Raw genomic sequence first — 119,565 nt, forward strand, 5'->3', positions numbered from 1 at the left:
CCATGGGTTTTCCAAACCTGGTCACTCCTCTAGTGACTCTGTTTTTCAGTGGTGTTTGCAAGGATCTTGATGTCATTCTGGTTTGTGAGACCAGAATCATGTTTCTCCTATCTTTCCTGCTGTATAATGAGGGAAAATACACGGTTAATGCTGGGTAGAGGTTCCATCAACAATATATGTGTTCTCACAGTGTTGTAACATTCATTTAGGCCTTTTAGGAAGCAGATGACATGCTCCATTTCTCTGTATTTATGAGAGGCTTTAGATAGATCATAGCTGCAAGGAATCTTGCAGCTACAACGCGGGATGGGTATGAGAAATTTCAATTCCTCCCATAGAATCTTCAAATCAGTAAAATATTGACTCACACTCCTTTCTCATTGCTTAATAGAATGAATTTCTTGTAGCAAGTCAGAAAATTTGAAGTAATCTCCTTTGGAAAATCTTTTCTTCAATTCTTCCCATAATTATTGAGCATCCTCTACATATAAACGCTTTCTGCTATCTGGGATGAAAAAGTCTTGATGATCCAAGACAACACCATCATATTACTTCTCTCCCAAGAATAAAAAAGGGGATCATCTCTTTGAGGTTTCTTGATCCCTCCATCTATGAATTTTAACTTGTTCTTGGAGAGAATAGCTCTTCCCATATTTCTGCTCCAAAAGGTGTAATTGGATTCATCAAGAATCTGAGAAATAAGGGAGATGTCCGGGTTCTCTTCTAGATGAAGATAATAAGGGCTGGAAGGATTGTTGAATTGATCCATGTTTTCCATGACAGTAAGAACATCTAAGGAAAATAAAAAGCACCAAGAAATCAAGAAAGAAAATGGACGCAGCAGAAACAGAGGCAGAATAGGTTCAGATCCTGCTCTGGTACCCTATTAAAATAAGCCCAAGTCAGTGTGAGTGAGGCCCAATGGTTTCTGGCCCAGAAGCGAAAAGTAATACTTTCGCTAGAAGCTTCCTTTCGTCAGATGGTTGGTGAGATTGAAAGCTATGAGTCATGCAAGAGAAAGAAGACGTTGACGATCTCCATGGCGGTGCATCAGCAAAGCTTGAAGCAGCGACCACCGGACAAAAAAAAGAAACGAAAAGAAAGAAGATGCTGTAATAGAGGTAAGTAAAATAAAAGATTTCTTTTATTGTATGAGAATGTGTTTTCTAACACTGTTGTTTTCTTACAAAGATAAGAGGTGGAACCCTGATTATATAAGGTTTCAATGAAAGGTAAAAAAGGAAAAATTAGTTAAAATCCGAAAATTAAATTTCTAAAACTAAAAACCCTAAAACATTGAATATTCTCTTAGGAGCATTCATTACAAAACAGAAACATTAATAATATTTATTAATTATTTATCATACAAAAATTCTCACCTAAAGATGTGAAAGAAAGTCTTCTGGTGTCCGTGTATAATGGTTTGGTGTGATAAAGTCTTGGGAAGAATCTGTGCCTAACATTTACTAATGTTACCATAATTTTCATTTTGACAATGAGAGAGACTTCACGCGGTTAGACTATAAAAGTTACATGTTCAAAGCATTAAAGTGTTAAATACTACTTTTATATTATATTGTTCTTCACATTCATTTTTATATTATATTTTAATTAAACAACGTAAACTTAATATTTTGTATTTATTGTATTGTTAACACTTTATTATTAATCTTAATAAAAATATATAAATTAATTAATCATTTTAACAAAAAAATGCTGTTGAAATATCAATTTTATTCATACTTTAAACGGTAAAGTGAACGCTCTAATAAAGATCTGGCCACCTACGGGACAATGTCCAATCAAAATTTGTCAATTATTTTCATAATAATAAATTACTGCTGTTTATAGAAAAGAAAAATAACTATGTATAGAATGACTATTTTAGACTGATTTGAAGTTTGTATTGAGATTTTTAATTAATTAAATTTTAATTAAATTTAAAAATCTTCAATTGAATTTGGGTTAAACTTTTGTATTCTATTGAATACCCTAAAAATATTTAAAAAAAATTTAATTGAATTTTTGTTGTTACATTTTTTTCATTAACATAATTATTTTATTATCCCACTTAAAAGTTGTTAAATATTTTCTTGTAATGATATTTTATTATAAGATTCATTATATTTAATAAATCACAGAAGTTTAACAGGACTTAATTAAAAATTTCTAAATGTATGAAAGTTTAAAAATTAATTAAACCATTAAGAACTTTAATTCAATAGCATATAAAAACTAAATTCATAAGTTTACTAAAATTCACTTTTCAATTTAAAATTAAAATTTAACTCATTTGTGTTTATATTATTTTACGAAACCGGAAAAACTCGACAACATGGCCACAAAAAGTCACCTCCCTTTCCTATTACACAATATTTGTCACTCACTTTAGGGTTAAATCAGATTTTAATAAATCTAAGTTTGTTTAATATATTTTTAGTAGTTTTATATTTAGTATTTAATAAATAAATAAATTTGATTTTGATATATATTTTGTTATTTCTAAAATAATAATATTAAGCTATAATTATCCTATTATAATATTTGGAGGTATGTTTTCACGAAATATTGTAAAAACAACGTGAATAATGTTAATTAAAAACAATATAATACATAATAGGATGAAATTTTCCTATTTATTAAATATTAAAATAAAAAATGGTGAAATTTTGTTTAAAGTATCATTTTCAGATTAATTTGGGAGAAGCATTCATTTTATCAAATTTATAATCATGCCGGCGAATATAAGATTAAGAAATTGCATTTGTCAGTTGTCATTTTGTAATATTAGAAAGTCTTCAGTCCTTTTGATGGTGGTAGGACTTGGAAATTTCAAAGATACTGCTTTCAATTACTTATTGAATTCTATGGTACAAAATAAATTAAGTATTATTAATTATTTTTTTTGTAAATTTAAAATAGGGCAGCTTCTTATATATAGATTAAAGTTTGTGGATGGGTTGCATAAAAAATCCATATTTGATCCGTATGAGATTAATGATGGGTTGGGTTTCAGTGTCATCCTTAATCATCTTCCTCTACTTCCTACTTCATTTTCCTTCCTACAATTGTTTGTTGTGCAATCCTCATGACAAATCTGCATTGTTACAACTCAAAAACTCATTTTTTGCTATCCACTCTTCTCTCGTTTTTCCTTTCTATGATGATCCTTGTTCCTCATATTCTTCAGAGACAGAATCTTGGAAAAACATAACAGATTGTTGTGGGTGGGATGGGATCACGTGCGACACCAAGTCAGGCCATGTGATTGGTCTGCATCTTTATTGCAGTCATCTTAGAGGTGAGTTACTAGGTCTTAATAGTTCCATTTTCAAGCTAAGGCATCTTCAACAACTTAGCCTTACTTTTAATGATTTCTTTGGATCTTCAATACACTCTTCGATCGGTAACCTTATCAACCTCACACATCTAACTTTATCTCCCTTTAGAATTAGTGGTGATCTTCCTTCCACAATCTCTCACTTATCAAAATTAGAACATTTTCGTATCAGTAGCATGGACTCATTACTTGATGATCCCATCAAAAGTTACTCTAAAATTAGAATTGATGATTACACATGGAACAGACTCATTCACAACGCAACTAATTTAAGAGAGATTTATTTAGAAAAAGTGAACATGTCTTCTGTCGGAGAGAGCTCTTTGTCATTGTTAACTAATCTGTCATCTTCTTTAGTTTCTCTCCATCTCCCAAACACCCAAATCCAAGGGAAATTGCCCTCTAACATCCTCCATTTACCCAATCTCCAAGAGATAGATTTGTCACAGAATGAAAACCTCAGAGGTGAACTTCCAACGTCCAACTGGACTACTCCACTACGAGTTTTGTCTCTCTTTGATACTGCTTTCTCAGGATACATTCCTGATTCTATTGCTCACTTGAAGTCTCTTAACTCACTAGGACTTTCGGATTGCAATTTTGATGGATTTCTTTCACCATCATTGTTTAATCTTACTCAACTTTCTTACTTAGATTTATCAGATAATAAATTAGTTGGCCCCATTCCGACCCAAATCACCAAACTCTCTCAATTATCGATCCTATATTTGAGTGGTAACATGTTAAACGGACAAATTCCTCGTGGGTGTTATTCTTTGCCTTCTTTGTTTGTCTTGGATCTTAGTAGCAATCAACTCACAGGGTCAATTGGTGAGTTCTCAACAACTTCTTTAGAATCTTTGTCTCTCTCTGATAACAAACTGCAAGGTAATTTTCCAAATTCAATATTTCAACTCCAAAATCTTATTTTTTTGTATTTGTCATCAAATGGTTTTAGTGGTGTCGTGGACTTTCATCAATTTTCAAAGCTTAAAACTCTCTTTTATTTGGATCTTTCTCACAATAGTTTGCTCTCACTAAAATTTGAAAATAATTTTGATTGTATCTTACCCAACCTTCAATACTTATATTTATCTTCAAGTAACGTAAGTAGTTTCCCAAAATTCATAGTACCAAACCTGGAAGCTTTAGATCTTTCTCATAACAGAATTCGTGGAAGCATTCCCAAATGGTTTCATGAGAACCTCTTGCGCTCTTGGAAGAACATTAGTTACATTGATCTAAGTTTCAACAAGTTGCGAGGAGATCTTCCGATTCCACCTAATGGCATTGAATTCTTTTCAGTCTCAAATAATGAGCTGAGTGGGGACATTTCTTTAGCAATGTGCAATGCAAGCACCCTTTCTATACTCAACTTGGCTCACAACAACTTGACAGGACTTGTTCCACAATGCTGGGGAACATTTCCTTCTCTTAGGGCGCTGGATTTGCAAGACAACAACCTTTACGGAAGCATACCTGATAACTTTTCTAAAGGAAATGCCTTTGAGACTCTAAAGTTGAATGGAAATCAGTTGAAGGGACCATTACCACGAGCTTTGGCTCATTGCACAAAACTCGAAGTTTTGGATGTTGGAAATAATAACATAGAGGATACGTTCCCCTATTGGTTAGAAACTTTGCCAAATTTACAGGTACTCAGTTTACGGTCAAATAAATTCCATGGTGTCATCGCTTCTTTCGGCATCAAACCTCCATTTCCTAGTTTGAAGATTTTTGATATATCTGATAACTATTTTACCGGACCCTTGCCAGTGTCATACATCCACAACTTTCAAGGAATGATGAATGCGAATGACAATCAAACCGGTTTGAAATATTTGGGTAATGATAGTGCATATAATGATTCGATAGTGATTGTGATGAAAGGGCTATACATGGAACTCACGAGGATACTGACTGTTTTCACAAGCATTGATTTATCAAATAATATGTTTGAAGGAGAAATTCCAACAGTCATTGGAGAGTTGCATTCTCTGAAAGGGCTTAACCTTTCACACAATAGAATCACTGGTACCATTCCACTATCATTGGGTAATTTAAGCAATTTGGAATGGTTGGACCTCTCATGGAACCAGTTGAAGGGTGAGATTCCTATGGCTTTGACAAATTTGAATTTTCTGGCAGTCTTGAACCTTTCACAAAACCAGTTTGAGGGAATGATACCTAAAGGTGGACAGTTTAACACATTTGAAAACGATTCCTATGTTGGAAATGGAATGTTGTGTGGAATCCCTTTATCAAAATCCTGCAAAGAGGATAAAGAAAAGTCATCATATTCAACACTTGATAAAGAAGAATCTGGATTTGGGTGGAAATCCGTTGTAGTGGGATATGCATGTGGGATGATCTTTGGAATAATATTGGGTTGTAATGTATTCTTCTTTGGAAAACCCCAATTACTTGCCAGAGTTGTTGAAAGAGGTTTAAATGTGAGACTGATTAGACCAATTGGCAGAAAGCCTACAAATTGTTGGAAAAGGATTTGTTTAACAACTTTTTTTTAACATTGTTTTAACACGATTTGAAAACATGGACATGGTGATGACTTCAAGGTTTGACGCGTTGCAATCGCGAGTTGGGAACATTGAAGAACAACTGCAGCACATGCAAACAGGCTTTCATAACAAACGTTGAAGTTATAAATGCTTGTTTAGGCTTTATTTTGTTCATTACAATCAACCATGTATTACAGTTCCTATTTCCATAATTTAAGGTATTTATTTAATGAAGTGCTTTAATGTGATCGTACTTCCTGAATTTTCATCATTTAACATGTAATGTTTTATTTATCATAAACTAAATAGAACCGGACTTCTGCCTGAAACACCTCCCACCCTCTACCACTACTGAAACACCAAAAGAAACAAAACAGAAGCGAACTTGTGCTTGAAACTAACAGTTTTTGCCAACGATCACCCAGGTCACCACAGCGGACTACTTCAGTTCAGCTTTTTGTACAAAACACTCATTTCTCTCGCGTAATAATTTACCAGACCCCCGTAAATGATTACAACAGTGTTTTTCTAGGTGATCAACCCAAAACTTGTCCAAGTTGGTCACCTCTGTAAGAATGGCTTGTTCCCCACTTCTTGGGGTCACCAAACATCACCCCCCACCCTCTACCACCACTGAAACACCAAAACAAACTAAATAGACCTGAAATTGTGCCTCAAACTAACACTTTTTGCCAATGATCACCCAGGTCACCACAGCTGACTACTTCAGTTCAGCTTTATGTACAAAAAACTGATTTCTCTCGCGTAATCGTTTACCAGGCCCCCGTAAACGATTACCACAGTGTTTTTTCAGGTGATCAACCCAAAACTTGTCCAAGTTGGTCACCTCAGTAAGAATGACTTGTTCCCCACTTCTTGGGGGCACCAAACATCACCCACCACCCTCTAGCACCACTGAAACACCAAAAGAAACTAAATAGAACTGAAATTGTGCCTCAAACTAACACTTTTTGCCAATGATCATCCAGGTCACCACAGCTGACTACTTCAGCAGAGCTTTCTGTACAAAACACTAATTTCTCTCGTGTAATCGTTTACCAGAACCCCGTAAACGATTACCACAGTGTTTTTCATGGAGATCAACCCAAAACTTGTCCACAACTTAAATTCACTTCTAAAACCATTGCCTACATTTGAAATACTTATTAATATTCTGCATTCTTTTTTTCAATATAACACCTTTATTCATTATAACACAGACAACGTAAAAAAAATTAAATTGAAAATGAAACCAATCATCTTATTCCAAAAACAATGTCTACATAGTCAAATTACAATATGTACATATATAAACATTGTGCGTTACAATCAAAAAATTCCATATTCCGCTAGCGCTTCCATTCTTCTAATGTTGTCATTGTCCAGGATCCATTCACATACATATTTCTTTCTAATCCCAAACAACTCCTCCTGAAACCAACATTTTGCACATTACAAACCAACTTAATAAACAATTTTAACAAACACTCAAAATGTTACTTACATTTGTATATTGAGGCATGCTTTTCCCGTTGTATTTTTCCTCTTCATCCCAAATGTCCATTGCTTTCAACATTATCACTCCACAATCATGTCTGAAATAATACACCCACAAAAGAAAATCACTTTTCACACCATATATTCATGACAACACCAAATATTAGAACACTACAATTTATACAACTTATAAGTTTGGTTGGGATGAGATATTTGCTTGTTTAACAGACAAAGGGTCAATACTACCTTCCGGTCTATTCAACAAGATGCAAAAAAATCGTTCCATATTTTCAGCCTACCAGTTAACAAATACAATAACATGTTAAATAATATAGGGTTATATGACAATAACAGGGTTATAAAGGCTTAAAGTTGTGGAATCTTACAACAGTTGTGTCAATCCTTTTCCGGTCTCTGATCCCCCTACCCAATGAGTCAATCACAAATATCTCTAATGAACTCAGTTTCACTGAATAGCACCACCAATGATCATCGTGGACAAATGGCATAAACAACTACAAACAAAGAAAACAATATCATAAACACATGAACAAGAAAAACTGGACAAACATCGCACATTAAAGGTTACTCACAAAGTCAGTTGTGGCAATGTCTCCAAGTCCAAAATGATCACAACGCAAATAAGTTGTGTAGTTATGAAGCGTAAAAACATGACGATTCTGTGGACGTCTCCTATAATCAGTAATAATATGGTGTTGTGGACAATTTCGAATTCATCAATCCAAAATCACTTACACATAATTTCTACAATCAAATATATGATATGATATGAAATTATATTTACCGAGTATAATGGACTAAAAATGAATCCTCTTAACAACACCGGACAACCTTTTCTCAAAGTACATAAATATCGTACAAGTAAATAACACCACCTACACAATCAAAATTTAACAAATTATTAACATAAACTACAACATTAAACACAAACCAATGTCACATAATACTTACCATGTTATCAACATATTTGATTGGCGCTAAAGTGTAAAATGAAGTGGTGCACATTGTCTGCCCAATTATCTCGCATACAACCCTAAACAAGAAATATTAGTCCATCACAAACAAAAAAGTTTCGCCAACCACAAATACAATTCACAACAATTACCTGTATACATTGGTGTCTCTTACGCTGACTGCATTGTACAATTGGTCAACATCAACAGTGCTGCTTGGATCACCAACAAAACTGCGCAATGGGGGGATCACCAATGGTATGACCTCCCGTTCATCATCATCACCATCATCATCAATTTCAATACAAACACTTCGATGATGACTTCCTGAAACTATCTCATCTTCATGCGCAGTTTTATCGTCCCCTCCTACTTCTGTATATGCATGTACAGGGTCTTCAGCTTGCTCCACCATCACCTTCTTCTTCAAATCCACAATCACGTGTACCTGTAGGCTCTTCATGACCTCCAACTTCAGGTGCTTCATGAAGTCCACAACCAACTTCTCATCAGTACCACATGCATCTTCGTCATTAAAGATTGGAGTTTGACAAATATCAAATAACTCCCTCGTAAGAACTTCAATCTTGGCATTCAATGCTATGATATCTCTCTATTGTTTTTCCTCAATCTCTCCTCGGCACCTGCTTCCCATGTGCCGTCATCAGAGCTTTCATCATCATCTTTGTCAACCGTGGATCGTTCAGCCAACGATCCTTCACCCATCCCTCCGTCATCCATGTGGAAAGCAGCACGGATTTCGGTCAGATCACGATCTTCCTTTCTTACATACCACTCTAGATTTAACTGCACCAAACACACACAAGAAACTTTCGCAAATACGACAATCAATATTGACATAAAACATATAACGAAGGTTGAAAGACTTACATCTCCGGTCTGAAATATATGTTCAATTTTTTTAGTCCTTGAATTATACGGGAACCATCGCATTATGCGTGGGAACATCCTATGAGAAGCATGACCATGCAAAGAAAGTTTTTCAACTGCCCAAGCCTACAATATCATAATATTATTTAATGACACCTATTAAATAATGTTCTCCATTCCATTAACATAATAAACTATAAATCATGTTACCTGCAACACAGCCACATTGCCACTAAGAGTGAGTGACTGCGCGATACCTCCTCTCATAATTTTCTTCATACATCTATTTAAATTCTATACAATATGTTTATGTACACCGGTGCACCAATCGTATAAACACAAACTGTCTAAGTCATCTAACACTGCAAAAGGCATGTTACAAACATGCCTTGACTTCCTATGAAAATAAAAAGCAATCAAACAGACTAATATATATAACCTACATACTACATCAACCTCAATGTTTTTATCATGCACAATCACATTAAACATGTCCATCAAATCCTTCAAACTGATGATTTTTGAATTAAACATTTCACCAACCAATCCAACTACTGATTCATCAAAGGGAATCTCTAAACCACCTATTTCTAAACCTGTGCTCATGAACACATCAATAACAGAAAATGGCACCAATTGTTGACTAACTCTAAAACTATTATCATGCCCGGTCCACTAGCACACCATCACCTTCAATAATTTCAAATTCACATCCAAAGGGCTTAGAATGTTCAAACACCACCTAAATGGAGTCATCCTAATGCGCTCGACATGACCCTTTCCTAGTAAGCGATTCATTTCAATAATGATTGATGAGTCCATCGAGGTAAGAAGCCGCCACTACACAAAATTATGATAACTTTATTAATTAAAAAACTTATGAGGATAAAACATAATCTATAAAAACAAAATTAAATTTTATCTCGCACTTCGTTTTTGGCCTTCCATTGCACCTGCACCAACAAAACAACATTCCACACAGATTAAATCATTACGCTTAATGAAACAATATAACGCAAATGTACAAAACACAGTTAGGGTTCGCGCATTTTGACTTACAACAAAAACACAACCACAACAACAAAGGAAAAGAACAATGTGCCACAGCCACATCGAACAAACGAAAGTCCACAACACTGTCACGAAAACCAAAACGACACCAGCCTTCGAACGACAGAGAAGATGAAAGAATTGATGACACAATGACAGAGATGAAAGAAGTCAAGACGGAAGTCCACAAAACTGCCACCACCCCCAAATCGACACTAGGGTTCCGACGACAGACAAGATAGAAACGTTGGATGACACAATGAGAGTTTTCAACGAAGTGTACAGGCAACGATGGACAGAGCGTTGGTAGGAATTTCAAAAGCGCGAAAACATTTTCGTAATATTTCCCTTCCTATTTTGCCCTTCCACTAAACATTTTTCGATTTTTTTTAAATATTTTTGGTCAATGCAAAGTCACCACCTGGCGTTATCAAAACGTTGGCAAATATATGTTGTCAAAAAGAAACATTTTCGTTTACAAAACTTATGAGTCTATGGAATAAAACCTCATCTCTGTGTTACATCATTGATGTATTCATCTTTGAAAAGATAGTGTAGAAAATTTACACGTTCAAACTATGATAGTCATTGAAGCAGGAATTTATTAAGAACAAACTTGTATTATTTGATCGGACAACTCATATTTACAAAAGAGTTGGAATTGTGTTTTATCGTTTACTAACGACGTCGTACTAAGAACCAGTTATTTGTTAGTTTTTTTTTCTACACAAACTCTCTATTAGTTAACACACACTAACAACTTATTCCAATACAAAATTAGTTAATAATACTTTATCATGTGACAAAATATTTACATATTTCTATATTACACAAATTTTTACTAGTTTTTATTTAATTTTATTACATATAAATAATTTAAAAGTTTGGATACTTAACCAACACTAAATCCATGAATATTTAAAATAAATTAAAGTTTGATTGTGTTCTGAGGGAGACTCTGCACAATAAATCCATGAAGTTACCAACTGATTATATCCTAACACTTAAAACTCTTCTTTTTGCAATCATTAATTAAACTTTCATTTTTCATTCGATATTCTCTTCCTTGATGAGTGGAGAGAATGGTTTTACTCCCGTGCATTGATTCTTTTAATCTTGGTTGATAAATTTTACCATTTAAAAGAAATATATCAAATTTAAATTATTTTTATTTCAAATTATTTAATTTTAAAAATTATTTTATAAAATAATTCAAAGTTATTGAATTTAAATTTACTTGTTTGAATATAATATTTCAATTATACAAAATATAAAAAAACTATTTTTTAACATTAAATAAATAAATAAGATCCATCGATCATGTTTTTCTATTCACGTTAAATACAGTAGGAATGGTAAAAAGTCTGCTTAGAATAATTTATTATGCTATATAAAAAAATTACATATAGTAAAACTTCTAAACAACAAATTTAATGTAACAGTAATTCAAATCGAGAAATAAGAAGATTTAAATATTTGAAAATAAATAAAGGTATAATTTAATTTATACGTAAAACATTATACAACTTTTAGAAAATAAATAAAAATAGTAAAAAAATTATCAAAAGTTTAATTATTTTAAAAGCTTTAAATTTATAGTTACACAATGAAATTTTTTCTCTAAAACAATTAAATTTCATTTATATAATTATAACATCTGCTAATAATTTATTAGCTTATTTATCAACATTTTCTATTGAAATAAACTAACTTGTCAGTTCTGAACTTATTACCAACTATAAGTTAGATAAAATATAAACTTATCAGCAAGAAGCTAGATAAAATATAGTTTATTAACTAGTCACGAGCTAGTTTTGAAAAACAGTCCTAAAATATAAAATTTTAAATGGATGCATAGTGATACGATGTGAAAAACCAAACATAAGTATTTATTATCAAAAATTTAATTATCACAGAATTTTATTAATGACAACAAATTTATTAATAAAAAAAATTATTAACAAAATTTTATCAATGAATTTAAAATTTTTAATTATGGATAAATATTTCCATCATTAATATTTGTATTACGATGTAAATATATGCTGATAATAAGTTTATTAACAAAATTAATTGATAATTTATAAGGTTTATTATTATGAATATTTTTGCTATTAAATTTTGTAAATAAGATAGACATTAAAATTTTTATTTTAAACTTTAATAATAAAATTTTGTTAATAAATTTGTTGTATAAATTTTCTTTTTATAATCTATTAATAATGTTTTTTTTTTCAAAATTGACAATAAATTCATCTGTAATTTCTTTTTAAAATTTATCAATAATTCAAATGTTTTTAAATTTGTTGATTATGAATTTATAAAAAAATGTTATAAATTCATTGGTAATTGAAACTTTTGATGGAATATTTCACGGTAAATTAATTGGTAATTGATAAAATAAATGTGATTAATTATTAATATATTTAAAAGAATTTTTAAAACTAATATAATATAAAATAATATGAATTATATAAATTCATTTTGAAGTGTAACGTCGATGTCAATATCAACATCTAGAAAGTTGTTTAAGATTCTTAAACACATTCTTCCACCTTAAGTTTTATTGTAGTCATTCGTCTAAATTGTGTAGAGAGTACATCTATAAAGCACTCTTATATCAAAGTCAATTTGATCCAACAAATATTAATAGTTTAATAAATGTAATTACTTATTTCCTTGCTTGAAACTAATATTTATAAATTTCGATATGGACTTGTGAGTAGCAACCGTCTACTTATGATCAAATTATGAGTAATCATATTTTACCTTTAAATTGATAAACTTTTAGAATTAATCATTTTTACCATCAATCTGATCTATCTTGATATGACTCATTTACACGTCTTAGTAATAATTGACCATTCAATCCTAGATAGTCATATAGTACAAAATAAAATAAAAGTAATCAATTATAACTTATTACGTGATCTTCCTATAACATTAAGGAAAGTTCAAAAGTATTTTTTTTTTCAATTTTTGTGTTTTTGCAGTTTTCTAATGTTTTTTATTTCAACTTTCGTTCATTATGCGTGAATAGTATTTCAATAAATCCAAAAAACTCTCAGGCACCAACTGGTAAGGAAAATTTCCAAATGGCATACTGTATTTAGCAAATCTTAAGAAAATATATCTTTCATCTAATGGATGGCTAAGAGTTGAACTTCCAAAATCTAACTTGAGCACTCTGATGAAGAACTTGGATCTCTCCAACACTATTTTCTCAAGAGAAATTCCTAATTCCATAGGCTGAGTCTCTTTACCATATCAGTCTTGCTGGTTGCAAATTTTGATTCTCTCGTAATTGTTTCATCTAATTCTCTTTTAGATTTATCAAAGAAATACGTATTAATGATAATGAGTCAAAAGGATTAACACTAATGAATGATTTCATCACATTACTGAAATTGCATGGATGTGAGTTTCTGTGGCTCTTGTGATTCTCAATCATGGTAGCTCTCTTTTTGGCTATAAAACAAAGGACAATTGAGGAGAAAGAAGGTCCAAGCCTACCCTCCCAAAGGGTTACAAGCAATCCTTAATTTGTCCATTCAGTTTTCTTGTCTCTCTGTTGGCTCTCTCTTTTCTCATTTCCCTTTCTGCATTCAATCATTTCTTCAACAATTTGGGCCATGGTGGCCCAGAACTTCCCAAGGCTTGCCCCCAGTTTATGTCACTGAATTGGGCCTCCCAAGTCCCAACTACGTAAAAGCCTGTCTCCTAACTACATCAAATCTCACATCAAAGAGATCACACAGAAACCAATAATTTCTATAAAAACTAACATTTCTCTAAATCAAACACCATACATAATGGATAGACCAAAAGCTAAAAAACTGTCGTTTTCTTACCATAAATGAAAAAAAAAAATGATTGATTAGTTTCTTAACTGATATGTTTAGTGTCTTATATTGATTAACACATACAAATAATAAAGTAAGATTAGGAGACATAAAATAATAGTCGCATCATCTAACTAATAAAAAATTATACAACAAGAACTTAATTAAAAAAAATTTAAAATTCAAGTATTTAATAAATAAAAAATATCAATAAGAATTCAATTAAAAATTCACAAATGGATTTAATTTATTTTATCGGCATAGACTTAAACCTTAATTGATTATAATTATTACAATATATCTAAAAAAATTAAGTTACATTTTGTTATTTATAAAGATATTATTATTTATTCGATTATGGTTTTCTGATGTTTGCCATACAATATTTATTATTAATTAATTTGGTGCAAAATATTATATGTGGTTGTTAAATATCAATATTTGAACAGGAGTTTATTCAATTCCGATAAATTAATTTTTCATAACTAAGAAATATATTTAAGTTGAAAACATGCTTACACATATTAAATTATTTTTATGACGTTATTATTAAAACTTGTTCTTATGTATTCATAAGTTTTTAATTAATTATTTATCTCTAGACGTAATTGAAAATTTTATTGTTTGACTTAAATATGACGTAAAAATAAATAAATATTTTATACTAGACAAATTTTTACGACAAGTCGTTTTTTCTTTTTTCATGTTGCGGTTATATTAATCTTTTACAGTTAATCATCTATTTAAAATCTCAGACTTATCAATTTGCTATGATATTTTTTTCTAGAAAACACGTTTTCATTATTGTGTGTCCATAAATGATTAAAAAGATAAGATTTAAAATAGGAAATACAATTAAAACTCATTTTAACATCATAGTGTTGTATGTCGAACTAGATGATTCAATTTAAAATAAAATCTCTATGGTCACGCACCCTGCACTGTTTAATAGACACTTGTCAATGGAAACATAAACATTTATTGAAAACTTAAAACTTATCTCAATAACTGCTTTCAACATTCATCATGTGGGCCCGTGTTTATTGCAAACGTTAAAGCTTGTACCAACGAAAATCGAGGGATATGTCACTGTAAAATCAAAATTCTTCACTGAGTTAATAAGTCTCAATAATACAACAGTTGAAAAAATATAAAAAAGACGTCACAATTTAAATTAAAATAACATAGTCGAAGTTACGTATATAACTTGCATTAATAGTAATACACGTACACAGAGTGATCAATATAAAATTTTATGTATATTATTATATGAGTTTACACACATCTTCAACTAAATAAAAAATAATGTTCAGTATAACTTTTAATATGCAACTTTACGTGTCTGTTTTTTTATTTACTTTCCTTTCATGAAGAAAAATTATACATAAAATTTTTATATTTATTTAACATTATTTTTTTTTACTTTTTTCTTTTTAAAAGAATATATAAATTCATTTTTTATAATTATTTTATTTTTATATTGTGTCAAACGAAAGTAAAAATTTGTCATCCAACCATTATTCTTTCATAAAATTAACTGAAAAACAGCACCATCAACATTTAAGGAATCATACCCTTTTCTTAAAAAGATAAACTTTTTTTTTTACGATGAACTATATGTATATTTTATGGAAGACAATCATCAGAGTTAAATAAAGTTAATATGAATCACAAGACTTTCTTTATAAATATTTAAAACAATTAATAACGAGATTTGAATTCAAACCCACTATTTAAGACTAAATAAGCTAACTTTTAATTATCTAACTGTAGAGTATCAAACTCTCAGTTTTTTCTTTTAAAAAATCTCTGTTTGGCTGGCCATGGCTTTTAAAACTGTTACAGTGAATTAACAATTACAAAAAAAAAAAAAGATAGTAGCCGTTAGGAAAAGAAAGGAAACGTCAAAGACAGTATCTCCTTTCTTCCTATTACACTCTCTCTCCGACCCCACCACCTCGTGCCATGTGCGGCCAACCAAACACAATTCAATTATCAATTGAAAATCCTAATTGTTTTATTTTAATTTCTTAATATTTGTTACCATCAGAAGATCATACTATAAAACGTAAAATCACAAAACTGATTGCAAGAGATTCACTGTTTTATCACCATATTTTCATGAAATTATCCAAATTTGCTTTACTGTTTTATCAATCCAATTTTCTTGTAGATAAAGTTTTTGTTTTCAATTGTTTTTCATTATTTTACATGCAGGATTTATTGTATACAGTGAATGGTCGACATGGTGTATATGATGAGTAGGCACAAATCTTACCTCACCTGACTAAGACGTGCCGCTACAAATTATAAATCCTTAACGCACCCCTTTGAAAAGAAATGCCATAAAGTTTGTAACTTTTGCTTATTGCTGACTTTCTGGCTTTTGGGTTTTCTCCCTGTGGTCGGTTGAACTAACAGTGGCAGTGTGATAATAATCTCAATTGTGTTGAAAAACTACTCTTCGCCGTTTTGTTTCACCTCGTTTTCTCCTTTCTTTCTCTTTCTGTTCGGACAATTTGTTGTGGCAGACAAGGTAATGTACCCCAACGGCGTGGATCTATTGTGTGATAATAATATTCAAAGCCATTTTTGTTCATTGTTCTTTAGTTGCTATGGTTTCTAATGCTGAATTTTTCTGGGTGTTGAATTATGTGTTTTCTGTTGATTGGTGGCTAAGATGGCTAGAAGAACACAGATGTCATAAAGTTTTGGCTTTAATTTTTGGTTTTGCATGGAAAATGGGAATTCAGAATCATGATCGGTTATGCCTAACAGAAAACATTATTTTGTTTAGAAGTGGATTATAGTTTGACCAGCGAGAGATACTGGGTAGAAGGATTGATTAGTACTTACTTCCTCACTTGATTATGACTTTGGGTGAAATTTTGGGGGAAGAGAAAACTCAGTTTGACTGTGACTTTTCAGCCTCTCCCACTTCACAAATTTCTTTTAACATTATAATTCTGTTTTTTGTCCATATCATCACGGGAAAATCAGTTTTACATCAGTTCTTATTTCAAATCAGATGTTAAATCTTTGTGTCTTTGTCTTCCACCAATCACTGCTGCAAAATAAGGTTGTACTTTTAAGTTCGAAGCTTATAAAGAAATGTGTTGGTTTTGACATCATGCTTATTTGTATAATTTACAGGGAGTAGCTTCGTTTTTCTAAGTTGCCATATGCTCATGGCTTCTTTGAGTGATATAGGACTCGCCGCAGCAATTAACATCCTGAGTGCATTTACTTTCTTGTTGGCTTTTGCTGTACTTCGAATTCAGCCTATAAACGATAGGGTGTATTTTCCAAAATGGTATTTGAAGGGTTTAAGGAGCAGTCCATTGCAAGCAGGGTTATTTGTGAGCAAGTTTGTCAATTTGGACTTCAAGTCATATATAAGGTTCCTGAGCTGGATGCCTGCAGCATTGCAAATGCCAGAACCTGAACTAATTGACCATGCAGGCTTGGACTCTGCTGTTTACTTGAGGATCTACTTACTTGGGTATGCTCTGATCAATCATTCTTTGTGGCATTTGTGGATTTCAACCATTCATTGTTTTCATGCTTTCTCATCTGGTTTTTCCTTCATTTCCAACGGTAGTTTTTTTTTTTTCAGAACTTCCCCAGTTTTTAACTCCAACATTACTTATGTCTCTTGATTTTTTACTGTGTCTTCTTACCTTATTGAAATGCAGGCTGAAAATATTTGTACCCATTGCATTCCTAGCGTTTTCTGTTATGGTTCCTGTCAACTGGACGAATAGCACCTTGGAGCGGTCCAATTTGACTTATAGTCAGATAGATAAGCTTTCAATTTCAAATATTCCAACCGGATCAAATAGGTATCCACACTTTTCACCCGGTTGGATTGTTTGCTTTAATTTTTACTTTTCTTTTGCCTTTTACATTCTATTTCATCTAATATGAACTTTCTAATGATATATGTCTGTTAATTTAAAGAATTGCACATTAGTATTAGTATGTCGCATACATTCATTTTTGTCCCTGTTGTAGATTGGGTGAATTAGTATATACATCTCTGAGGTAGTCCATGCAAATCCTCTAAATCAAGTTGAAACAAATTAATAACTCCTTCCAGAACCTTAATCTCTTTTGAAGTAACTGCCTATTTTTTCGAACAAGCATGACTATCTTCCAATGCTTTTTACATGAATTGCAGATTCTGGACTCATTTGGTAATGGCTTATGCTTTTACCTTCTGGACATGCTATATCTTGAAAAGGGAGTATCAAATAGTTGCAACAATGAGATTGCATTTTCTAGCATCAGAAAGACGTCGTCCAGACCAATTCACTGTAAGAATAAGTTTTATATCTGAACAAGACGTTAAGTTCATACTCGTAGAACCACTGTTTCTGTAATAAGGATTTATATCCTAAGATTATTAAAGTCCAGATATCTCCTACCTTTTTACATCAAAAGGGCTGTTCTTCTTTCAAGTAACAATCCATTGTACCTTCATCACCTTCATCACCTTCATAAATATAGAAGAAAAACTTGTCACAGTAAACTTTGTCCTTTACATCTGTGCAGGTACTTGTCAGAAATGTACCACCTGATCCTGATGAATCAGTTAGTGAGCTAGTGGAACATTTCTTTTTGGTCAACCATCCAGATCACTATCTCACTCATCAGGTCTGATCCTTTCTTATTGCAATCACATTCGCCTAATTTTTTTTGTTGTTGTTTCAAATCTTGTAATATGATTTTTGTTATTTGAGTGTATCAGATTAACAACATTTATAACTGGTATCCTCATATTAATTTTTGTTGCGTTCAAATGGATAGTTATTTCCTAATTTGTTTAGGATTAGATATTAGTTATAATCTTAGGAGCCATGAAGTACATATTTCTTAGTTGGGGTAAATTTTAGTGTAATATAGTTTTTCGTAGTATATTTGACAACTTCCTCTTCTGTTTGTTTCTGATAGCTATAGATTATATATTGGACTAGAAACTTTGAGGTGGTCCTATGTCAACTGTAGCATGATCGAGTCAATGACCAAAATTTAGTAATACTAAATGCACTGTTGAAATGGATTTTGCTAGGACAGACCTTGAACTATGAGACGATCTCTCGTTATTAAACAGAACAGCAAGCCAATTAGCTCCATTTTATTTTGTTGATATAATGACACTTGGATGTCAAGTTCAACCCATCTTGACCCATCATTCACAGAATAAATTCTAGCAGGCTGATTATTGTGTTTTATCCGAAGAAGAACTTTTGGTTTTTTCCCCTTACTTTTAAAGATATTCCTGCAGGTTGTTCACAATGCAAAGAAGCTTTCTAGTCTAGTTTCTAAGAAGAAGAAAACGCAGAATTGGCTTGACTACTATGAACTTAAATATTCTAGAAATCAATCCACACGGCCATTTAAAAAGGTATGCTATTTTCAATAACCTGGTTCCTATGAGTTCTGAATTATCTTCCATTTTTTAAAATCTCAGTGTAAAACTCTCGCTATTTTTCTAAAGGCATTCCATTTCTTTTTCTCCTGCACTATATAACTCCAATATCTTGTACTTGCTTGCAGACTGGTTTTCTCGGTCTTTGGGGGGATCGAGTGGATGCAATTGATTTTTATACTGATGAAATTAACAGATTATCAAAAGAAGTAAGCAGTGATTTCTGTGTTTATCTTACTATGCTGATAACTAAAGAAATTTTATTCTACTGTCAACTGTGAAAGAAAAAAAAAATGAAAGAGATCTGAGCAAATTACCGTGCTGTAACACTGATGGTAGGCATATACCTATCTAAAATTATTTTCGTACACCTAAAACAGAATATCAGTAGTGTTTGCATACTTGTTTAAAACGGCTTCATAGCATCTATAACAATAGAAGGTGTTTTCCATCAGTGACAGAAATTTTCCTCATCTTTGAAATATAAATATTTGCTTATGATCATCATTATACTTGTCCAAATCCCTATATTTCTTGTATCATATGTTCCTCTGCATTTTCAGGTAGAGTTGGAGAAAGATAGGGTGATGAAGAATCCTAAATATATAATGCCAGCGGCTTTTGTTTCCTTCCGAACTCGTTGGGGTGCAGCTGTTTGTGCACAAACTCAACAGTCCAGAAATCCAACCGTATGGTTGACAGAGTGGGCTCCAGAACCTCGTGATGTGTATTGGGACAACATGGCAATACCATATGTTTCACTCACAATAAGGAGGCTTATAGTTGCTGTAGCTTTCTTCTTTCTGACATTCTTTTTCATGATCCCCATTGCTTTTGTTCAGTCATTAGCTAACATTGAAGGGATTGAAAAAGCAGTACCTTTTCTTAAACCCTTTATTGAAATGTAAGTGTTTTTTATTTTTAATATCATCTTATTTTCCTTTTTGCATAACACATATATCCGTCTGAACAAAATTTATAGAATAAATATGAAAACCTTTTACTACTTTTATGATTGAACCCAGAATATGTTGGAGGTTCTATGTCTGACCGATGAAAAAACAAAATGTTACTGATGACCTTGTGTTGTTCTTTGATATCTTAATGGTGTCTGTGGTGGAAAACTAATGTTATGCTTCTCTTTTATCCAGCAAAGTCATAAAAGCGTTCATACAAGGTTTCCTTCCCGGTATTGCTTTGAAGATATTTCTCATATTTCTGCCATCAATATTGATGATAATGTCCAAGTTCGAAGGTTTTATTAGCACTTCTTCTCTGGAAAGGAGAGCAGCCACTAGATATTACATCTTCCAGTTCATTAATGTGTTTCTTGGGAGCATAATTACTGGGACTGCATTCCAACAGCTAGATAAATTTCTTCACCAGTCAGCAAATGAGTAAGACCTCCTAGTACTACTATTACAATCATTAATCATCTTCAGCTGCAGATTTACATTTAACTTTATGTATGTTAGCCATTAAGTTTAAATAAACTATATGTCAACAGTCATTTTGATAATCCTAAAACAGTCACAGAAAATAGCCTTTCATTTGAATAGCTTTCAATAACCAAAAGTAATCATATGCTGTGTATGCAGAATCCCAATAACAATTGGTGTCTCAATTCCAATGAAGGCAACATTCTTTATAACTTACATAATGGTAGATGGATGGGCTGGATGTGCTGGTGAGATTTTAAGGTTGAAGCCATTGATATTTTATCACCTGAAAAATTTCTTCTTAGTGAAGACTGAAAAGGATCGAGAAGAAGCAATGGATCCCGGGACCTTTGGTTTCAATACAGGAGAACCTCAAATACAACTTTATTTCTTACTTGGCCTTGTATATGCTGTGGTCACACCATTTCTTCTTCCATACATCATAGTGTTCTTTGGCTTGGCATATGTCGTATACCGTCATCAGGTAAAAGTTGGTTCATCACATGTTTCTGTTTCTATGCATGCATTTAGTTACTGTTTTCATAAAGTGACCACATACACAAAAAATTTAAGCATGATTAGTATGTATAATTCAACTTAATATCGAAGTTAATTATCTGATGGCAGATAATAAATGTCTACAACCAAGAGTATGAGAGTGCTGCAGCATTCTGGCCTGATATCCATGGACGTATCATATTTGCATTAGTGATCTCACAGCTTCTGTTAATGGGATTATTGAGTACAAAAGAAGCTGCTAACTCAACTCCATTACTCATCACTCTCCCAGTTTTGACAATAGCATTCCATTTGTATTGCAAGGGACGATATGAACCTGCTTTCATTAAACATCCATTACAGGTTAGTCTTGATACTGCAACTGGATACTGCTTTTAACTTGCAAGAAACAAAAAAAGAAACGTTTTTAGGAAACCCTTTGTTTTAAAATTGCCTTTTTTATCCTTTTCTTGATCATGGCATCTTAGTTCATCCATTTCTTCACCAAATTCGTGTTAAATTTCCTCCCTTTTGGTTAAATTTCTTCAGGAGGCAATGATGAAGGACACATTGGAGCGTGCAAGAGAGCCAAACTTCAATTTGAAAGAGTTCCTTCAGAATGCATATATCCATCCTGTATTTAAAGGTGATGATGACAGTGACAGTGAAGTAATGAGTGAAAAGTGGGAAGAACAAGAACCAGTAGTTGTACAAACAAAACGCCAGTCCCGGAGGAACACACCATTGCCAAGCAAACACAGCGGTTCATTGTCATCTTGAGTGGCACTTCTCATAAGCATTAACTGCTGATATTGGATTGATGTGATGAAAAAACACGTTTAATGCACAGAATAAAACTAGCATAGGATAGTATTAAATTAACTATTGGTAGCATTGCTATATAATACCATAACTCTGCTACCCTTTCCCGTATATAATTCAAAGGCAGGTGAATTTTCAATGAAGTATATAACAGGAATTTTGACTCTGATTTGTTGTGACAAATTTACTAGAACTTATACGAATCAATTGATTAATGTTATTTAACACCTTTACTCTTTCTTCTGTCCAAAACATGGATTAAAAAAAAAACTGTATTTGTGCTTTTTCAGTTGCTCTCTGTGTCCCACTTTCCATTATTTGCAATGTGACAGGTAAAAGGGATTCTCGCATTGTTTGTACGACATTGTTTGTAAATTTAGTATCAGCTATTTCTGTCTACAGACAACAATTGGGGAATTAGATATGCAAACAACCAAATTCAATGAATGATTTTATTCCGTGCATGTCATTGTCAAATAATTAAAATAACCCACTTGTCAGATTTATATCTCTATTTAGACGTGAAAATAGCCAAACTCAATAAATTATTTTAGTGCACGTCATTGTCAAATAATTAAAATAGGAGTTATTCGTCGGATTCATTAAGTATTTATTTTTGAAAAGTTAAATGAAGATTAAATTTAGTTAATTGAACCTGAATTTCATTAAAAATATTCATTACATCTAAACCCTAAACCTGAATCTCATATTTTCCACAACTATTTAAATAAATAACTAAAATTCAAATTAAAGAAATACTTATACATTAAATAGAAAATGGATTACCTTTCACTTTGTCAATTTAGGATTTTCATAATTCTTTTTTCTTTTTTAGGAAAATGTGTAACATCCCAAAAATACAGTGTAAAACCATATACGAGAATAATCACATATTAACAATACTACATATCAGTTTAACACTTAGCGATATACGATTACGGCCGAACGACCTTACATAACAGCAGAAAATTTAAAACCGTATGCTAGCTACCACTAGACCGAACGGTGTACAAAATAACTTATACCGAACAATCTTACAAAAGATAAAGCTAACAATAGACCGAACGTTCCTAAGGTTCGACCTCCACTTCTGCTGCATCTTCCAATACTTCTTCCAGCAGCTCTTCTCCTTCTGCTCACATCCACACGGATGATCATTGCAACAGGACAACGACAGGACGCACAACACAAACAAAATGATAAACATGGTAAGCTTATGTAATTTAATTTATTCAATAACAACATACAACATTCATAATTAAACCAACAACACCCAAATCATCATTCATACATCAAGGCATGCAATTAACGACCACTTGACTCTGACTGTCCAGACGATATGAATCATGTGTAGCTACGACGTTCGTACACCCGGGTGATGTAGTAACTGGGATACCCTCAACAGCTGTCACCCGAGGTTGATCCGTTCCGTCCAAGAGGACCTCCTGTCATTCTCACACATGACTTACTCCTCTCTACTTGAGAATGAGTAATCATGGAATATCAGGATAAACACCCGCTAAGTTTTGCCCACATTCATACTTTACCAATCAATAACCACTTTCTGAGATATTCCTCTCTGGAATACTCGTTCATAATCAAACTATTTCATTTACATCACATTTCAAATTTTCTTATACTTCATCAATATATTCAACTGAAATAAGATCACACTTTCTCATCATAACATAAGTCCAACTGGAATAACACTTCTTAGAAACTAACATGACCGAGCGCTACTTATCCACTTCAACAAACAGACCCCTAAGAGTTCAAACCGAACGCCACGAAGCCTAGGCCGAGTACTAAGACTTTAGACCGAACACCTTTTAGAAACCAACATTGTTTGATACCCAATACTAATACTGATGAGAAACTATGAAGTAACGGACGGTATCGAGTTTGGCTGAATACTCTTATTCTAAAATGGTAATAATAAATTACTGAAACGAGACCCCGCGTTTGGTTTAAGACCGAGCCCTGTAGAAAACCGTACACTATTGAACGAGCGCTGGTCCAAGACCAAGTACTTATCAGGAACAAGCGCTACTGAGATCGAACGCTTGGTCCAAGACTAGGCACTAATAAACTTACATAAAATGAATATATATATATATATATATATATATATATACACACACACACACACAATTGCGCCACACTTATTTATGCCTATCCAATATTATAACAAGATCTTCATTAACGAAATTCCTTGTAGAAGAATAACTTAATATAGACGGACGCTCAAAGGAAAACTGAACGATTAATACGAACTCTCGGTCACAGTTTACCTAATCGTATATAGTATTACAGAAAGACTCTTAGACATTATCCCTAAAGCATGAGAAATCAGGTAAGACCATGCACTCCCAAGAAGAACCGCGCTCGCTAATGACGCTCGACCATACTATCACCTTTACTCATAATACTACAGTTTGAATATTAAGCCCTATCTCAGCTCAGTTCACACGTATATCAGTCATCCATCCACACATCCAAACAAGCAGTACACACATATTTCATACTCATCAAATAATCAAACAACGTATCATGCAAACATACCCAAGTTCGAAACAAGGATTTAATCAAATTATATAAGCTTCCCTTACCTCTATACGTAACCGAACGCTCAACGATGCATAATGGAGCTCCCCACTACCAAATACTTAATGTTCGACAGTCACGTTTTAGGAGTACTGAACCAAACAAAAAACCAGAAACACTCAGAATTATACGATTCACTCAGGCGACCAGAAATAGAGGTTGGCACGCGAAAATAAACGAACGTGCTAAAGGGAAGGAAACTCACCAGCTCAGAATCACAAACCGATTGGTTTAAATGAAAGCTCTTGACGCCGGGAGTGTTCAAACGGTGCCTGAGAGGTGATCAGAAGAAGAAATTTTGGGTTTTTAGAGAGAAAGAGGAGAAAATGGTTTTTTTCAGAAATTTGGAGAAGAAAGAGAGCATGCAGAGAATGGCACGACATTTGAAATTTTCGTATTAAGTACTACCGTCACCCAAAACCAAACGGCCACTCTCTTGCAGCCACTTGTTTTCCACTAACTGAAACACTCACTCACTCCTTGACACATGGATCCAACTACTCGGGGTTTTCAGTGAGTTTTTAAAGGTGTGACAGAATGTATTTCATGTAAAAAATTCTTTCTTAATGTATCCATTTTAATTTAGAAATATCTTATACCAATCACATTTTAAATTATTTATAAAATATATTTATGGTTTTAACCTGCCATAAAATACTATAATCAACACGGGTCTTTCCCCTGCAATGAGAAGAGTAAGAAGATAAAATGAAATGGGAAGTTTGTTTTTTATATGAGAAATGAATAATACTTTTAATAAACAAGGAAGACCAATTTCCACCGTTGGATTGAAGGAGAAAATGATGAAAAACGTTGTGTATGATTTGCTCATTAAAATGTTAATTAAATTTCTCAAAAATATAAAATACATTCAATACTTATCATTTGTTGCTATACTTATCCACCCAGATTGCTAACAGTGATTTGCACAAGAAAAAGTAAAACTATTATTGCTAACATTAATATGCATAAGAAATTAATTGGACAAAAAATGTGGACTCCAATTTTTTAAATTAAGTTTAAATGCAAAATCTAATTATAAGGATATTTATTTTATTTATCATCATTATATTGTATTAAAGGTTATTCTATTTATCATACTTATATTGTGTTTAGAGTTATTATATTTATCATGATTATATTGTGTCTAGGGTTATCATAATTATATTATGTCTAGGGTTACCTAATTATCATATACTCTAGTATCAATTTATTCTTATAAATAGAAGAGTATGAGAGGATCAATCAAATTTTCTATAATTATTTTATATTTTAGTTCTCAAGTCTAATATTTATTGTTATGTTTAAAAAGTTTTCTTTTTTATATGATGATAAAAATTAGCTGATTTTTATCTGCTGAAACAATTATTAATTTAATATATTGTCATTTTTTCTTCTAAGTTTTAACTATTTTTGTTTTTAATACAAAATATTTTTAATTTTTTTTATTACATTTACTAAATTTTGATTAATCTAGTTACAATATGTTTTGGTTGGTCTATGATTTTGATACATTCTTCCAATTATTGCTATTAAAGTTATCACATGCTAAATTTAATAACATTTAAGTCTAATGATAACTCATTTATTGATATTTTTATCTTTCGAATATGGCTTGATAAAAAGTTTTTATAGATATTAAAATAGAAGACGAGTATTTATTTTAATGTATATTAATTTGAGATAAAATTTAGATAATTCCCTTAACAATTTAATAATACATAAATGTTTGACTTTGTAATATATATATATATATATATATATATATATATATATATATAATATTATATTATATTTTGAATTCGTATAAAAAATATTAATCAAAATAAATGGTTAATAAGTTCTTATTTACCATTAATATTTTTGTGAGTTTTAATATATGAACGTGTGTTGGATTCTTAAAAGGATGTTAACGTCCGTGAATGAATATCGACATTCGTTAGAGATACTGAGTTTTATCCGAAAAACAAAAATAGAGACCTATTTGTGATACGAAGAAGATTTCAAAGCTTTGCAAATTCATGCCGACGAAAACTTCGAATCAATTCCAACACCTACGTTGGTGGTAGGAGAAATCTGCTATGATTCTTATCACTATAATTTCTTATTTCTATCTGTAATAATTTTGAAGCGACACTATAGTTGCTAATAGGAATTTGCATAAGAAAAAGTAAAACTATTATTGATAACATTAATATGTATAAGAAATTAATGAGACAAAAAAATTGTGGACTCCAATTTTTTAAATTAAGTTTAAATGCAAAGTCTAATATGTTTTTTATTTTATATTTAAAAATTTTTCATTTATAAAAAAATTGGCTTATTTTCATCTACTAAATTGTGACAATTATTTATTTAACATATTGTCATTTTTTCTTCCAGTTTTAACGATTTTTGTTTTCAACACAAAATACTTTTAGTTTTTTTTATTACCTTAACTAAATTATGATTAATCTAGTTAGAATATGTTTTGGTTTGTCTATGATTTTAATAGATTCTTTGTTATTAAAGTGATCACACCCGAAATCTAATAACAATCTAATGATAATTGATTTTTTTATATTTTTATCCTAATATAGATAAAAAGTTTTATAGAAATTAAAATAGAAGACGGTAATTGTAAGAGTCTGAAAAAGTTTAAGGCCATTGGGCCCTATGTGGGGCAGCCAGGTCCATCAGTTTAAGGCCAGCTTAACCTTAGGAAGGGCCTCTCAGAATTATTTTCCAACTTTCTTGAGCTCTTTCCTTTTCTCTCTCTAAAACCCTTGCCCTAAATGTTTTCTCTGCCTTCTCTTTAAATTTCCAACTCTCTGAATCGTTCAATCTTGGGTTGGAAGTGCTCAGACGTTCACCACACTAAAGGCTTCCTTTTGAACCGATCATATTTTCTTTTGGACCGGTAAGTCGTTTTTCCCTTCTCTTTCACTATCTTCGAACCTAGAGCATGCAACAGTACTGGTTGTAGTTACTAGGGGGTGTCGTTTTCCTGTTTCTGCCAAATAAAGCTCTAAGAGCGGTTACTGTCACCACCTTGGTGGTTTGTAGGGTTTGGTTGAGTTCTCATTTGGTGAAACACCGTAAAGGAGCGTTCCTGTGAGCTTGGTAGTTCGACTCTGAGGTAAGGGGAGCTAGCTATGTATTCTTCTTTGTGTTGTTAAAACGTATGATGTATATTTTTGATAAATTAGTTTTCTTGCTGTCTTAATGTTAAGTGTATTTTTATGGTAAACATGTTGATTGGAATCTGTTGAATATGTGAAAGTGTGTATCCATGATGTACTAAACCTTGTTTGACTTGGATGAGCATGTGTGGGTTGTACTGGTTCTGGATTGGAGTAAGAACTCTGGGAAATAGTTAAAATGGAGGGTGAGTGAATACATGTACTGTTTCAGGTTACTGTGAGGGAAGGGGAGTACCAAAATTGGACAATTGGAGTCTAGTACCATAGGGCATTTTGGATGACTTAGATAAGTAACTTGGGACTTGTTGAGAGCACTGTGTTGGTAGGATAGAAGAATCTTAAAAACCTGAGTTGGCACATCCTTGATCATAGAGCAGCCCTGGCCTGGTCCAGTCAGTTGTGACTAGTCATATGTGCTGGCGTCGAAGGTGAGACTGATGCGTTCAGACATCTGATTCTTCTCCGATGACCAATTGGGTTAGCAAAGTGGGCATGAGGTGGAAATCATGTGTCAGTATGGTTAGAGGAGAAAGAGTGTTGTTTTTTGTCCTTTGAGAGGAATTGAGGTAAGGAGTTTGAGCATAGGTGGTCTTGAGTGCAATTGGACAGTGTGGTGGTCTTGTATGAGTCAATTAGAACATGTTAGGGTCATAAAACTGAGTAAAGTCATGTTTAAAATGGTAGAATCAAAATTGGGTCCTTGGGTTAATTAGATTGAAGGTTTAAGTTGAAATGTGGTAGAAATCACTCTAGAATCATGTTAAGAAGGGTTATAATCAATTAGACAAGTTTAATTAGGTGTGATACAAGAATTATGAGGGTTAGGAGTTGGAGAAAATAAATGAAAATGGTAAGGATTAGTGTGAGTGTGTGATTCTGCAGAATTCACGTTCTGCAGATTATGCAGTGTCGCTATGCGAGTTGTCTCGCATAGCGAGACCCTAAAAAAGGTGCTCACTGTCTTGGAAATTCCCAGTGCGAGTTGGTGCGTTGTGCGAATTTCCAGAGGGTGATGCTCACTGTTTTCGGACTCGCCATGGCGAATCCTGTCGCTATGCGACTGGTGGTGGTCTAGGATCACTGCCCATTTAATTCGAAGAGCGAGTGGGGTGCATAGCGAGAGGTTTGAAGTCTAATGTATGCCGCGAATTAATTCGCCATGCGAAATACGGTGCGCTATGCGAATTTTAGTTGTCCTTTTGTCAGGAAAATTCGCCCAGCGCATCAAGGGGGGTGCGCTATGCGAATTTTAGCTTAAAAACACTCCCCTCGTCAGGAAAATTCGCTTAGCGCACCAAGGGTGGTGCGCTATGCGAATTTTTGCTGTCTAGCCTTGCATCTTGGTGCGTTGTGAGACCTGGTTCAGTGAGTTTCATATTTTTCCACATCTGTTTGAGCTGTTTGATGTTGTTTGACTTCCTGGATGTATGTATGGTGTTGTTGAGTGGTTGTAAAGCATATGAATGTGAACTACATTGATGTAATTGAGTATGAAGTGGACATCTCAGGGTGAGATGATTGAAAGTGATGTGTGGGGTGTTGTTGTTGTTCTGTATAACTGTATGGAGCTTTGAACTGGTATGTCTATCCCTACACTCGAAGCACTGTTCATGCTCAAATAGAGGAGAGCAGTGTAAGTGGTGAGAGTAGAGGGAGGTCCTCGTCTATAGTCTTAGAGTTTAGACATAGACAGATTGGGGGATTTACCTTGCATAGTGTTGGGGAGTGCCAGCTGAACTATGCAAGTGCAAAGACGACCAATAGTTCGACAGTTATACAAATCCGGATGAGTCGTGTGGGTGTGTGAATCGTGGTTTAAAGTGGTATGCCTGGATTGTTCTTTTATATGTAACTGAGCATGATGACATGAATTGATTTTATTATATGATTATTGCTTGTTTACCTAGCTCACCCTTGCTTCTGTGTTGTGTGCTGCTTGTGTATGTTTCTTTGGCGATGATCATCCACTTGGATGGGAGCAGATGTTGTCGAGGAGGTTCCCTTGGAGCAAGAACTAGAGGATACTGATGTTGCAGTGTAGTCTACTTAGGAAATTCCTATTTGAACGCTTGAAGTGTTCAATACTCTGAACTGTTAAGTTTAAAATTCTGCCTTCATTTTGGATGACTGTAATTCCACACTTAATTGCACGTCATACTCTAACTGCTATCTTTATTTGGATGTTGACTCCTATATTATATGATTGTGGTTATTATATAATCGGATGTCACAGTAATATTCTCGGAGTTTTTATTTTAATGTATATTAATTTGGGATAAATTTTAGATAGTTTCTTTAATAATTTAATGATATTTTTTGTGAGTAACTTTCTATTAATAAAAAAAATAAAAATTGAATCAAACCCTAGCCTTTTATCAGATATATTATATTTAGAACTCATCTAATAATATATTAATCAAAATAAATGGATTAATAAGTTCTTATTTACAATTAATATTTATCATAATTTTTAATCATTGACAACTTCTTTTTAATTTTAGTAAATATTTTCATCGAGAATTTCTAAAAGAAAAAACTCAAAAAAATAGTAATCACTAGACATAATAAAGTATTATTAAACTTAACTTAAGTGTGCACTTGATGATAATAATCACTAGACATAATAAAGTATTATTAAACTTAACTGGTATTTACTTGATGATAATACTTAACAAAAATGTTTTAAAACTATAGACGAGATCAAAATATGATATTCGAAGACGAGTCAAATATGCTTTTTTTAAAAAAAAAAACCAAAAACTATGTTTGTTAATTTTTTTTTTTAAGTTTATTTTTTCTAAACATGTTTTTACCTAACTTATATTTTCAAGAAGAAAGCATATTAAACACGACTACCAAAATTGGACTGATTTTTATGGAAAAACCAATTAGCTAAGAGGACTTCAGAATAACTTGATTAAAATGATTCACAGAGAAAAAGACACTATGAAGTAAAATTGTTACAACATCTTACATATCTCAGAACAGATGGTCTTAACATATAGGAGGAATTTCACAGCTCATAGCCGACGGGAATAGCCTGAACCTCCACATTTCTTGCAGAAAATCAATCCTATAGAGTGGAAACACATGCATAAACAAAAAGAACAGTGAAGACAGTAAATAAGCCATGGTTGAACATGGAAAAAAGAGTATAATCTCTTTTTTTCCCTTGAGGGAATACAATATATTGATTTTCACGTACCAGATCAAACAATTCCTTATAAGTGGTAAAAGAAAGGAAATGCACCCAAAATATTCAGGTAAGAAAATGCAATGATTATAATTTGTTTTACACATATGATAACAGAGAGATATACCTGAACCCTTGCATACTTTACAGTTAATTAACCCCATATCTTGCTTCATCTTGCCATAGTCACAAAACACGCATTTTGTCCCACCTGTTTGTCAGCAACGGCATTCAAAATAGTATCTTCTGTCAACGATACTGAAACAAGTTCCCATTTATTTCACACATGCAATGTAAAAACGCAGGTCAATGCACACTTACAGGAATCACAATAGTGAGAGGGGCAATGACATTAGAAAGTAGAATTCTCATTCATAACCATCACTAAAATAGGTACTACAACACTTTCTTTATCCAATCCAAATGAACTATTGCCATAGAATACATCTCCATTCATAGTGATATAATTATTGAAAAGGGGTAAGGAGAAAATTTTGAAGTTATTGGGATAATGCAAGCGCAATCTTAATGCAAAAACAATTGGTGGAAGCTTTATATTCTCTATCATACATTGTAGTGGCTGAAAAACACAACATCAGTCATCAAGCCAAAAAATTAAAAGATCATATGTTACCCACTAACTTCTAAAGATTACCCTGATCCAAAAACTTTCACAAAGCACATGTCAGCCACTCCCTTTATGCAAATACAACAATCAGACGTGTTGCTGCTGGGAATATTTTTTGAAACTAGAACCAATTGGTCCTAAATGACAGCTTGGTTGAATGGGTTGAAAATAAGAGGTGAAGATTTTCACATGAAAAGCACTACATCTTTGACTGGTATGATAGAAACACCACAGAGAGTGGGAAATAAAACAATCTCCTTTCAACTCTGACCAATAACTTTAGTCCAAAACTGTTTCTATTCTTCACTTTCTCACTTGCTCAATCAAGCAGACCCCAAGTATCCTTATTCAAAACAATCATTATTCCCCAACTACAATGATTCAAGTCAATGTCCTAAACACATGAATAATGATATCCTCGTCACCAATATCTAAAATGTTCCTCGTATTGTTACCATCACGATTCAAGCCTCAATAATTCCCTAAAATTCAACACTAAAGCACAACAATGTTTAAGTTCAAATGCAGAAAGATAATTACCATTGCCACCACATCGCTCACAAGGCACCGGATCACCCTGCAAAACCCCATCACTCATTAACAAACAGAAGTATCAACTTTAATTTAACCCATAATGTTACCGTTAAAAAGTAGCACACACTTCCGTGAGCAAATGTTGATGCAGTTATGCATATGCATACTATATTACACTTCTGAATGAGGTAGGCTGCCAACATTCACCAACACCACCACCACTCTAAAAAAAATGTTTATCACTTTACGAAATCAAAACCCAAAAATTTCAGAAGATAATTATAAGTGTAAATTAATTTTCTCTTATAACTCACTTCCACATTGCTTTTCTTTCAGATCACTTATCACATTTATCATTCCCACTCCACAATTTTCCATAACCAAAATTGAAGCAGCAGAAAGTAAGCACAAGGCAGAAGTAACCATCTTAATTAAAGACAAGAAACATCATTCAATAAAAAGAAATAATTAGCAAAATTGGAAGCATGATATGCTAAAGTGAACACATTTCCGAAATATTAGATAAGTGAATACATAAACACTAAATGCACGTGGGTCTTATGGTGAAATAGTAAGTCTAACATTACATATAAAAACGAAAATAAAAAAGTTTTCGTTTTTATGTAAAGTGAGAGAAGCCCATAGTTAAAAGAATGAAAAGGGAGAACCTTGAGGCCAAGGAAGAGAGAAAGAGCAATGGCGGCCAAAACACTAACAGTAACTATGACTGTTTGGGTGTCAAAATAGAAAGTGGTGGCGACGCCGTTAAAGAGAAAAATGGGGTGAACGATCAAAAACAGTCTGGGCTTCTTGGTGGCTTTGCGTCTGAGATTGGAGGGGAATTGGAGAAGAGAACGAGAAGGTGTGGAAGAGCATGAACAAAGGTGAACCAAAGTGGAAGAAGGACTGAGAGAAGAAGATAGAGGATGAAGAGTGCGGTAAGGAAGAGTGGCCATTGATAAAACAAAATCAAATAATAATAATAATATTAGTATGTGGAGCTAAGCTCTTCAAACATGTCACACCGCGCGTGTTTTTTCTTTTTCTTTTGTTTCGCTTAACTTTTGTATTCTTTGGTTTATTTAGCAAAATAGGTTTTGATAAAAAAAGAATCATGGGCTTGGGCCATAACCCAAACACACAAAAATATAATGGGCTTTCCCGAAGCAAGAATACCCTGCCTACGGGTGCTTCTTCCTCCCTCCCTCCCTGTTTTAATCTGATGTTGCATGACTTTAATGGTGAACAGGAGATGGACATGTAGATGGTGGAGAAGAGAATAGAAAAGATGGAATAAGAATGAGCAAAGTGAGGAGAGAAAGGTTACAACAATGGAAAGGAAGAATGATAATATATTATACATTCATAAGAGCATAATAGTCTTTTATAAATTAATGGGGTGCAGGGAGTAGCGGCCCATGCCTACTCCTTCACTTATCATTCTTATTAAACTTTTTTTAGCATATGTATTGTTACAGAGTATTGTGTACATTATGGGACCTTTAACACATTCTATTTTTTTTTTATATTATGATTAATTTCTAAATAAAGTGATTATAAAATGTATCATATGATTTTGAATGAAACGGTTTAACCAGTCAACCATGTTATAATATAAACATGATTACGCATTATTCTCATATCAAGTGGATGTGAATAGAAAACAATCAATTTATTAAGAAATTAACTCTGACACTTATCAATTTAAAATAAAATATAATTATAATAAATTGAGTTTATCTTAATCCAAAGCTGGTTCTGAAATCTATATTTCAGTTAAAAAAATGTGTAATGACGTTTAATACACATCAATTACTTGAATAGTCGAATCTTTTATAATTTTGATTTCAAAATATCTTTTATAATAATTTTCAAATATAAACATGCCAACATAAATACAAACATTCAGATAACAACACGTGACATAGTAAACTATTGACTTTCGAACACATATCAAAGCATAAAGCTTTAATAAGATTGGTTCTCCAATTTTCCAAATTTAAATAATTTTAGTCAATAATAAATTGTTTAGTTACTGGAAAAAAGATATTGAATTGTTATCAAATTTTATTATGCTTTTATATTAAAGTTCATCTATGACGTAGCAGTGTCACCAGCCGCCATTGTCAACTCAGAGAGCATCAAATTATTAACAATTTGTATGGTAGTATTAACTTTTAACAAATTTCAAATTATGTTTTGAGAAGTATTAAAATTATTAACATTTTAAAATTTAGTTTTTAGATAGTGTTAAAAGAGTAACGTTTCTAAAATTTAAAAATTCATTAAATAAAAAGTGAAAAATAGTTTCTTAATCAATTGTCAATTAGAACAATGAGTTATGAAACTTGACTTTTTTTTAATATCTTTTGAAAAAAGAGCGAAAAAAATGTATAAATAAAAGAAGTGTAAAATGCAAGGCCCATAACAAAGTGCGTCTCAGGTAAAGACTCCACCAAACTTTTCAAAATTTATCATTGTATAAAATCCACCATTCGATCGAGAAATACATCCGATAGTTAGCTAAACTTAGCATTTGACCGAACTTATATTATCTTAACATCGGTTCAAAGAGATAATTGAGTAATAAAAAATTAAATAACTTAAGAAACACTATTATTCACATACCAATCTTAATATGTGCTTTAAAGGTCTATTTTATTATGAAACACTAGGAATGACTCTTAAATTTGATGACGAAGTCATATCACTTTGCAAGGATGAACACTGAGATTGTCACACTAACCATCTACAACACATAATAGTTGTTAACAATTGAATGCATTTTTTTATTCATTTGCCCTGAATGGAACTTAGCATCATTAATACATGCAAAGCTGACAATAAATTGAACATAGATCAATGTTAGATTTGATAATTGATTCCCGTTGAATTTAACTCATGAATCAACTTATGTTACATTTGAGTTAACAACTTGGTTTACTGTCAAAATTTATTGTCGAAAATAAGATAAACTCTACTTAACCAAAACCATCGAAAATAAGATAAACTCTACTTAACCAAAACCAGGCAAACTATGTTTGTTTTTTCACTGAAACATCATTCGACAAGGGGTTTCAAGAAAAAGAAAAGTAGAAGTAACTTGTGTGATGCTAAATTTGATTGAATCGAAAATCAAACATTCTTTACTAGTTGCAGTTCATGTAAACTAAGGATGACTGCATCGATCAGGATGCAATTTAAACCACTTTAGTGCTATTTTTTGTAACTTCAAAGATTGGAATGAAATCTTAGCTAGAAGATTACTGACATAAATAAAAGAAAATGGATTCTTTACTAAATAGATTATATTTTATCTTTCTAACAAGTTTTTTTCACTAACTTATAGCCTTTTTTTAGACATTTAAAAAGTTAACTTTTAGCATTATATATATAATTCCCTTTTATCCTTTAATAAATTATTAGCTTGATCTTTTAATATTTTCTACACAATATTGTATGTTTTTATTACTTCTCAAGAAAAAAAAATCATATGATATTTTTTAGTTTTATTTTTATTACATTATATATTATGAGAATAAAGAATAAATATTTTTTCATATTTTTAACATTAAACTTCAATGTTTAGATTGGTATCTTATATTTTTAAAATAATATATTAAGATAATGATGTCTCCTTAAAAGTATAACATTTTACATTACTTTAAATTTTAATGAAAACTAATTTAAAATATAGCTTAATATGAATATTATAAAAAACATAATTGTAAAATACGATAAAAAAAATAAAATTAAAATGATTAATTTATAAATAAAAATTAAAAATGTTGAAAATTAACCTATATATTTTTATTATTTTTGTATTTTCCTAACATATAATTACTACTAGCTTAGTTTTCTTTCACTAGTTACAAGCTTTAATAAATTAGTTAGTTTTCCAACTTCTAATTAATTTCATGTTAATTTTGTCAAGAATAACTTATATACTGCCTTGATAAAAGTAATATTATACTTAATTTCATTAAAACACTTTTATATATCACATCTCATTCAACAAAATGTATTTATAAAAATAATTATTATTATTATATATTTTTATTAGAAGATAAAAATATTATTATTATTAATATTTTTTTATTTGTTATAGACAAATATTATTAATAATTTTCAAACAAAATCATGTTAGACATCTACTAATCATTTGTTATCAAATGAAAATTTATTATAAAATAAAATAAAAGAATATATAGATATCATACCAAATATAATTAATAATTTCATGTAATAATATTTTTATCAAATCAAATAGGGTTAAATATGTTTTTAGTCCCTAAACTATTGGCCGTTTCTGGTTTTCGTCTCTCTTTCAAAGTAAGGTACAATTTGGTCCTCATTCTTTTCGAAAACGTTCGTTTTAGTCCTCGAAAACTAACACCGTTTAAAAAGTTGGTCCTCATTTAGCAACAAAATGAGGACTAAAACCAAAGTTCCGAGGACTAAAACGAACGTTTCGAAAAGAATGAGGACCAAATTGTACCTTACTTCGAAAGAGGGACGAAAACCAGAAACGACCAATAGTTTAGGGACTAAAAACATATTTAACCCAATCAAATATAATGAAATTCATTATCATTATCTTTTCCATAATATATTATAAGTTAATAAAAAATAATCTAAAAAATGTAAAAAATATATTTTCATGTAATTATTGATGGCACTCCTAACATAAGTCAATAAAAAACAAATGTCTCTCTTTATAATTGTTTTTTCTCTGTAGATTAGAAAAAATAAGCAAGACTTAATTTGCTCTAATATATGTTTATTGGCTACACTATTATGTGAAGCAAATTCTTATAATGGCAACCAAAAACACTCACATTTGAAATTAAAGTGTTCAACAAAGAAAAGAAGAGAATGATGACTTACCGGTAGATTTGAAGAGCTTGAGTTGGAATTTTAATGAAGGTTGATTTCAAACACTCTATTACAACAAAACTCATTTTTTTTTTATCAAATCAAAGTCAAAAGGTTAGAGATGAAATAATGTTTGTTATTTTAGGCCTAGTTCAGTATTTATAACCTTTTTTTTTTTTCAAAAAATCAGTAAGATTTTGATTTTTACTTTTTATGATCCATCCAGAATATTCTATAACAAAATCTTGCATCTTTAAAATCCATATACGAGATATTATCAGCTACGTACATAAAGAAACCAATCTATATGTACCAAAACTATTTAAGCCTTAATTATGTTTTTCTTCTTCTATATTTTGGTTTTTATTTAGACATATTAGTACGATATTTTTGTATTAATTTTATATTGTTGAGAAAAATCTATTTTTAAATATTTATAATTTTAATTTGTAAAAAAATGTATAGATCAATCATTTTAATTAGTTTTTTATTTTCAATTATTATATTATTCAATTATTATTATCCCTATTTTATTATGCTAATTAGTGGAGTGGTTAATAAATAATGTAACATAAAAATAATAATGCAGCAGCACTAATATCTCTCATGCACAATATAGAAATAGTAAAATAAAATTTTCAAATAGTTTCACAATTAAAATAAAAATGTTACATAAAAATATCAGAAAACTATACTAAAATTACAAAATTTATTACACAAGATTAAGAATATCTTATTAGATTATGAATATTTTATGTAATTAAAAATAAATGAAAAGATTGTCATATCGTTAAAAACAATTATTCAAAATACCAAAAATCTTAGTATTTGAAATCTTATACACATGTTGTAATATGAATTTTCGTAGATATTTATTTGGATACAAATCACATCTATTATTATGTTACATTAATGAGTTTTAAATATATGATAATAATATTTTGGCATAAGTTTCAAATATATATATATATATATATATATATATATATATATATATATATATATATATTAACTTTTAGTATAACTTTGATGTTTGTTTATAAACTTCTTATTACAAAATTTAAAGTAATTTGAAAATATAAATGTAATGAAACATTCATGATATAATTAAATGTGATGTAATATTTTTCATTTTTTTAACTAAAGATAAATATACTTTAACTTTTAATATGAGGGTATTTATTTTTGATGTTTATATTATTTGATAGTAAGGGAAGAGATTGTTTGTTTTTCGAAAACATTTCTAAAAAACGCATCATACTGATGTAATGTTTGTTTGGTAAGAAGGTCACAAAAACTAATAATATTCTTTAATTTATGCTAAATAGTGCTTTAAATGTTGAGTAGTTAAAGTAGAGATGCACTGATTTACATATTAAATTCATTTCATTCAAAATTCAAAATAATCAATTAAAGATATACATAACTGTATGTTGTAATTTTTTTTAGTCTTATAAAAATTATACCTCGGAAGTTTTATATTAAAGTATGGAAAGAATAGATTTAGGAAACAAAATAACGTTTTCCATTGTCAAATAACTTTAATTTTCTAAATCCAAATTAATTAATTTAGTGTCCTGTCAAGATATACAAGTAAATGTTTGTCTCTGAATTTATTCTTATTTTGCTTTTCGATCTTCGAAATATTAAAAATAATCTTATTTAATTTACACAAATAAACGTCAAAAGGTAATTAGACAAAAATAACATTGTTACTGTGGATGAATTGATCATCCATGAAAAAATTGTTAATGGATAAATTAAATGAATTTTATCAGATGAATTATGGATAGACTAAATTTCTAAAATACTTGTTAGTATTAATGTATTAATACTAACATTTGGCACATCATGGCTTGTGCGTAGCAGATAAAAGGAATTCACATAGGATACTTCACATCTTAAGATATTTCATGTGTTAAACTAATCAATTATATAGCAATCATGCACTGAACATTTCTAGTAAATGTAGCAAGATCACAATCATGCACCGAACCTACTACACTTTTAGATATATTTTGTAGGCGACTAGGACTAAGAGTTCATGTATTGGCATCATTCATAATTACCTATTAAACGGCAAGAAATTATCTTCATGAGTGATAATTATTCGTTTTTTTCTATTTTTCTACACATCCAACCATTTCATCCTGCACCCATTTCCAAAATTACTCTCTAATTAATGAGGTAGTTATGTATTAATTTTTTTTTTGTTGAGTGTTGTTTTTTAAGATTATGCTTCCAGTTGCATAAATTTATATTATCGGATTTGGATATATAGTAAAGAACAACACATCAGATCAGATGTCCACGTGCAAAGAAGAATAAACTTTAAAAGTCATTAATCGGGTATAAAAATCCAAAAATCACAACATTAAATATCGAAATCTGATAAAGAAAGAATCGGATATTAAGATCCGATGTTTTGCCTCTCGGATGTGCATATCAGATTCAACATTAAGTATGAAATCCGATGCTTTGCTTTAATTAGCTTCTCTGTTTTGAATGAAATCCTATGTCTGATCCATGCTCATTATATACCATTAATTTCCTTATTTTTTTGGTAATGATATTTGAATTGATAAAATAGGCATTTGAGTTTTATGATTCCTTTGTCATTCATGTGAATTTCATCATTTATGCTGAAAACGTAATCTTTACATAAACTTCCAAGAAGTTTCACGACAAATCATGGAGACGTAGTGTCAAAACTGTGTTTCTAAACCTTCCAGATAGCACTGAATGCAATATGTGGTCACTTGCTGATGTTTAAATATGTGGAAATTTCTCGTTTTGATATTCACATAATTTAACAAAAGTTCTACTGAAATAGACTATCGATCCCACTAAACTCATAACAACCCTGAGAAGATAAGTGACGATATCCCTATGGAGATTAATGATGATTCTGAGGAAATTTTGGATGAGCAATGTATCCGAAAGACTGGAGTAAAAAATACACAGTTACCTTCTCAACCTTGTAAGAAAATGAAGAATAGCATGATTATAAATGTTGGACGAAGACAAAGCCGCAATGAGTTTTTATAACTTTTGACATGTTCTATTTTTCAGAACAAAAGAGAAAAAACAATTTTCATAATAAATAGTTTAGTTCCTGAAAAAAGATATTGAATTGTTATCAGATTTATTATGCTTTTATATTAAAGTTCATCTACGACGTAGCAGTGTCACCAGCCGCCATTGTCAACTCATAGAGCATCAAATTATTAACAATTTTTATGCTAGTATTAAATTTTAACAAATTTCAAATTATGTTTTGGGAAGTATTAAAATTATTAACATTTTAAAATTTAGTTTTTAGATAGTGTTAAAAGAGTAACGTTTCTAAAATTTAAAAATTCATTAAATAAAAAGTAAAAAATAGTTTCTGAATCAATTGTCAATTAGAACAATGAGTTATGAAACTTGATTTTTTTTTTTAATATCTTTTGAAAAAAGAGCGAAAAAAATGTATAAATAAAAGAAGTGTAAAATGCAAGGCCCATAACAAAGTGCAATAAATAGTTATGGTGGGCTGGTTCCTGTTTTAGCCGCCATGAAATCATGCGTCTCAGTAAAGACTCCACCAACTTTTCAAAATTTATCATCGTATAAAATCCACCATTCGATCGAGAAATACATCCGACGGTTAGCTTAACTTAGCATTTGACCGAACTTATATTATCTTAACATCGGTTCAAAGAGATAATTGAGTAATAAAAAATTAAATAACTTAAGAAAATATAAGTATCTTTATTAAGTCTTTAATAAGTTTAAATGAAGTTATATGGTAATTAAATTGGCTTTAACCAATATTCATTAGAAAAACTATAAATACAAATGAGAATGAGGTGATATACATATTTAATAATGTATTTATTATCTTCACATTTAAATTAAACTAACTATAGTATCAAAAAAGTTTTAACAAGTATCTCAATCATCACAAAACAATTAGGAGCAAGTTTTAGATGACAATCTGTTTAAAAATAATTGATTAATGTCACGTACCAAAACATTTTAAAGCCCACAAGAGGACCAAGCAAATACTTTCTAAACTCACATAGAGACCAAGAAACATGACAACCAACATTGTTCCGAAAAAAGCTTTAGACAAACAACTTGATCCCAAAGAAACATGACAACCAACATTGTTCCGAAAAAAGCTTTAGACAAACAACTTGATCCCAAAGAGATGATGGGAATCTTGCAAAAGAGGATGGGTGAAATGTAGAATAGGTATGAGGAAGAGTTGAAAACCCTCTATGTTAAAAATGCAACCATGTGGCAAGGTCATGGCCCAAAGGATCTTGTGTCCTCCACCCCAACCCTATTGAGACTAACAAACAACATGACAAACCTGACTGTACGATTCAGGAGAGAAATGGAGCTAGCAAGGATCATGACCCATCCATTGCAAAAGCGGACACGATCAATTGAAAATTTTAGTTCATCCTCCTCAGCATATAAATTAACCTCAATCTCGGTAATAGATACTTCCGGGGAAGCATCCTCAAGAGCTTTACCCTTATTCTTTTCAATATTTACACTTGTGGCTACACTACCGATCGAGTATAAACTCCGCTCGTTTGATTTGTGACTGAAGACTCAAACGATGATGTTGACGATAAAGCATCATCAACATACCCCCAACTGTCTCAACCAGAAGACTCCTCAAATGAAGAAAGACGAATGATGAACATTATTACCTTAAACAGAAAAGCGAACGAGAAGAAGCATTAGGAAGAAAATATGAAAATGAAAGCTCAACCATACCCCTAATAATAGAGATAGGTAACTCAACTACCACGACTCAAAATGATCTTATGTTTAACATTCCCATATAGGTGCAAAGTTAAAAACATCATAAATTTTACCCTCAACCGTTGTAATACAATGTGAACTGTAGGCTAACCAAGCAATTGGAACAAAAATGAGATCGGTTAACATAAACAAATCCCTTTGCAACTCTTTGATGTTACTCCAATTTGGTGACTTATGTACATTATAGACCATCTGATAGAAAAATAGATCTGACACTCAACAAAACATTCAATCAAACTTACACTATTTTAACCAAAAAAATCGGACACTCAAAGAGAAAACGAGATGATAAAAAACTAAAATACAATATAAGGATCTAATTGAGTCTTTAATAAATTTAAAAGAAAATAGACATTATTAAACCGAATCCATTAAAATAATTTAAATAGAAATCCATATAAAATGATAGATAAGACATTTAATCAAATATTTATTATCCTTATCTTCACACAAAAAAAAACTTTAACATCATAAATAAATAAATAAAAACCTTTAACATATATCTAATCAGCATTGCCTAACACAAAAACATCTAAGAACAAGTTTTAGACAACACTCTACTTTAAAATAACCTATCCACATCACATACCAAAATAATTATAAAATTTTTAAGTGAAGAAAAGCTCCAACCCTACGCTAACCGGTTTCACGAGCTACGGTGAAGACGGCGTTAGAGTGAACGACACGTTTAAGAACTACGCTAACCACGGGAACAATCCAACGAACACGTTCGAGAACTACGGTGACGGTGGTGACGGCGCCGTTGATAGGTTCGATACTTACAGGGTTGAATCCAACGGCGGGAGTGACTCTTTTCTTTCAGAATTATGGAAAAGGATCAAATGGTGCTGACGTGGATTTCACGGGGTATGATAAATCAGATAATAGTAATTCGGATAAGTTCATTGGGTATGGAAAGGGTGGTGAGAAACAAAGGTTTGGGTTCTCTGGGTACCGGCGTCAACTCCTCTTTCGCTGAGTATGCCAAACAGGGCGTTAAAACATTTACGAATTACAAAAACGAGAGTTTCAGTGGCACAATGGTAAAAAAGTGGGTTGAGGAGGGTAAGTTTTTTCGGGAGTTTATGCTCAGAGAAGGAACAGTGATGGCTATGCCGGATATTAGAGATAAAATGCCTGAAAGGTCGTTTTTGCCCCGGGTAATTTTGTCTGAGTTACCGCTTACCGTTAATGGGGTGAACCGGGTTTTTGGGGTTGGTGTTGGTTCGAATTTGGAGAAGATCGTGATGGATTCGGTGAGCGAGTGCGAGAGAGCACCGAGCCAAGGTGAGAGGAAGAGGTGCGTGGGGTCCATTGAGGATATGGTGGACTTCGCCACAGGTGTGTTGGGTTCCAACGTGGTGGTTCGGACCACAGAGAACGTGAACGGGTCGAAGGGGAATGTGATGGTGGGTCGGGTGAATGGGATCCATGGTGGGGGAGTTACTGAATCAGTTTCTTGACACCAGAGTTTGTTTCCTTATTTGCTTTATTATTGTCATTCGGTTCCAAAGGTTCGGGTCTACGAAGCGGATTTGTTAGACCCGAAAAGCAAGGCCAAGATCAACCGCGGTGTTGCCATCTGTCACTTGGACACGTCAGCTTGGAGCCCATCTCATGGTGCTTTCTTGGCCCTCGAGTCGGGTCCGGGGCAAATTGAGGTGTGTCATTGGATCTTTGAGAATGACATGACTTGGAGCATTGGTGATTAAGTTGTTGGCAACATTGGCATTCCCGGTAACGTAACTTGTTTTGCTTCCCCCATTATGAAATGAAATAAGGTAAGGTAGCTTGGAATTGGGCTGCTAAGGCCGATAAGTTATTTTGCCATGCAATTGGGTAAGCATAATAAAAAAAAGGGTGTTGCTACCTCCACCACCACACCTTTCTCCCTCCACCTCCCCAATTTCTTTAATTCCAATTATATCTTCAAATTAAAATTTTTTACTTATACTATTTTAATTTATTTTAAACCTAGTTCTCCTACTTTACTTCCTGCACTCAATATTTCCATCTCTCAATTCCGTTTAACAATTTGTCTTCAGTTTTCCTCTACAACTCCATTTGTCTTCTTCGTTTTACTTCTCCTCATCTGTTTCTTTCTTCTTCATTTTCCTTACATTATTAAAATACATTAAAAATATATTCAAAAATAATAAATCAAAACATTTAAATTAAATTATTAAAATATTTCTAAAATAAAGAATAAACTAATAAAACAAACCCTAAAATTAAAAGGTGACATCCTTCAACGAATGTCAACATCCGTTTAAGGAAAAAACGGATGTCAACATCCGTTTAAGGAAAAAACAGATCCGTTTTTTCCTTAAACGGATGTTGACATCCGTTTTTTCCTTAAACGGATGTTGACATCCGTTGAAGGATGTTGACATCCGTTGAAGGATGTTGACATGCGTTGAAGGATTTTGACATCCGTTGAAGGATGTCACCTCTGTTTAAAGGTTACGTTTTTTATTTTAGGGTTTTATTTGAAGGTTTATTCGAATACGCACCTTGAGGAAGTAACACACGCACTGCACCACTCCACACATTGCACCACGAGAGCGACACTGCACCACGAGAGGGAGACTGCTTGATAATTCTTTCCACCACCATCAACCTTTACAACTTGTAGTATCTCACACCGACAAAAGAAAGAGAGAAAGAAATATAATGTTAAAATAAAAGAAAAATATTTTACTCATATACGAAGGACTGGAATAAGTTATTAGTGGAATAGGTTGTGAATGGGTAAAATTAAAAAATAATCCTAAAAAAAAATTTTACTTAGGGACAAAATAGTAAATGGGAGGTGGAGGAAGAAAGGTGTGGTGGTGGAGGGAGCAACACATTAAAAAAAAATAAAGAGAAAAGATGATAATCTTATAATTTCAAACAGATTAAAATATATTAAATTTAAATTTATTTGTTTTATGAAATAAGAGAATGGTTTTTATCACTTGAGTTTAGTTAAAATTTACTTTTGATATTAATTACAATTAATTATTATTGGTTATGGTTATGCTTTCTTTTATGTTGTTGGTGTACATCATTCTTTTTATATTTGTGTCAAGATTACTCGAAAGTTTTTTCAATTTACACTAGGAAAAAAAATTTGATTGGCTTATAAAATGATAACACTAACAATATCATTTCGAAAATGATCCCTATAGATTTTGATAAAAAAAATTAATTTCAGTAGTTCATTTTAATTGGCTGATTTTTCTTACTAATACTAATCTAAAAGTAATTTTGGTATATATTATTAGAAAAATAATTTCAATATTTTGAATCCAAAAAATCATATGTATTAACACCTAGTAAATTCTGATTTACATTGCTTAATAAATAATTTCAACGACATTGTTTAAAAAACTTCTATTCACTTCAGTCAAAAATTTGTTTTGTTAATGATCAACAACATAACGATTAAACAACATAATGATTAAGGTTGAATCGATAACATAACAATTGAGATTGGACTAACGACAACAAGGCTGAGACCAAACCAATCGGAGAGTAAAAAGAAAAAAGACACAAATATGAGACATTTAATATCCCTTTTAATGGATGATTATGTAGTTTTGAAATGTCTTGATTAATTTCATAAATATTACTCTTACATGTTCCAACTCCTAATGATTTGCTTCTTTAAAATTCTTTAGAGTATTTATTCATTTTCTTTAAATTCAACTAAAAACATGTAATATGATACCATAAATATTAAACTAGGGATCAAGTCAACTATGAACCCTATTTCTTATACTCTTTACTACTAGAGGTAAACGATAAAACACAATATTAACTATTAACACAATATTAACTATTAGTGTCATATATATATATATATATATATATATATATATATATATATATATAATTATTATATGTGTTAGGGCTATTATATTTTTATTAGCCAATTTTATAAAATGATCTAATTAAGTAAATATGATTAAGGGTAAATTTGCCATAAAAATTATATTGTATAGAGATTTGTAATAATTTTAATTTGTTGAAAAAATCAAATTATAATTATTGGAACAAAAGAAAAGTAATCGACAGAGATTATTTAAAAGATCATAGTCTCCATGCGCGTCGTATCATTCTTATTCCTTTCTCTCTATCTCAATCACGAGCAAAAATACAGAGAACCTAAAATGTTCTACAACGAGAAGATTAGAGACCAATTCATGTTATTTATTAATTGTTTCCAATATTTAATCCATTAGGTCATATATGCTTCCGCTTTATTGTTTTAAGGAGTATTGACAATTGTTTTGATTAAAAGGTTTAATACTTATTAATTATTGGTACATTAATCAAAAATTCTAACAAACAATCCCAAGAGTGATTCTCTCTGCACCTCACAGCTTTCGTCCTGCACCTTCAAAATACATTTTAATTCCTGTCATACATGCATGTGCTTGGTTGGGGTATTCAGTTCGTGTTCGTCGCCGCACACTGCTTAAACGCACGCTGCTTAAACGCCGTTTGTCACAGACTTCCGCAATTGGAAGTGCGGTGGAGAGAAACCACATTTCGATCTGCGGAAAGCGGCCACACTAACCGCACATGGAAGTGCGTTAGTTGTTGCCGAATTTCAAATTGCGTTAGGTTTTTGAAAGGTTTTTTAATTCTTATTATTAGGTTAGTATATTTATTTTATTAGGTTTTATTTTTATTAGCTTACGGATTTCAAATTGCGTTAGATTTTTGAAAGGTTTTTTAATTCTTATTATTAGATTTTTGAAAGGTTTTTTTAATTCTTATTATTAGGTTAGTATATTTATTTTATTAGGTTTTATTTTTATTAGCTTAGTATAATAAATTTAATTTTTTATGTTAGTATTTAAATAAAATGTTTTCTTTTAATATATTTTGAATTATTTTATTTGTTTGTTAAATTTTGTTGAATTTTTTATTTTTGAACATATTATTATTTTCGTAATATATTTTTTATTTGAAATTCGTAGCATAAAAAAAAAAGTGCAACAGAAACATATAAAACGCACTTCGAAGTGCGACCACTAGGAAACGCACTTCGAAGTGCGGTTAGGAAACATTAGATTAATTAAGTTTTGACTTTTTATCAAATGAAGGGTAAAAAAGTAAAATTAGAGGTGCAGGATGAAGGTAGTGAGGTGTAGGAAGAATCACTGTAATCCCAACTCTTCCAAATAAAAGTTGTCCAAACATGACAAATTTGTTCCTAATAAATTGATACTTCCATGACTACTATAGATTCAATGCGAAAAATTCCTCTCCATAGCTAAATAGATCATTGATAGTATTTAGAAATGAGGTTTCATTCCATACAGACAAGTTTTATAAAAAAGAAAATACAGACAAACGTTGAACCCACATAAAACAAAATTACATTGAACTAATTTCTTCCCAAACGAATTACACGCTTTCTATTGTTTGCTCTGGGCAGTCTAACAATAAACACAACTTCAGCGAGTCTTGCAAGCCATTGGGGTTTTCCAGCAAAGAATACATTATAACCCAATATTATTCCAAAGATCGTCCCACATCCATAGCCGATTACAACGGCTTTCCACCCAAATCCTGATTCTTCTTCATCAAATGTTGAACCTTGTGACCTTTCTTTATTCCTTTTTCATTCTTTCCATTGCAAGATCTTGACAAGGGGAATCCACACAGCATTGGATTTCCAACATAGGAAACATTTTCAAATGTGTCAAAGTGTCGACTCTCAGGTATCATTCCCTCCAATTGATTTTGTGAAAGGTTCAAGACACCAAGAGAATTCAAATTTGTCAGAGTCATAGGAATCTCACCCTTCAATTGGTTCCATGAGAGGTCCAACCATTCCAAATTTGTTAAATTACCCAATGACAGTGGAATGGTACCAGTGATTTTATTGTGTGAAATGTTAAGCCCTTTGAGAGACTTTAACTCTCCAATGGCTTTTGGAACTTCTCCTTCAAACATATTATTTCATAAATCAATGACTATCCAAGCAGTAAATATCCTCGTGAGTTCTCTGTGAAACCCTTTAATCACCAGCACTATTGAATCATTATATGTACGATGGTTGCCCAAATATGTCGAACCAGTTTGGCTGTGATCCACATTCATCATTTCTTGAAAGTTGACGATATATGATGATGGCAAGGGTCCGGTAAAGTAGTTATTGGAGATGTCAAAAATCCTCAGCCTGGGAAATGAAAGTTTGGTGCCGATAGAAGGGATGTCACCATAAAATTTATTTGACTGCAAACTGAGTACCTGTAAAGTTGGCAAAGTTTCTAAATAAGAGGGAAATTTATCCTCTATGTCATTGTTTCCAAGGTCCAAAACATCAAGGTTTGTACAGTGATTCAAAGTCTGTGGAAACGGTCCCTTCAAGTGATTTCCATTCAACTTGAGAGTCTTAAAGGCATTTCCTTCAGAAAAGTTATCGGGTATGCTTCCGTAAAGGTTGTTGTCTTGCAAATCCAACGCCCAAAGAGAAGGAAATGTTCCCAAGCATTGTGGAATAAGTCCTGTCAAGTTGTTGTGAGCCAAGTTGATTACATAAAGCATTGTTGCGTTGCACAATGCTAAAGAAATGTCCCCACTCAGTTCATTATTTGACACTGAAAAGTATCGAATGCCATTTGGTAGAATCGGAAGATCTCCTTGCAACTTATTGAAACTGAGATCAATGTAACTAATATTCTTCCAGAAGAGCAAGAGGTTCTCTTGAAACCTTTTGGGAAACCTTCCTTGAATTATGTTATGAGAAATATCTAATTCTTTCAGATGTGGTGTCGAGAAATTTGGAAAATTGCCTTGCAGTTTATTATTAGAAAGTCTCAAATATTGCAAAGAATTAGATGAGAACTCACTAATTGACCCTGTGAGTTGATTGTTACTAAGATTCAAGATGAATAAAGAAGGCAAAGAATAACACCCACCGGGAATTGATCCGTTTAACATGTTACCACTCAAACTTAGGATCGATAATTCAGATAGTTTGGTGATTTGGGTTGGAATTGGGCCAACTAATTTATTATCTGATAAATGTAAAAGAGTAAGGAGAGTAAGATCAAACAATGATGGTGGAATAAATCCATCAAAATTGCTTTCAAAAAGGGATAGTTGGACAAGAGACTTCAAGTGGGCTATGGAATCAGGAATGTCTCCTGAGAAATTAGTTCGATAAATAAACAAGGCTCTTAGTGGAGTAGTCCAGTTGGAGTTTGGAAGTTCACCTGTCAGGTTTTCATTCGATAAGATACTCATTTCTTGGAGATTGGGTAAACAGAGGATGTCAGTTGGCCATTTCCCTTGGAGTTTGGTATCCGTGAAACGGAGAGAAAGCAAAGAGGACGACAGATTGGTTAACAATGACAAAGAGCTCTCTCCCACAGAAGACATGTTCACTCCACGTAAAGAAATTTCCCTTAAATTGGTGGCATTGTGAATGAGTTTGTTCCAAGTGTATGAATCAAGTCTCGGTATGGATTCACTAGAGTGTACATTGAGATCAAGATTTTTTAATTTTGACAAGTGAGAGATTTTGGAGGGAACATCACCATTAATTCTAAGGTAATGTAAAGTTAAATATGTGAGGCTGACAAGATCACCAATTGCAGAGTGTATTGGAGATCCATCTAAATCATAAGAAAGTAGGCTAAGATGTTGAAGGTGTCTTAGCTTGAAAATGGAACTATTGGGACCAAGTAGCTCACCTTTAAGAGGAGTGCAGGAAAGATCGAGGCCAATCACATGACCTAACTCAGAGTCACATCTGACACCATTCCACCCGCAACAATCTGTTTCATTGTTCCAAGATGCTGTGTTTGATAAATACGGGAGACAATTAAACGAAGTTGATGGCTTGACAACAGTAACTGAATTTTTGAATTGCAACAGGACAGATTCGTCATCAGGGTTGCATGACAAACAATTGTATGAAGAAAAATGTAGAAGCAAATATTGGAAGATAATCAAGTATGACACTAAAACCCAACGCATATTTAAATGTAGTTTGGTTGCTGCCAATCCAGTGATTTCATCTATATATAAGAAGAAATTGGGCGATTTTAAATTTTCAAAAAAATAGTATATAGTACTTAAATTAATTTTGTATTATACGTAAACCAATAAGAATTATATACGGTGGTCTAAAACCATTTCCTTACAGATGTTTTTATATAATTTCATGACATTTTCTTGAAATTAGTTTATCGGCAAACTAATTTCTCAATTTTTATGTTTATGGAATTTTCTCATTTTTTTTATTTTTCCTGTTTCATATTGAAGTCTTATGGTGAAGATGGCTAGCAATTTCAAAAAAGAAAGGACGAGTATTATGTTCGAGATTTCCAAGTCTTGCGTCCATTTAAGGTCTTGAGACTTTCTAATAGAAATGACAACGTGTGAGATTTTTTATATTTTTTCATTTGTCAAAATTTGATAATTATGTATTAATCAGATAGTTAAATGCATACTTGCAGTTGTTAGTGATATTTTGGTTTAAAAGTTTTAAATATTCTAAAGAATGATAAATAAGAGGAGGACGGAAATAAGTGATGAGACTTGAATGCAATATGGAATGTAGAAAGTTTCCTGAGAAAGCAAAGAAACAAGACTTTGGAATTTCCCCTTTCAGCTCTTCATTCAATGAGAAAGCTCAGCGGCTGAAAACAAAAATATTAATAATATTTATTCTCACAACAATTTTCCAACTTCTATTGTACGTTAAGGTTTATGAACTTTCAGAAATAAAACAAAAAATATTGGAGAAAAGAAAGTATTCCAGCAAAAGTTTACAAAAAAATTCAAAATAATATGTAATACAATGCAACATTTTAAGATAAAAAGAATTCTAAATAAAATAAACTATAACGAATATATTCTATTTTTAAAACATTTTAGTTACAAAATTTTTATTTTTATCGTTGAACAACATTTTTTTTCATGACGAATATTTTTTATATTACATTACATTAAATTTTAATTTCGAGAATTTGAGCATGAGAAGAGCAGTCTAAGGTTCCATAGTCTAACAACATTAATGTTCTTGTCTCTCACAATTAAATTTATGATTGAGATATCATACAGATAACAATGACTAATGCACCATTATTTGAACAATAATATTAAGTGTTAGATGTATTTTAGTATAATGATTAAACATTGATAATAAAACATATCTAACAATAAATTTATTTTTGAATTTATTTATCATTAACAAACAAAACTTTACCATTATCATATATTTGTGAGTCATAAGGGTGTACAATCCAATCAAATATTAGTCTTCTCTTTTGAACTAATTAATACTCGAATGAATATACATAAATACAAACATTTAACCTTTCTCACAAAATATCTACTTAACAGTGGTCACTTTGACTATTTTTTAATTCAATTTGTTCATAAAAAATGCTAAACTATTAAAATTTAAATTTTTTATTTATATACCAAAACCAAAATTAATTATAACCTTTTATTATTATTATTATTTTTATTTATATACCAAACTATATATATACTTTATTTATTATTATTATTATTTTTATATCTAAATATATATGATTTTCCAAACATGCCATTCACTTCAATTTCAATTTGGAATTGAGATTCAGGGAAGAGTGCTTTCATTCCTGCCTTTGATATCCAATTAAAGCACTTAATAACAAATGTTAGATTATGAACCAAAACATATTAATAACTCTTTTGGTATTAATATTGTTCCATTGTTTTTTCTTAATTCATTTTTTTCAATGCAGTTTCAATATTTATTTAAAAAAATTAATATGGTCTAATGCTAATCTAACAATAACATAATTGATCACATTGATTCTTAATCAATTTTGGAATCAGTAAAAGAATTAAAAAGAAACTTTGAATAATTAGTAGAAATAGTGGTAAAAAAAGGTATCAAGTCTTAAATTTATAGAAGAATTAATAATGCGTTATTTAGTTTTTTATTATACCTAAATCAGCTAGAATTATATATGATGATCCAAAACTATGTCCTTAAAGATTATATATATATATATATATATATATATATATATATATATATATATATATATAATTTTAGGACTTTTTTTTAATTAGTTTATCATCAAACTAATTCCTTCGATTTTTTTTTATGGAATTGTCTATTTTTTATTTTTCATATTTCATATTTCATATTTAAGTCTTATGTGGTGAAGATGGCTAGAAATTTGCAACAAGAAATGACAAGTATTATGTTTTAAATTTCCAGTCTTCTATCCATTTAAAGGTCTAAAGACTTTCTAATATTGAAATATATAATAGTGGAATAATGTTAACATGTAAGAAAAGGTTATTAAATAATAACTAATTTAGAGATAAAAAATAATTGATTATTTAATTAAATTACAAATTATCTTACAAAAATGAAAAGTTATAAATACTTAAACTAATTTTAAATATTAATAAAAGTATAGTCTTGATTTATGAATCAGAATTTAAATTAATTTTAACTATCAAGATTTTAAATATATACTACTATTATAATTAATAATATTTCTTATAATTCTTAAATATAAATATCTATAAAGAGGATATATTTTTTTGGTGTTTTTTTTCTTTTTCAATATTATTCTCTTATTTACAATTTTTTAAATTTAAAAATTAATTCAAAATAAAAATACTAGTTTTCAGTTTTATCATTTTAGTATCTATTTTTTTAAATTCAAATTAATGCTTGTTATAAAATAATTATTTATTATTTTATCAAGCATTTTTCAAATTTAAATAATCACTCGTAATAAAAACACTAGTTACACAATATTATTTGTAATATTTTTTATTTTAATAAATAAAATTTATTTTATCTATAACTATATTTATAATTATATATACATTTTAATTTTTTGATTTTATCTTTTAAATTATTATTTTTAAAATTTAAATAATTTATAGATATTTATAAATACATACGTAGATGAAAGGTTTTGTGTTTTCGTTAGTTATTGATAACATACTCAGATATATTTTCTCATATTTATTTTCCTATTTCCTATTTAAGACTTATGTTGAAAATGACTACCAATTTCCAACAAGTAATGGCTAAGTATTATGTTTGAAATTTCCATGTCTTGCATCCGTTTAAAGGTGTAAAGACTTTCTAATAGAAATGGCAACTTCCAATGTGTGACAATTTTTTAATTCTATCTTCCCCATAAAATGATGTTTAAATAGTATTTGAAATTTCTAAAAAAATCTATGTTGAAATGGATATTTAAAAAAAAAATGTAGTATTGAATAAATAAAAAATTGACTTCAATAAATATTTTATTACTTTTAATTAATGTTGTTGGCAAATTATTTTTTATTATTTTATTTCAATATACCATCTAATTATAAAGGTTATATATAAAGATTTTTTACATTAGTAGAATTTGTCTACTAATTAAAATGTTCTATAATTAGCATTAAACAATAATAGTTACTGTAACATCCCAAAATTATACAGTCATCAACTATATACTTAGAATAATCACATTTATCAATATGGCAAAACAGTCTTAAAATAACAAGGATTAAATTCGAGAATAGCCGAACGGCCTTAAATGCATTCATAAGCTACGAGCGTTTACAAAACAATGAGGACGAATGGTTTACAAAATAAGATACCGAACGTCCAAGTATTTACATCAAGTAAAAGGGCGCTCGCTCACAAGCGGCCCGCTATCCTAAAATACACTAACTAAAAACCGAACGACCTACTGTTCGGCCTTCACTTCCACGTTTACGAGATTTTCTTCAGTTATGGTTTCTTCTTCAAGCGCTTGCTCCAGAGAAGCATCTCCCTCTGCTCACATCCACACGGATGATCATTGCAAGGACATGACGGATATACATATACAGACAACACAATGAAAATGCAAGGGTAAGCTTATTGAATTTAATTCAAGTCAAACATATATTTCATACTTATCAAATTCAGCAAGGAAATTCACAACATATACATTCAATTCATACATTAATTCCATTCAAATCCTGATACTAGACCGACCGTCCGGACTGTATGAATCCTGTGTAGCTAAGGCGTCCGTGCACTCAGGTGGGGTAACTGGAATGCTCATCAGTAGCCACCTGAGGTTAGTCTGTTCTGTCCAAGTTACAGTTATGGACTAGACCTCCTGCCATTCCCACGCATGACCTACTCCTCTCTACTTGAGAACGAGCACTCACGGAATATCAGGATGAACCACCATCTAAGCTTACCACGTTCATACTTACAATTCTCAATTTCCATTCAAGAGTCGTTCCACCCTGGAACGCTCGTTCAAAAACCACAATCACAATTTCAACTCGTATAGTGTTCGCACATCTAAATTCTTCCTCTTAAATACATTTTCATTCTATGTTCCACTTGCATAAAAAGACGAACGTTCAATCCTCTTCAAAACGAGGACGAACGTCAAGAGCGAGACCGAAAGGACTTCTTCTCTGAAGGAATACAGCTGACTCTTCTTTCATGACGAACGTTATTAAAAGTTTGAATCAGTTAAACGAACTGATCCTAGAACAATTCAAATTATACTTAGAATAATTCACTTGACAAGATTTCAGATTCAATTCAGTTGAATGAAGATAAAATACGAGTACTAAATGTACTAAGTACAATTTAGTTGGAATAAGTGCCTGTCAGTAAATGACCGAACGCGGTACACAATTTTACTGAAAGTTAGGACGAACATTATTTAAGTTTATGGACGAACGCTATGAAAATTAGGACGAACGCTATTTCTGTTCGTTAAAATACCGGAAGGAACGAACGTTCAGTACAAGACCGAACACTACTTATACTTACGCTTTGGGACGACCGTTCGGTATAAGACCGAGCGCCACTTAGGACGTACGCTTTTAGGTCGAGTCTATTCGCTGATTCAAAATCATAGAAAATGGGGATTTATATAAGATGAGATACTTAAAGTTTATGTTTTAATAATTTGACTAATAGTTCAAAGGGATATTTTCAGGCTTCTCAGATTCTCATACAACACTCATGATGCTTACGTCTGGCCGAACGCTCAAACGTAAACTATATATAAGAGGGCGTTCGTCCGCAAGAATAATCCTTTCCAAATGAAAGGGTTCAGCTATTTTAAGAATTTACTGAGAATACCGAACGGTCAAAGACCGTTTCGATAACGAACGTTCATTTTCATAAGATTTTCATGTTCAAATTCAAAATACAGTAATCATATTTTTCAGTATTCTTTCATACATTAAATTAAGCATATCATAGCCAAAATCTATATTATTTATGCATCATCTCATCATACAACTCACATTTCAGTTTAACCCAACCATAGAACATTTCATCATTTCCATACAATCAATTCAATATCATATTCATACACTAAAATCCACTTATCATAAATCACTTCAAACATTACATAAACGCACAAGCAGTACAGGAAAATCACATGAATTAAATCTAATAGGCTTCCCTTACCCGGATCAGTAGTGATCGTTCTAAAACGAGTGATCTTGGCTTGTCCAAAATGGTTCTATCAACCTTTCTCTTGAACTCTTCTACTATAACTAAAAGAAACATAAAGAGCTCGGTTTAAACCTATGCATGCAGACGGAACTGGTTGCAGAATTCCAGAAAAGAGCGTCCAAGTGTAAACTTACCAGAACCGGAAGTTGTTCGGTCCAATATGGAGCTCACGGTGCAGGGGACGTTTCTACGGTGCTGAAACGTGAACGAAGTAAAAGGGTGGTAAGTTACCGAAGAGAGAAGAAGGGGGTTCTAGAGAGAAGGAGGAGAAAATGGAGGTTCTGAATCTCTGAGGAAGATGAAAGTGCACACAGAGAAGGGGAAGAGTGTTTTCAGAAAAATTTTTAATTCTCTTCCCAAGTCCAACGGACGTTCCATCATGCGCTGACACCTGGCTTCCAGACTTGAGTTCAGAACCTTCCAATTTGACACATGGCAGAGAGGGGTCAGGGAATGTGAGTGCGTTTTAATGGCATGCACGTGGGACATGGGTGCATTTATGGAAGCACAGTGGTGAATCATCACCGAATTAATGAGACGTGACAGTTACATATGCATATCGATTAAACAATAATAGTTACATATCGAAACCGAGGCTTGCAGCAGTTCGCTTTTGGTCTTTGGTTGGAGAGAAATCGAAACCGCAACCGAGGTTTGCGCTGGTCGAAGAGAAAGAAGGGCTGGTGGAAGAGAAACTCTCTGAAACGAGGGTGGAAGACAAAGCACAGTAACTGGCGTTTGGAAAAATAAAGAAAACACTATTACCTCGGTTGTACAGAAACCCGAAGCCGTATGCAAGCTACTAACACAGTTCTACACAAACCCGATGCCTAAACATCTTTAAAAAAATTCAAAATAATTGTATATGCCTCGGTTTCATTCACAACCGAGGTCGTATCGCATTTCCGCACCGGCTCCAAACTAACCGAGGTCGTATCAGAGACTTTTATGCCTCGGTTTCCCTGTAGACCGAAGCATATACACTTTAGACACCGGTTCTGCAAAAGACCGAGGCGGTATCCCTTGGTCAGTCTGACTCCAGGCAGCAGCAGAGAGCAGCAGAGATCAGCAGCGATAGCAGGTGAGTTGCAGAGGGTTTAATGCCTCGGTTTTTTTCATAACCGAGGTAGTATTGTGTATAGGCACCGGGTCTTCCAAAACCGAGACATATTAGACGCGTTCTAAGACCGTTTTTTTACTAGTGATATGTATTACAATATTTCTTATTTCTTATGAAAGATCAAAAAAGTATTTTAAAATAAAAGCATTTATATAACGAAGAGGAATTTTATAATTACAAAAGAAACACAGAAGCAGTTTTTAAAACTCTAAAATATTTTAAGATAATATCATTGCTAATGTTTCTCTTCAACACGATTCTTTATTCTACTTTCGTGTAAATATACGATCATAACAAAAAGCACTACAACTACAAATCAAAATATACTAGTATATTTGAAAAGGGAATAACTTATAAATAGTTCAAAGCATTAACATGACAAAAAATCTCAAACAAATTATATAGATACACACATTTATTTAACTATAACTTCTATCTCCAGATAATTTTTGTGTGTTGAATTAAACTTAACAAGTAAATCATTTGTCCTGTCAGTATACATAATTCAAAACTCATCAAATTGGTAAATATGTTTCGTTGGCCTTAGTAGATAATTTCTTCACTTTTCACAAGTCAAAAATAGGTTTTACCATACCGAAATATATCAAATTGAAACCAATTGAACCAGATTTACCAATCTTTAAACAAACTATCAAAACCCTAAATACACATACCAAATTTAACTTAAATATCAATACATCCCTTTTACCAATTCATATATCAAAAAATTAAAAATCTCATCATACATTAATTCAGCCACTCTCAATCATAAACTAAACAATCTTAATCAATCATATAATCAATTTTTTAAATATCTAACTTCCCTTACTTGAATAGATGAAAGGTGCAACACACAAGTTTTACCTCATCCAAGTTGCTCTACCTATAATAGAGAAGATACTCTAACATTCTTAATGAAACAAAGATTCATCTTAAGACCTTCAATGCCACATGCAACTCAAAACACCTCACATGCAACAAATCTTTTATAAAAAAAAGGACAAAAAAATGAACTTATTATGTTCAAAATTTGGATCATATGCTTGTAAACTGTAATGTTCAAACAAATAAAAGATAAAGTCGAAGATATAGAAAGCAGACAAATAAAACTTAAAAAAAAATTAAAAAGATATTCTTATAAAATGAAACTTGATTAAGAGAAAATTATATTCCCCATTTAATTTTCAATAGTAAAATAATGGAGTATCATGTTTTAATACCATTACTTATCTTAGCTATTTTCTTACAATAAATGTTATATATAACATCAAATAAATTTATTCTTGATGTATTCGAAATATTTTAGCCATGTAAACTTTATATTCTTGACAGTATGTAGATTTTTTTTGGTTGTTTCTTGTCTGATATTCAATTCCAGTGTACAAGTGAAGACATGATCGTATAAGACAATCTAATGTAATTAAGTTTTCTTTTTGAATAATTTTTCTCTCTTTAAGTTAAGGTTTCTTTTCTTTTATTTTTGCGTATGTGAACTTTTATAATGATATTACTATATAAGAGTCGAATAATTTTCTTATATTACTTTGGAAGTACTCTTTTCAGGTTTTCATTCAATGACAAACTCAGTTTTCCAAGATTGGTAAGCAAAAGTGAAAAAAAAAAAACATGAATTTCCAAATTAAACATGACATTCTCATCTGTCCTTTATATAATAATAATAATAATAATTATTATTACTATTATTATTATTATTATTTTATTATTATTATTATTATTTTATTATTATTATATTTACTATTTATCATTTATTTTTCATCTTAAAAATTATTGTGAAACAAATTGTTAGCATGGAAGCTCAATTAAATTCATTTATACTTTATTCCGGTCCTACAACTTCCAAAGAAATAAAAGAATGGTGCCACAATTTTCCAACTTGTGAAAAAAAATTCAGACACTAAAATATATAATTTTCTTTAAAATAGTTTTTCATTTCATAGCTATCTCCAAACTATTGAGTTCTAATTGGTTCAAAATGTTTCTTATATCTTCAATTTTGATGTACTTAGATTTTTAAAAGGACCACAATGAAGACGAAATTAAGAAAATACGAGAGCAGAAATTTAACCAAATGGAGGTTTTACAGAAAACATGCATTGCCTCTTGTGTTATTTATATTGTTTTAAGTTACTATACCTATACAATCATATGATGATAGTTATTTTATTATGTTGCTTACTATCTTCTTTTTGAAAAACTTGCATAAAAGACAATCATAAAACAAAAAGTGATGGTCACAGGCTACAATATTTACTTCTACCGCAATTTTCATAAGATAAAACTCATCATTTATCAAACTTATTCAATTTCACATATAAATAAAATCATTCTCTTTACATCATGTTTTAATACAGTAAAATAAAATACATCATCCAAACAAAAAAAAATTAAACTCTATTTTCCCGAGCTCCCATAATAAATCAGGATCATTACAATCAATCACAAAGAGTAATAAAACATCAAAACAATTCAATATATATTCCCTTTATACTATTCATTTAATAATATAATGTTGCATATACATTAAACCACCATCAGACACCAGCCCTAAAACTCCTCCGATATTTATATTGTTTTAAGTATATACCCAGTGCAATGATTCTTAACTTATAATTATTTCATTATTTTAAATACTATCTCCTTTTTGAAAATTTTACATAAAAGAAAGTGCAAGGTGACAAGCAACAAACAATAACATTCACGGATATAGCAAAGACAATTTTTAATATATTCTCCGCTTTAGGCCAATTCTTTACGAATTTACTTTTATATCATTTTAAAAAATTTCTTATCAATGAAATATCTTATGTATATATAAACTCTTATTCATCTCTTATTTTTAATGATATGAGACTTTGTTTGTATCCAATACTGATCACAGTAATTACATCAACAACATCCACTTTTAATTTTCAACACTCGGTCTCATTCTAATACCGAGAGAAAAATTTCAGAGTATTTTATATAAATTTTAAAAGTATATATTGTTCATAAAATGATATATATATATATATATATATATATATATATATATATATATATATATAATAGAAACAAGAAGTGTTTTCTTCGTCGGAATGAATATAATGATTGAGACTTATAACATGTTACGTATTATTCCACATTGTCTCCCACCACACTACAAGGATACAAATAAAAGTCCCTACTAATTAATAATATAAAGATATATGTTTACATTTTATATGAAAATAATGATTGAGACTTAAAATGTTACGTATAGATTACTCCACAAAGTTTCTCACCACACTATCATAATAATATAATGCAAAAAAAAATCACTACTAATTAATAATGTACAGATATTATGTTTCAAATCAGAATTAAATATTAAAATTTAATATAGAATATGAGTTATGTATTATAGTGAACATTCAAGCGTTGAATTTTTATAATTATAGTAAAAACCACTTAATACAATAAAAAATTTAATTATTACAATAAAAATATAGAATATAAAATGTCGAAGAAAAAAGTCTTTTTTATTAAGTATATACATGTATATTCATTTTCTTTATAGGCCTACTTAACGTTAATAAAATTATATATTAATTTTCAAATATAAAATAGTGTAAAAAGAACTAAACAAAAAATTAAATATACTATATTTGTTGAGGTGTTGGATAAGTGTAAAAAATTACATTAAAACAGTGAACAGTTGAACACACATAAAACAAAATTACATTAAACTAATTTTTTCTTCCCAAACGAATAACACGCTTTTTATTGTTTGTTTTGGGCAGTCTCACATTAAACACAACTTCAACTAGTCTTGCAAGCCATTGAGGTTTTCCAGCAAAGAATACATTATAACCCAATATTATTCCAAAGATCGTCCCAAATGCATATCCGATTACAACGGCTTTCCACCCAAATCCTGATTCTACTTCATCAAATGTTGAACCTTGTGACCTTTCTTTATTTCCTTTGCAAGATCTTGACAAGGGGAATCCACACAGCATCGGATTTCCAACATAGGAAATATTTTCAAATATGTTAAACTGTCCACCCGTAGGTATCACTCCCTCCAATTGATTTTGTGAAAGGTTCAAGAAAGAAAGAAAATTCAAATTTGTAAGAGTCATGGGAATCTCACCCTTCAATTGGTTCCATGAGAGGTCCAACCATTCCAAATTGCTTAAATTACTCAATGACAGTGGAATGGTACCAGTGATTTTATTGTGTGAAAGGTTAAGCCCTATGAGAGACTTCAGCTCTCCAATGGCTTTTGGAATTTCTCCTTCAAACATATTATTAGATAAATCAATGACTACCCAAGTAGTAAATATCCTCGTGAGTTCCCTCTGTAACCCTTTCATCACTCCCACTATTGAATCGTTATATGTACGACGGTTGCCCAAATATGTTGAACCAGTTTGGCTGTGATTCACATTCATCATTTCTTGAAAGTTGACGATATATGATGTTGGCAAGGGTCCGATAAAGTAGTTATTGGAGATGTCAAAAATCCTCAACCTGGGAAATGAATGTTTGGTGCCCAAAGAAGTGATGTTACCATGAAATTTATTTGACTGCAAACCGAGTACCTGTAAAGTTGGCAAAGTTTCTAACCAAGAGGGAAATGTATCCTCTATGTCATTGTTTCCAAGGTTCAAAACTTCAAGCTTTGTACAGTGATTCAAAGTCCGTGGTAACGGTCCCTTCAAGTGATTTCCATTTAACTTTATAGTCTCAAATGCATTTCCTTCAGAAAAGTTATCAGGTATGCTTCCGTAAAGGTTGTTGTCTTGCAAATCCAACGCCCAAAGAAAAATAAATGTTCCCAAGCATTTTGGAATAAGGCCAGTCAAGTTGTTGTGAGACATATCTAAAACTTGAATATGTGGAGCTAAGAAATTTGGAAAATTGCCCTCCAGTTTATTATTTGAAAGTTTCACAAATTGCAAAGAATTAGTTGAGAACTCACCAATTGACCCTGTGAGTTGATTGTTACTAAGATCCAAGATTAATAAAGAAGGCAAAGAATAACACCCAAGAGGAACTGATCCGTTTAACATGTTACCACTCAAATCTAGGATCAATAAATTAGAGAGTTTGATGATTTGGGTTGAAATTGGGCCAACTAAATTATTATCTGATAAATATAAGAAAATAAGGTGAGTAAGATCAAACAATGATGGTGGAATAAATCCGTCAAAATTGGATTCAAAAAGAGACAGTGAGTTAAGAGACTTCAAGTGGGCTATGGAATCAGGAATGTCTCCTGAGAAATTAGTTTGAGAAATAAACAAGGTTTTTAGTGGAGAAGTCCAGTTGGAGTTTGGAAGTTCACCTCTCAGGTTTTCATTCACTAAGATATGTATTTCTTGGAGATTGGGTAAACGGAAGATGTCAGTTGGCCATTTCCCTTGGAGTTTGGTATCCGTGAAACGGAGAGAAAGCAAAGAGGACGACAGATTGGTTAACAATGACAAAGAGCTCTCTCCCACAGAAGACATGTTCACTCCACTTAAAGAAATTTCCCTTAAATTGGTGGCGTTGTGAATGAGTTTGTTCCAAGTGTATGAATCAAGTCTCGGTGTGGAATCAAGAGATTCAACAGTGAGATCAAGATGTTCTAATTTTGAAAAGTGAGAGATTGTGGAGGGAACATCACCACTAATTCTAAGGTAATGTAAAGTTAAATATGTGAGGCTGACAAGATCACCAATTGCAGAGTGTATTGGAGATCCATCTAAATCATAAGAAAGTAGGCTAAGATGTTGAAGGTGGCTTAGCTTGAAAATGGAACTATTGGGACCAAGTAGCTCACCTTTAAGAGGAGTGCAGGAAAGGTCGAGGCCAATCACATGACCTAACTCAGAGTCACATATGACACCATCCCACCCGCAACAATCTGTTTCATTGTTCCAAGATGCTGTTTTTGGAGAATACGAGTGACAAGGATCAAACGAAGGTGGTAGCTCCACAACAGCAACTGAATTTTTGAATTGCAACAGGGCAGATTTGTCATGAGGATTGCACGACAAACAATTGTATGAAGAAAAATGAAGAAGCAAAGATTGGAAGATGATCAAGTATGACACTAAAATCCAACCCATTTGGTATGTAGTTTGATTGCTGCCAATCCAGTGAGGTTGATCTATATATAAGAAGAAATTGGCTATTTTAAAATTTCAAAATAATAGTATATAATACTTAAAATTAATTTTGTATTATACGTAAACCGATTAGAATTATATACGGTGGTCTAAAACCATTTCCTTACAGATGTTCGTATATAATTTCATGACATTTTCTTAAAATCAGAACATCATGAAACTAATTTCTCATTTTTTATATTTCTTGAATTTTCTCATTTTTTTGCTTCTATTTCATATCGAAGTCTTATGTGGTGAAGATGGCTACGAATTTCCAAAACGAAAAGGACGAGTATTATGTTCGAAATTTCCAAGTCTTGCGTCCATTTAAGGTTTTGAGACTTTCTGGTATATTTTGGTTTAAAAGTTTGGTTATGAAATGTACTAATCCAGTTCATTAGTTCATAGAAAAACTATCTTGCAGTTTGTTACTATAAAATTTCAAATATTCAATAGAATGAGAAATAATTAAGAAGCAAATGAGTGATGAGACTTGAACGCAGTATGGAATGTACAAAGTTTCCTGAGAAAGCACAAAAACCAAACTTTGAAACTTTACCTTTCAGCTCTTATTCAATGAGAAGCTCAGTGCCTGAAAACAAAAATATTAATAATATTTATCTTACTATGAATATGCAATAAATGTGATCCTAGCCGTTATCCTTGCAAAGACAAAAAAAAAATATTATTGGAAGAAAAAAAGTATTGCAACAAAAGTTTTAGAAGAAAAATCAAAATCATCAATCTCCACCATTACTGCTAGAATACGAGATCCTGAATCATCAACTTTATATCAAATATAAATTTCTTTTTAAGCACTTCAAATAAAGTAACAAAAAAAAGAAGTTGAACTCAGTGTTCTTGAAACAAAACACAAAGCTGAATTAAATAATACTGATTGATTAAGCAAGGTTAATGATCAAAATATATAAATATATATATATAATTTAAATAATAGTGATTGATTAAGTTGAATTGAATAATAGTGATTAATTAAACCGAATTAAATATAATTTAATACATCCATCACTTCAAACTTTACTTTTACTATTTTTAAAATTACTTTCAATCCAATTCTAACTATATTAATATAATATAATTAATAGAATTGTTTTAAAAGTAATTTCAAAATTACTAACTAATAAAAATATTAATATTTATATGGAAAATGAATTTAGCTTCAGTTTATAAAGGGACAAAATTATCTCATTTAAAAAAAATTGGATCTGAATTTATAAAAAGTAACAAAATTAAAGAAGAAAAATTAAAACATTAAAAAAATTTAAAAATAACAAAATTATCACAAAAGATACATTATTTCATATGTCTATTAATTATTTAAATGGCATTAAAAAACTTAATTAAACAAAATTATCAAAATATAAAACTGAAATAGAAAAAATTAGAATTAAGACCATAAAAAACTGGACGAAAACAAATCCAAATATTTAACTTTTATTTTGTTCGTGTAATAAATGTGATCCTAGCTCTTGTTCTTGCAGGTAGAAATATTCAATCAAATAAATAAATGTACTTTGTCACAGTTTTCTAACTTCTATTTTACGTTAAGGTTTCTGAACTTTTCAGAAATACCTATTAGAGAAAAAATAGTATTGCAACAAAAGTTTTAAAAGAAAAATCAAAATAATCAGTGTCCACCGTTCCTACTAGAATACGAGATCCAGAATCATAAACTTTATATCAAATATAAATTTCTTTTTAAGCACTTCAAATAAAGTAAAAAAAGAAAAAAAAGTTGAACACAGTGTTCTTGAAACAAAAAATTAAATAGGTTAAACTATTTTAGAAGTCCCAGAGTTTTTTTTCAGTTAAATCTTCGTCGGTTTCAATTGGACTCCTGCTGTTAAATTGGTTTAACAAAGTTAAGTTTGTGATGACTAGGTGGTATGTTTTTTATACGTGCACATTCAAGAAGGTTACCTAGAATGTATAACTAAAAAATAAAAAAAATAAAAAAAATAAAGTTTCTGATAATTGAAACCCAAATTAGGGCTGATCATCTTTAACCTCCCTTCATCATCTTCAACCTTAGCGATTGATGCTCAAGGTTCATCACCAAATTACAGTTTATTAAAATCAAATTGGGTTCGAGATTAAACACGCATAGATGAAGGATGCGCTTGTTCTCGCAATAGCTCGAGGAAGGAGAAACGAAGGCGTTGGAGCTCTCACTGTGTGGTCTCGCGGCAGCGCAAGAAGTTCGTGATTTTGGATTTTGCGCAACTAGGGTTTAATGCGATTTAGAGTTCTGTGTTGATGGAGATGAAGTAGTGTAGCAGCGCTGCAATTAGGAAAAAAAATGTATTAATAGATTTGGACCCTTCACATATGCAGTTGTAGATTGGGGAAAAAAGAACGGGTTGCATACTTGAATTTCTGCTGTACCTCAAATCATGGTCAATCCTGTCAGATTCATCTCCATTGAAGTTTTGTAGCTTTTTCTTTACTGAATTGGTCATATTGTTTTTGTGATTATTTTCTATGATAGTCATTCTTCACTTGAATTATAAGTATCTCATTTCCAACTTTTTAATTTTCTTTGGACACGCAGGTATTTCTTTTTTATTATGTAAAGTGATGGTTAATTTGCTATATGCTTTAAATAGAGAAAAAAAATTCTCAGAATCATTCTAGCAAAAGAAGATTTGGCACCTGACGTTGATTTTGGAGCAATGGCTAATATGACTGATAAATCTTCTGGGAGTGATCTAAAGGTTGTATTTCAATATATATTTTATTTCTTTCTTGGTTTATAGAGAAAGAAAAGAAGGTCAGTGACACAGCAAAAAACTATCTACCTAGCTTTCTCTCATACTGAAATATTAGTTCAGTGCTAAATATAATCCAGTGCTTCATAATGTGTTTATATAACAGTCCACGAATTGGTGATCTCTTTCCTCACTTTGACATGAAATGTCTTTCAGGATAAAAACTTAGCACTTTCAGGATGTAATCATTGTGCAACTTCAACCTGTGATTTCAACCTTCGACTCCTTGCTCACCAATCTTTAAGAAGAACTAACTCTAAATCTCTAATTCTTCATTTTTAGATTGAACACGTTTTAAAATTCACTATCAAATCCCAATTTTAAAATGTTTAATGTTATCAAATTACACCTATAAAGCTATGTGAATGTCACATATAAAAAACTGATCACGTCAATATTCCAAATTATAAAAAACTTAACTCCGTTAAATCAATTTAACGGAAAAAACTCAATTAAATCAATTTTTATTTTTAAGAACTAAATTGCCGAAACCAATAAGACGGAAATCTAACCGATAAAAAATCCACCCAAATAGAGACTTTCGAAGTGGTTTCACCAATTAAATAATACTGATTATTGATTAAGCTAAATTAAATATAATTTAACACATCTATCACTTCAAACTTTACTTTTAATACTTTTAAAATTATTTTTAATCTAATTCAAACTATATTATTATAATATAATTAATATAATTTTTTTAAAAATAATTTCAAAACTACTAACTAATAAAAATTTAATTTTAATAAAAATATTTATATTTATGTACTTTTCTCATTTTTTTTTTCCTATTTCATATTGAAGTCTTATGTAGTAAAAGATGGCCACCAATTTCCAAAAAGAAAAGAAGTATTATCTGGGAATTAAGTCTTACATCCAGTTAGAAGTCTAAACACTTTCTAGTAGAAATCACAGCGCGTGAGAATTTTTAGTTTTATCTTCACCATCACCACTAAAAATGTCATAAAGGATGTTTAAAATAAGTTTTTGAAATTTCTAGAAGAATCTGTATTAAAAAGGAAAAAAAACATTTAGTGTTTATATATTTAATATTGAGTAAATACGTTAATTTGACCTCAATATTTTTTATTAATGGAGATGACCATGTAAGACAATCTTACTCTATTAATATTTTTATAGTTAGTTTTTTTTTTTTTGCGTAATTCAATCTTACTCTCATAGAATTTTGATAATTATGTATTAGTCATATAGTCAAATGCATACTAATCCACTTGTTAGTAATATATTTTTGTTTAAAGTTTATTGGTTAAGAAATAAGGAAGATACTCTGGTCAGAGGAAAGCATTAAAACTTTTCAGCTTTTCATTCTGAGAGGCTCAGTGGGTGAAAGAAAAAATATTAATAATGTTTATTCTCACTATGAATATCGAATAAATGTGATCCTAATTCTTGTCGTGAATTACAGGTAGAAACTTTCAATGCAAATAAATAAAAGTACTGTGTCACAATTTTCCAACTTCTATTGTACGTTAAGGTTTATGAACTTTCAGAAATACTAGAATAGGAGTCCAAATAATATCTAATAGCATGCAACATGTTAAGATAAAAAGAATTATAAATAATATAAACTATAAAGAATATACTCTATTTTTAAAACATTTAGTTACAAAAATTTTATTTTTGTTGTTGAACAATTTTTTTTTTCATCACAAGTATTTTTTTTGTATTACATTACATTCAATTTTAATTTCGAGAATTGGAGCACGAGAAGACCAGCCTAAGGATCAGTAGTCTAACAACATTAATGTTCTTGTTTATCAAAATTAAATTATTGTTGAGACTTTAAATGTTAGGTATAGATTATTCCATGTTTCTGCAGTAATATCATACAAATAAGAATGGTAAGAACCTAGAAAATAAAATATTAAAATTGATGTGTTTTAAAATAATGAAATCAAGTATTATAAAATTTAAAGGAGTTAATTAAATAAATATAATTTTTTAAACTCATGTCATTGTTTTAAACTCTCACTTTTCTCTCTAAACACGGTTTTCTTAAACTCTTTGCCATCTCTTTAAGAATTATAACTCATGAATCATCATCTCTTTGACTATCATGAGATGTTTAATTGATCACGATTACGAAGTATTCGTTTCTATCCGATCAGTTTTTGCAACAGAGCAAATAAGTTTCAACTCTCTTATGTTTTTTGTTCCTCACTCGAGTAAGTTTTCCCATCACATGTTTGTTTCAATCTTTCTTCTTAGTTCATTGTCAATCAGAGGTTGTAAGGACTTTCCTTAATCTTTGTTTGCTATTTTGTAGGTATATTTATAATTCCTTGAGTTGGAAGCAACAAAGTGCAATTCTAGTACAGGGCGTCTTTTTTCGAGAACATCATGCCTAGAAGCCCTCTGGGCGCCTTTTTTGCCAGAGGAGCTAGCCTGAGCACCTCCAAACATCCCTTGAGTGTCCCTGTCCAGAGATTTAGTGCATGAGTGCCCTTTTAGGGGAACTGAGCGCCACGACACTAGTTTTGAGTTTTTCAGGTTTTGAAAATCTCAAATTAAGAATTCTAGATATTTGGACATTAAGATTTTGTATTATATCTAAATAAACTAGAATTATATATGATGATCCAAAGCTATGTCCTTAAAGATTCTTATAAAGATTTTTTTTATAATTTTATGACTTCTTTTTATAATTAGTTTATCATCAAACTACTTCCTCGATTTTTATTTTTATGGAATTGTCTATTTTTTTATTTTTCATATTTCATATTTAAGTCTTATGTGGTGAAGATGGCTAGAAATTTGCAACAAGAAATGAGAGTATTATGTTTTAAATTTCCAGTCTTCTATCCATTTAAAGGTCTAAAGACTTTCTAACATTAATATATAATAGTGGAATAATGTTAACATGTAAAAAAATATATTAAATAATAACTAATTTAGAGATGAAAATAATTAATTATTTAGTTAAATTACAAATTATCTTACAAATTAAAAGTTATAAATACTTAAACTAATTTTAAATATTAATAAAAGTATAGTTGTTTATGAATCAGAATTTAAATTAATTTTAAATATCAAGACTTTAAAAATATACTACTATTATAATTAGTATTTCTTATAATAAAAAGAGGATATATTTTTTTGGGGGCTTTTTTTGTTCTTTTTCAATTTTATTCTCTTAATTACAATTTTTTAAATTTAAACAATAATTCAAAAATGAAAATACTATTGTTCAGTTTTATCATTTTAGTAATTCTTTTTTAAAATTCAAATTAGTGCTTATTATAAAATAATTATTTATTATTTTATCAACCATTTTTCAAATTTAAATGATCACTCGTAATAAAAAACTAGTTACACAATATTATTTGTAATATTTTTTATTTTAATAAAAGTAAAATTTATTTTATCTATAATTATACTTATAATTATATATATGCATTTTCTTTTTTAATTTTATCTTTTCAATTATTATTTTAAAAATTTAAATAATTTATAGATATTTGTAAATACATACGTAGAGGAAAGGTTTGGTGTCTTTCGTTAGTTATGAGATAAAATATACTCAAAGCTATATTTTCTCATATTTATTTTCCTATTTCCTATTTAAGTCTTATGTTGTGAAAATGACTACCAATTTCCAACAAGTAATGGCTAAGTATTATGTTTGAAATTTCCATGTTTTGTATTCGTTTAAAGGACTTTCTAATAGAAATGACAACTTCCAACTAGTGACAATTTTTTAATTCTATGTTCCCCATAAAATGATGTTTAAATAAGATTTGAAATTTCTAAAAAAATTCATGTTGAAATGGATATTTAAAGAAAAAAAAACATTTAGTATTGAATAAATATAAATTTGACTTCAATAAATATTTTATAACTTTAATTAATGTTGTTGACAAATTATTTTTTATTATTTTATTTCAATATACCAATTAATTACAAAGGTTATATATAAATAATTTTTTACATTAATAGAATTTGTCTACTACTTACAATATTCTATAATTAGCATTAAACAATAATAATTAAATATATATAATTAAATATTCTATAATATGACATTTATACCGTACTTCATAATGAAGAAACTATTTTTTCTAAAACTCTTGGTGACAAAACTGTTTTGGTACCAAAGATTAAATAAATGTGGACTTTAAGCAAATGTTTTGTACAGGATCAACTTTGGAAGTGACATTCATTTTGAAGTGTAGAATATTTTTTTTAACACTTATTTTACATATTCATGGAATGATTATGATATTAATATCGTTGTTATATATAAGAATCTCAAAGTTCATTATCAATAAATGTAATTTCTTTGAACATTTCTAACAAATACACACCTAATTAATACATTCTGAAATAGTTCTAAAAGAATTAGAAATGACATTGCAAGAATCCCTATTGTACAACATCTACAATAGCCCTAAATGTTGCAACACTTCATCCCTTCCCACATTATCAATATGCAAAATCCAATCACAAACATACTTCTCCCTAACATGATGTAGTTCGTCCTGAAAACAAAAAATGCACACAAAATCAATAGAATGCCCAATATTGTATCAAAGGTCCAAAGCATCAAAGTTTTGATAACTTCTGTAATTGTGTATTGTTTTTCCTTCGTATTTCTCAACACCATCCTACAACTCTATAAATTTCAAAACAATAATTCAATAATCATATATACATCAAACAAAGTCTAAAATACAAATACAATCTATAAACCAGTATCTATGCATACTAGTAGTTATTACAATTGATGAAACTCATAATTTTGGAAGAAATAATCTTCTTGAGCAACATAATACTGCAAAAACATCAGAAATACAATCTATAAACCAATTTTATATCTATGCATACAAGTAGTTATTACTCATAATTTTGGACTCCACCAATTAGAACTACAATTATCACAATTATTCCTAGATATCAATAGTAATAAATCAGATGTGTTCGTCATTGATCTATTAAATTTGTAATCATATACATACGTTACATGTCAAATCTGGAAAAATTGTAATAATAAGAAGATAATTAAATTATCTTGATTTTCATATATTTTAAAGGTATATATTGCGCCATTTTTATACACGTGAAGGAGTGATCAAACAATTATAGATCAATCTAATATATATTCTGCAAATGTTGAGTATATGATTAAGACTATTAATCCAATAATGGGTTTTCGATAAATTTTCAGCAAAATTATACTTAAATAAATCCTGGTAATTAACCCACCCTCGAATTCATTCTTCTGAAGAAACGTTCTATTGACTGAAAATTACATTTTTTTTAGTTTACCTTTTGATTTTGTAGTTCTTAAAAGATTTCTAAAGTGTGTGTTAGAAGAAGCATGTTAAAGAGTATGTTAGTGGTCCTCCAAAATAATACTATAATGGTTGGTAACTTACACCAATGTAAGTTAATCCCTCCTAATGAATGGATTATTCGCTGGAAGACTAACACTGTTGGAGACCTCAAATGCACACAATGTAAGTATTCTCCTTCCACATCAGTTTATCTCATACTCAAAGACATGATAACATGATAAGTTTTCAAACTTTGAGTGGAGCGCATTCTTTTACGGCGTGAACGTTAATTAGGACAACCTTCCACCGCCATGTTCTTCCCGATTACCTTGATTGCACCCAATTGCAGATGATTGAATATCATCCGTTGAATCACCACCAGGTTTACGGAAAGAAGCTTGTACAAGACCAATAAATAAATTTTCCGTTGACGCGAGCTCTCTACTACTCAGAATTTGATGGCAGACATGCTCATAATCTTGTTCTTCATTTCTTCTAAAGTATCAGCTTGCATATATGTTTTCAGCTTCTTAACTACACATATAAGGGTGACAAGTTTTTTTGCAGAATCATAGCGCCCTTGAGTCATAACCATAAACATTCTGAGTCTTCTTCCAAAATGTATGACATGTTTTGAAAACTCTGAGAATCACTATCAGATTGCCATTTAAAAGCACTGAGTTGATAATCAACCTTTTTCCACATATAAGTTTTTCTTCTGAAATTTCCTCCGATGATTTCTCCGAGTGATCATAGTGTCCTTGTCCAAGAAACCAAACTTCTACGGAAGCAGACCAGGTTAACTAAATTTTGCCATTCAGATTCTCTGAGGTGATGGTTAGTATCCCAGAAAGAGAAAAAAGATAACCTTCTGATTTCCACCATTAGGGTTTGCTGATGCCATTCTTGGATATTAAAATAAAACTTAAAAAAATTGATTGAGATTACGACATTAACACGTAACTTTAAATCTAATTTAATCTTATAAAGTTGATTTATTATTAATTTATAAAATAAAATTTACAATCACTTATATATTTTAAAATGAATTTATCTTTATATTTTTTGACAAGTCGAGAAAATAATTATTTTAATATGAATTTATCTTAATATTCTTGACAAGCTGAGAAAATAATTTCAATTTTCAATATTAAAGAATTGATCAAGGAGAAAAAAATAGGTCTTTTATCTGATTGCATAAGAGTTTCTACCCTTACTCTCACTCCACAAACTTTGACCATGGTCTCCTAGTCCTGAAATTTTTTATAGTAAATTTGATCTTTGTTAACATGGAGAGATAAACAAAAAAGATAACGAAATGAGATATTAATCCTGTCACATAGATAATAAAAAAATTAAATAACAAATATTTAATTGTAAAATATAAAAATTTTTAAAATTAGGGTAAAATTTAAGAGAGAAGGGGGAGAATAGAAAAGAAAAATCAAGAAGAAATAGAGAAAATGATAGTGCAGAGTGAAAGAGAAAGCGCAGACAATTACTATTAACTGGTATGTATTGAAATACACTTCTCATTATCGTGTAGAAAAAGATAATATACATTTTATTATTAGTAGTACACAGGAATGAGGTTTCATTCCATACACAGACAAGTTTTATAAAAAAGAAAATACAGACAATCAGTTGAACACACATAAAACATTAAACTAATTTCTTCCCAAACGAATTACACCCTTTCTTGTTCTGGGCAGTCTCATATTAAACACAATTTCAACGAGTCTTGCAAGCCATTGGGGTTTTCCAGTCAAGAATACATTATAACCCAGTATTATTCCAAAGATCATCCCACATCCATATCCGATTACAACGGCTTTCCACCCAAATCCTGATTCTTCTTTATCAAATGTTGAATCTCTTGACCTTTCTTTATTCCCTTTGCAAGATCTTGACAAGGGGAATCCACACAGCAGTGGATTTCCAACATAGGAAATATTATCAAATGTGTTAAACTGTCCACCCGTAGGTATCACTCCCTCCAATTGATTTTGTGAAAGGTTCAAGAAAGAAAGAAAATTCAAATTTGTCAGAGTCATGGGAATCTCACCCTTCAGTTGGTTCCATGAGAGGTCCAACCATTCCAAATTTGTTAAATTACCCAATGACAGTGGAATGGTACCAGTGATTTTATTGTGTGAAATGTTAAGCCCTTTGAGAGACTTCAACACTCCAATGGCTTTTGGAACTTCTCCTTCAAACATATTATTTGATAGAAAAAGAATACTTTGACACGGCCAAAGTATTTGACATTCAAATGACACGGGGTGGGGCCCAAATTTCTTGAATGTACAGAAGGGTAATATTGTCATTTTCCCTCTAAATGAAACGTTGCGTTTTATTTAGGGTGTTCTCTGTATTAAGTTTTCCAGTTTGTCTAATTTTACATTTTGGAAGAGCTCTTCGTGCTTTGCTAGGGTTGGGGGTGATAGAGAAGCGGAGAAGTGGAAGAGCGTGCTGTGGTAGGGTTCGGTTGATAGATAAGACGAGACTCCTCGGTTCGGTTGATAGAGAAGACGAGACTCCATGGGTGCCACTTAATCGGATGGTGTATGGTTCTTCTTTGTTTCTTCTTTTGTCATGATTTTTGTATTTTTCCATTTGTATTTGCTTCATTTTGGTGAACCCTAGACTAAAGGGGGCAAGGTGGTCTGAGGGAGAGTTGCGGTAGGGAGAACACTAAATTCTCAATCCTTGACAAGCACTGAGAGAAGACGGTTTGGGGAGTTATCTCTGTCTAATTTGAAAATTTTGTTTAAATGTCTAATTTGGCATATTATTTTGGTTAGTTTCCCTGTTTGACAAATTTGATCGTCCTGTATTGTAAACTAATATTGATTTATGACAAATCTGGTTTGCTTGATTTGTAACTTGTGTCGTGCCTGATGCGTGCGAAATGCAATGCTGGTTTTCGGAGGGATGCATTTTATTAGAGGTGGTTGTCAATGTATGAAAAAGGGATACCTATTAAGGATTGTAACCAACGAGGGAGTTGATTGAAGTGGAATATTTACATTTGGATTCTCCCCTGAATAGGTAGCTGTTGAGAGTGAATTTTCGTAGTGCTTGAGTATTTCTCACATTGAATCATCCAATATTTAGAAGCTTTTGAGTAAAATAACTTTGACTTTTTGGATTTTATCAACTGAAAACCCTTATTTGTAGACCTGTTTAGTTTGGTTTTCAGATGGTAACAATGAAAGCAATTTTAGTGTTCCTCTTTGAACATTGTATGCATTTCTCCCTTTTGTTTTGTTTTTTCTTGTGTATGGTTTATACAATGTCATCAACATCTTCTTGAATTAGTTTAAATGCACGTCCACTGGCAACTAACTTTTTGCATTCTCTTCATGATAGGTGGCTGCACTTGTTCCTAAAGGTGATGTTGATGGTGAAATGGGTGATGCTCACATGAATTGATGAGTCAGGCACTTAGAAAATTTAGGCATGCCTTATCACAGACATAGCATATCTCTTTTCCATCCTTTTTTTCAAGGTAGTAACTATCATAATTATTGAGCCTGGTTAGATAGAATGTGCAGACTTGGATTTTTTGCTATGTAGAAAAAGAATATGGGAATTATTTCCATTAATTGAAATTTGTAATTATGCATTGGCCATGCGTTTGTAATTATTTGTATAAAATTTGTTGTAATCAAGTTTATCTCATTTAATATAAACAAATGAAATTTATTGTTTGATAATGCTTTAAAATATGTATATGTGTAATATAAAAAAACGCTTTGTAATAATGTGAAATTTATTTAATTAATTTTAATAATGTTGGATGTATTTTCTATGCACAACCACCATGGTTCTTATAAGTTGGATGTCTTTTTGGTATATGAGTGGCAGATGAAATTGAGTAGGTTGAAAATATACTTATTATGTAAGGTTTATGAATGTGATTTTGTTGTGAGAGATGTGTCTATATATGTCTTCCAGTTAAATATTTTATGGCTAGAAGTCTAAGTTTTTTATTTTATGGACATGCAGTCAAAGCATAGAGATAGTTGGAACAATCATTATGGAAGAACAGGTTTGAATGGACATGATGATTTTTTGTGTTTAAAATTGATTTCCTGAAGTGGTGTATTTCACTTGTTGAATTGTTTACTTTGATATATAGGTTTATGCACGACATTCATGCAGGACAAAATACTTGGCACATGTGAATACATTATTAACGGACGTGCAGAAGACGTTCATACAAAGAACTCCTTTTGGATGGCTACTGTCCATTAATGTGGAAGCTAAAATGAGTAGGACACTACTTATAGAATTGTGTAGTAGATGGTCAGAGAGGAGGGGTGGGTTTGAAGTTAGGTCTGTCTTTATTCCATTCACCAAGTTAGACATTTGCTTAGGTTTAGGTGTTAGGGTTAATGGAGACATGTTTAAGTTGTTTAAGGAGGAAGTTGATTGTTATAGTAGAAGATTGTTTGATACAAATGATGTAACTATACATCATGTTTATGAAGAGCTTCAAAAGCATATAAAAGGGGATGAAGTGGCTGATGTTTGTAGATTGTATTTGTTGCTAGGGTTGACTGAGTTTTTGTTTCCAAATAGAGGTGGAAAAGTTCATTTTGGTTTATTTGAATTATTAGATGATTTTTCATGTATGGGAAAGTATAACTGGGGGGGTGTTATTTATGAGTATTTGGTTTCTAGTTTGTGTGATGCTGCATTGTGTGTAAGGAAGAGACAAAAAAGATCACACTTTCATGTGGTTGGTTGTGTATTTGCATTACAGGTATATTTTGGTTGTTGTAAGAAAATTTTTTGTGTTACAATTTATAATTGTTAGTTAATGGAAATTGAATTTTGTATGTAACAGATGTGGGCAATGGAACATGTTTTATTTGGTCAGAAGAAGTTGGCTAAAAGAAAAAGTTGTTTACCTAGAATTCTTCATTGGATTCATGTTAAGGTTGGTGAAGAAGAAGTTCAAAAAGCCTTTTTGTGTAATGAAGTGAGTTGTAAATAGCGAGTTGTAAATAGCTTCTAGTAATTACTTGTTATGTAATTTGTATTCATTTTAATATGATTTGTTTCCTTTTTTTTTATAGATGATTACTGAGGTATATGTAACCAAGGAAGAGATGGCAACTGAAATTGTTAAAGAAGCCTTAGATGGTCATCATAATGCTAGAGTGAAGCAGAACTACGGAAGGAAATCTTTAGCTGATATTGTTGCTGAAAATGAAGGTCTGCGTGCTATCATTGGTGACCAAGAGGCATCCATTGTCGAGCTTGAGAAATTAGTAGAGAAGCTACAAATGTTTGCTGCACAAAAGAGGCAACAGTCTGCTGATGTTGGGAACTGTTATTCAAATAAAGATTATGACATGGTAGTTGATGGTTTTGGGACCACTAATTCAGAGGAAGATTATGAGGTATTTCTTTCATCTGTTGGGAAGTCAAATTCTAAGAAAGAATTACAAATGGAAGGTGATGATGTTGAGAAGTCGAATTTTGAAAAGGTTTTTGACATTACACCTGATGCTGGTGGAAAAAGTGTCCATGAAGAGAGTGGTGATGTTTTAGGTGATGAAGACATGGATATTGAAAAATCTAACATGTACACGCGTTTAAAAGCTCAACCTAGGAAGCGTGTGAAAAGTTTAGCTTTGAAAACCCCTTGGACAAGGTTAGATAGGAAAAATGCCAGGCACTAATCAAATAAAGGGTAAGGATTCATTGTTTAAATAATTTGAAGTATTTAGTGGTTATGTCATTCCTGCAATAGTATCGCTTATCAGTCTTGTATGTCAGTTTTACATTCTATTGTTGATACGTGTTCTTTTATGTCCTTCTTCTTTAGGTAGGTGCGTTTCATGGTTAAGCACTCACATCTATCCATGGTTTCAGATGAAGTCAGTAGTAGAAGAACATATGTTTAAGAAAGGGATTGCATTTGTTTCTCTTTCTAATTATTTTCTTTTACTCGGTTGGGCGGATGGGTTTTCAAATAGATTATATCATTGAGTTTAGATAATTAGTATAAAAGATGTCGTTGAAGATTGGATATTGTCTTTTCAGGTACAATATCTGTCACTTTAATTTTCTTGTATGTGCCAAAATGAGTTCATACTTGATGGCTATTTCCGATTTAGGTGAGCAGGAGTGAGGCTTAACAGTGGGAGGAAAACAGGGAGGGGAGGGGGGAGGTGTCATTCCATTTCTTATGTTTGGGTTTTGTTTTCTCAAACTCAAATCATTCTTCTAGTGGATCTGCTTTTGAATTTGGAATATTGTTCCAGTATGATGTCAAGTTTATTCGTTATATGGACAAGATGCCTCAGTTAAAATCACTTAAAAATGTATTAATCTGTGAAAGGAAATACTGCCATGCATTTGACATGTTGATCGATTGTAGGTGTTGGCGTACATGTTTGACGTGAACATGTCTCCTCTGTTGATTTGTTGTTGCTTGTTTCATAAGCCATTCATATTGACTTTTATTGTCTTTGATACTTTGCTATCAGTGGTTTTAAACATTCTGATTTTCTTTTTGCTATGAGTTCTTCTGACTTTAGGTGATATACAGGTATGCCTTAGGATGGAGGGGTGGAAGCTGGTATGCAACTTAGAAGTTCAGAAAGGAGCAAATGAAAATGCTAGGACAGATTACACCTAGAAGATGGCAATTGCTTGGGAAGATAAAACCTAAAGGGTTGCAATTCCAATTCCTTAGAAGGAACCTTACAAAACTCAAATTATCTGACAGTGCCATGAAAACATCTGAGTCAAGTATAAAGGATGCAGCTACTACACATGTTACTGGAAAATTCCAATTAGTATACTACTATATAACGGTTCTTTAAGCAACAATATTTATTCATATGGCTGTAGATACCAGATTAGGGATTGTATTAGATAAAAATATTAGCAACTTGGTATAACCAATTATCATCAAATTTTGCATTGATAATTTTTTTTGGCCTGCAACTGCTCACCCTTAGCTTCATAAATTATTCATCCTTCATGATAAGTTGTTTAGAAACTTGTGTTTTATTTGATTGTTAAATTTATAATCGAGTAAATACACATACTTTGATTTTGGTGGGTGGCAAATAGAACTCTCTTGATTGGAGGAAATACACATTAGATTTGTGTTATGTTGGGAATGAACAAGTTCTCAATGGTCTAATTTTACTAACACAATTTTCGACCAAGATAATATAAGTCAAGAGTGACAGACTAAGAAAAATGGAACAGAAAAGAGAGAATAACGATGAATTCATTTTTGTATAGCAGCTATGAAATACTTTAATACCCTTATAGACATCAAATCAAATAACTATACATATTAGTATTATGACAATTGAATACATTTTTTTTCAATTAAGTTCAGATACATGGACGTACTCTATAACCATTTGTAATTCAAAATACTTAAATGTTTATAAAGATATAGAAAAGGTGAACTTATCTTATTTTTAATTCTGATCAAGTATATATGTAAAATTCTTTATTATATCACTATTAGCTGTTTTTCATTATAAGACAAATGGAATTAAAAACTTCTATAGTTATGAGTTACTATTATGTAAAAACTTCTATACTTATGAGTTACTATTATGTAAACCAAAGCTTGTACTTAATATAACTCGTTTCAGTCATTCTAATTTTAATTATATTACCTTAGCATTTATTATAAAAGGTAAAATTTTATTTGGTTGCATATAATTTGACTTTTAAATGAAAAATGAATAATTAAAAGTTAGAGGAAAAATTGAACATTCATCTTAAAAGTTAATATTAAATTATGGGTTTATATTAACCTTGTGCTTCATAGAGAAAAATAAAAACTAAAATTGCTGCTTCGTCAGAGATAAATAAAAAATAAAATTGATTTCAGTCAATCCTGTGAAACACTTGATTTTTTCCTCCAGTAAGTGGTTATTTCATAAAACATATGTGGTTGGTTGTGACAAACATTTCGTATAACAATAAATTGATAAACCTTATTTTAATTACTTTTATATCAAAAGTTGACTGAGGCATCAAATGACGTGTTTAAATGGAATGGTGTTATGCATAATAATTATTTGGTCATTTAAACTACTCTGGTTTTTTGCTGTATTATGTGGTTATTGAATTCAAAATTTGTGGTTGGTTGTCACTGACAATTTGTACAAAAACAAAAGACTTGAAATGGATATAACTGGCAAAGTATAAATATAAGATATTTCTACAATCTGCATAAATATGACATTCATTTTAACGACATCTCACACTTTCACATGACCAAAAAATCTTCCTCAACATACATGTCAGGAACTTAATCGTAAGTGTAAACTTTGTTATCCAAATACATTGTCAATATTACTAGTGGATGATTGCGTGTTTTGCATGTCATTGTGTAATGATGTCAACAGTGACATGAACCCAGAGGATTGCACAGTTGATGCCTACATGACAGAACATCCAATGCATGAGATTAAAATATATGGAGGTTGTAGTAAATTTGAAATCATTAAACTATGAAAAAGCAATTGAATCTTACCGGTCCAATTGAGTTGGGTGTTGTGTAATGTGTGTTCAGTGTCACATCAATGTTGTTGCTGAATGTTGTATTTGGTCCCTCCATCATAGTTTCCTGTATCAGTAGTGAATATGAAGGTAGTTTAAATTTCTTTAGTGTGAGAACTTTAATAACACCAAATATTTATTGCAATTTATAACAGTAACAAATAATGAAATAAATACTTACAACAATACCAATGGATGTTAGAGTACTAGCTTTTGCTGATGGTTTCTTCCTTGTTATTCTCTCCGTTGTGGATTTCAACCTTCTTGTCCTAGGTCGACCCTTTCGCTTCACAGATTTTGGGCTTTGGATTTGAACATTGTATATAGTTGTGTCAACATCATGGCGTATTTCACTATCATGTAGGTGTTCTTCTTGTGTGTGGCTATTGTTGTTGACGCTTGGTGAAGGTGAAATTTGTAATCCATGCTTGTTGACAAAGGAACTAAGGTTGTCAACCAATAATTGTGTCAAGTGTATTGACTCACAGGCAATCTCAGCAATATCTCCAAAATTCTTGCATAAGTTATCATACCGTTCAATATGGGGATCCTTTTCCTTGTTGTGGTATGATGCTCTAATATACGTGTGCTTTCTGCGGACATTTTTACACCATCTTGTGAGTATGTACTTAGCAGGAAGCTCTGTTACTCGCTCTTGTGCCAAAACACATATAGAATGTCTACATATAATGCCCCTAAACTCAAAAAGCAAACAACTGCAATTAACATCCATTGTGTCTCGCTGATATGTAACCATGAATACCCTCTCTTCCCTTATTTCGTTATGAATGGAGTCCTCCATGACATTGTACAACAATGAATTATCTTGTACCACAACACCATCAACGAAACAATTAATTTTACCTCTAAATTCGGACTGTATTTCTGCAAACTTAGCATGTGTGTAATGCTTTTGGAATTGTCGCTCTATGAGTGATTGTGACCCGCATGGAAGAGTTGTGTTTAATGATGTGAAGTCAGCTAGGCTCTCTTTTTCTGTCTTGTGTTGTAGTGCATTGTCATATTGTTTAACAAATTCTTGAAGAGTTGTTTGTGAGTTAATATATCCATCAAAGAATGCATTCATGCTCTCGCTTCTTTGAGTGGTTGACATGCCTGCCCAAAAAGTCTTTCTCAAGTAACAAGGAACCCACCTCTGTCGTTCTTCATAAAGTGAAGAAAGCCATTCATTCGTTTGTAGTGAAAAAATTGTTATCATCCTTTCCCATTCATAAACAAAACTATCAACTGAATCAGAATTGTAGACAACTTGCTTAAGTTGTCGCTTGATATCTTTGTAAGCCGCATAACCTTGTAACTTCTCAGGTATTTTTTTCATTATATGCCACAAGCACCACCTATGACGAGTGTTAGGAAACACGACTTCTATTGCTTTCTTCATTGCTTTGCACTGATCCGTAACAATTCCTTGGGGTGGTCTGTTGGACATGCACCGAAGCCATGAATTAAAGAGCCAAACAAATGAATCAGTGTCCTCTGAACATAACAAACCACAACCCAACAATATAGATTTGGTTGCACAGGCAAATCTTCTTCGATCACTTTCAATTCCTGCTCCTTACAGTTTGAGTCTATGTCAATCATATTGAATAATTGTTGCAAAGTGGCAACCTTACAAATTGATATTGAACACATTCAATACTCTTGTAAATCTTCTATTGTAACAGTCAAGTGCACTTAAAACAATAACAATACAACAAAATATGTCTTACCATAGCCTTGTCAATACTTTTTCTACGCCGCCTTTTGTGACCAAGAGAATCCAAAATAAACATTTCTCTTGATTGACAGTTTACAGCATAGCACCACCAATGGTCATCACCAACAGTGGGCACAAATAACTAAACAACCACAACCACAAACATCAATACATTCAACAACACATGGTATGATAAACCTATAACAGAACACATATACTTACAAATTCAGATGTTAAAACACACCTGTAATACTGCTGCACAACCAGCTATGTGTATAGCATCATGGTATGTTTTGCGGTTGTATTTATCCGCTGCCCGATTCAAACTACTTTTTATCAAACTATATACAGCATCACCCCAGTTGTATATATTTAGTTCATCAATGTTATCTAATTTACTAAAAGGGACACTGTTTATCACATTACTATTCCTAGGAAAATAAAATATTCCAAATGTTAACAATATATACAACCTACAATAATTGTCAACATTTTTTTTTGTTTTAAATTTCTTATCCCTCAACTTTTCCATTATAGTCAAACTTGTTATGTCCTCATCCCTAAAAAAGTTATTAACAATGCCACCGACATCATTTTCTAGATTACAAGTTTGACCACAATTTGACAAACCTAAAAAAAAACACACATCCTCAACTGTAAAAGGGACTAAATTCTCTCTGATCCTAAAAGCCTTATGTACGACATCCCACCTACTAATTAATTCTACAAGAATGGGGCTAGAAATAACGATATTGTCCACCAAATCGACTATAAATTTAAAAGGTGTCGACTTTATTCTTTCCTTATGAAAGGATGACAGGGAAGCATTTAATTCAACTATAGGTTGGGTTTGTACTCGGTGCCTAACTCTAACTTTACCCTGCAAGTATAAACCAAACCATATCTTAGTATAATAAATGCAACAATCTACCTAATAAATATTAAATTCAAACAATTACAGCATACTTACAGCTTCATTAACTTCTCTGTCCATATCACTATATCCTGCACATTTTACCAAACACAATCAACATCATTGTATAATGAGAGTGACAAGTTCAATTTAATATTTTAGTAAAATAATATGTATTTAACTCATTCATATCATCAGATTTTTCACTCAATTTCAAGAAGTATTGTTTTTAGAAAAATAGCAAGATTTTATACCAGTTTTATAACAACCAACAACAAATATTTTATCTTGCTTTTTAACCATTACATCAAAGATTTTTCTGCATAATTTACAGCAATATAGCAAAGCTTTTATATATGTATCATAACAACAAATAGCAAAGCTTTTTGGTTCCATACAACAAGGCTTTTGGGAGCAAACAACAAAGCTTTTGGTAGGAAACAAGAAGCTAAAAACAAAAACATACAACAACAATTTCTGCAGCATTTTTATGTTAAAACAGTATAGGATTTTACTGCATTTTTAACAGCACAATACAACAAGAATTTTACTGCATTTTTAACAGCATGGGACAACAAGGTTTTATCACATTTTAATCAGCCCAAAACACCGTAAACAACATTATTTCGATGCAAATAAAGAACTCAAAATATACTACAAAGTACCACCATTTTAGTGTACAATTTGTTTTATAAAAGAACACACTTTGGCTTTTATAAAAACACAACATCAGTATTTTTATTACAACTAAAAACAGTACTTGGTATATCATGAATAAATGGAACTTAAAAATAACTTATACTTAGGTAAGAGGTCTCCATCCCTTTGTTCTTTCTATGTCATAATAAAGCTTTTTCATTCCTAAAGTGCTAATCAGGACAGAGGAATTAAAGAAACAACCCAAACCCACCACGGTCAATAAAGTTCTTAGATCAAAAATTATCACTGCCTTTCTCAAGGTCCCCAACAATGAAACAAATGGACCCCATACACTAACGGAGTTACAACCCACATTCTCTGAGTGCAAATATTCCAAGAGGCGTCTTAATAAAGAACCATCACATATCATAAAACTATCAGATATATATTAAACAACCATATGCTTATTGACATGCACTTTTTCAAAGGTTTAATTGATGAAACTTTTTTTTCCTTCTACTAAAGATACCATAAGCTGCAACAATATAAAGATTTGAGTCTGCATATATGTACACAACTTTTTATTAGCAAAAATATTAAGAAAAATGTGTTTCTGCTGCAACTTACAACAAGGAGACAATTCAATATACACAACACAAAAAAAGTTATATTCTACACAAATAATGGCTACTAGTATACAGTTTGATGCTTCAAAACGTTTGACATATGCTGCAAAACCAGAACAAGCCTACTCTACAAATCCCACAACCATCTATCAGAAGGGGGCAGAAGATGAACAACAAAAAGAAGATGAAAAATTATCACTGCCTTTCTCAAGCTCCCCAACAAAGAAACAAATGGACCCCATTTTAGACCTCAATCGACCCCGCTAAAATAACACATACATGCTGTCTACACATATCGACAGATAAATGGGTCCATGACCCCAAGTGCTCAAAACGGTAAAACTACCATAGAAAAAAATTGGAAAAAACCCTACCTCAAAGTCACACACCACACAAGCGACACAAATCAAAACGCCAACAGGAGACCTCCACAATCCTCAACTGCACACCCACCCGAAACCTCCACAACCACCGATTCAACCACCTCAAAAACACACATGGGAAGCAATGCAAAAACACAAATGGGAAGCAATGAACAAGGAGGGACAACGAGAGAGGAAAGTAAGAGAAAGTAAACCTAGATGGTATTTTTCATTCACCAGGGAAAGAAGAAGGAAACCCAAATTTACCTTTTTCCCATTTTTACCCTCAATCAGTACACCTTTTTTTAAAAAAAAAAATGACGTGGCGCGTGTCATATGAATGTAAGTGACACGTAAGCGTGTCATTGTATTACTGCTCTATTTGATAAATCAATGACTATCCAAGTAGTAAATATCCTCGTGAGTTCCCTCTTTTCCCCTTTCATCACCAGCACTATTGAATCATTATATGTACCACGATTGCTCAAATATGTCGAACCAGTTTGGTTGTGATCCACATTCATCATTTCTTTAAAGTTGACGATATATGATGTTGGCAAGGGTCCGGTAAAGTTGTTATTGGAGATGTCAAAAATCCTCAACCTGGGAAATGAAAGTTTGGTGCCCAAAGAAGTGATGTTACCATGAAATTTATTTGACTGCAAACTGAGTACCTGTAAAGTTGGCAAAGTTTCTAACCAAGAGGGAAATGTATCCTCTATGTCATTGTTTCCAAGATCCAAAACTTCAAGCTTTGTACAGTGATTCAAAGTCTGTGGTAACGGTCCCTTCAAGTGATTTCCATTCAACTTTAGAGTCTTAAAGGCATTTCCTTCAGAAAAGTTATCAGGTATGCTTCCGTAAAGGTTGTTGTCTTGCAAATCCAAAGCCCACAGAGAAGGAAATGTTGCCAAGCATTGTGGAATAAGTCCTGAGAAATTGTTGGAAGCCAAGTTAAGTATAGAAAGGGTGCTAGCGTTGCACAATGCTGAAGAAATGTCCCCACTCAGTTCATTATTTGACATTGAAAAGTATTGAATGCCATTTGGTAGAATCGGAAGACGTCCTTGCAACTTGTTGAAACTGAGATCAATGTAACTAATTTTATTCCAGAAGAGCAAGAGGTTCTCTTGAAACCTTTTGGGAAAGCTTCCATGAATTATGTTATGAGAAATATCTAAATCTATCAGATGTGGTGCCGAGAAATTTGGAAAACTACTTACGTTACACGAAGATAAATATAAGAATGAAAGGTTGAGTAAGGTGTAATCAACATTATTTTCAAAGTTTACATTGAGAAAACTATTGTTAGAAAGATCCAAATCCTGTAGTTCTGTAAGGTTTGAAAATCGGTGAAAGTACACAACACCATCCAATTTCAATGATGACAAATTCAAACGAACAAGACTTTGGAGATGAAATATTGAATTTGGAAAATTGCCCTCCAGTTTATTATTAGAAAGTTTCAAAATTTTCAAAGAATTAGTTGAGAACTCACCAATAGACCCCGTGAGTTGATTGTTAGTAAGATCCACGATTGATAAAGAAGGCAAAGAATAACACCCAAGGGGAATTGATCCGTTTAACATGTTACCACTCAAATCTAGGATCGATAATTTAGAGAGCTTGGTGATTTGGGCTGGAATTGGGCCAACTAATTTATTATCTGATAAATGTAAGAGATAAAGGTGAGTAAGATCAAACAATGATGGTGGAATAAATCCATCAAAATTGGATTCAAAGAGAGACAGTGACTTAAGAGACTTCAAGTGGGCTATGGAATCAGGAATGTTTCCTGAGAAATTAGTTTGATAAATAAACAAGGATCTTAGTGGAGTAGTCCAGTTGGAGTTTGGAAGTTCACCTGTCAGGTTTTCATTCACTACGATGCGTATTTCTTGGAGATTGGGTAAACGGAAGATGTCAGTTGGCCATGTCCCTTGGAGTTTGGTATCCGTAAGATGGACAGAAAGCAAAGTGGATGACAGATTGGTTAACAATGACAAAGAGCTCTCTCCCACAGAAGACATGTCCACTCCACGTAAAAAAATTTCCCTTAAATTAGTGGCGTTGTTAATGAGTCTGTTCCAAGTGTATGAATCAAGTCTCGCTGTGGAATCAAGAGATTCTACAGTGAGATCAAGATGTTCTAATTTTGAAAAGTGAGAGATTGTGGAGGGAACATCACCACTAATTCTAAGGTAATATAATGTTAAATCAGTGAGACTCACAAGATCACCAATTGCAGAGTGTATTGGAGATCCATCTAAATCACCAGAAAGTAGGTTAAGCTGTTGAAGGTGGCTTAGCTTGAAAATGGAACTATTGGGACCAAGTAGCTCACCTTTAAGAGGACTGCAGGAAAGGTCGAGGCCAATCACATGACCTAACTCAGAGTCACATCTGACACCATTCCACCCGCAACAATCTGTTTCATTGTTCCAAGATGCTGTTTTTTGAGAATACAAGCCACAAGGACCAAGCGAAGTTGATAGCCCCACAACAGCAACTGAATTTTTGAATTGCAACAGCACAGATTTGTCATCAGGATTGCACGATAAACAATGGTACGAAGAAAAATGAAGCAAAGATTGGAAGATGATCAAGTATGACACTAAAATCCAACCCATTTTGTATGTAGTTTGGTTGCTGCCAATGCAGTCAGGTTGATCTATATATAAGAAAAAATTAGGCTATTTTAAATTTTCAAAATAATAGTATATAATACTTAAATTAATTTTGTATTATACGTAAACCGATTAGGAATTATATAGGGTGGTCTAAAACCATTTCCTTACAGATGTTCTTATATAATTTTGTGACATTTTCTTAAAATTAGTATATCATGAAACTAATTTCCCAATTTTTAGATTTATGGAATTTTCTTTTTTTTTTTGTCTATTTCATATTGAAGTCTTATGTGGTGAAGATGGCTAGCAATTTCCAAAATGAAAGGACGAGTATTATGTTCGAAATTTCCAAGTCTTGCGTCCATTTAAGGTCTTGAGACTTTCTGGTAGAAATGACACCGTGTGAGATTTTTATATTGTTTTCATGTGTCAAATTTTGATAATTATGTATTAGTCAGATAGTTAATGCATACTAATCCAGTTGTTAGTGATGTTTTGGTTTAAAAGTTTATTGGTTATGAAATGTTCATTAGTTCATAGAAAAACTATCTTGCAGTTTGGTACTATAAAGTTTCAAATATTCTAAAGAATGAGAAATAAGAAGCAAATGAGTGATGAGACTTGAATGCAGTATGGAATGTACAAAGTTTCCTGAGAAAGCACAAAAACCAGACTTTGAAACTTTACCTTTCAGCTCTTCATTCAAGGAGAAGCTCACTGGCTGAAAACAAAAATATTAATAATATTTATTCTTATTATGAATATGTAATAAATGTGATCCTAGCTCTTGTCCTTGCAGGTAGAAATTTTCAATCAAATAAATAAATGTCCTTTGTCACAGTTTTCTAACTTCTATTTTACGTTAAGGTTTCTGAACTTTTCGAAATACCAAAAACAAATTATTGGAGAAAAAATAGTATTAGTGTCCACCATTCCTACTAGAATACGAGATCCAGAATCATAAACTTATCAAATATAAATTTCTTTTTAAGCACTTCAAATAAAGTACAAAAAAAAATTTGAACACTGTTCTTGAAACAAAACACAAAGCTGAATTAAATAATACTGATTGATTAAGAAAGGTTAATGATCAATATACATATATAATTAAAATAATAGTGATGGATTAAGCTGAATTGAATATTAGTGATTGATTAAACTGAATTAAATATAATTTAATACATCTATCACTTCAAACTTTACTTTTAATATTTTTAAAATTATTTTTAATCTAATTCTAACTATATTATTATAATATAATTAATAGAATTGTTTTAAAAATAATTTCAAAATTACTAACTAATAAAAATATTAATTTTAATAAAAACATTAATATTTATATAAAAAATATCTCATTTAAAAAAATTGAATCTGAATTAATAAAAAATAAAACTCATAAAAATTAAATTAAAAAAGAAATTAAAAGATTATTTTTTTAAAAAAAATATCAAAATAATTGAAAAAATATATTATTTCATATGTCTGCTAATTATTTAAATGACATTAAAAATAATAATTAAACACAATTAACAAAATATAAAACTTAATTAAAAAAATCGAACTAAAACCATATTTAAAAAAACTGGACGGAAACAAACCCAAATATTTAACTTTGTATTTTGTTCCTGTAATTTAATGGCATCTTTTAAATTAGTATTTCATCAAACTAATTTCTCAATTTTTATGTTTATGTACTTTTTCTCATTTTCATTTTTTTTATTTTTCCTATTTCATATTGAAGTCGTATGTCGTAAAGATGGCCACCAATTTTCAAAAAGAAAAGAAGTATTATCTGGAAATTAAGTCTTACATCCAGTCAGAGGTCTAAAGACTTTCTAATAGAAATCATAACGCGTGAGAAATTTTAGTTTTATATTAATCATCACTACTAAAAATGTCATAAAGGATGTTTAAAATAAGTTTTTGAAATTTCTAGAAGAATCTATATTGAAAAGGGAAAAAAACATTTAGTCATTTTATATTTAATATTGAATCAATACATTAACTTACTCCATTAATATTTTTATAGTTAGTTTTTTTTTCGTAATTCAATGTTTCTTTTCTTATAATGTGTTCATGTGTGAATTTTGATAATTATGTATTAGTCATATAGTCAAATGCATACTAATCCACTTGTTAGTAATATATTTTTGCTTAAAAGTTTATTGGTTATGAAATAAGGAAGATACTGGTTCAGAGGAAAGCATTAAAACCTTTCAGCTTTTCATTCTGAGAGGCTCAGTGGGTGAAAGAAAAAATATTAATAATATTTATTCTCACTGTTAATATTGAATAAATGTGATCCTAATTCTTGTCGTGAATTACAGGTAGAAACTTCCAATGCAAATAAATAAAAGTACTGTGTCACAATTTTCCAACTTCTATTGTACGTTAAGGTTTATGAACTTTCAGAAATACTAGAATTGGAGTCCAAATAATATAGCATGCAACATTTTAAAATAAAAAGAATTATAAATAATATAAACTATAAAGAATATACTCTATTTTTAAAACATTTAGTTACAAAAATTTTATTTTTATTGTTGAACAACTTTTTTTTTCATCACAAGTATTTTTTTTTATATTACATTACATTAAATTTTAATTTCAGGAATATGAGCACGAGAAGACCAGCCTTAGTCTAACAACATTAATGTTCCTGTCTATCAAAAAATTATTATTGAGACTTTAAATGTTAGGTATAGATTCCACGTTATCGTAATAATGTCATACAAATAAAAATGATAAGAAATAGAATATTAGAGTGTTTTAAAATAATAAGATAAAATTTTATAAAATTTAAAAAAAAAATATTAAAATAAATAGATTTTTTTAAACTCGTTTTTTTTCTTAAAGATTCACATTCTTTTTAAATACTATTCTCTTAAACTCTCTACCATCTCTGTAAGAGTTCTAACTCTTGAATCATCTTTTTGACGATTAGGAGATGCCTAATCGATCACGACAACAAGATCTTCATTCTTATCCGATCAGTTTTTTGTAATAGAACAACTAAGTTTCAATTCCTTTCTGTTTTTGTTCCTTACTCGAGTTCATGCATGGAGTTTTCTCACGCATGTGTGTTTCAATCTTTCTTCTTAGCTCCTTTTCAATCATAGGTCCTAAGGACTCACCTTGATCTCTATTTGTTGTTTTATAGGTGTATTTATAGTTCCTTGAGTCGGAAGAAACGGGATGCAGTTCTAGAACTTGATAGACAAGTTTGTGAGGTAAGGAAAGCTAGATATTTAATTTTAATTGGTGTTTGTTATTTAGTTTTAGTACTTGCATGTATATCACAATGGTTAAATTATATGTTCAAATACTTATACTTTGTTAATGCAATTTAGTAGAATTTTAGTTGTTTGATTTGGGTGAATTCTGATATGATACAATTGTAATGTATTTACTTATGTGAATTGTGTGTTTTAAATGTATCTTGGATGTTATAATTGGTTGAAATGTGTTTTGGAGTATTAAGAGACCAAGTCATGAGTTTTAAGGCTAGAAAAAAAAAGGGTTTTATTAAGTGAGTTGGTGAACTAAGTATTAGTGTAAGAAAATTGATATTCCAGATCTGTTGTGGGAACGATTGAAGGTTGTTAGAAGCATGGTTTTGGGTGGAAACTGTTTTGGAACTAAAGAGGGTGGTCCATTGTTGATGATTGAGTGGTTTTTAGTGAAAATAGGTGGTTTGAGTAGTGAAATTTTGAAATAAGGAGTTGGGACATGTTTGGGAAGTTTGGGGTATGTAATTGAGTCATTTATAACTTGTCTACGCCTTTAGTTTGCTGTTTTGGTGTATGGAATGGTAGAATTGGGTTTAGGTAGTCTAGAATTGGTAGTTTGGGATTTGGAGTGGTCATTTCAAGTTATAGGTTTATTCTTAGATATTTCTCAGTTCCTAAGAGGTTGTAGGAACTATTTAAATTTGTGTAGAGGGTTACCAAAGTCAAAATAAGTGAATTTTAGAAGTTGATGCAGCGCTGGGCACCCCTAAGCGCCCTTAGGCGCCCTTTTTCCGAGGAGATCACACCGAGGCGCCCCTAAGCGCCCTCTAGGTGCCCTTTTTGTGAGAGGAACTCACTTGAGCACCTCTAGGCGCCCCTTGAGTGTCCCTGTTCAGAGATCTAGCGCCTAAGCGCCATTTTATGGGGGTTGAGTGCCATTACACCAGGTTTTGGGTTTTTCAAGTTTTGGAAATCTCAAATTCAGGGTTCTAGATATCAGTTTTGGACATTCTTTAGGTCGTTTTGGAGGTTTTGGACCCTTCGGCGCTATTGGTGAGGGTTTTCAAGCTGTTTTCCTTACCTAGTGTGGGTATCAAGCTGTTATGAAGAAAATTTGTGTTATTGTGTGATTTTTGATGACTTGTAAGGGAGTTTTTAGTTCTTTAATGTATGATCAGTAGTTTCATGTATTGGTATACTATATGAATGTGAAGTGATCTCAAGTGTTTCAAAGTTGTGAAAATGAGTTCCAAGGAGGAACTTCGTGGTGTTGGTTTCAAGTATTGTTTGTATGAATGCAGGTAGCTCAATCTTAGGGGTTATCCTGCACTCTAAAAATCATTCATTTTCAAGTAGAGAGGATTGACATATGTGGTGAGAGTAGTAAGAGGTTTTAGTCTTAGGCGCTTCCAGTATGGTATGAAGCGCGTTACAGACTAACCTTATGAGTGTGGTAGGGTGAAACTCATTGGCAATGACTTTGCAAAGCAGTAAAGACCACCACAAATGCACAACCCGTCATAACTCGACATTCCTTCTAGATTTGGATAGTAAGTCTAGCTCTTTGTATTTTAAGATGTTTGGTTTGATGCATTTTATATGTGATGTATATCTTATTCTAAATGTTATATGACTTATTTTAAATGTTATATGACTTATTTTGTATCTATCTTACCCTTGTCTTTGTGTGTTGTTTGTATGTGTTTGTACTTCAATGATGGTTATGATCATCTAATGGATATAAACAGAGAGTGATGGTGACAGTGGAGCAAGTTCTTGGTGAAGAGGTTTCTAATGCGTAGATAGTAGTAACTTAATCGGTAATAGTTTTTATTTTGTTTAGTGTGAATACCATCACTCTTGTATATAATTTTGATACAAATATATTGTATATAAAATTTAAATTTATAGTTATTTTAAATGACGGTAAATCTTACTTTATAAACTTTTCTTTAAGCGATCTTTTATATTAAATTTGTGATGACTATTATATAGTTTAATGCTATATTTTACACTAATGACTACTAATTAATATAAAAATATTATGTTTAAAGTTAGAATTAAATATTAAAAATAAATATAGAATATAAATTGTGTATGCTGGCGAATTTTCAAGCGTGACAATTTTTATTGTTATAATAAAAATCACTTAATGCCATTACAAATTTAATTATTATTTAAAAATACAGAATATAAAAAATAAACTCACACAGAAAAGATATAAAAGCAGAAAACGAGTCAGAATAAAAACAAAGAACTTAAAAAAATGAGACATGAGACTGAGCTCGTGAGACTGTTTTGGATATTAAAGAAAAAATTGTAGAAGAAATTGTGCGTGTGTGATTTATTCCATAGTTCAATTTTCACAATTTTGATCTTCTTACCATTTGATATATTAGTACAACTTGCATATATTATTAAATTCGTGTTAGCTTAATATTTACTATATACATCATTAATTCAATCTGACTAGAAGTTTTGGCCTCATACCATAAACCATTCATCTCGATTAATCACATTTCATCATAAAATTTCATTTAAACATTGTAACATTCATGGAAATAATATGTACCACATCTCCATCATTTTCAAAAACTATACACTCTCGTCATCCTTGGTAGCATGGTGAAATGCAACTTTCAGAGTTTTCAAAACTTGTAATTCTGGCAGAGGGATGTCTAGTACTTCATAGTACAATATGTCCGATGTCAAGTACTTCATAGTACAATATGTCCGAAGTCTGGCATGCATTAAGGGAAATAAGATGTTTCGATTTTAAACAAGAAACAAAAAGAAAGATTATGCATTAAGTCAATGATTACCTGATCACAGTGAAACAGCATTTGGTTTTCAGACAAATGCTCCACACAACGATACTTAACAGGCTTGGGTTTTGGTTGCTGAGAGTAACAATTGTGAGGCGTAAGCCTGATTATGGATGGATCATCCAAACCAAGTTGTTGAGCCACTCTCTCCACTACATCATCATATTTATAGAGCCTTGACCTAGAAATTAATGTACAGAGTATACGGTAAGGATGTAATTCCAAACAAAATAATTAGTAAATACTTACATGTTCTCTCAGCTAAAACTGCAATATATTAGATCTAATGATTTGCTCCAATAAATTACACAATGCCTTACATCTCGAGGCAGAAGTCATCTTCCTTGGGTTTATGAAGAGACCGAAAGTGAACAACCTAAAATACATGAAATGGATATTAAAAAACTAGAAAACATCTTACGATAATGAAAAACTCATGGTGGATTGGTTACAAACATACAGATATGTGCAGGCATGGACGGAGGAGGAAGAGAAAATGAAACATAATACAATTGAATGTTGGGTGGTGATAATTTTAGCATCACATCAATCCACACAGATTGCCTTTAAATGAACCCAAAAAAGGAAAGTACCAGGCGGTTGTGCACATATTCTAGGTATGAAGGCACACCTGGATAGCGGACATGTTCCTTAGCAGGAGCTTTCTGAAAGCATATAATATCTCCATCTTGTAACTGCAAATTTAGAAAAAACAAATCAATAAACAATCAAAGATATTAAAAGACAAAGTGCACCAATGGCTTTATAATTTACCTGGCTAGCTCGAAATGTTAATTTCTTATCAATAGGTAGGCACATAACATTTGGCTCAAACTTAATTTCCTGAACAATAGTAGACACGGTAAATTTACAAATGCCATGAGGAAAGAAACTCATTGAGATTAGAACCTAAAATATGTTATAAAAAAAGGTACGTGCAGATATAAGTGTAGTTGTTAAACAAATAAAATGTATTTAGATCATACAAGGATGAAGTGCAGTCATTAAACAAATATAAAGTGTTTTAGATCATACAAGGATGAAGTGTAGTTATTAAATAAATATAAAGTGTTTAGATCATACAAGGATGAAGAGCAGTCTAAAAATTTTCATGGTGTTCAGCAAATGATAAAATATTAAACGAGAAGACAAACAAACCTCATATAGTCCAATCTCTTCATAAGGGTCATAACCAGCCATTTTGTTTAATTTCATCAAGATTTCCAATGGCTTACCAGTATTCTTCACAAAGAGCCTTCCAACATAACTGCCACAAGAGGGAAATATATCGGATGCAACAAAGATTCATGTTTTGCCAAAACCAGAAGTTCAAATATAGACATTACTCAGTACCGTAGCTCCTCTTTCTCAGGATCATATAACTTGAAGAAAAGTAATATATCATCTTTTGTCTTGTGGGGTGGTGCAATTGGAAGTAAATCCTAAATATTGATGTAGTTTGTCAGAAGGACAGAATTTGAATATTCATATTCATGCAATGAAAGTGGAATACAACTTCCATAAAAACAAATGTTACCAGCCAGAGCTCCACTTCCAAAAACAATTTCAACTCTGCATTGTGAACCTTGTTTGATACCTCTCCCAACTGTCCGACCTGTAATGCAAATCAGTTCAACAAAAAGTATGAACAACTTCAGATAGCACAGAAATACGTGGCAGAAATTAAGCAAAAGCTGGGAGATATAAATAACAATAGAAGTATTCACCATCTCAACACAAATAATAAAGCAAACCTCAGGCTCACAAAAAGTAGTTTAAATGTTTACCAGTTGCTTTTCTTATTCATTTTCAGAAATAAACAACTACCCAACCCTGGGAGAAATGAAATGTTTAAAAGCAAAGCCAACACAGAATTAACTTTATGCCCAGCCCAAGAAATACAATCCAAATAAGCAAGTCAGCCAGGAATTTAACGAAATTGGTATGTTGATATAGACATGAAGCAAAAAACAGATTCAACACACATATGTGAGGTAAACAAGAACTGGATATAAAGCTGGAATGCGGGTATATAAGCAAAATAATACAGATTGTGCTTCTTCCACGGGTGTCAACGGTTGATATGGACGATATGTACAGTTTTTCCGCTTTGACCACAGCCAAAAGCGCTGGAATTGAACTGGTATGTTAAACTCTTTAGCAACCTCTTCCTGTTAATCACACGGATCAGCCAGCAATCAGATTCAAAAAATGAAACCAATGAAAGTAGGTGTTTCGGGCAAGCATATAGGAAAGAATTTATATTTCCTAATAGTATTTATGTCATAGCTGTGTTAGATAAGTAACCATGCACAACACTTTAAAAATATTTCATATACTTCCAGTTGCATTTTTCTTTTATCCTTTTATGCTAAATTAAACTAAAATACCATAACAATCAGATATTAATGTTTAGTCAACAATAACTTGAGGTAATTTTTAAGACAATAACTCTGTTTTTTCATTCAAGACTTTTCAAATTTCTGTGCCCATGTCCATGTCAATCAAATCTGTCTCCTGTAAACTTTTGGCTTTTGTTTGTAACATCTTCAAATTCAAGTAGAAAATCAAAGAACAGAAAGATTTATATGGAATATGTTTTCATTCGGCTAAAGCTTCATAAGTTTTATACTTTAACAGTCTTCTAAAAATAACTATCTACTCAGAATAAGCAACAAAACAAATGATTTTTCATGAATGACATGTATAAAATGTTTAGAAGTGAGAAAAACTAATATACTAACAAATCAACTTGGATTACAACATATTATCAGTATTCCATACCCCAGATCCTACGTGGCTTATCTCCAGTCAATTGATATTGAGACTACTCATCAACTGTGAACATAATATAGAGAAAAGAAGGGGCAAGTTCCATGCCACTGAATCCCTCTCACAAGGAAAAGAGCAAAATTAGTGTTGCTGTAGGTTTCTGAGTATGAAACCTAATGATGACAACTCACTCACAATCACAACAAGAAAAACAATTGAAAAAGAATGAATTATCTGTATTCTCATCAACAAAAGTAGTGTACAATTAGTATATGGGAGCATAACCTCCCTCCATCTAACGGGAGCCTAACCCCCCTCACAAGGTCCAAGACCTGCTATCTAAAAGAATATGACTAACTCCTCTCTCATTTCCTAACTGTTCTCACCTCCATCCCGCCTTTTCTAACTGTTCTCTCATTTCCTCTTCCTTCTATCCTCTTACCTTAGATCCTACCATTACACCTTGCTGCAAAACAACCTTGTCCTCAAGGTTGGAACAATGAAGTTTGAGCCCATGGCATTGTGATATGGTCTTATCACAGGAAGGGAACCCGCTGGCTACTACCTGCAACTTCTGGTCTGGAGGCTTGGGTGGTGGTCGAATTGAGAGATAAAATTTATGGGACCATTCTTGTGTCTGCATTGTTTCCTTAAAGGCGAGGAGCTTCTTATCCTTCCCTGTAAAATAACTTCTTCTACCGTTCGGCTGTCTTCTCCCTATCTTTATACCGTTCGGCTCTCTTCTCCCTATCTTTATACCGTTCGGCTCTCTTCTCCCTATCTTTAAACTGTACCGCTCCTCCCCCTGCCTTCGGCTCTCGTTAACAACCCTGAACAAAGTTGGTGCAAGATCTTCCCAGGAAAAATTCTTGGATTATTGTTGCCAGGTCTTGAACCCTTCGACTGCATTTTCTTCCATATTATTGATTGTTGGGTGAACCTTTGTTGATCCTTTGATGTTTTGAACTTCAAGAACATCTGTTGCACTTGTTGTTTGACCCTAGGTGCCATTCCCTTCAATTGTGGACAACTCCGTCTGCTTCAAGTCTAATTCTGTCTCAGCTCCTTCAGTCTCCTCCTCTTCATCCTCTGCCAAAATAACCATCCGTAGACTCTTTTTCTGAGTAAGGTAGATTTCAGGTGTTCAGTATTGACCCCACACTGTCGAGGCTCCCGATCGGCCTGCTTGATTGGCCTCAGACCGCTCGGCGACTCACGATCGACCTAGTCTATAGCGCTTGGCCTCGGACCGCTCGGCCACACTCAATCAGCCTGGGTTATAGCGATTGGCCTCGGATTGTGTCACCTCACTGCTCGTTCGTCCCCCAGACGACTGATCTTCTATGGCCTCGGATCGCTCGGCGACTCCCGATCGGCCTGGGCTATAGCGCTTGGCCTCAGACCACTTGGCAACTCTCGATCGGCCTGGGTTATAGCAATTGGCCTCGGACCGTGTCACCTCATCACTCATTTGTCCCCAAGATGACTCGTCTTATATCCCGCTCCCGTTCCCTACCTTTTCGCCTCCCTGGAATTCTTCAACATCCCTTGCGATCCGCATCGCCACCATCAAGTCCTGCGGGTCATGCGGTCGGACTTGATTCCAGATGTCTTCTTACAAGTCCGCCAAAAAATATCCTAGCAGCTGCTCGTCCGACAACCTCTTTGTTCGACCCGCAAATTTCTTGAAGTCTTGTACATACTCTTCCACCGTCCCCGTCTGTTTCGATGCCGCCAAACGCTCAACAATGGTTCCAAACCTTATCACCAGGGCTTCCTTCAAACCATCCCATGAACTATTCTTGGTTTTCTCCTTCCAGGATCTAAACCAGTAGCCAACGCTCCACTCCATCCTGATGTCAACTAGGCGTACCTTTTCCTCCTCCGATACCCCTTGTAAGTCGAAAAATTTCTCTGCGTGATTGATCCAGTTCAGCGAATCGATCCCCTCGAAGACGGGGTAGCTCCACCCATTTCGACCAGCTATTTTGCCCCTCGGTATGTTTGCCTTCCCTTCCTCCTTCTTCGTCTTCCCACCCTTCGCCGGCATTGACAGATCCCTCCGACGATCCCCGATACGTCTTTGTCGGCGCGACTGTCCCCGAGCTTGAGTTACATCTTCCCCATGTCGTACCTCTTTCCCCCACCTCTCCACCACCAGTTATAATGCTAGCTCCTAGACTGACAGAGACAGAAAGTGAGGAGTGATCTGGTTTTCTAGATGCTTGCGGCACCAAAATTTCAAACCCCTGGATTTCCTCCTCGACACTCCCCTCTTGTCGCTCCGCTGCCATCTCCTCATAAACAGTGACCCAATTGGGCCCTCCAAAAATCTCCGCGTCAGAGCGTTGGTGAACATCTTCCAAGTCGGATACCTGGTTTTCTTCCGCCAGAAGCGGAACCAATGTCTCGCCAAACCTCCCTCCATGCATCTAGAGACGAGCTTCGTCTTCTCCTTCTCCGTCACGCTCTGGAGATTGAAGAATTCCTCTGCCTCTGCGATCCAGCCAGTGGGATCTGCACCTTTAAATGTAGGTAATTCAACGCATTTCCTCCAACTGCGTCGAACTTCTCCTCTGTCTTCTTCCGATTCCTCCTCCGAGTTTTCAGTGGTCGTCGTTCGCGTCCAGCCTTAACGGAATCACGACTTCCTTCGGAGCTCTTAGGCTGGTTCCTGGTGCGACGTCCTGAAGCTCGTTGGAACGCGAGAGTCATCGCTTGCACCTTTGCCTTCAATTCCTCCATTGACGACTCCATCGCCGCCATTCGTCCTTCCATTCTTCTTCGCTACCGTTCCCCCTTGCTCGCTCCTCTTTTCTCCGAAATAGATCCGGCAGGTCGGACCAATTTGTTAGGTTCTTGAGTATGAAACCTAACGATGACAACTCACTCACACAATCACAGCAAGAAAAACAATTGGAAAAGAATTAATTATTTGTATTCTCATCAACAAAAGTAGCGTACAATCAGTATCTGGGAGCATAACCTCCCTCCATCTAACAGGAGCCTAACCCCCCTCACAAGTTCCAAGACCTGTCTATCTGAAAGAATATGACTAACTCCCCTCTAACACTGAATAGAACTCTATTTATACAAGACCACCATCCCGCCTTTCCTAATTACTCTCTCATTTCCTCTTCTTTCTATCCTCTTACCTTAGATCCTATCAGTTGCTCATTCTTTGAAAAATAATTCTACTGAAAGATTTCTCCTTTTCCAATCCTATTTTGAATTTTTTACCATTCAACAACATTTATAATAATATAGATTTTGGTCAATGGACAGTTTATAATATCCACAACATAAAACAATCATAAACAAATAAGGCATGCTGTCAGAAAAGTAGTTTGTCCAGAATTCCAATTTTTTCCAAATAAATTGCAACTTCTTGACAAGAGAGATTTACTGCAGAGCGCAAAGCAAACAAGAAATGAATAAGATATGCCAAGCCAAAAAACATCTAGCACAAGAGCTAAAAGTGTGATTAAAGATTATACCTTAAAAAGGTTAAAAGATGTTTGTTTTTGGACACAGAAACTCCTCACTTTGTCATGGTCTACAAGATCAAAATATATATCCTTTCCGATCTGCCCTGAAAGGTCTTCATCTCGTGCCACCTAAGAAGTGTCACGTGCTATCAGGTTATGTCAAAATACAACCTGATTAGGTGGCACAAAGCATGTGTATAGACACAGTACTCAATTCTGAATAGCAAGTTAGAAACTAGACACAGGGAACCTTTATAATAGTGTAAAGGTGAGCCTCCGCCTTTTCTTTCTTTTTGTGCTCCTTTTCTTCTTGTTCTTTCTTCAACCTCTCCTGCATTAATCCATTGAAGAAATTGATTGCAAATTTTTCAGAATAAAGCAGAAACAACAGAAAATAGAAATTTAAATGACAGCACCAAAATAAGCTTGGTTTGATGTTGGCTTCAAATACTCCTAAGAAACTTCTCACCAAAAAAATTATAAAAACAACTTATTAGTTTAAATCAACTGTATAGAAGGGTTAACTTATATTATATTACCCATATTCTCATGCCAAAATTAACTTTGTACAAAATGCGGTTTTCATCTATTATAACCATTGAATCATTAATTACCTACATCCCTCATCTCAAATCCAGTAAAACTTCAACTTGAAGAAAAGTAGATGTAGCTCCTCTTTCTCAGGATCATATATTTTCAGCAAAATGTACTTACACAAATTCTGGTAACACACTCTGAAATTCACTCTTATGAACAAAATTTTCAATGTTTACTAAAAATTACATTTTTTTTAGTTTACCTACGAAGCCTCTCTTTCAATTTTGTAGTACTTAAAAGATTTCTAAAGTGTGTTACAAGAAGCATATTAAAGTGCTCCTCCGAAATAATACCATAAAGGTTGGTTCCTAATGAATGGATTATTCGCTGCAAAACTAACACTATTGGGGACCTCAAATGCACACAATGTAGGTATTCTCCTTCCACATCAGTTTATTTCATACTCAAAGAAGCATCATCAAAATTGAAATCTAGACAACTTAGTTAAGGGTACGTAGACAGGTTACATATCTGAATAGAAGATGGCTATCATAAAATAAAATAGTCATCTAAATTAGACATAGAAAGTGAACCTAAAATACATAAATTAGAAATAAAAAAAATTCAGCCCTTACAGTAAAAACATAATGAAACTTTGCACAATATATTGGTTACACACAAACAGACATATAAGCAAGTAAGAAAAGGGGAATAAAAAAATCAGACATGATAATACAAGTTTTCAAGCTTTGAGATATTCACCGTTTCTTCTGGCAGCCCAGGAAGTGAATCGCATGCGTCTTGAGTGAAGCGCATTCTATTACAGCGTGAACGTTGAGGACAACCTCCACCACCATGTCCTTCCCGATTATCTTGATTGGACCCAATTGCAGATGACTGAATATCATCGGTTGAATTTCCACCAGGTTTAGGGAAAGGAGCTTGTAGAAGACGAATAAACAAATTTTCCATGGAAGGGAGCTCTTGACTAGTCAGAATTTGACGGCGATATTGCTCATAATCTGGATGCATTCCTTGAAGAACCAGCATCTTTAACAGATTATCACATTTGTTCTTTATTTCTTCCAAAGTATCAGCTTGCATATATGTTTTCAGCTCCTCAACTACAGATTGTGCCTTTGAAACATAAGAAATCATGTCATGATGACGTTGTTTAAGGGTGACCAGTTTTTTTGCAGAATCATAGAGCCCTTGAGTGTCATAACCAAAAACATTCTGAGCCTTCTTCCAAAAAGTATGACATGTTTTGAAAGCTTTTAGAATCACTAGGATATCAGGTTCAACAGATTGCCACAGCAAAGCACAGAGTCGATAATCAACCTTTTTCCATATATCACGTTTTATTTCTGAAATTTCATCCAATGATTTCTCCAAGTGATCATAGTGTCCCTGTTTAAGAAACCAAAGTTTTACGGAAGTAGACCAGGCTAAATAATTTTTGCCATTCAGTATCTCTGAGGTGATGTTTGGTATCCCGGAAAAAGAGAAAAGAGAACCTTCTGATTTCTCACCATTAGAGTTTGCTGATCCCATTTTCCGATATTATAATAAAACTTAAAGACGTTGAGGAAACAACACAATGACAATGGCACTGAGACTCAGAACCCTAAAAGTAGAACAACGATGAAAGCTAAGATTAGAGAAACAAAATAAACAAAGAAGACGCAACAAGCAGATTTGAAAAATTATTTATACTTCTCAGTTAAGTAATTACAGAAGAATAATTGTTCAATACATTTAACTATGTTACCAATAATCATCTTACCATTTCCAACAGAAACTACAGTACAGTCTCAATTTTCATGACATTTTAGATGTAAAAGCACAGAGAGGTCAAAGAAACAAACCTGGTGTAGTACACTTTCTTCAATAGAGTCATAATCAAACCATTGTAACCCCACCACCTTAAGAACTAAAATAACTCGAGTTCCCCAATCATTTTTATTTTGAATATTTAATAATTTTGTTACTTTAAATTAGGTATTTAATGAATTAAAATATTCTTATTTAAATGTTGTTGAAGTACAGAAATATGTTATATGATTTGAAAAGGACTGATGATATATATATATATATATATATATATATATATATATATATATATATATATATTATTTTATACATTACTTTTTCACCTGCAAGAAAATATATTGATTATATAAAATACAATAAAAACACAACCACTATAATAAAATAAAATAATGGCATTTTATATGTACGGGTCTTAAACATAATTTTAATTTAATACATGACAAATTTTTATTTTAAAAAAACTAAAAAAAATAAAATAATACAAACTAACACATTATACTTTTTTAACATGATTAATACAATATTTATAAAAAGATTTGTATCACACTTTTTAAAATAGAGACAAAATTAAGACATATAAAAATAAAAGGATTTATTTAAGATTTTTCTTTAAAAAAATAAGAACGAAATACATAAGCTAATTTAAATATATATATATATATATATATATATATATATATATATATATATATATATATACACTATTTGAGAAGCAGGGAAAAAGAAAAAAAAAGTTGAATTCTATAAATTTGTGCAAATGGAAAGTTAAAAAATTTGTTAAAATTATGAAAGTATTAAATTTGTTTTAAGCACAAATTTAAATAATAATAGTCTTATCAGAGTAAATATGATTAACGAAAATAGAATAGAATAATTATTTTATATTATCTTAATCATTATACAAGACTTTAATTCTTAGAGCATCATATCATATATATTTAATTATTTTTTTAAATTAATACTCATATAATTTTTATATACTTGACCAGTAGAGAAAATAATTTCCATTTTCAATATTAAAGAGTTGATGAAGGAGAAAGAAATACGTCTTTTTAAGAATGAAAAATAAAAATCAAATATTCTAAAGGATGAGAAATAAGATGAGGAGGAAAATAAGCCATGAAACTTCAACAAGGCAGTATGTATGGAATGTAGAAAGTTTCTTGAGAAAGCACAAAAAACAGACTTTGGAACTTTGCCTTTCAGCTCTTTATTCAATTAGAAGCTCAGGTCCTGAAAACAAAAATATTAATAATATTTATACTCACTATGAATATCGAATAAATGGGATCCAAATTCTTGTCGTTACAGGTGAAAACTTTGGATGAAATAAATAAAAGTACTGTGACACAATTTTCCAACTTACGTTAAGGTTTATGAACTTTCAGAAATACAAAAATATATATATATATATATATATATATATATATATATATATATATATATTAAACAAAAGAAAGTATTGCAAGAAAAGTTTACAAAAAAAATTCAAAATCATCTATGTCCACCGTTCCTACTGGAGTCCTAATAATATGTAATAGTATGCAACATTCTAAGATAAAAAGAATTATAAATAAAATAAACTATAAAGAATATACTCTATTTTTAAAATATTTAGTTAGAAAAATTTTATTTTTATTGTTGAATGACTTTTTTTTCATCACAACTAGTTTTTTATATTACATTACATTAAATTTTAATTTCGAGAATTTGAACATGAAAAGACCACGTGCACCCAAATCATCTTCTCAGTTTTATATTATTATTATTACAATTCTTATTATTCTTGTTATAATAATAATAATTATTATTATTATTATTATTATTATTATTATATAATATTCCTGTCTCTTTCTATACAGCTAGTGAGAGGGGGCAAGAGATACGAATATGAGAGCACTAAAATATACATGGTCATCGGGTTAGCCATAAGACAACATGCTGTTGGCTCAATCCATTTTCTTCTCTCCCAACTTTCCCACTCTCACCAAGAAGACAACTTTCCGAGCTTCGCTTCAGCCCCACAACAATTTTCCTCCTTTCAGAGTTTCACCAACCCCAAAACCACTCCGTGTGAGAGCAAGAATCAAAACTCTGTTCGTTCCGTTTCAGAAAAAGAGTGGTTTCCAAATCTGCCATAGCTTGAAGAAAGAGAGCGAATTTGGTGGGAATGATGGAAGAGACTGGACAACCTCCTTTTTGCTCTTTCTCCTCTGGACAGCACTCATCTACTATGTCTTCTTTCTCACCCCAAACCAGACCCCTGTATGTTCTTTCTGTCTTTCCAATTTGAAATGTGCTAATCATCATATAAAATTCGATTTCCATAGGGATGGAAAACGATTGGATATTCGAATGTGTATTACTTGTGATTTGTTTATATCAGTTCATTTGAGAATAAAAAATAATTATAGAGGAAATATAATCTCCACCATAACAACAAAACCTTCTAATGTTATTTGTGAATCAAAGTTATAGTTATTATCCACAAGAGGGTTTTTAATAGAATCTTTGCAAAAATAAGGCTCATTGGGCTGAGATTGAACAATGTTAGAGTCCCTCATGGACTAAAATGGGAAATCAATATACCTTGTAAGATCTTTGAGGATTCAATATACTCTTTGGTCCTCTTATAAGAGCACAAAAGTAGTCTATGGCGAACCCAGAGTCATTTTAAGGAAGATAGATAGTTGCACCTCCTCATTTTTGTGAAATTACAATTACTGTATTAAACTTTTATTCTTTTACAGCCTTAAATTTGTGTATTGACCCTGCAGTTCAGTGAGAGACTCATATATTGATTCAAGAGTCTCGGATTCATCACAGAAAGTAGCCTTTGCAATGCTTCTATTTTTCCTTTCCTTTTGTCTTAACTGTGAGATTTTTCTTTCATTCAGTCAAGGGATTCATATTTCCTGAAAAAGCTCCTGAATCTGAAAGGGGATGATGGTTTCAGAATGAATGAAGTGTTAGTATCATTGTGGTATATAATGGGCTTGTGGCCATTGTTATATAGCATGCTCTTGCTTCCTACAGGAAGAAGGTACTTCCCTTTGCTACGTATATTTGTCCAACATATATAATATGTTTCTTTTATCAGATTTCAAGCCACTCATAAACCTCTACCTTTTAGTTGAGATGTGTTATGAAAATTTATAGTTCTAGGAGTTGATCATGATGTTGTACTAATTATGTGATTAATATCAGTAAGCACCACGTTGTACCAAATCATTCATGTATCGTACTATTCGGTGTCATTTGACTCAGAACACGAATTTTAAATACAATAATTTTATGTTTTCTTATGTATATGTCCTATTTGACAATAACTGAAGCTGATTTCATATCTTCCATCTGTTGTTCTACAGCTCAAAAAACAGTATTCCTGTATGGCCCTTCCTCATACTTTCATGTTTTGGAGGTGCATATGCACTTCTTCCTTATTTTGTACTTTGGAAACCGCCAGCACCTCCTGTTGAAGAAATTCAGCTTAAAACGTGGCCCTTGAATTTTCTGGAATCAAAAGTAACTGCATTGGTAATGCTCGTCTCAACCTCATCTTGCAATGTTGTTCAAGTGAAATTATAGTATTCCGAACAATGATTCCATAGTTAGGTGACTTTGCATGATCATAAGAAAAAACACCCCATTTGCAATCTCATGTTTATCTTTGGCGAAACACTTAAAATGCAGTGTACATTTGAGTTATAAAATGATTAAAAAATGCCATTGCAGAGGTTGCCTCAGTGTTTTATATAAAAACATCATAGTTGTATGTCATTAACAAACACAGCCTGCTGCGTACATTGGTGCAGTGAAAGAAAAATATTTGGAAGGTTTTCATATTCAACTGCTTTTGGTCTTATTTTTGTTTGGAATCAATCTATTTTTAACTTTTTGGATTCCTCTTCCCATTCTTTTCATTCTTAAACTTACGGGACCAATAATAGCAGCATATGATCATGATGAAACTTAACAACCATGATGGTTTGGAATTGTTTTCAATAGGCTCTCTATTAATCCTCATTGAGAAACTTTCTTCCTAGACATGCTTGTCAGCATGCCCCTATTATGAAAGATCCATGGGAATAGCCCTATGGACAAATGTATATTATAATCTCAGCAGTCTCTTTTTAATTTATTTTATTGAAGGATGTAACTTATGGTACTTGCACATCAGATATCACTTGTTGCAGGGGTAGCCATCATAATTTATGCTGGTTTAGCTGGACAAGATGTGTGGAAAGAATTTTACCAGTACTTCAGGGAAAGCAAATTTGTAAGTTCATACTCAGCATTTCAACAAGTTGGCATGACTATTCATTGTGTTTATTATATAAGCATTAGCAGTGTCATAGACTTTTTCAATCTTGTTATCGTGATCTTTGCTAAATGAAATGCTAATCTAAATTCAACAATTGCTGGTCTACTAGGCCAAGTTCATGACAACATTAGAATGCAGTTCTTAGACTTCATGTTCATGATTTACACTGTCCATTTTCCATTAAAATGGAAATGTTAGGTGCTAAGGTTGACTTTTCATATTGCAGATTCATATTACCTCCATTGATTTTATTGTACTTTCCACATTTGCACCATTCTGGGTTTACAACGACATGACAGCACGAAAATGGTAAATTACTTGCCATATAAGTTCTTAGTTCAATTTTTACATTCAGTTCCTTGGCCTAGTTATATACTTCCTCCGTTCCATGATAACTGCGGTTTTAGTCATGTCAAAAAAAAATTCAAATTGATTGATGCTCTCACATTCCAATGAAGTATTAATTCTTTCTCTTCCTAGTTAATCCTCAAATTAATTACTCTTTTTTTTTTCTCATTCAGAGCAATTTATTTATTGAAAAAGTGAGACTATTTTAGTAAAGTTATTTCAAAAAGTGGTACATCTGTGTGAGAAGTGTCAACCTAGTTGGGATTAGAGTCGACACAATGATGTTTTGATTACCAATTTTGATTAAAAATAACCTGTGCGCGAAAACCTTAAACTGCAGTTATTGTGGAACGGAGTGAATAAAAGAGAATGTAGCACATATTTTAACGCTAATCCAATTTGCAGGTTTGACAAAGGTTCTTGGCTTCTTCCCATATCATTGATACCATTTTTAGGGCCTGGTTTATACCTTCTCCTGCGGCCATCATTATCAGAAGAGGCCATTTCGCAAACTCCTGTTGAACCAGAGTGAAATTACACGTGATGACTGCCAATAATACAAGTGCTCACGTTCTATGCAACAAAAATATATTTGGTTTCAAGTTTGGTTCAAGAAGATAATTTCTTTCTACGCAGTCCACAACAAACTGACATTACCTACATTTTTATTATTAGATGGGATCCAATTTCAAAGAAAGAGCATTACTATTTCTGTGACTTCAAAGTGATTATTTCAACACTTTTTTTCTATCTTTTTTATTTTATTTCATTCCTAGTGTCTACAAATGATTGTTGCTAATTGTGGTGTCAATGATGGACTCCTAAGCACAATTTCATTCTTCCAAGTGGAATCTTCTGCAGACTTTCCAGCCAACTGTATTAACAAATCCAACTTGGATTACAACATATTATTAGTATTCCATATCCCAGATCTTACGTGGCTTATCACCAATCAATTGATATCGAGACTACTCATCAACTGTGAACATAATATAGTGAAAAGAAGGGGCAAATTCCAAGTCACTGAATCCCTCTCACAAGGAAAAAAAAAACAAAATTATAGTGTTGCTCTTTCTTTGAAAAATAATTCTACTGAAAAAGTTATCCTTTCTCAATCCTATTTTGAATTTTTTTTTTCCCTACTCAACAGCATTTATAATAATATAGTTTTCTGTCAATGGACAGTTTATAATATCCACAACATAAAACAATCATAAACAAATAAGGCATGCTGTCAGAAAAGTATTAATAGAGAATAACAAAAAAAAAATTATTTTTAATATATTTTTATATTTCAAAATTAACAATAAAGTATGCTTAATAATATTGACTATTTCACTAAAAGAGCATCATAGAAATTTATTGATTATTGATAAAAAGCTCTTTACTTTTTGTGTTATATAAGGACACTTGTTAAAAAAAATAAAACCTATTGACGTGGTATAAATTTTCGATTTAGGTATTTTACATGTATTTTTTTAGCTAGTTACATAAAATACGTTTTAGTGCATTAAAAAGTCGTTTGACTAGCAAAATAATATTTAATAAAATATATTACTATTTTAATTTATAATTTATTTTATTCCATTTATATTTATTTGTTTATATTATTATCTCTTATATTTTCTATATTTAATATACTTTTATTTATTAATATCTATTTTCAATTTTAATGAGACAAAAACATCTCTTCACCAATTTCTCAATTTCTATGTGAGATACCACATTATTTCTTTTTAATTATTGTTTAATATAATACTATAATTTTATTTAAAAATATAAACTTTTTTAGATTATCTTTTGTATAATTGTATATTATTAACTAGCTTATCAAACATATCTACTAAACACTTTTAAACTAATGAACTAGTTTATATACTTAAAACTTATAAATTAAAAATTTATTGATAAATATTTAATTTATCAGTCGTTAACTTCTATTTTTTTTTTTTGTCAACAAAACTGTCATGTTCACTCCTTCGTACATCATTTACATTGACGGACACAATTTGAGCCTATCAAATTTAAAATACAATAAGACAATTTTGCATTTAATTGTGTTAATCTATAGGCTATACGCATCCAGCTAATATAAGATTAATTTTGTGTTTATTGAAGATTGAATATTAGAATTTACCTTATGAAGGTTTGACATCTTACAACATGTAAAGCATAACATGAAATTGATAGCATAAGATAGAGAAAGTAGAAATTAAAACTACAGAAAAGGCACATAAAAAATAACCATATTAAACTAAAAGTGTACTAATTCATCATCCAACCATTTGTAAGGTTTCTCTTGTTCTTATTAGACCAGTCTCACGTTGAAACATGTTTCAACAAGTCTTGTAAGCATTTGAGGTTTTCCAAGGAAGAATATATTACAACCCAATATTATTCCAAAGATCATCCCACATGCATATCCCACTATAACGGATTTCCACCCAAATCCGGATTCTTCTTTGTCAAGTGTTGAATATGATGACTTTTCTTTATCCTCTTTGCAGGATTTTGACAAAGGGATTCCACACAACATTAGATTTCCAACATAGGAATAGTTTTCAAATGTGTTAAATTGTCCACCTTTAGGTATCATTCCTTCAAACTGGTTTTGTGAAAGGTTCAATACCGCCAGAAAATTCAAATTTGTCAAAGCCATAGGAATCTCACCCTTCAACTGGTTCCATGAGAGGTCCAACCAATTCAAATTGCTTAAATTACCCAGTGATAGTGGAATGGTACCAGTGATTCTATTGTGTGAAAGGTTAAGCCCTTTCAGAGAATGCAACTCTCCAATGACTGTCGGAATTTCTCCTTCAAACATATTATTTGATAAATCAATGGTTGTGAAAACAGTCAGTATCCTCGTGAGTTCTATGTACACCCCTTTCATCACAATCACTATCGAATCATTATATACACTATTATCACCCAAATATTCCAAACCAGTTTGATTGTCATTAGTATTCATCATTCCTTGAAAGTTGTGGATGTATGACACTGGCAAGGGTCCGGTAAAATAGTTATTAGAGATGTCAAAAATCCTCAACCTAGGAAATGGAAGTTTGGTGCCGAAAGAAGTGATGACACCATGAAATTTATTTGACCGTAAACTGAGTACCTGTAAATTTGGCAAAGTTTCTAACCAACCGGGGAACATATCCTTTATGTTATTGTTTCCAAGGTCCAAAACTTCAAGTTTTGTACAATAAGCCAAAGACTGTGGTAACAATCCCTTCAACTGATTTCCATTCAACTTTAGAGTATTAAAGGCATTTCCTTTAGAAAAGTTATTAGGTATGCTTCCATAAAGGTTGTTCTCTTGCAAATCCAATGCCCAAAGATAAGGAAATGTTCCCAAGCATTGTGGAATAAGTCCTGTTAAGTTGTTGGAAGCCAATTTAAGAATAGAAAGGGTGCTAGCTTTGCACAATGCTGAAGAAATGTCCCCACTCAGTTGATTATTTGAGACTGAAAAGAATTCAATGCCATTAGGTGGAATCGGAAGATCTCCTCGCAACTTGTTGAAACTCAGATCAATGTAACTAATGTTCTTCCAGGAGCGCAAGAGGTTCTCATGAAACCATTTGGGAATGCTTCCACGAATTCTGTTATGAGAAAGATCTAAAACTTCCAGGTTTGGTGCTATGAATTTTGGGAAAGTACTTACTTTACTTGAAGATAAATGTAAGTACTGAAGGTTGGGTAAGATACAATCAAAATTATTTTCAAATTTTAGTGAGAGCAAACTATTATGAGAAAGATCCAAAAAACTTAGAGTTTTAAGCTTTGAAAATTGGTGAAAGTCCACGGTACCACTCAAACCTGTTGATTGCAAATCCAAAGAAGTAAGATTTTGGAGTTGAAATATTGAATTTGGAAAATTACCTAGCAGTTTGTTATCAGAGAGAGACAAATATCGTAAAGAAGTAGCTGAGAATTCACCAATTGATCCTGTGAACTGGTTGTCTCTAAGATCCAAGAACGATAAGGAAGGCAAAGAGTAACACCAGCAAGGAATTAGTCCAGTTAACATGTTACCAGACAAGGATAAGATCGATAATATAGAAAGTTTGGTGATTTGGGTTGGAATGGGGCCAACTAATTTATTATATGATAAATCTAAGAAAGAAAGTTGAGTAAGATTAAACAATGATGGTGGAATAAATCCATCAAAATTGCAATTCGAAAGTTCTAGTGTGTGAAGAAACTTAAAGTGGGCTATGGAATCTGGAATGTACCCTGAGAAAGCAGTTCCAGAGAGAGACAAGATTCTTAATGGAGTAGTCCAGTTGGACTTCGGAAATTCACCTATGAGGTTTTCATTCTCTGAGAGATCTATTTCTTGGAGATTAGGTAATTGGAGGATATTGGTGGGTAATTTACCTTGGATTTGGGTGTTCCAGAGAACGAGAGAAACCAAAGAAGACGAAAGATTGGTCAACAATGACAAAGAGGTCTCTCCGACAGAAGACACGTTCACTTCTTCTAAATAAATCTCTCTTAAATTAGTTGCGTTGTGAATGAGTCTGTTCCATGTGTAATCATCAATTCTAATGGTAGGAAATGTGTCGATGCTACTGATACGAAGATGTTCTAATTTTGACAAGTGAGAGATTGTGGAGGGAACATCACCGCTAATCCCAACACATGATATATTTAGATGCGTGAGGTCGATAAGGTCACCAATTGCAGAGTGTATTGGAGATCCAAAGAAATCATTAGAAAATAGATTGAGTTGTTGAAGGTGTCTTAGCCTGAAAATAGAACTATTGGAACCCAGTAACTCACCTCTAAGAAGACTGCATGAAAGGTCGAGGCCAATCACGTGACCTGATCTCGAGTCGCACGTGACTCCATCCCACCCGCAACAATCTGTCACCTTGTTCCAAGATTTCGTCTTTGAAAAATATGAGGAACAACGATCATTCACAGGAAGAAAAGGTGGAGAGTTAAGAGCAACTACTGAGTTTTTGAATTGTAACAAGGCAAATTTGTCATGAGGATTGCACATCAAACAATTGTAAGAAGGAAAATAAATAAAGAAACATTGGAAGACAATAAAGTGTGACACTGAAACCCAACCCATCATTAATCTCTCATACGGAAGAAATATGGATTTTGGATGCAACCCATCCAGAGAGTTTAATCTATATATAAGAAGCTGCCCTATTTTAAATTTACAAAAAAAAAATTAATAATACTTAATTTAATTTGTATTATACGTAAACCAAAGAGAATTATGTATGGTCATCTAAAAAAACCATTTCCTTAAAAAAATTTATAATTTTGTGACAGTTTTCTTTTCTAATCAGTATATCATCATGAGCAAACTAGTTCCTCAATTTCTTTTATTTGTTTTTATTTTTTCTATTTCATATTGAAGTCTTATGTGTGAAGATGGCTACCAATTTCCAAAAAGAAATGACAAGTATTATGTTTGAAATTTCCAAGTCTTGTATCCATTTAAAGCTTTTAAGACTTTCGGATACAAAGAAATCATCAACTTTTAAGACTTACAGGTAGAAATTTCCAAAGAAAGAAAGTAGTGTGTCTCAATTTTCCAACTTCTATTTTACGTTAAAGTTTATGAATCTTCCAAAAATAAAAAATAAAATTTATCGTAACGAAAGTTTTAAAAAAAAATCATCAATGTTTACTATTCCTCCGAATAGGTATCCAAAATCATCAACTTTACAGGCACTTCAAATTAAGTCAAAGGAAAAGGTTAAACAGAGTGTTCTTAAAACAAACATACACAACTCTGATCAGAAGTCATACTGCACTCACATGGAGACAAACATCACATGCTTCAGTCATACAAACTAAAATAAAACAATTATCTCCAAAATATTATTATCTTTATCTGAGTTAAGTATATTATAATCTCAATTGTCTCCTAATTTATAGGCTAAGAAAGAAAACAAAAATGATATAAATGTTCTAAAGAAAGAGTAAAGAAAACTTAGCATGAACTCAAATTATTTAAGATTTTAAAGAGACTATGATTTTAAAAATATTAAAGGTAAAATCATTTTATTTTATTTTAAAATATTTAGAATTCAACTCAAAATACAATTATATTTTTTATCAACTTAAAATTTTCTCCTTTTAACATTTATAAAAAATAATTTTAAAGGTACTCATTTTATGTCTATTATTAATTTTATTTGTGGATATTTGTGAAGACAATTTATTTTATATATTGTCTATTATTTTGCAATTAATTTTCTTATTATAAGATTTTAGAGGTGGAAATAGAATAACAACTTCACCCACTGATTTCATATGTTATGAATTCTGAAATGTGTCATGGAGTCTCTCCATTTCTTTTAATCACTACATTTTGCACAGCCAGCAAAGCTAAGTTTACACACCAACAATTTTACTGTAGGCGTAACACTTCATTTTTTTTTTTACTTCCAACTTTATTTAGACATGAGCATCATGTATGATTAGCATATTTTATTTTATTTACTTATGCAACTAATTATGAATGTATTAATTTTAGTGCTTAACAATGGATGAACTTTTGGAAAGCAAATCACCAATTAAAACAACCATCTCAAACGTGTTCTTAACATTACGTACAATGTTTGTACATGTAAAATTACGGAATTAAAAATGCATATGAGTTGATGAATATTTGATTATTAGAAGAAACATCAACTTACTTTTATCTTTTCATGAATTAGGATCAAATAATATGAAACTTAAGCATTTTATCACAGATATAATGTATAAAGATTATATAAGTGAGATTTTACATCTGAAATACATAAAAATAAAAGGGAAACATCACAAGCAATTAGATAAAGTAAGAACTTTTAAGAGTTTGTTACTGACAACGGGTTGAATTCAAAACATTGTAGAAGTATGAAAAATTATTAAGAGTATAAAAGAAGAACATATACTCAGAACTAGAAACAAATAATAACATATATTCAAAAATTCAAAGGAAAGAAAAGAAAAGAAAAATGAAAGAGTAATAAATGGATTTCTCACTTGATCTTGTGACTAAAGATAAAACTCAACGTAAGAAAAGATTTCAAAGACTCGAGAAAAATTCTCTCAAGTCCAGTTATATTAAAAGTTATTTACAAAGAGAAGATATAATTGTTAATGATAAAAAACATCTCCTAAATGACATCTCGGTTAGTGTTTAAACTCGTCTCAATCTTATTCTTAGATTGACTATAGGTATAAATATGTGATATGTATTAAACTTTTTAAATAGAGAATGTGTATGAACATTTTTATTTTGTTAAAAATTTAATTATGAGTTTAAGTATCATGTTGAGTAAAAGTAAGAAAATCGAATATTATACAATGAAGACTTATAAATCTATTATCTTCAGGTTTTGAGCTGAAAAAGTGATGTCAATTCCTTACGTGTGGATTGAGTTCATGTTTTATTGATTTATATGGTGATTATTTCTCAAAAGATCTATAAGTATTATCTTTATTTTGAATGTGATGTTAATCTTTTATATATAAGTTGCATTCATGTTTCATTGGTAATATATCTATCTGATTCTCTAAAAAAAATCTATTATGTTTAAATAATAAATAATAATAATAATAAGATAATTATAATTATAATTATAAAATAAAATAATAAAACTAAAAATAATATAAATAATATAAATTTTTTAAATAATATTATTAATAATAGTAAAACAATAATATATATTTAATTAAATTAATTTAATAATAATAATAAATAAATTTTACAAATGAATCACTCTATAATTTCTTTAAAATTTATTATTCAATTAAATAACTTACAATTTTTTTTCACTTTCTGTTTTTTAATTAATTTAAATATTCCTATTTGTAATTTTTCTTTTACCTTTCTTTCTTTCTCTAATTCACTTCGAGATCTAAACACTTAAGGTTAGAGATAAATAATCCCACAACATACTACCCTATTAATATTACACAAATAAAAATTACTACTAATTAATATTAAGATATTATGATGGACTAAATATATATATTTTATAATAATTTGAAGACTATAAATATATTTAACTTTATTACATTTAAAACTAAAATTAAATATTAACATAGATATAAGTTATTCCTAAATTAGGTATTACGATACTTAATTTAGAAAAATCCATTACTGGGTTAGAACAAAAATAGTTTTGGGTAGGGTTTCTCCAAAACTAAGGTTGTGTTCGTTTCGAGTGATTTGGGGGAGATGATTTGAATGGATTTGAGTGGATTTGAGGGTAATTTTTTGTTGTTTTTTTGAGTGGATTTGTGGGTAGTTGAGAGTGGATTTGGAAGTAAAGTTTGTGAGAATTAGTGTAGGATTTGATTGATGTGATAGATTTTAAAAATTAATTTAATTGATATAAATTAAAGATTACCAAAATGTCCCTAGTTATAAAATGTTATTTATAAATGTTATATTTAATTGTAAAAATGTTTATAAAGAAAAAAAAATTATGAATAATTTATAAAATTAATGTTTAAAAATTAAAAAAACTAAATAATCAATTTTTTTTAATAAATTAGAAAACTAAATAATCAATTTATTAAAAATAAATTAGAAAATATAATAATCAATTTATTAAAAATAAATTAGAAAATATAATAATCAATTTATTAAAAAAATTAGAAAATATAATAATCAATTTATTAAAAAAAATTAGAAAATATAATAATCAATTTATTAAAAATAAATTAAAAAATATAATATATCTAATTTTATTAATATTAAAATAATTATAAAAAAAACTTGAAAAAAAAATAAATAGGAAATCGCGTAACCTGTTACGCGAACGTGTAACCGGTTACGCGTTTCCAGCGTTTCTTAACCGAGGGCACACAAGACATTTCGCTCACAATCCATGCAAATCTCTTCGCAACCGCGGGTGACTGAACAGTGCAACCATCCTGCGTTTCATCGCAAATCCGTCCGCGCATTTCACTCCAACCGAACGCATAACAAGTTGAATTCTTCGCTCGTAAATTCGCATGAACAGTAAATTCGGTTCATGCGAACACAACCTAATTATTTGGAAATTTGATGTTCACACATAAACGTTAATTTCTTATAAATAGCCTCCCTTCCCCAGTATTTGAGGTTCACACATAATATTTAATAAAGGACTCAATACTTAAATCAATGATTTAATGATACAAACATTTAGCAAGTTTATAATTATTGATTGCAACACCATATAATAGATAATAGATAGTGCAAGTAATTATCTTCTTTAATATCAAGGAACTATAAAGAAGAATATAATTGTCTGTAATCCCCTCCATAAAACCTTTGATTTCCAAAATATCATTCATTAAAATTAGGTTTAAACCTTTAACCTTATTCCCACTGAGTTTCCCTTGTTTCCAATGCACCTCCACATTTATGCTTTCTCCTTCTCATCTCATATTCATACTTTCTCATTTCTTTCTCACTAATACCCTAATTTCTCATCCTTTAACCTATTAAAGAATTATTAGACAAGGTACTTGTGCACATTTTTATTACATTATAAATTACACATTCCCAAAATACATTTCAGAGTTTGTGTTATCATCATTATTATTTATAATAATATAAATATATCTTTTTATGGTCTAAATTCATTTTATCTATTAGTAACAATATTTCTATAGTATTATGAAGAGTAATTTAAATATGTTAACAACAATATCATAATTCGCTTAACAAACGTACTTTAGTAATAAAATAGTTGAACCTTATTTTTTTTTCTTCTATGACTTGTTTAAATTTTATATACAATTTATTTATGGGAGATAAAGTTGATCTCTAATTAGAAAAATTAAACAAATATTAAATATGTCATGTGACTCTTCATAATTTTGTATAATTTTGTGATTAATACAACTAAAAACATAATTATAATACTTTTTATTTTCTCAAAAACCTCGAACGCAAACCAAAGTGATGTTTTCCACCACCACCGTACAGGTCAACTATGCTTTTAAGCTTTTTCGGATATAGCAGGCAGTGCTTTCCCTCGAGTCAGTGGAGGTAAGGACTATTTGATGTAACCTGTAGCAGCCGTTGCAACGATAATGTCTTTAAGCTTTTTTGGATATAGCACCAGAGGCTTTCCCTCGACTCAGTCTATGTAAGGACTATTTGATCATTCACCTCACCCTGCAACCTGTAGCAGCCCTATACGCAATCGTAATGCTGCCTTTGTTTGTTTACTTATTGTCACTGCCATGGTTGTCTTTATGTTTGTATTCTCTGTGTGTAAGTGTAATATAATATTCTTGTTCACAGTGCCTGAGGAAGTCACACAGTAATCGTGTTAAAAGAATGGGAGAGCTTGATGGAAAACCCTTTGTGGGAGCTTGAACTAAACGGGAAGAATTTTGCATGGCGAGAAAACTCTTTTACCCTACTGTTGTTCTCGCTGAATTCTCCATTACCATCAGGCTGCATTTTCATGTTGTGGTTTTCAATTTTGAATGCTGGCTTATATGCTAATTTTGAACATGTATGGATAGAAATAATGAAAATGCCAGCATGATGAGCATGGAGAATTCAGCAAGAACGACAAGAAAAGAATGAGGCGCCCAAATAGAGCCAAAACTTTTAAAGTTGAGATTAATTTTGCTTCAAAGATTCCACTGCAAGCTATTGTCAATGCTCTCCGTGGACAGGATTCCGATAATTACCTGGAAGCAATGAGAGTTCTTGATATCATTCTGAGGCAGTATGCTGCTAAAGAGGGTGTGCTTTATACCAAATTCTTATTATTCTATAAATAAATATCATTAATGAATTTTGATAATAGTTTGGTTCATCTCTTTCTGTGTGTGCCTGTTATTATTTATTAACAATAATGTCTATCTGCAGAGGCTGTTTGCTTGTGCGCCAATCATTCTTCCATAATGATCCGAAGAATTTTGCTGATGTAGGAGGAGGTGTTCTTGGCTGTCGGGGATTTCATTCTAGTTTTAGAACCACCCAGAGTGGCTTGTCACCTAACATAGGTATCATTTGTTGATTAGACTTGCTTCCTTTGTGGTAATTTCTTTTTACACGGAATTCATTTTAAGGTAGATAGTTGCACCTCCTCATTTTTGTGAAATTACAATTACTGTATTAAACTTTTATTCTTTTACAGCCATAAATTTGTGTATTAAATTGACCCTGCAGTTCAGTGAGAGACTCATATATTGATTTAAGAGTCTTGGATTCATCACAGAAAGTAGCCTTTGCAGTTTTTATCTTCCTATGCTTTTATTTTTTCTTTCCTTTTGTCTTAACTGTGAGATTTTACTTTCTTCAGTTAAGGGATTCATATTTCCTGAAAAAGCTCCTGAATCTGAAAGGGGATGAAGGTTTCAGAACGAATGAAGTGTTAGTATCATTGTGGTATATAATGGGCTTGTGGCCGTTGGTATATAGCATGCTCTTGCTTCCAACAGGAAGAAGGTACTTCCCTTTGCTATGTATATTTTTCCAACATAAATAATATGTTTCTTTTGTCAGATTTCAAGCCACTCATAAACCTCTAACTTTTAGTTGAATTGTGTTATGAAAATTTATTGTTCTAGGAATTGATCACGATGTTGTACTAATTATGCAATTAATATCATACTATTCGGCGTCATTTGACTTATAATATGAATTTCAACCTTACAAAATAAGTTTGTAGATTGATTTTGCATCTATATATATATATATATATATATATATATATATATATATATATATATATATATATATATATTTATAATTTGATGATATTTTTAGTTCACGTGAGATTTCTAACCATTTCAGATTCTAAATTGCTGCCTAGTTAGAACCGTACAACAATAATTGTGAACCATAAACATTGAATTAATTTGCAAATACATATTTGATTAAGCCTTGCCGCCCTCCCTGTTGCCAGCATAAATAGAATAATTTTGTGTTTTCTTATGTATATGTGCGATTTGACAATACCTGAAGCTGATTTCATCGTATCTTCCATTTGTTGTTCTACAGCTCAAAAAACAGTATTCCTGTATGGCCCTTCCTCATACTTTCATGTTTTCTGGAATCAAAAGTAACTGCATTGGTAATGCTCGTCTCAGCCTCATCTTGCAATGTTGTTCAAGTGAAATTATAGTATTCCGAACAATGATTCCATAGTTTGGTGACTTTGCATGATCATAAGAAAAAACACCCCATTTGCAATCTCATGTTTATCTTTGGCGAAACACTTAAAATGCAGTGTACATTTGAGTTATAAAATGATTAAAAAATGCCATTGCAGAGGTTGCCTCATAATGTTTTATATAAAAACATCATAGTTCTGTCATTAACAAACACACAACCTGCTGCGTACATTGGTGCAGTGAAAGAAAAATATTTGGAAGGTTTTCATATTCAACTGCTTTTGGTCTTACTGTTTGTTTGCAATCAATCTATTTTTAACTTTTTGGATTCCTCTTCCCATTCTTTTCATTCTTAAACTTAGGTGATCTATAAAAGCAGCATATGATCATGATGAAACTTAACAACCATGATGGTTTTTAAAAGGCTCTCTATTAATCCTCGTTGAAAAACTTTCTTCTTAGACATGCTTATCGGCATGCCCCTATTATGAAAGATCCATGGGAATAGCCCCATGGACAAATGTATAGCATAATCCTAGCAGTCTCTTTTTAATTTATTTTATTGAAGGATGTAACTTATGGTACTCGCACATCAGATATCACTTGTTGCAGGGGTAGCCATCATAATTTATGCTGGTTTAGCTGGACAAGATGTGTTGAAAAATAATTTTACTGAAAAAGTTATCCTTTTTCAATCCTATTTTGAATTTTTTTCCCATTCAACAGCATTTATAATAATATAGTTTTCTGTCACTGTACAGTTTATAATATCCACAGCATAAAAGAATCATAAACTAATAAGGCATGCTGTCAGAAAAGTATTACATCGTTTTTGTTGTTTCTTTTTTCTTCTGTTTTTATGAATCTATATCTATATATACATATATATATATATATATATATATATATATATATAAAGATGGATAGATAATAACAAAACAAATTATTTTTAATATATTTTTATATTTCAAAATTAACAATAAAGTATGCTTAATAATATTGATTATTTCACTAAAAGAGCATCATAGAAATTTATTGATTATTGATAAAAGCTCTTTACTTTTTATGTTATACAAGGACACTTGTTAAAAAAACTATTGACGTGGTATAAATATATTGGTTATTATAGTGAAAAAAAAATGATATACTATTTGAGAAGCAAAGGAAGACAAGAAAGAGGAAAAAAGAAATACTATTAAATTTGTTTTTTGAGCCCAAATTTCTATTAGAGTAAGAATAGTCGTATCATTACACTAAATTATTAATGAGAATAAAATAGAATAATTTTGTTATATCATTACACAAGACTTTTATTTTTAGAACCTTATTATATATGTTCAATTATCTTGTTTTAAATTAATTATGACATAATCTGTATATTCTTGACCATTAATATGCAGAGAAAGTAATTCAATTTTCATTTCTAATACTAAAGAGTTGATCAGGTAAAAGAAAATAGGTATTTTATCTGTTTCCATAAGAATTTCTATACCCACAAACTTTTTCTGTACTGTCCTCTGTGACATCCGGGCACTGACGAGGGCGGAGATTGACGCCGGTGCAAGAGGCATGGTGCAGGGGCACAGACAAGGAGTAGCTCCTGGCAGCTTCGGGTGAAAGGGGTACATGGACGAATCGAACATACACCGGAATGAGAGGGATCTGGATACTGT

At 31.5% G+C, this 119,565-nt stretch overlaps 10 protein-coding genes and 2 pseudogenes across 13 annotated transcripts; 4 read left to right on the forward strand and 8 right to left on the reverse strand.

Moving 5' to 3' along the window:
- Positions 1 to 3,000: 3,000 nt before the first annotated feature.
- On the forward strand, positions 3,001 to 6,042 carry LOC124840043 (receptor-like protein 7; annotated as a pseudogene).
- A 1,146-nt stretch (positions 6,043 to 7,188) lies between these two features.
- LOC148204605 (uncharacterized) lies at positions 7,189 to 86,849 on the reverse strand. The gene is made up of 7 exons (XM_088114692.1): positions 86,151 to 86,849; positions 82,237 to 82,271; positions 82,015 to 82,146; positions 81,280 to 81,408; positions 81,073 to 81,178; positions 7,364 to 7,452; positions 7,189 to 7,290 (listed from the first exon to the last, which is right to left on the reverse strand). Exons 1-7 carry the CDS (start codon positions 86,434 to 86,436, stop codon positions 7,189 to 7,191), a joined length of 879 nt encoding a protein of 292 aa, XP_087970818.1. The 5' UTR covers positions 86,437 to 86,849.
- Positions 16,392 to 22,530, forward strand: LOC124840050 (hyperosmolality-gated Ca2+ permeable channel 1.5-like). Its single transcript, XM_047316033.2, has 12 exons — positions 16,392 to 16,649; positions 17,267 to 17,615; positions 17,809 to 17,955; positions 18,294 to 18,429; positions 18,668 to 18,769; positions 19,401 to 19,520; positions 19,673 to 19,753; positions 20,108 to 20,448; positions 20,696 to 20,941; positions 21,143 to 21,467; positions 21,611 to 21,844; positions 22,031 to 22,530. Exons 2-12 carry the CDS (start codon positions 17,296 to 17,298, stop codon positions 22,259 to 22,261), a joined length of 2,283 nt encoding a protein of 760 aa, XP_047171989.2. The 5' UTR covers positions 16,392 to 16,649; positions 17,267 to 17,295; the 3' UTR covers positions 22,262 to 22,530.
- Positions 30,978 to 33,445, reverse strand: LOC124840039 (thylakoid lumenal P17.1 protein). 2 transcript variants are annotated; one of them, XM_047316024.2, is made up of 4 exons: positions 33,113 to 33,425; positions 32,451 to 32,487; positions 31,410 to 31,493; positions 30,978 to 31,162 (listed from the first exon to the last, which is right to left on the reverse strand). In XM_047316024.2, the coding sequence occupies exons 1-4, from the start codon at positions 33,398 to 33,400 to the stop codon at positions 31,110 to 31,112; spliced, it is 462 nt and encodes a 153-aa protein (XP_047171980.1). In that variant the 5' UTR covers positions 33,401 to 33,425; the 3' UTR covers positions 30,978 to 31,109. The 2 variants fall into 2 exon arrangements, with proteins under 2 accessions (XP_047171980.1, XP_087950413.1); XM_088094287.1 differs by lacking the exon at positions 30,978 to 31,162 and having other exon boundaries at positions 31,406 to 31,540; positions 33,113 to 33,445.
- LOC124840044 (polygalacturonase 1 beta-like protein 2 pseudogene) lies at positions 41,458 to 43,973 on the forward strand (annotated as a pseudogene).
- LOC124840047 (receptor-like protein 9DC3) lies at positions 47,527 to 50,129 on the reverse strand. The gene is given in 2 exon segments (XM_088104267.1): positions 47,527 to 47,760; positions 47,763 to 50,129. Coding segments are annotated over 2 exon segments (2,601 nt in total).
- On the reverse strand, positions 60,496 to 62,868 carry LOC124845856 (uncharacterized). The gene is made up of 2 exons (XM_088104302.1): positions 61,867 to 62,868; positions 60,496 to 61,755 (listed from the first exon to the last, which is right to left on the reverse strand). The coding sequence occupies exons 1-2, from the start codon at positions 62,866 to 62,868 to the stop codon at positions 60,496 to 60,498; spliced, it is 2,262 nt and encodes a 753-aa protein (XP_087960428.1).
- LOC148204606 (protein FAR1-RELATED SEQUENCE 6-like) lies at positions 79,248 to 80,939 on the reverse strand. Its single transcript, XM_088094329.1, has 3 exons — positions 79,728 to 80,939; positions 79,521 to 79,613; positions 79,248 to 79,425 (listed from the first exon to the last, which is right to left on the reverse strand). The coding sequence occupies exons 1-3, from the start codon at positions 80,883 to 80,885 to the stop codon at positions 79,318 to 79,320; spliced, it is 1,359 nt and encodes a 452-aa protein (XP_087950455.1). The 5' UTR covers positions 80,886 to 80,939; the 3' UTR covers positions 79,248 to 79,317.
- On the reverse strand, positions 84,012 to 86,141 carry LOC148204607 (receptor-like protein 6). Its single transcript, XM_088094291.1, has 2 exons — positions 84,506 to 86,141; positions 84,012 to 84,409 (listed from the first exon to the last, which is right to left on the reverse strand). The coding sequence occupies exons 1-2, from the start codon at positions 85,834 to 85,836 to the stop codon at positions 84,169 to 84,171; spliced, it is 1,572 nt and encodes a 523-aa protein (XP_087950417.1). The 5' UTR covers positions 85,837 to 86,141; the 3' UTR covers positions 84,012 to 84,168.
- A 5,227-nt stretch (positions 86,850 to 92,076) lies between the features above and the next one.
- LOC124822284 (ubiquitin C-terminal hydrolase 13-like) lies at positions 92,077 to 101,236 on the reverse strand. 3 transcript variants are annotated; one of them, XM_047294282.2, is made up of 13 exons: positions 101,157 to 101,236; positions 100,051 to 100,915; positions 99,002 to 99,082; positions 98,761 to 98,880; positions 94,540 to 94,662; positions 94,029 to 94,106; positions 93,845 to 93,933; positions 93,650 to 93,758; positions 93,266 to 93,334; positions 93,085 to 93,186; positions 92,812 to 92,867; positions 92,489 to 92,672; positions 92,077 to 92,406 (listed from the first exon to the last, which is right to left on the reverse strand). In XM_047294282.2, exons 2-13 carry the CDS (start codon positions 100,840 to 100,842, stop codon positions 92,353 to 92,355), a joined length of 1,857 nt encoding a protein of 618 aa, XP_047150238.2. In that variant the 5' UTR covers positions 100,843 to 100,915; positions 101,157 to 101,236; the 3' UTR covers positions 92,077 to 92,352. The 3 variants fall into 3 exon arrangements, with proteins under 3 accessions (XP_047150238.2, XP_087950468.1, XP_047150239.2); XM_088094342.1 differs by lacking the exon at positions 101,157 to 101,236 and adding an exon at positions 101,075 to 101,148; XM_047294283.2 differs by lacking the exon at positions 92,077 to 92,406 and having other exon boundaries at positions 92,531 to 92,672; positions 93,123 to 93,186.
- Positions 101,237 to 103,000: 1,764 nt separating this feature from the next.
- LOC124823521 (uncharacterized) lies at positions 103,001 to 106,745 on the forward strand. The gene is made up of 6 exons (XM_047295731.2): positions 103,001 to 103,386; positions 104,019 to 104,164; positions 104,490 to 104,658; positions 105,302 to 105,400; positions 105,672 to 105,754; positions 106,199 to 106,745. The coding sequence occupies exons 1-6, from the start codon at positions 103,060 to 103,062 to the stop codon at positions 106,323 to 106,325; spliced, it is 951 nt and encodes a 316-aa protein (XP_047151687.1). The 5' UTR covers positions 103,001 to 103,059; the 3' UTR covers positions 106,326 to 106,745.
- A 1,214-nt stretch (positions 106,746 to 107,959) lies between these two features.
- On the reverse strand, positions 107,960 to 110,884 carry LOC124823522 (receptor-like protein 7). The gene has a single exon (XM_047295732.2). It carries the CDS (start codon positions 110,880 to 110,882, stop codon positions 108,102 to 108,104), a length of 2,781 nt encoding a protein of 926 aa, XP_047151688.2. The 5' UTR covers positions 110,883 to 110,884; the 3' UTR covers positions 107,960 to 108,101.
- Between the last annotated feature and the right edge of the window lie 8,681 nt (positions 110,885 to 119,565).

Source organism: Vigna umbellata, chromosome 1 (genome assembly GCF_029865625.1).
Source record: "Vigna umbellata cultivar VRB3 chromosome 1, Vumbellata_1.0, whole genome shotgun sequence".
Taxonomy (NCBI): domain Eukaryota; kingdom Viridiplantae; phylum Streptophyta; class Magnoliopsida; order Fabales; family Fabaceae; genus Vigna; species Vigna umbellata.

What these genes read in the sequence shown, in the direction of transcription:
- LOC124840050 (XM_047316033.2), top strand. Translation starts at nt 17,296, where the DNA reads ATGCTCATGGCTTCTTTGAGTGATATAGGACTCGCCGCAGCAATTAAC. An exon ending in CTTAAACCCTTTATTGAAAT is followed by an intron (nt 20,449 to 20,695) that starts GTAAGTGTTTTT and finishes TCTTTTATCCAG; the next exon opens with CAAAGTCATAAAAGCGTTCA. An exon ending in TCATTAAACATCCATTACAG is followed by an intron (nt 21,845 to 22,030) that starts GTTAGTCTTGAT and finishes AAATTTCTTCAG; the next exon opens with GAGGCAATGATGAAGGACAC.
- LOC124840039 (XM_047316024.2), bottom strand. Translation starts at nt 33,400, where the DNA reads ATGGCCACTCTTCCTTACCGCACTCTTCATCCTCTATCTTCTTCTCTC. An exon ending in CTCTCTTCCTTGGCCTCAAG is followed by an intron (nt 32,488 to 33,112) that starts GTTCTCCCTTTT and finishes GGGGTTTTGCAG; the next exon opens with GGTGATCCGGTGCCTTGTGA. An exon ending in TGAGCGATGTGGTGGCAATG is followed by an intron (nt 31,494 to 32,450) that starts GTAATTATCTTT and finishes GCTGACAAACAG; the next exon opens with GTGGGACAAAATGCGTGTTT.
- LOC124845856 (XM_088104302.1), bottom strand. Translation starts at nt 62,868, where the DNA reads ATGGGTTGGATTTTAGTGTCATACTTGATCATCTTCCAATCTTTGCTT. An exon ending in GCCCAATTTCAACCCAAATC is followed by an intron (nt 61,756 to 61,866) that starts ATCAAACTCTCT and finishes GATCTTAGTAAC; the next exon opens with AATCAACTCACAGGGTCAAT.
- LOC148204606 (XM_088094329.1), bottom strand. Translation starts at nt 80,885, where the DNA reads ATGAAAAAAATACCTGAGAAGTTACAAGGTTATGCGGCTTACAAAGAT. An exon ending in TAACATCCATTGGTATTGTT is followed by an intron (nt 79,614 to 79,727) that starts GTAAGTATTTAT and finishes CTACTGATACAG; the next exon opens with GAAACTATGATGGAGGGACC. An exon ending in CACCCAACTCAATTGGACCG is followed by an intron (nt 79,426 to 79,520) that starts GTAAGATTCAAT and finishes TCTGTCATGTAG; the next exon opens with GCATCAACTGTGCAATCCTC.
- LOC148204607 (XM_088094291.1), bottom strand. Translation starts at nt 85,836, where the DNA reads ATGTCTTCTGTGGGAGAGAGCTCTTTGTCATTGTTAACCAATCTGTCA. An exon ending in GAGGATACATTTCCCTCTTG is followed by an intron (nt 84,410 to 84,505) that starts GTTAGAAACTTT and finishes TTCATTTCCCAG; the next exon opens with GTTGAGGATTTTTGACATCT.
- LOC148204605 (XM_088114692.1), bottom strand. Translation starts at nt 86,436, where the DNA reads ATGGGTTGGATTTTAGTGTCATACTTGATCATCTTCCAATCTTTGCTT. An exon ending in TCGATTTGGTGGACAATATC is followed by an intron (nt 81,409 to 82,014) that starts GTTATTTCTAGC and finishes GTGGTTGTTTAG; the next exon opens with TTATTTGTGCCCACTGTTGG. An exon ending in GCCTGTGCAACCAAATCTAT is followed by an intron (nt 7,453 to 81,072) that starts ATTGTTGGGTTG and finishes ATTATTTCAGAC; the next exon opens with ATGATTGTGGAGTGATAATG.
- LOC124822284 (XM_047294282.2), bottom strand. Translation starts at nt 100,842, where the DNA reads ATGGGATCAGCAAACTCTAATGGTGAGAAATCAGAAGGTTCTCTTTTC. An exon ending in AAGAGATTGGACTATATGAG is followed by an intron (nt 93,335 to 93,649) that starts GTTTGTTTGTCT and finishes ACTATTGTTCAG; the next exon opens with GAAATTAAGTTTGAGCCAAA. An exon ending in GATGACTTCTGCCTCGAGAT is followed by an intron (nt 92,673 to 92,811) that starts GTAAGGCATTGT and finishes ATTAATTTCTAG; the next exon opens with GTCAAGGCTCTATAAATATG.
- LOC124823521 (XM_047295731.2), top strand. Translation starts at nt 103,060, where the DNA reads ATGCTGTTGGCTCAATCCATTTTCTTCTCTCCCAACTTTCCCACTCTC. An exon ending in TTGCTTCCTACAGGAAGAAG is followed by an intron (nt 104,165 to 104,489) that starts GTACTTCCCTTT and finishes GTTGTTCTACAG; the next exon opens with CTCAAAAAACAGTATTCCTG. An exon ending in AATCAAAAGTAACTGCATTG is followed by an intron (nt 104,659 to 105,301) that starts GTAATGCTCGTC and finishes CTTGCACATCAG; the next exon opens with ATATCACTTGTTGCAGGGGT.
- LOC124823522 (XM_047295732.2), bottom strand. Translation starts at nt 110,882, where the DNA reads ATGGGTTGGGTTTCAGTGTCACACTTTATTGTCTTCCAATGTTTCTTT.